General features: G+C 31.2%; 5 protein-coding genes across 58 annotated transcripts; 3 read left to right on the plus strand and 2 right to left on the minus strand.

Annotated features, from left to right (window-relative positions):
* Positions 1-3,517: 3,517 nt before the first annotated feature.
* LOC148237361 (peptidyl-prolyl cis-trans isomerase-like) lies at positions 3,518-4,878 on the minus strand. The gene is made up of 2 exons (XM_088181440.1): positions 4,748-4,878; positions 3,518-4,164 (listed from the first exon to the last, which is right to left on the minus strand). The coding sequence occupies exons 1-2, from the start codon at positions 4,814-4,816 to the stop codon at positions 3,739-3,741; spliced, it is 495 nt and encodes a 164-aa protein (XP_088037566.1). The 5' UTR covers positions 4,817-4,878; the 3' UTR covers positions 3,518-3,738.
* Positions 4,879-11,211: 6,333 nt separating this feature from the next.
* Positions 11,212-20,442, plus strand: LOC148237362 (cell division cycle and apoptosis regulator protein 1-like). 5 transcript variants are annotated; one of them, XM_088181442.1, is made up of 13 exons: positions 11,212-12,175; positions 12,227-13,087; positions 13,148-13,326; positions 13,799-14,024; positions 14,178-14,467; positions 15,745-15,952; positions 16,416-16,542; positions 18,017-18,192; positions 18,268-18,732; positions 18,794-19,283; positions 19,344-19,579; positions 19,646-19,764; positions 19,830-20,442. In XM_088181442.1, exons 2-13 carry the CDS (start codon positions 12,308-12,310, stop codon positions 19,969-19,971), a joined length of 3,438 nt encoding a protein of 1,145 aa, XP_088037568.1. In that variant the 5' UTR covers positions 11,212-12,175; positions 12,227-12,307; the 3' UTR covers positions 19,972-20,442. The 5 variants fall into 5 exon arrangements, with proteins under 5 accessions (XP_088037568.1, XP_088037567.1, XP_088037569.1 ...); XM_088181441.1 differs by having other exon boundaries at positions 11,212-11,277; positions 12,293-13,087; XM_088181443.1 differs by having other exon boundaries at positions 11,212-11,277; positions 12,293-13,087; positions 19,839-20,442.
* Positions 20,443-23,711: 3,269 nt separating this feature from the next.
* On the plus strand, positions 23,712-98,714 carry LOC148237363 (uncharacterized). 50 transcript variants are annotated; one of them, XR_015812731.1, is made up of 22 exons: positions 23,712-23,921; positions 29,132-29,256; positions 59,490-59,682; positions 62,175-62,280; positions 63,869-63,981; positions 64,044-64,444; positions 67,327-67,384; positions 67,447-67,632; positions 67,706-68,046; positions 68,266-68,659; positions 68,721-69,057; positions 69,116-69,246; positions 69,317-69,427; positions 69,475-69,640; positions 69,706-69,888; positions 90,414-90,645; positions 90,778-90,804; positions 92,905-93,066; positions 93,239-93,388; positions 93,590-93,666; positions 93,760-94,352; positions 95,648-98,714. XR_015812731.1 is itself a non-coding variant. In XM_088206046.1 (22 exons), the coding sequence occupies exons 2-22, from the start codon at positions 29,149-29,151 to the stop codon at positions 95,654-95,656; spliced, it is 3,546 nt and encodes a 1,181-aa protein (XP_088062172.1). In that variant the 5' UTR covers positions 23,712-23,921; positions 29,132-29,148; the 3' UTR covers positions 95,657-98,714. The 50 variants fall into 50 exon arrangements, 38 of the variants coding, with proteins under 38 accessions (XP_088062172.1, XP_088062173.1, XP_088062176.1 ...); XR_015812738.1 differs by having other exon boundaries at positions 94,196-94,352; XR_015812732.1 differs by having other exon boundaries at positions 69,490-69,640.
* Positions 98,715-102,650: 3,936 nt separating this feature from the next.
* Positions 102,651-111,910, minus strand: Ctps (CTP synthase). Its single transcript, XM_088206062.1, has 10 exons — positions 111,651-111,910; positions 108,540-108,710; positions 108,263-108,477; positions 107,545-107,709; positions 106,114-106,235; positions 105,755-106,009; positions 105,131-105,423; positions 104,794-104,901; positions 104,034-104,246; positions 102,651-103,949 (listed from the first exon to the last, which is right to left on the minus strand). The coding sequence occupies exons 1-10, from the start codon at positions 111,817-111,819 to the stop codon at positions 103,798-103,800; spliced, it is 1,863 nt and encodes a 620-aa protein (XP_088062188.1). The 5' UTR covers positions 111,820-111,910; the 3' UTR covers positions 102,651-103,797.
* Positions 111,911-113,699: 1,789 nt separating this feature from the next.
* On the plus strand, positions 113,700-114,398 carry snRNP-U1-C (small ribonucleoprotein particle U1 subunit C). Its single transcript, XM_088205210.1, has one exon. It carries the CDS (start codon positions 113,780-113,782, stop codon positions 114,281-114,283), a length of 504 nt encoding a protein of 167 aa, XP_088061336.1. The 5' UTR covers positions 113,700-113,779; the 3' UTR covers positions 114,284-114,398.
* Positions 114,399-114,679: the final 281 nt, after the last annotated feature.

Here is a 114,679-nt window from a genome sequence, read left to right on the forward strand (position 1 = left end):
ATCACACTGTAAATGTTACCCTCTTTCTGATGAATCTTGAATTTTAATTGTTGATGTTACATCATATTCACTACGATATATGGAATAGTTATGCGGGAGCTTATTACGCTTAAAACGTTGAAGTAAGAAAACCACTTGACGAGTGGTTCTAATAACACAATTCAAAATAATCGTTTCATTTTGTCGATGTGACCCAATATAATGTGTAAAATTCCGACTGTCGATCGATAATTATAACAATGAATAATAAATATACTGTCTTATTGATGTTAAACGTGTATTTAAATAGAACCTTTCATCCTATACATATAGAACATTGTATTATAATTATAAAATTATTCTTAAAAACCATTCCATCAACTCTTTCAGAGTATCAGATTACTATTACACAATAGACATGTATATTCCATTTATTAAACAATGCATGTTGAATTCTAAAAGGATTGTGATATTGATAGCTATGTATTGTTTAGTTAAAATAGTAACTTTACTCTCATAAGAATATGTACTCGTTGAATTTCTTGCACTTAACCTGTGTTTATTTTTAATTTCTATGTTCTTTATTATTTATTACTATATGTCAGATCTCCTTTATAAAGAAACCAACTATAAGTTATACAGCTAAACAGTAAATTTGGGAAGTTTAATGGCATGGTGCTACGTTATCGACACACTCCGATCCGGCCCGCATGCAAGTGGCAATATAATCAACAAACCAATGTGACAACAATGCGTAGAATATATATTTTTAGTGATTTTATTCACAATCACTGTTAGATTTAGAGTGCTTTCACACGGTCCATCCATCTATGCAGAGATGAATTTTATAATACCGTATTTTCTTCAACGTTCCTTTCCATGTTGTCATTTTTCCTATATTATGAACAGGGAAGAATGTAGCATATTTCAGGAGAAAATTATTTTAAGCTTTATATGGGGAAAAGGTTTTTTCAATTCACACCAATCTTGTTAAACATTTTTATATATAAAAATTAGAATTCATTCTATACAGAAAAAATAAAATACAAACTAAACTAAAATTATAAATTACTACAACACTTCTGCATTTTATGATTCAAATATAATTATCTACTAACACAAATCGTTCATTTTTTTAAACGATGAAAAAACACTATTACATAACCCTCAAAATATTATTAAAAACTAGTTACTTCCAAAATATTTTTGAATGAGCTACAATTTATTAATATACGTGTATTATGTATTATATTATAATAGTCCAAAAATATTATTAAATATATTAAAATAAATCAGTTATGAAATTTATATCTAACTATGTTAATCTTATAATCTAAGATAGTAGTTAACCAGTGTATGCTTTGGCTTTTTGCAAGCACTTTTTTGATAATTCCTATAAATTTAGGTATATAAACAAATATTTTTATCAGTAGTGTGTGGTTTACACGTCATTTCTTTAAGCTGCATTGCAGTTGAATGTGTTTTTATTTATCTACAATCATATTTAAAAAATGTTCCTTGTCACAAATTTTAGTAACACTTCAAAAATTATAAAATTGCAACATATTTTTCAATTCGATCAATATAGCCGACTGACTGATTTTGATAAAAGCGAAGACACTCTTGGAAGAGACTATAGTTATATAACTCCTGGTTTGTGTTGATACTCTTTTATAGTTTAATAATGCTCCTTATGTATTATATTTTTCTTAACGTATGTTTTACATATGCAATAAGTTTCTTTGGTACATCTAATTCATCCATAGCTACACCTTATCATATATATTAATAGATTATGCGTGTCTATATTAAATTCGCTGGTTTGGTATTTAGTTGATTTACCTGTTTTGAGTCTGAAATGGTATTTCTCTACCTTTTTTTCCCCATATAGTTGTTAACAGCTTGATATATAGTACTGGATAATATTATATAGGTTACATTTAGTCTTGTTTAGGTTCAAACACATAAACTTCTTTATAGTGGGAATATAAATCCTTTGTACTTTGTAAAAAGTATATCTTCATCTTGCCAAATAATGTCATATTTTTTAATTCTGACAATTATTTATTTACTGCTGTTTAGTTCAACATGACTTGTTATCTTTGTATAGCTATTCGTTTATAATAATTTTACTAAGCTAAACACAAAAAAGTTCCAACATAGAGTTGTGACTTTATTTCATACTCGGCGACTTTTCATCAAAGTACTGAAATTTTTGTACCAGAATATTCCAGCAATTGGAGCTACAGAATAATAAAAACTGTAGCTTAGAGCTAAGTTAACTTTGTTCTATAAAGAATAATCAGATTCACTGATTGATAGGAGACATATTGATTTTGATAAAGAGAAGTATTTGATTTATAAATGCATTAAATCGCAAAAATGAACAGCATGGAATATTTTACATAATAGAATTATCAAATAACGATGCACGCATAGAGCGGCGAAGTTATTGCTGGCAGATGCAAATTTCAATTATCAAAACCATGCTAATTACTAAGCCAAATATTATTAAACCATGTTAAGAATTTCACTCTTACTTAAAATAAAATGACCAAAGGTCCTTCTCAAAAATTTTGTTCTCCTTTAGTTCTTGAACAAAAATGTCAGAGGTGACTTTTTCAGATTTCACAGCATCCCTAAATGAACAAAAAATTCCAAAATTACCTTTTTTTAGTTCTCGTAGCAATCGTTTCTCGAACAAAAATTTACGAAATGGCCATTAAAGAAAAAATTCCAAAATGACCTTTTTTTAACAAAAATGTCCAAGATGGCCTATTTAGTGTTCACCATTGATTTTTTTTAAATCTGGTCAACATACTTTAAATCATTTCTAAGGCAAATTTTTTTTCAAAAAATGTATTAGTCATAGCCCACGTTATTTTATAAAAATGTGAGTTTTGAAAATAACGCCAATCTTCAGTATCACTATTTTATCGGTTTATGATTGATGAAAATTGAAAAAGTTTTTGTATGTTGCTCTACTTTTATACATTCAACATGCATACACATTTCACGAATAAATTAGTAGCCTGTATATAATTATCCCTCTCGCGAGTGCCATTGGTAGTGCTATTTTCATGCAGTTTGTCAATGAAAAAAGTGATGTTTCAGGGCTTGCGGTATAAGGGAATCCTGCATTACCGACGCATTTGCCACAATGCGCCGCTAGATGGCAGCTACGTCGGGTGCAAAATAGTGATCACCGGAATTTTCCGCTGTCTATACACACACACATGCATTTGCAAATGGCGCCACTCACACTCGGGCGTAAGCCACGCCTATCTGTTGAATAGCAACATGCAACAAATGCACACCAGGGGCGTATTCGATGTTTTTTTCTATTTGAATGACATTAAGATTGAACGCAAATAAACGATGACTAATTTAAATGCACGTCGATAAAACGTGTCGCGCCATATCGTTAATACCCACGCGAACACGAGAATGCGCGGTAAAGTCAACGAACCGCCAAACTGCCTTTGTAAAGTGTGAAAAAATGTGATTTCGAAGAAGATAAATTGAATGAAAGAAGATAAATTGTCAATCTTTTTTTATTATTATTACATATAGGAAGTACAGTGAAAAATAATTGAGTTATTCGTACGACATAAATTATCAGATTATGTACAGTACCCAGCCGCTACGAGTAGCGTATGGAATGACTCGTTTGTTCGGCACTGTCGACGCAAAAACAGAAATAGAAATAAAAATAATAATAAAAATACAAAATAATAAAGAGCGCTGAAGTTATTCAATTCAGAGCTGTCCGCAGTCGGCGATGACCATCTTCTTGATAGTCCTGCCGGAGTCGGAGCCGTTCGACTCCATGGTCTTGACGACGTCCATGCCGTCTACGACCGCGCCGTACACGACGTGCTTCTTGTCCAGCCAAGACGTCTTGCCGGTCGTGATGAAGAACTGGGAGCCGTTGGAGTTGGGGCCGGCGTTAGCCATGGACAGGATTCCGGAGCCGGTGTGCTTCAATTCGAAGTTCTCGTCGGCGAACTTCTCGCCGTAGATGGAGCGCCCGCCGGTGCCGTTGTGGTTGGTGAAGTCTCCGCCTTGGCACATGAAATTGGGGATCACGCGGTGGAAAGTGGAGCCCTTGTAGCCGAAGCCCTTCTCGCCGGTGCAGAGGGCTCGGAAGTTCTCGGCCGTCTTCGGTACGACGTCGCTCCTCAGCTGAAATGACAAATCGCAAAAATCAGAATAAATCTTCAAGGTCGTCTTATATCAAATATATTCCATATAAGCGTATAGCGTCGCGATCAACGTTCAACGCGCGTCATCTTGCACTTTCCATACAACGTTCAAGACCAACGTCGTTATTGACACGCGTTCAAAGATGATCGACTTATAAATCCAAAAAATCTTAATAACCGAATTCAGACCACGAAGAACGGACCTAATCCATAATCGCGCAGAACGGACGATCAAGTCGCGAAAAGGCGTTCGCCGGTTAAGGTTGTACGCGCGTCATGTGAAAAGATCCGCACGTACAACAATGGCGGACGCGGCTATAACGCGCGTACAAGGTTACCGGCAGCCATTGAAGTGACCGGCAAAAGCGAGCGAAATACGTCAAATATTACGCAAAATTCGACTCCCGTCGCGTACCCGCGGCCGTTCCGAATACATTTTTTTTACGTATCGATCTCGCGACGCGCGCTTCGAACGAAACGTCGAAGACGCCGGCCGGCGACCACGTGCTCGCCGGCGCGAGACGATCGAATCTCGCCGATTCGGCGTCGAATACAAACAATACCTCCATGGTGATGCGTCCCAGCGGGGCACCATCGGCGGTGACGTCAAAGAAGACTCGCGGCAGAGACATGGCTTTGCGTGACTTGCTTCGGCAGGAGGAGATCAACACCCGACAGCCGGCGAGTAAAGACTGACTGGCGACCATGCCCGAGCGGGAACTGCGCGCGCACCTGCACACATACACAGATACGGTCAAAAAACTTACGCACGCACACTTCGTAGTATATCCAGATCCAGACACTTTTTTAATTAACGAGTCTCAAAAAGCGGTCTTAACGCGTTCAACATCAGCCTGGCGTATTGATTTTCAGACGGTTTTTATTCAAATTAGACAATACTCGCTTCCTAGTAATTCTTTCAACAAATATACAAATCATAATCACTAAATCATTTAACAATACATTTTCATGTTTTAAAAAAAAAAAAAAAACATGTATTAATAAGCATCCGTTTATTATAATGATATTATAATCTCATAACTAATGAGTATTTGTATTTTCAACTTGAATGTATTATTGTGAATCAGGGTTGTCAGATTTTTTTAATAAATCCGTTACAAATCCGTTAACAATTATTTAGTGTTCGCCATTTAAAGCAAGGTGGCCGGTCATATCAGAATAAACTTTCCTAAAAAATTTACAAAATCATAAACTTTTATATTCGATATCTCAAACTTTGCTCGACTTTGCGAAATAATGAATATTTTTTTAATTGATGACTGGTAAGTGAGCTAGATGTCGTGTCCTATAACATTGAATTTAAAATGGAAATAAAACTATTAAAAAAACATAATAGCGATGCGTTTGTGAGGAAGTCGCGACTCACACTTTGGGAGCCACTGTCATAAGGGATTGCCTAGAAGCCATAAATGAGCGGGGAAAAAATCAACTGAGGAATTTTTAAATTTAATTATCTGACGTCTTTCTGTGTCTGACAAAGAAAATATGAAGAGTAAATATTTAATGGCAATAATATCAACTGACTGATGGATCATATACATAAAACAATGAAATTCCTGTAAAAATATTATTTCAGTATATCGAAGGCAATATATTTATTATTTACTCAGATGGTGGCAACATTGATGTATATTATAGTTACTGATTGACTATCAATATAAGCTACTGAAATCATAAGTAAAATAATATATCTCTCCTTTAATCCACAATTAACACGCATAATGTTATAGATTTTTCAAACTGTCGGAATCAATAAAATGATCATAAAACTTACAACATAGAACAATAACAGCAGTTATACATTCCCACGCTGATGTTCATTAACAATTCGATATTGCCGAAGCAAATGAATTCTCACTAAAACTTTTGGACCGGGATTTAATAATAATAAAAAACAGTCAACCATGATATTTCAACCAATAGAATATTTCCGAGTCTAATTACTGTTGTCAGATTTACGCAAACGCGAACGAATCTCACCTGCTTCTATCTACCGTTACAGTGGCCTAAGATATGTAAAACAACGATACTTGTTTCGCCCTAAATCATATACATTGGTCAAACACACTTTTATAGGCTTTTCTAAAAAAAGTTCATTAGCCAGTCTTACATTTACACATTAAAAAAATATGGAGTTAAAAAATGTTATATTATACTTTAAAATTAAAAAAATAGTTTGTCATATACAACGAGCACCTCCCATAACGAGAAATTTGTATAACGAATAATACAGATTGTAAAAAATGACTCGCTTAACAAGTGACGATGTGAATACCATCGTATTTTATTCATGTGGAAAAATATGTTTCGCTTTACGAGTAAAATCAAATCAAAATCTATCTAAAAAGATATTCCAAAAAATAAATGTTCATCAATTTGAAAGCTGAAAAAGAATGTCCCTAGTGAAAATTTCAAGCAAATGTCAACGGACTAAATCTGCAGGGCAAAAAAAGAAAAGTATAGTATGTATATGTAGCGATTCGTATGTTGCGAGTTACAAAAAAGGTAGCCAGTAAAATGTGTCTATAAATACTGGCATTAAAAGAAGATCTCTTTTTAGCTCCCAACTTACAAATCTTGCGGGACGTAGGCACACCTAAAAAATTGAGAGATATAATATAATTGAGCGTGAGACTAAATTTGTAGCGATTACTTGTTCAAAGCGTAATAAGAAGTTTATTCGGAAAAGCGACGCACGTGACGATCGGAAATTTGAACGGTTTAAGTGAAATTTACAAATGGACCCAAGAAAAGACAGTAGGGAACTACATTAAAACAAGTCCTGACAAAGTCGGTGAATATGATGTCGATGGCTAGCAACACATATTTTTATTTTAATAATGATAAATGCGTCGCTGGCGAATCTTTATATAATACAAAGAAATATTTAAATATCTTTTCATTTAATTTATATAAGGTTTTTTTTGTTCGTACTGTGGTAATGGGAATGCTTTTGAGTAAATTTCAATGTTCAGATTTTTTCTTTTGTGTAAACATTACAACTAGGAATTTTGCACCTAATTAGTGCAGAGTTGGCTTATTCGTCATATCGACGCCCCTGGCGACTGCCCATATTTATTTTTAACTTAATTATTATACAAATATTTTTTTTGTATTATGATAATTTAAACCTACGCCTTGTTCTAGTAACACTATAAATGTAACAGTAACCTCATTATCGATCGGGGATATGCAAACGATCGGAAAATCGACACTAAATTACACTTGTTACTGCTTGAATTTTTAAAACAGAACGATTTGGCTCAAATGTCAGGAAATTATTTTATTTTTTATTCAGACCAGCATTATTGTCATAGCCAAAGTACACGAGCAACAAATAAACCGATAATTTTAACATAAGCTATAATTATACTTTCAGCTAAATATAGCGTTGAAAACAAACAAACCAATACCAAAAGGCGATAAAATATATCGCATGTCTGCTTTTTCCTTATCTCTGGTTGAACTTTTTCCCATGTTTCCATGTACATATATAAAAAAACAGTCACGCCACAACGAATCTTGCAAATTGAATCGCATAATGTAGGTATACGTAATACATAAATTATATGGTAATAATATTTTCACACACTTGAAGTAACTTTAAATAACAAATTGACTATAGCCTTCGGTACAATAGCCGCAATTTGCGTGTATAATTAACACCACGTTCCGCTGTACAAAATGTTTCTAAACTTTTAAAAATAATTAAAAAAGTACGTAAATATAATAGAAAGACGAAATTCGCGCAAAAACAGTCTTCTAAAATTAATTAAAATATGAGCAGATTATATAATCTTCAATTATGTAGTTTTGCAATCACCAGCTAATTAGTCATATTTTTTTATAAAAAGTGGTAGAGTAAAAAGTAACTTTTAATCAAAGTAGGCAAATAAGCTTCATTCTTAGACCAACAAAATATCGTGGCGGGAATTCAAACGGCAAATAAAAAATATATAAGCAAATATAATATTTTCAACCAATGCACATTATCTTTGAAAACTTTTTATAAATTAGGTACTCCAGATAAGATTTAATGTTTAAATCATATACACTGACATTACGTAACAAATACCCATGAAAAAACCCGTGATTTTTTAGGTTCAAATTTAGATGGATAGTTTATATAAGTTGTGAGGGTCTATAAATTAAAATACACAAATAACAATATTAACCCTCCTTATAAGCAATGATTTACGAAAAAGCCAAAAATTTAGTTACCGGTTAATCAATCGGGAAAAGTAAGGTTATGGTATTACGGCACGGAGTTTGTCATAACACAATATTTTTTTGGCCATGCGAGATTAATACTAAAATTAAAATTACTTAAATTAAATACTAATAATATTTAAAATTACTTAAATTAAGTAGAATAATATTTAAAATATCATAAATAATTTAATAACAATATTATTACTAGGTATATTTTTAAACTTATAAAAATTATTTTAATGTTTTACTGGTTATTTTGTCATCATATAAATCAATAAGCATATAATTAAAATTAAATATATTTTTTTTGTTTTAAATATTTTCATTATATTCATCACTAAATAGTAGTTGTTAATATGAAAAAAATAGATTTTAAAAACGGCAAAATACAAAGAAAGTTAGAATATATTTATCCTTATTAAGTTTTATAACAACATTTAGTAAGGGCTTTATACACACACAACAATGTAAATTCCTCGTGTGAAATTAGTTTAGCCATTTGTTTTGTGAAAAAAATCTAAATAATCTAAAATTCATACCTTACTTATTTATATTTAAAAATTACGTTGTGATTAGACAAACTACTGTAGTGAATATAAATAAGTGAAAAGTAGCGATCCGTTGTCACCGATAAGCTCGTTCACGATATTGTGTTGATAAACGTTTAACGATTTACGAACTATTTATTTATTTAATCTACTGGTGTAACATATCAGGTGTTGAACCAATGCGTAACAACAAAGTGGCAACTCACAAGTGCGAGTTAGTATTTTAAAATAATGGTAGCGGTTTCCAAACTTTTACAATTTTCGATGACATTAGTGGATCCAGGTTTTCCCAAAGTATTCAAATTCCATCAAATGAAATTTGCGAAATAGAAAATATTTTTTTATTAAATGGTTAGGTAATAATATTAATAAATAAAGGTTTACAAACAATTATTACTAACAATTATTACTAAGTGAGTAGTTTGCAAAACGTCCGTTAGATGTAATGTCCTCTCACACTGAATTAAAAATGGAAATAAAATTATTGTGACGCTGATCTTTAGGGCGCTGAAGTACACACTTAGTTACTGAATTACGAAAAAATAGCCCACGCGATCCAGACCCTTATGAACAATGTCAAAAATTTCATAAAACTGTTTATAAAATCTTTACTAATAAATTTAAAGATCTGCGTGCATTCGGTGCCGACAAAAGAGTTCTGAAGATATTTTGTGCAATTGTCATGTTAAAGACAATAAACACATACATGAAAATAAAACACTTTATAAATAAACGTTCATAAATGTTGTAAGGGGTGTGGAGTGAAAGGCGAAACGGTAAACAAATATGAAGCTACATGGGCAGCAACGAAGTGGAGCAATTGGCAACGCGTCAAATGATCAGGCTCCGTAATAATATTTCATACTCGTGTAATATGTAACTATAACCAGTAAATGAACCATTTTCAGCTGTTAAACCGTATCTTATTATTAACTCGGCACTATACATTAGCCTAAAGACAAAGACACACCATTGTGTTGTGGCGTGACGTGACGCGTCAGAATGGTATCGGTTTCATACATTTTATATGGGTAGAAGCACATCACTGTGGACCCGTGTGTCGTGATGCATTGGGTCCTGACAGCGATCGCAGAGACATGCCCTTGTGTGGTAACCGGGTGCGTATAGTGAGACACTTTCCCTTTCGCTCACTCGCGTGTTAAGTGAAGAAAGTGAATATGAGATAAGGACGTGCGTTACATGCTTTCCGCACACTCTTATCTCTTACTCACAATTGTCACTTTACACACGAGCGAGCGAAAGGCAAACTATCTCACCATACGCTCCTGGTGAAGACGTGACTTAACGCGTCAGAATGGTATCAGTTTCATACATTTTATATGGGTAGAAGCACATCATTGTGGACTCGTGTGTCGTAACGCATTGTGTTTTGATGCCGATCGCAATTGAGCGATCGGCGTCAGGACACAATGCGTCACGGTACAGTCAATGGTGAACGTTATAGGCGCATGATAATTGATTCATTTTGGCAACAAATTGAAGATATCTATGTGGAAGATATGTGATTTCAACTTGCCACACATCGGATGCTACATTTTATAGCATTATTATTTCTCGATTTGGTGACAGCAACAGGGTGCCAAAATCATACGATTTAACGCCGTTGGGATTTTTCACGAAGTTACGCTAAGAGTCATGTCTACGCTGACAAACCCGAATCGTTTGCGCAGCTAAAAAGTTATCGTCGATATACCGCTCAAAATGTACAAAAAACCATAAAAAAATACATTGAAAAGATAGGCTGTATAGATAGGTTGCTTCTGGACCCTATAATTGATATTACTTTTTATAATTAATGCAATACACCAAATGTTCAATTATTAAATAAAAATCTGAAGATATCCCTAAATTTGTGTGTTTATTCTAGTAATTTAAATTTGTAAAAAAATATTTAAAAGACATAATATATCTATTTCAGAAAACATATTTTATGCGTTTTCAAATATACGCCAAAAACATCATAGCTCTGCATTAATTCTAAATCAAATAATATTATATTTTATAATTCAAAACTTATATTAATTTATTTTACTTTTATAAAACAATATTTATTATTAAAAAAAAAACATTTTATTTAGTACCTAAATTATTTAAATATATTTTTAATATTACGTTTTATTGTAATAAACTGAATTTTATCTTATTTTGTTTATATTACTAATTAAAAATAATTTTGCGTTATAGTAAATATTTAGGCTGTTATGGCCAAAGTAATTTGTGTGTGCCTCTCGCGAAGCGTTCGCTGAGCGCGAAGGTTCACAATAATTGTTTATACTGTTTCACCCACAAAGGTAGGTTATATTTTGATTTACACTTTAGCACCTAACGTCATTAACGTACTCTACGATATTTGATTTCTAGAATTGTAGCGATAGGTGCCATTTTGTATTAGTGTGTCGCATTATTATTGCAATATTAGTCAGTTGTCAAATTGCAAAATTGACTTAAAATCCACATTTGTCATTGAATAGACTGTTTTGAGACAATAGTATTAATAGATTTTAACTATGCAAAAATATTTTGGGTCGAGGCCATTTGCAGAATGCCTGAGGCTATATGCAAATTTAGTACTTTCATAATGTATTTGTTATTTATTAGTTAATATTCATGAATTTAAATTAATGTTATTAGATTGAGATTTGTTGAATCTAGGTTTTTAATACGAATGGTACTTTAAAGTTATATTTATGTTTGGGTAACATATTTTGTTCTCCTCCCCCCCCCCCTCCTTCTGGAAGAAACTGAAACGACGTTCCTGATTCTAAACTAGAAATAATAGCTATTACCAATATTAATACAGACTTCTGATATGAGAGTATTGGTCGAGGTATATTGAAACCGAATTTTGGTCAATAGGAGGGCGCCAAAACAATTATCACTTCTCAGAAGGCAAAAATTCACTTCATAAGCGATAAAATCGTGTCGGTGCCGTCGCAGTGGGAACGCTCGGTAATGAGCGTTCCTACTTAGTCTTAGCTTTGAACGAAACCTTTAGTAAATGTATTGTTTATATTGTTTCTTTCGTCATAAGATAGTTTTGCTCTATATTCCTAGTGCCCCTTAAGTATTTGCGCCTTAGCAAATGTCCCTTTGTCAATGCCTTCCTACGAACCCGGTCAGAACAGTGTGCACCTTATGCATAACTGCAACGAATTCTTTTTCCGAAGAAAAAATCTGAATTTACCTTACATAAATGCACAAACAATTCTTTTATGGAACAAAATATTTATTTAAATGCACATAACTCTTAAAAAAAAACTCCCTATTAAATCACACCCTTTTTTAATGAATATATTTCCATTTCAGGGTTATTAGACCAAAATGCAGCAATACGGCGGTGGTAAGAATCCACCTTGGGCTCGTACGGCGACGGCTCAGTCTATCCCAGGTATGCAACAACAACTAATGGGTCAAAACTCAATTGGCGGGATGGGGCAACCCGGTATGGTACAATATCAGCAATCGCAACCCGTTTTCCAACCCAATTTGATGCAACAGCAAACAAACATGGCTTTGGGAATTCCTCAAATACAACAAAACAACGTCGGAATAGCTCAAGGCTTAGCCAATCAACTCAATCAAGGACAAATGTTCCAGCAACCCGGAGTCGTCACGTATCCCACCCCGAGAGCTTTAAATCCTAACGCGTTCGCCAGCTCTCAACCGATGAACCACGGACCTCAAAACCAAAACAACTCTTCGCCCAAACAGAGAGTTTTCACAGGTACCGTTACCAAAGCTCATAATGATTTTGGTTTCGTAGATGAAGACGTTTTCTTCCAAACCAGCGCCTGTATGAAAGGCTCTAATCCAGTCGTAGGCGATAGAGTTTTAGTCGAGGCATCCTTCAATCCAAACATGCCTTTCAAGTGGAACGCCACTCGGATTCAAGTATTGCCGACAAACAAATCGACGATTAATCGAAGAGATAATAACGTTCAGAAGAATAAAGGGAGCAGCGGTTACAATGCAGTTCCTCCACCGGCTGAGAGCCAAAACGGAAGCTATCCGAACACGCCTAGATCTGGTAGAGATAGGAAATCCATGTCGATGAGGAAAGATGATAACGTGAGACAAAGAGATAATAGTTCAGCTATTCAGGTATAATAAAATATCATTTAATTATAAATGCAATGTTTTTACCTTATTTTTAATTTTCAGTCCAAAGAACCAGATCGTAAACGTAAGCGTCCCGAGAGAGAAAAGGAAAGGATGCCAGAGAAGGTGTCTGAAGAGAAAGAGAGGTTGAGAAGTCCGCTGAGAGGGGCTAATAAGCAAAGGAGAAGGCCTAGACCGGTCGCACGATATTTGGTTCAAGTTCCCAAGATTGCGTTGGATATGTAAGTGTTACTTATCAACCACCGTATACGTGGCCCCCATATTTTGAACATGTTTATTGGGCCCCCTCTTCTTACTAAAATGCCGTACCGTTTCCTTTTATTTAAAACAAAAAAAATATTTAAAATAAAATAAATTAAAATTAAAACTTACAACACTCAAAAATCACTCAATGTTACGAAATTAGTAAAGAAAAATGATGAATCATACCCATAGTTGGGTTTACTGAAAGTGCACATTTGTATTCTACTAACAAATTCTATGAACTTCGGTCATAGCAGGTACACTGACAAGACAAACGAACAAAACTAATCAATCTCGTAACAAATAGTGATAAAATAATTTTAATAAATCAATCAATGTCGGGCCCTTTCACAACCCTGGACCTGAGGGATAGGGCCCCATCGGCCCCGCCCCCATTGTGGGGACCATGACTTAATAACATAATCTAATATATGTTTTTAAACGTTGCAGTCCTGAAGCAGACGTTTTGGAAATCAAGCGGAGATACACCAACTTGTATATACCATCCGACTTCTTCAACACTCAGTTCAGATGGATAGACGCATTTCCGCCAAACGCTCCGTTCACAATGAATAAACCGTGCGCTTTCCACGTTCTTCATAAAGATGTAGACAATCCGGTCGAAAATGATGCTATTCTTGAGCCACCGGATGTTGACTATCTGTTTTCAGCCAAAGTAAATCAACCATTTTCTTATCTACTAACTTAGCAGTATAAAAGCAAATGAATTCCGCTTCAATTCTAAGAGTGTCATGCTTTAGAATCCGATCCTTGATACTTCCATTGACTCAATATTAATATCTTATTAATCAATCATCTATGTTTGTAGGTTATGTTGCTCAGCATGCCGACGCTGGACGAAATATACCGCAAGTGCTGTGGCATCGGAAACGAAGAGAAAGACAGGGAGTCTGAGGATCGTGATTTTATCCACCCTACTCGACTAATTAACTTCCTGGTCGGTTTGCGTATGAAGAACGAGACAATGGCTATCGGTGGACCTTGGAGTCCGTCTCTAGACGGACCTAATCCGGAGTCAGATCCATCGGTCTTGATCAAGACTGCGATCAGGACGTGCAAAGCTCATACTAGCATTGATTTGTCAAATTGCACGCAATGGTAATTGGTTCATTATTAGGCTCTAAAAGTCTTGTTACTCTCTCTTTTATTTTATTTGTATTATTTAAAAGACAGTCTACAAAATAACAACTTGTGTTGTTTATGATTTGCGAGAGAGTGAGTTACAGTTAGTAATTTATGTTGTTTTTTATTGGTTGGACAATTAAATTTTAGTTTTTCTAATAAGTTATAGAATGAAAGAAAAAATAGAACTATAATCATTTATTATTACAGATTATTGGATTTTTTTATATTCTCAAGATGAAATTATAAATGCCTAAATATGTATTAATAATTATTAAATCATTTAATTATTTTACCATTTTACCAAATCAGTTTTTAGTATATATGGATGACTGATTTCAAAAACATTTGAATTTTGAGTTGCACTTAAGGACCCTGAGAAAATACAGTGATCTCTCATCATCCGCATTTTGTAGAATAACAAAAAAACCCTTAGCTATTAAACAATTTCGTTAGACCAATTGGAACATTCGTTCTCTTCAAGAGAGAACATACAGCATGTATTGAACGTAATGCTTATGGATAACGAAGGAATACTGTATAGCTCCCCTTCCTCTCCAGTATAAATGTGAATAATTTTGGATGTCATCCATTCTAAATTTTGCTTAGTTGCCCTCTAGGACCCCGAGTAAAAATAGTCGCCTTAAGAACCACCTTCCAATGCATGTATGTATATAAATATAACATGAAATGTTCTCAAACTGCTAGTATTTCTATAAAATAAACATTATATCAATGACTGAAACGACCAGTCCATTTTGATTTTTACATTGTGCTAAATTAAAAAAATAATATGCTAATATTTATATATAAAAGTATATCTTTTTTAAATATGTAAGTTATACATTAACTGCATGAATTTGTTTTCTTAAGACTATATCTACTTTAGCTCATTTTCTTTCACTCCAATTATATTACTAAATGATTAGTCAGTTCTATTAGTCAACTATTTATGGAATAATCTTTAAATTTAACTGTCTAAATAAAATATAAAACTGTCATTTAAGATGTATCTGACGATGGATATTATTAATTATGTTTCATCTATTATTTATTTTTATTTTTTTAAATTCATCTTTATACAAGTCTCTAGACATCTATGATGACGGTTGAGCGACGCTAGTTGCAGTATGGTTGTTTATTTCCATTTTTATTTATTATTATTTTTTTTATATAAATAATGACTAATTAAAGCGCTTGTGTGTGTATCGAGAGTAAGGACTATATAACTACAGGGTGACTTCCGCATACAGGTACCGGTTTGTGGAGCTCTACTACAGGCGGGCGGAGAGCGTACACCGCGGACGGCAGCTGCCAGCGCGCGTTGAGACTGTGGTGATATTTGTGCCTGATGTGTGGAGCTGTCTCCCCACTCGTTTGGAGTGGGACTCCCTCAGCGTCCAGTACAAGAGACAGGCGGAGGGGCTATCCACTGCTCAGCCACTGTCAGACGCAGACCAGGCACTGCATTACTTGCATTCATTCTTCTCGTCTCCGTCAGAAAACAGACATGATTTAATGTATCGTTTTTAGTTTGTATCCATAAGTAACGTTGCTCAAAACTCACTCATTCGGCGGGTACCGGCCGGCGGCGGTCAGCGGTCATGATCAGGCGACGAGCGGACTCTGATGCACTAGTGTATCGACCGGAAAGACACTTATATTATTGTTGTTGTCCTTAGTTTGTGTAGATGTTAGGAGCCGATAGATGACTATCATCAAAAATTAATTAAAAATTAACCACTTTCTTGGCTGAACCTCTCTCTCCCTTGCGAGAGATTTATTTTATTTGTTCGCATACCTGGTGATGAGTGATTTTTTTTCTTCCCTTAGTATACAGTAAATTCGGATTCGTGTTGAAAAAAAATTTAAAATTAATCGAAAGACGTGATGTCACAATGCTAACTTTAGGTTCGTTTTGCAGGTTGAAAAAAATAATGCAATCGATTTGGAAAAAAAGGAACCGACTCACTATTCTGAACTCGATCCGAAAACAATGTCTCTACCGCATTTGCGCAAGGAATTGGAAGCTAGAAGTATCAATAATAAAGGTATTGTATTAAAACTGATACTGTAAAGTTGTTTAATCCATCCCACTGTCAAAATTTGCTGATTAATTCTCAAGTTCTAATATGAATAATATTGATTTTGCTTTAAAATTTATACAATAAATCAGATTGTTACAACTTAGTCAAAGCATGATCGTGTGAGTAAAAATATCAGGAAACAATCTTTTCAATTTAGTTTCATCATTAGTTAAGCAGTGTAAAAAAAACCCAACTTATTTAATTATACAAGTGCTCCAGATTTAATGAGAATTACAATTTTTTTACCAAAAGGGTTTATATGGTAAGAAATATTGAGAATTACAATATTTCTTACCATATAAACCCCACAAATGTTTTTCCACTTTAGTCGTTCTATCAAAAACCTATTTATTTTCTCCATAATATCTTCGCTTTTTGTAATATTTTCACCATATCAAAAAATAGTAATTCTTTGCTATCATCTGAATAAATATATTTCACGAAGACAAGCAACTAAGAAAACCAATTTATGTCTGTTAATCATCAACTTGAAAAGAAAATTGATGAAATTTTGATTTTTAACAGAGATATTCGTTGCATCTTTATTTCATCAATCTATTTACAATAATTAAATTCACTATTTTTTAACCGTAACCGGATGAAACAACGTAATTAGTTGCCAATATAATATTAATTATAAATCTATTTTTTAATTTGTTCTGAATTGTCATGGTTCTGTTTATCGCTGTTCTGTTTTGTCACGGTTCTGATTAGACATGTTCTGTTTATTCAAAGAACTGGATTTGGAGTTCTTTTATTTGCACAAAAGTAGTTATACGTTAGAGCAGGGGCTCCCAACCCCGTGCCCGCGGGCGCCATGGCACCCGCTATATATATGATCTCTATATATAAGATCGCTATATATGAAACGTTTTATAAGCCTAAACTTTATCTAAATAAAATATAAAAAAAAAACAGTTTTTTGCTTCAAAACACGCTGTGTTTAAGTCCCCATATGAGCCATTTTGAGACTTGCAGAAGAGTTAACGCTCTTAATTGCTTGATTTTGAAGATTTAAAATTTAATTTTTAGTATCGTATAGATTTTTAGAATAGATTTTTTTTTAAATAAATATAAATTACATTTGCTTTTAAACTTCAATACACTGATAGAAAATAAAAACTGCAAAGTTTAACAAATTTAGATCTATCATTAAATAACACAATATTTGTCTGCTCTTTCTGAAAATCATCTTCTGATCCATGTGTCATATCACAGTCGTGCCATAGTTGGTGTGAGCACTCTTGAGTGTTAAATGTTAAGCTAGAAAAATCATGCAAAAAAATGGTGTACTCGCTCTTTTCCATTTGCCACTTGATTCATTTGCCATTATTACATATGAGAAACAAACAATATTTATTTTTAAAATACTATTGGATTTGTGGTTTCAAATATGTAGCTATGATTGTTGTTTAAATCTAAAATAAACTTTCTTTAGGTTTAAAATCTCAACTAATTGCTAGATTAGCAAAATGTGTCAAACAAGAAGCAAGTAAGGATGAACCAGCCGACAATAATGTCGGTGAACCTGAAGCAGAAGAATTAGAAACTGAAATGGAAGTAGATAGCACTGCAACAATCGAAGACCAAAATACCGATACAGATAAGAAGAAGGTGATAAATTTGACTTTTTGTATACCACTCCTAAGATCTGCTATTTATATTTTAAAAAATGATTTATGTTTTCAGGAAGATGATAAAGAGAAAAATCAAGAAAAAGAAGACGCATTATGGAAATCGCGGCACAAGCTACCGTCGAGTCCTCATTTGATAGTGCATCCATCTCGTGTCGCTAAATCAGGAAAATTCGATTGCACCGTCATGAGCTTATCTTTATTGTTGGATTATAGACCGGAAGACTCGAAAGAACATTCGTTTGAAGTGTCACTATTTGCGGAGCTTTTCAATGAAATGCTGATGAGAGATTTCGGTTTCAATATTTATAAAGCGCTATACACGCTTCCGGATAAACCAAAGGAAGAGAAAGAAGAGAAGAAGAAAGAGGAAGTGAAGAAGAATGGCCGAGATTCAAAAGATAAAAAAATTGATGACGGCAAGGATAAAAAATTGGATGATAAGGATAAAAAAGATGATGTTAAAAAGTCTGATTCAAAGAAAGATGATAAAGATAAATCTAAGAAGGACGATAAAAGAGTAAGTTTTAAGTTTGTAATATTATTATTAGATTTTGGTGTTGATTTATATGTTTAATTAGGACGATGTGTCAAGCTATGGAGAGGAAGAAAACAGTAACGATAGAAAGTCTTATTCCGGCGATAAGAAAGACAAAGATAAGAAGGAGAAGAATAAGCTAGTTACCAAAGAACCTCATCTGTTGTTATCGTTTGTTTATTTCGACACTTCTCACTGCGGTTATATTTTCGAGAAGGATATTGAAGAGCTGCTCTATACGTTGGGATTGAATCTTTCTCGGGCTCAAGTAAGAAAGCTGGTGTCTAAAGTCGTCACCAGAGAAGCATTTCACTATAGAAGACTGACTGATAAACCAAAGGATGAAATAGAAGAACCTTGCAAGGAAGAAGGTGCCGAAGATCAAGCTATGGACGTAACCATGAGCAAAGTCGATCTATTAGAATTGGCCACTGGTAACAAGAAACTTTTACCAGTCTTCAAAGATGACAATCAACAATCAGATTCTGGAGAGCCTTCTAATAAAAAGACTAAAACGGATAATGAAAATGAAGGTATGTTATTGAGATTTTGCTAATGTTTAAATGATATTTATGCAGTTTATTGTGCTTTAGGATTCGTGTCTTATAAAGGAGGTCTGCTCGATATTGAGAAACTGATGAATCAGTTGAAACGGAGTGAGCAAGCTCGACTTGATACTGAAGCCAAATTGGTCGAGATCAAGCTGGAGAACTCAAAAATATTGGATAAGCAAACAAAGCATATATCATCGATATCGACATTGAACAGTGAATTGGAAGAACTTAAGAATAAGTTGAATGAAACGGAATTTAATCTCTCCAAAAAAACGGTTTATATTAGAAGATTATTATATTTGTAGTACTTGCAAAAATATTTTATTACACTTTATTTTTAGATAAGCTCAAGACTTTTTCATACTGCCTTAAAAGAAATTGATGTAAAAGTCATGTCTGTCCTTCATTCTAATCTGTACGATGATTCTGATTACAATAAAGGGAAGCAGGAGACTTCGAGGTTAGTTAAATTAAACAATTAGATCATCACCTTTTATCGTCATATTTATCTATACGATGTTTCAGATGGAATAGTGATAGAAAAAGCGAGTCAAATGATTCCAGTTATATTAAATCAGAGAAATACGATAGAGATAGAGAAGATTCATCCGGAGAAACAAAAATTAAAATTGAAACTAAAGGAGACGACGAAAAATCTCATCATTGATCTCATCTAAAAAGAAATCCATAGATCAAATAAATATGACGTGTCATATCAAATTTAGGCTATATTTAACATAAGTGTGAGATGTGTTTATGCTAGTCTTTTATAATTGACAAACTTATCTTGTAATTGTATTTAGTTTGGTTTAACATGGTTCCTCTTTTTATAACCAGACGTAAGTTAACTATTTTGATATAAAGAAAAGGCACTAACGTTTAGTATTTAGTATAATCTAATAAGTAAATAAAAACGTTTTCAGAACACTGATTTTTAAGTTTTATTGATAGTTTGATTAAAGTGTTAACGAAAAGCTCGAATTATGAATTTGTTACCTACAAGTACATTCGAGTGTATTTTTTTTTCTTAGATTAAATGAGTGTTACTGAGATTGATTGATGTATATTTACGTTTAATACTACATATTTAAAGTATTAAGTCTGTATTTGTTGCTATTATATTATGTTTTTATATTAAGTATTGTTTTAATTTTATATAAATACTCCATTCCTATTTATCCCTAGATCTTTTTTTAATCAAAATTTTATTTCAACATGATAAAAAATATATAGTTGAAACATTGGAACAGAAATCCTTTGATGGTTAGCAATATTTTTTATTTTATATGAGTTCTACATATTTCTTCAGTTCTTTTCAATCAAGCAGATTCACTAGAACGGGTTTTATATCCTTTTATAAGAAAATAAATATTGCTCTTTTTTAATTAACTAGCAAATTAAATGATCAATATTCTAAATCAACAGTTGGTTAATTGAACAAAATTCTTATAACTTGATGTAAGTGTTTAATAAATTTTAGTTATTTAGTCATATAGTTATATCAAAAAAAAAATCTTTTTAATACTACAAATCAAACATATTTGCCTGTACACGTGCAGTGCGGTGGTATAGAAATGCATGGGTTAAATGGCTTACTTTCACTTCTTGCACGGTATCTACATATGGAACCTCTCCCACTGCCCATGAGTTGCTTTTTGGAGTTCACGCGTGTTGCTGAAGATTTTGCTCATTTACTTTATAATTTAATATTTGATTGTTTTATTACAAATTTTATTCTATGCCTCATTAACGAGATATTTTCTGGAACGTATCTTCTGCAAAAATCTAGGGTTGAGACCAGGGCCGGCCCGAGGGGCAGGCAGTACAGGCGATCGCCTGGGGCGCCGTGATACCAAATAAAGGCGCAATATTCACTTAAAATTATCAAACAATATTGTTAAAGAATATAATCGGATATTATTTTTTGTATACACTACTGTGCACTCTTTAGATTATTTCACGAGCAAAAAATTGCGACGAAAATAAAACTACAAATTCTTAAATACCCACAATCTCAAAAAATAGTATGGTGTCAAATATAATATTAAATTACTTTAATTCGAATTATATTTTTGTGCTCATGTAATGAGTTATTAAAGTATTACTAGGGGGAGGGGGGCGCAAATTTAGTTTTTGCCTGGGGCGCCAAATAACCTAGGGCCGGCCCTGGTTGAGACTTACGTTTAAAATACACGAAAAGGCGATCGGTTACTATTGTTAAAATCCCACCAGTGTTTGTAGTATTATCGTTTACTTTTGCACATTCTGTGCTTAGATTAGTTCATTTAATAATTCGTCAGTCAAATTGTGACCTACAATTTACAAAGGCTTTAAAAAATAAGAAGAATAGACATTAAGACAATACATAGTTCTTTATCTATTTCAAAAATTACTCAAATTTGCACATATTTCGTAATTTGGGTTTAACATAAAAATATACTGTAAGTAAGCATTCACTTATCAAGAATAGTGACTTCTAAAATAATTATGAAAACGTTTTTTATTACTTTTTAAAGCTTAAGTGCCGCCTGATTAATATACCTAGACTTTATGCTGATACATATTGATGAAGTATTTTGCAAGAATGGGAGTATTATAAAACATATCCTATCAACTTTTTGCTCATCTGTAATTGGTAAGAATTTTTTTTTATTTATAAAAGTTTATTTCAAAATGATACATAGATTGGTACGAATAGTGCTGTAACTAGACAGCAGGGATGTCATTTATATTTAGGTCAATTAATAAAATTCTATGAATCTGAATGAAATCGAAATTTTAAAAAAAAACGAGCACTGACTGACTGGCCAACTTTGCCCCCTCCATGTTGGAAAAGATATTTTTTATAAATTTTTAGGTTATCCATCAAAGAAAATCTAAAAACACAGTTGAATCTCTCTTGAAAATATTTTTTAAATATTGAAATTCATATTCACCAATACATTTTCACCAGTAGCTATATGTTTTTACCAGCGAAAATATAATTAATCTGACAGATGATAGCATAAATACATGATTTCAACTTTTCTATACGTAGTAATGTATATATTTACTTGCTTAAATGTTTTAAAGTCAATGTATTTTTTCAGTGAAGTTATATTTTTACCAGTAGATATATATTTATACTAGCGAAAGTATATTTTAACTGATAGGCGCTAGTAAACCAATATGCTGCTCTAAAATGTCTATGAAACTTAATTCAACAGTTGTGAAATGTCCATTTGCTGTTTAAATCCAAACATAACCTACACGAATTAACCAAAACCAAATTGCCCGAAGAAAGCTAAAAAACTAATCATATTTTAAGAACTTTCATTAGCTCAAGTCCAAAATATAAACTAAGCTAATTCATCTCTCAGGGTAAAATAAGCGAAAAAATTACAGACAGACGTCGCATCTCGCATATTGCTCCATAGTTAGTCTGCATTTCGATATTTTACTATGTTTTAAAAATATGATAGCTATTCTTACCGATATCACAACGGAATTTTGATATGAGAGTATCGGTCAAAGTGTATTCAAACCGAATTTTAGGCAATAGGAGGGCGCAAAAACAATTATCACTTCTCAGAAGGAAAAAATTCATGGCAAAAGCAATAAAATCGTGTCGGCGCCGTCGTAGTGGGAACGCTCGGTAACGAGCGTTCCCACTGCGACGGCGACGGCACGATTTTATTGCTTTTGACGTGGATTTTTGACTTCTGAGAAGGGATAATTGTTATTTGCGATCTCCTATTGGTCAAAATTCGGTTTAGATGTGCTTCATTCGATTCTCAATTATTATAAGTAGTAATATTATAAATAGTCTTAATATGAACACTAGATAAATGAGCGTTTCCACTGTAAGTATTAATACTGTCATTAGTAATATAAAATAAGTAAAAATTAGGATTGCACAAACAAAACCATAAGTCGCATTATAAAGTATCGCTTGTTCCTATACCCATATTTACATAATAGCATGTCAGTGTTTTGACCTGAAAGACCATAGTCCAATTACTATTTTATAGTTATATATTTAATCGATCATCACAGATTAGGTTTTCCTAGATTTTCATAATCTTATGAATAATTATCGTGACGAATAGTTCAATTAAAAACAAAGTCGGTCATTTTAAATGACACATATTTATTCTAAACTGTAGTAATAATTTATAATTGATAACATATATGTCATTGATTGCTTGACTTTGGTTTCAGTCTTGTGTCACACTACATGTTTAGTAGTTGTTGATTGTGTTTACATGGTTGCGGGCTAAGTTTTTGTTTTAATGCACATTTTTAGACGATTTTAGAACTTTTAGTTCTTCGAAGCTAACTACATATCGGGTTCGTGTCTAACTGCGGGCCGCGCGTTCAACTTCTCTGCTTGCCAGAACAGGTGGTTTAGCCAGGTGAGTGTTCTCCAGTGTTCAAACTGTTCTTGCACGAGGAGGTCTTGCCCTCCCGCGTCCCAACATGTAAACAAACACACCGGTGTGTCCCAAACTAGTCGTTAACTTAGTAAAATAACAAACGCATAGTGTCGTAATTGCCAAGTGGTTGAAAGTTTAACTAAAGTGAGTTTTTCATTGAACGTTTCGGACGAATCCAATTAGTGACACAAGTGATATATGTGTAAGTAGATTAGGTGTAGTATTTAGAATGCCTTGTTAGGTTTATAAGTACTGTATACAAAATAGCTAAGAAATAAGGGAACAATGAAACGAAGTTATGTTTTATTTATATGGTTGATTCATCGGATTGACATCATCAAACCATAAATGTTTTACGATAATGCAAAGTGTTCATTCGCGTTTAAAATTATTAAATGAATTCATAATGAGATGGTTATTAAATATTAATAGCCTTTAACGCCTATGGAAATTAAGAAAAATAAAATATGATCAAACGATAATATTAATACATATGATTACATACAATGATGTAAATGTAAGTTCAAATTATTTTAAGGAATGTATCAATTAAATAAATATAATATGTAAATAAAATACTATCTGTAAATTATAATAATCATACCAATGGTTCAAGTCCAGTTCCTTAAGATATCAGTAATTATTAATCACTAACCTAAATTAGTCAGATAGTAGTCAATATATGATAAGATATTTTATGTAGTATTATTTTAGCTACACATTATTTACAACTTTGTGTTTTACAATTTTTACTTCTGTCTATTGCAATTGTATAATCATTCATTCAAATAAATATATTTTACAAGAATCACTAATACTTTTATCTGTATGTCCATTGAAGTATGTATTTTTCCAAGAAGTTTTAATACTAAAGCTTATTTAAAAAAAAGCAATTTGCACGTATGATATATTCAATTCAGAAATGATTCGAATCAATCTATTCTCTCTTTATATGGCTCTCGTTTGCAATTATAACAACTCATATTCATATACAAAAAAAAGTATATTGATAAATATATCATATATTAACGTTTCTGCGTATTCCAATTGAAAATATTTATTTATTTTATCATAGCTTTAAGTAATTACATATAATATAATAAACAATATCTTCCCAGGAATTTAATTAAAAAGATGTGTTCATCAGATTGTTAAGAAATACGCTATTTAAATAAATTAAAAAGATACACAAAATATATTTTAAAACAATGTAAACCGACTTTCTCAATTGTACTTTGTATTTATTTTAATAGTATTATATATACAGCATTCAAGACATTAAAAAAATATAATATTGTGCCATTAATTCGCATGTGTTGTGCAATACATTTATTATCTGATTTAAATTCTATTGATTTCCCATCTTTATTATAATATGATAAAAAAAAAAATTTTTATAAAAAAAACGCTCTCTTATTTTATTATTGCGACTAATGCAGTTCGGCCCATAACAGTCTTTAAATTAGAGTTTTTGTGGTTCAGACAAGAGGTTTTCATTGTAAAATAATTTTAATATGATGACTTATATATGATTTATAGCTATTTATATTTAAAATACAACTGTTAAATATTGAGCAAAAGCTTAACAATAATTTAATATTTATTAAACAATGAAAAATACACTAATTAAATAAATTACAAATGTATACAAAAAATGTAAATATACATATTTCAATGTATTTTTATTGATTTTTTGAAATATTGCGCCATTAATTTGCATGTGTTGTGTAATACAAATATTATTTCATTAAAATTCTATCGATTTCTCATAATTTTGCTCTTTATAGTAATATCTACTTAATTTTTGAATACACGTATTAGTCAACTAAATAAATAAAATAAATATGTCAATTAAACAAATTACAAATATAAACAAAATATTGTTTACAACAATGAAAATTTTTCCATTGTTTTCCATTTTCCACCAGTTCGCACGTATTGTACAATACTGATATTATTCGGAACAAATACTATCGATTATTTAAATATATTTTTAATATGTAATAAAACTGAAAAATAAAATATATTGCAAAGAACTCGTGATTGTGATTAATGCTATTCGGTCCATAACGGTCATTTAATCAGGGCTTTCACGGTTTGGACAAGAGAAAAATTTTAATTAAATCATGTATGTGGCGACCGCACACAAGTCCTCGTTACGACCAGAAAAAATCATAAATAGCACGCAAGGATTCTCCGGTGCATTGAAAGAATATTTCTTTGTTGCGAAACACAATATTACCGTTCCATTATACGACCTTGGGCAATGTCCATCAAGCAAATGTCGCTTTCTAAAGGCGTACGTATACATATTTCGCGGTTCTAAGAAACGAGTGGCTGGATGATCGCTGCATGGTTGCGATTGGTCAGCAAGCTTTACAGTCCTGGATATATGAACCTGGACTCTGATGAGGAGAAGGCAGATACTCGAAGACAACATACTGTCATTGGCGCTCATCGAGAGGGACTCTTCCATACGAGCATCACCGTTGCAGAGAGGGATCATCTTCCGCTATACTGTCGCTGCCACGCCACCTACAATACCTTTGATGTCCTCTCGCGGACACCATACCTGCGTCAGCTTCTCCACCACCACTCGGAGAAAACATCTGGCCATTTAATGTCTTTCGCAAGTGTAATATAATAAAATAAAACTCTAACTAGATTCCACCAAGCGTCTCACTGGCTACGAAGTCACACTTAAATATATATATGATGATGGCTTATTGAAATTTAAAATTCGACTTTTGAATAGTGTTAGTCAATATGAATGTGTTGCAATAAATTATTTAAGCACTACAACTAATAAAATAAATAATTGTAAAAATGAACTAATTTTGACTTAAAATTAATATGACATTGAATTTTTATATAAGCCATATGCGAGTATTAAATTTGTATGTCTTTTTTGCTAATATATAAACTTTTTTATTCGTTTTATTATCGTACATAACAATAACAGTAAATAATATATACATACGTTCTCTTTTTTAGGTCACCTTGTATATTAATTTGATAAAAAATATTTATTAGTAATTATAGAACACAGTTTTAAGCCAGACTGTATGATTTACTTATGAAAAATAATAGCACTTAAAATGCGCTTAACTCATTCCGCAAAGATCATATAATAAAAATGCTTATGAAATGAAAAACTTTACATAAAAAAGTTACATAAAAATCAAATACACAACCTCAATCCGATGACATATAAAAATGTAATATGATTTTTAGTGTACTTTTAACCGCACTATTTGAGGTTAACTATTTTTTTCAAACGGTTTAAAATTCAATAACCGTTTTTTATCGCATTAACAATTTGTTTGTCTAGAAACATATTTATGTATATATACATACATTAAAATTAGCAGTTCTAATATACATTTTCTTTTTAATATATTTTATTTAGTACGTAACGTATTACGATACGACACATACACATATTTTATATTCAGCTTATAAATTCGCGTGTTGAATTTATGTACTTACTATAATTTTTTGTATAGAGCGCGTGCATAAGTGAGAGTTATCTTTGCTTCACGGTCGAATTATTTATTGCATTTAAATGCATATCCTATACGTAGAAAAAGTTTATTATCTCTGTTAATAATCTCAAAGTGATATACGCCGACTAACGTAATAAAATATACATTAAAGGAAAGTAAGAAAGTTTTATAATGTTGTAAAGAGTAATGATTAGGCCATAAAAAAATTGAAAAATTAAAGAAAATAAGATTTAAAATATGTAGATGTATCAAACACTCTCGATTGTATATCATTTTAAATTGGAACTGTTTCACTAAAAATGTGTATTATACCTTAAGATACTTGTATTTGCAAACGTTTAACTTAAGACTGAAAAACTTGTTACTGATTTATTATTATTAGCATTTAAAAAATATGTTCAATATTATGTGTGGTTTTAGAGATAAACTGAGAATTTCAGCTTTTTGCAGATTTTTTTAATATTTCTATTTTATTAAGATTAATAGTATTTAATTAAATAACATGCATTTTTTGGCCAAATTCGAGGAATTCATCCCCTATATTCCCATGACCTTTTTAAACATTTATACTTATTTCTTTAAAATACGAAATTTAATAATCAGAGTAATATTACAAAAGCTTTTGACCACTCCATATCCTCGATTTTTTTTTTATAAATCCATTGTTAAATCTTTGGAAAATTGCGATTTATCTAAATGGAGCATATTTTAATTATTGAAATTGTAATAAAAAATAGCAGTTTATATCACAACAAAAAACAATATAATAGAAATTAAGCAAATATTCATACAATTATAGCTACAACATTGTGGTAGATATAACTATTAAAATCGACTCAATTTTTACATCTTGCTCTATTTTTTATTATTTTTGAATAAATCATCAGTCAAATTCTTCACACACAGCGAAAGTGTAACGATTGCGTTGAAAACGTATAAATTTCCGCGAATTAATTCAGCACAACCGTCGTTGCGTGGCGAACAATTTTAGATTTACATGATAATTTTTTTAGTATAAATAATAATGTTAGTATCATCTGAAAAAATCGTGTTTTACGATAGCCAGACACGATAATAGACGACAAAAGCGAGGCATCAAACCGTGAAGAAGAAGAAATAGTAAAACACGATGTCGTAATCGAATTGTCGTATTTTTTATTCTACTTACCATTAGTTTTGCACTGAAGACAACATTTTTTTATTTTACTGAAGCTCTTTTCACACAATAATAATAGTAAAAAATGATATATAAATTGGAAGAATATTAGTTTGACTATTTTAATATTAAAGTATAATATTAATATTCGACTTGCAAATTTAAAAAGATGACCTTATGATATACATATATAAACGTTTACAATTAAATATGTTAATGCCAAAAAATCAAAATACAAACAGTTTCAGTAAAACAATTGAAACGAATTTTTTCATTTGTTTTAATAGATTAAATAGAAAATGTGTTGCTAAGCATATTACAATTATTTATCAACTGCTTAATAATAAAATCTATATTTTATATTTATATAATAAAATTAATAAATACAAAAATATTCAATTATTTTAAGGTAAACTTTTAATTTATATTATCTATAATATATAAAAGAAAATACACGCGTGTGTCTGTCACAAGAACGTGACATTCTTGTCTTGTAGCAATGGATGATTTACAATAAAATATATATCAACATGATTGAATCAAAATGACATTAATAAATCATTTTCACCCCAATGTGAAGTTAACCAATTTATTTATGTAATATACAATGTTGTCAACCACTGCAACATCTCATTTAAATGAACATCGTCCAACCTTCAAACGTAAACAGCATCCAAATTGCTTGAACAAAGATCATGTTAATTTATATGCACTATGACTAACTATTAATCAATTCATTTATTTTTTCAGAGGCTTCCAACCTTCTTATGGGGCAATGTGTGTCCCGTGATTCTATGGCCCCATATGCGGCCGTCCATCACTACGATGTTGGCAGCATACACGGCTTTCACGGAATAGACAACTACTATTATGATGTAAGTGCATTTTTATTTCTTCTACAATTTCTAATTTATTACCAATCTCGGTTTTTATCAATACAAAAGATTTTGATTTCAACAAGCACTTAAGTACGAGCGTAAACTTGAACTTTGACATTTAGTACACGATACTTGAGGTATGACCCACATTTGAGGTACACAGCTAACTAAAAAAGGAGATTCGCGATTAATGTATATACAATATGAGAGGCTTTGGTTAAAACCACGTGGGCGTTGAATAGTTGCATAGACGATCTTCTTGGAAATAATTGATTTTTTTAATTGTTAAGAAACTTGATACAGCGTGTAACAGAAAAACTGTGGGCTCTTACATTCTACTCGTTTTTCGAGTTCACTTTCTTCGACATCACAATCACGTCCGGTAAACATTTCTTCTCAATATGGAAACTTGTAATAATTATATGTGTATAATGTACAATTATACGGAGACGTTCTAATTACATATTCTGTTACAATTCGAAACGCAATATATTGTAGTATGTATAAATACATATATGGAATGAAAAGTTAGAATAAGTGGTAATATCAGATTTAAGTAGACCATTCTTACATAAAAGTTATAGTGCTCTATATAATTCAGGAAAAATATAGACCACACATTTGATTTATTTATTTTTATTTATTTTATAACCAGAACATTAAGGTATAGTAATAAAATATTTGTGATGTGCAACTGGGAGTATATTATGCCTGCACTACACTCTCTTGAAGTTGGCCAAGGTTGGCCAAGGACGGAAAATATAGTGGGTTACTTCGGCCGACTTCGGTTCTGCCCGCTCTAAAACTTTCGGAAGTTGTCTGAGGTTACCGAGAACGGGAGGTAAAGTGGGGGGGGGGGTAATTCAGTCGACTTGGCCAGCTTCAAGCGCTTCCGAACATTGTCGGCATTATTTCCGAGTCGAAGTCGGAGCTGCTCTTTCGAGCGCGAGCGGTGAGATACTTCCCCTTTCGCTCTCTCGTGTGTTAAGTGACGAGAGTGAGAGAGATAATGATATGGTTTTTCGCAAACTGAGATAGAACGAGTAACTCGGTGCAATTTCAATATGCGCGTAGGCGTCCTATGGTTAACACGCATGTCGAGCGCTTCATCGTGGTCACGTGGTCAAGTTATAATACCACATGCTTATCGGGGACTACAACAGACTCTTACTGACATCTTTGAATATTTTAGGGCACCAAAAGGGATTAATTATATTTTTGATTGTATATTCTTCTAACAGATATCGTTATTATATTTTTTTTCATATAAAATTATATAATTAAAAAATAATTAGTGGTACTTGATTTTGTTAAAAAAATCGTTTCGAATATTCTTATGTATTTTCCTAGATCGGTTTATATAAATGTCACACCATAACGAATTCTCATTTAGAATCGATGGCGACAAATTCTAGGATAGTCACACATGTGGTGTTCGTATTCTGAAGTATCATTTTTATGCCTTATGGCATTTTGCAAAAGCCGACAAAGATTTTGCGTAAATTGAATATTTACGACCGAAAAGTTTTCATTGATATTCTATTGGTGAGTGCCCACACAAACTTTTATAATTATTAGTAGCGTAATTTTAATAAAATGACAATTTAAAAATTGCGATTATTTGGCACTTTTATCGATCGCGCGCAAATATGCCGGCTGTACGTGACAGAAGCCGCCGTCCGGACGTCATTCACGCCGCGAAGCGCGCGGGCATATGAAATTTGCGACTGTGCGGTAGATCTCGGCCGACTTCAGTTGTAACTTCGGTTCGGAAAACTTCCAGAGAGTGTTGTGCAGGCATTATACCCTGTGCTACGTGTTGAATTAGCCTTTAAACATTCCAAAACTTATAAGCATTTAGTATCTTATTACATACCAAGAAATGTCATGCATCGCGACGAATTGTTACAATATACATACATATATTTTTTAAGGGACCACCCGTTAGGCGTTAGGTGAACATGCATTCTGATAATCGATGATTTTTATTTCTCAAGAAATGAGAATTCTCGTCTTCGCTTCTCAAATTTCTCGAGAAAATTTGTTGATATATAATAAATAACATTTTTACATTCTGCAAAAAATGTTGTTTTGTGTTGATGTTGGTTTAATCGACATCAAGGCTTCAAATATGCACTGTAAATTATTTGTTCTCTTGCCCATCGATTAAAATATTTTGAATTCTTTTTACATTAGTCTGTAAGATGTTGGTTTTCTTACACTACTCTCTATAATGCTGACAGTTTTTTTTCGCTAATTGTTGCGCCAATAATAATCTAGTACGAGTCTTCAGACCGATACTATTAAAGTCGTCAAATTTTGGTTCAGCCCAGACGTTTTCTTTGAGCAGCCATGAGCCACAAACTGCACATTTTATTTAAATTATTGCACTTAATAAATCCAACCCTTCGGGTGGGCAACCAGCTTTTAACGGCCGGGTGAGCGGTTTCTTACCTCCTTAGTACTTAGTACTAAGAATGTTTTATTAGTGTTTCTCCCGAGCATTAAAGAAAATGGGCATCGTTGGCTAGCCTGCATTGCACTTGCATTGCTGAGGGTATAGGCGATGAAGGGCAATAATACACAGATTGTGTTGCAATTAGACATTGATACAAATGATAGGCGGACGAGGCCTCACCGACCGTTGCGGTCCCGTCGTGATCCACCAAAGAATGCCGCTTAGCTTTCCGGCCAAATACCGCATTTGTACGCGGGTTGCAATAATAGTGATTAAGCATGACACGGGCAGCAAATTAAAAAAACATAAAAATAACTAATTGTCTAAAAATATCGGAACAAATTGTTTATTGGCTCAATTTCTTCTTCATCTAATCAATATTCTGAATGTGAACCGGTCATAATTGCAACAACATAACGACTGAAACATTAATCGCATGAATCCATTTTTAAATAAAAAAATATTTTATATTCATTTATTTCATGTCGTAAAATAAATTTAAGAATAATTGCCTTGGGTGGCTATGTTGGCTTTCTAATCGATTAATTTCGGAATAAGTTTAAAGCTTTTTTATTTGTTTTAAATAGCAAATTTAAGCGACAACAGATGGAGGAAGATGCAATTCGCAGTACAATATAAGTTACATCCCCGTCTCCCGCTTTTAACCGATAAGCGTCGCGAGGCAATGATTCTCGTCTCCCAGAGTATTGATTTTGTGATTGTTAAATATTTGGTGATGGATGTATAATATTAAATTGGAAGTTGCATGAAAAAGTCATACAATATTATGTTTGATAATGGATAAATCAAGTTTTATTATGAATTTGAATATCTTGGTCTCATTTCTGAATTATATATCTAGTCCGTTATTTAAATATGTATTTTGTGTTCGATGTTAAACCTTATCTAATGCTTTTACATGGAGTATAACCGTGTATATTTCAACATTCATATCTCGACATTTCTCGGTCAACATTTGAATACAACAAAGCATCTTTCTCGTGCTGTCAATCTAGGTTTTACTAATAAATATTTTCTTGGCGATACTGAATACTTTTCCATTGACTTGTTGAGTATTGTAAAAAATGTCGATTTGAGTAGTTTTGTTGGAAGCATACCGGTACAATTGAAAGAATGAAGCTAAAGAGATTCCAAAGCTTTGATTCGTCGTCGTGTCAACGGGATTGCATAACCACATGTTGTGGTTTATCGTGTACTTCTTTGCTCAAAAAAACCGATTGTATTCGGTGAAAGGCATTCACTTGAGATCAACCAACCGTAGTTTTGCAATAGACATACGAGACTAGAATGCAAAAGCAGATAGCATCGTGACGCTATCAGTTCGATCGGAATCTGTCATGGCACTGCAGGTGAAAAAGCACCTAGGAAATCTTATCCAATTCACCTTTCACCATGACTCTTAAAAAAATTAATCTTGTAATATCGCCATAGTTAAACGCATTCGATTTCATGCCTTTTAGCGCAAGCTGTGCAGGAAGTGTCTCAGAGGGGAGCGCTTAAAGTGCTTCTAACGACCGGCAATAAGCATCCGCCATAATTTGCAATCGTGTCTTATTAATAAGCGCCTCTATTTTCTTTAAGCGGCACCTCTTTCTAAGAAGAACCAAACGAGACATTGACCATTGAACAAGTATCCGGTCAAATCTGCTAACGGTACATAGAATTAAGCCTTGTTATTTTTTTTTGACGCGGACGAACGATGATCGAGATCGATTTTGGTTTGGGTCACTTGATAAGAAGTCTTAGAAATAAATGGAATTATCTTGATTTGTGATTGAGTTTCTATTTTCGACGAAGAATCGAGATCATTCTGAACCAGTGATTTTTTTTCGGAATCGTGAGAGCCGAAAAGTTATTTGATATTTATCATACTTTCTTTATAACATAAATCGAATATATTTTATCTGTACATTTTTCATGTTGTACAAAAAGGAAGTTAAGATTTTGTTTATGTCTGTATAGCATTAATTAGGAAACAAATTACCCGTACAATATTTATGCGACATTTTCATTATATTGTATGGCTTCAAACTTATTTTTTATAAATATTTTTTTTCACCCCGATATTACAAATTTATTTGAATAATCAACTTTCAACTTAAAAGTTGAAAATAGTTTATCTAGAAATCGCAGGCAGAATGACATGTGCAAATGTTACGTCGCTACTGTTAGATACAGATATCCGTCAATATTTATATCAATATTTATATCTTTAAAAGGAACCAATTACGAGCGTTAACTATATGCCAAGTCGCATAAAAACTCGTTCGGGGGCCCGGTCAATTTACCGTAAGACTCGTTTTTTATTAAAAATTGTTTTTAAATGCAAATTAAGCTTCTAAACACTCTTTGGGTACGACATTTTTCAGTAGGATTACATTTTGCAAAGTTATGACATTTTAAATTTTTACATTGGCCGCCATTTTGTAAAAAAAATTTATATATTTTTTTCATACAAAACGTATAAGGTGTGCTCGGTAGTTCTATACGATACTAAAAATTTAATTTTTAATCTTTAAAACCAAGCAGTTAATAGCGTTAACTCTTCTGAAAATCTCAAAATGGCTCGTATGGGGGTCCGATCGAACTGATACATCGCTTGTTTTGAAGCAAAAAACTATTTTTTTTATATTTTATTTGGATGTAGTTAGGCTTGTAAACGTTGCGTGTATAGCAATCTTATCGTTAAAATTTAAACTTACTGAGTTACGAGTGATTAAATTTTTATACTTGTCGCCATTTTGCAAAAAATTGATACATTGGATTTTGCTAACAAACATACACAGGATGCTCTAGAATTCTATACTGTCACAAAAATTCAACTTTAAATATGTATAAATAAGCTCACACTGACCTTAACTATATTGCAAGTCTTATGAGCGTATGTATGGTGGGTCGATCGACTCATAACACTAAACGTGTTTTGGAAAAAAAAACTTTTTTTATTTAATTTTTAATTTTTTTAAACGGTATCGTAAGTATATTCGAAAGCTCAATTTCGTTTAAAAAAATCAAGTCTATATCTTTAAAAGGAACCAAATACGAGCGTTAACTATATGCCAAGTAGCATAAAAGCTCGTTCGGGGGCCCGGTCAATTTACCGTAAGACTCGGTTTTTATTGAAAAAATAAAATTAAAAATTGTTTTTAAATGAAAATTAAGCTTCTAAACGCTTTTTGCATACGATATATTTTAGTAGGATTTCATTTTTTTATACAAAACGTATTTTTTCATACAAAACCTTTTAAAGAGGGTTTAAAGTAAAAAAAACATTAACCTGTACACGAGATATAAGAAGACAAAATATCTCGTATTAAATTTTTTCTTTGAGAATTGTTAAGGTCAAAATTTTTGTATTTCATATATATGTATTAAGGTATATTTAAGGATGGAATAGCGTAGTTCGTAACGTCTCAGACTAGTAACTTTGAGGTGGTAGGCTCGAGCCCCGGCAGCGACACTCGAATTTTTATTCATAAAAATGCGCTATTATTAAAAAAACTCGCCCCAGCTGCAGTGACATGTATTGATTATAAATTGTATAGCACATAATAATTTATAATTAATAATAAAGATGTCACCGATTCACAGACTTTCAGTTTAGGTATAAATTATGTCTGATTGACTTATTCAGTTGGTACAGATTTCCCCGTTGTAACGCATTGGGCTTACGCCTGTCAGGTTACAACGGAAGACTTAGTAAAAATAAATAAATGTAGATGCTTTAGTTTATTAACGATTATTATAATATTTGCTTTAAATATATTTTCAATGATGTTTACAGAATTAATTCAAAATATATTTAAACTTTACTTAATAAAAATAATTATTTATTAATAATTTTATATAAAATATAGTGATTAAAATACATTTGTAGGAAAAGTTTTTTTTTTAAATATTTGTATGCTTTTATTTTAATATTTAATTTCTAAATAATGATTGTCTATTTTTTTATAATAATTAAAGAATGAACGTTAAGATTACAGCCCTAAAAATATCACATCTATTATTTTCTTTCTGAAAAAACCCACAACACGTTCCAACAAAATTTATCTTTCTTGTTAGCAGTCGAGATGAAGATAAGGGTTATTAATAAGGGTTTATTACAGTAAATGGGTTACTGTGAAAAATTAATATTTTGCAATAAGCAAATCGGCTAATATTTTTTTTTTTAAAAATCGTCCGCAGACACATCTATTTTACACTTTTTTTACATTATTAACTATATCATTAATATATAATATAAATCAGCGCTGTCCAACTGGCGGCCCGCGAAACTTTTTTTGCGGCCCGCGATCTATACATTTTACAGAGAAATTTTCATCAAACATTGGGGAGCAAAACTTTGTTTGTTTTGTAAACATAATTAATTTATGATGAATATTTTTGTTATAATTTTTTTTATTTCTAGTTATGGGTTATTTCTGACTTAATATTTTTCGTATAAATAAAAATTTTTAAATTAAGATTTTTCATTTACTATCCTCTTTGGCCTCCGAAATGTGTGCTAAATAAAAATGGCCCGCGGCCTAAAAGAAGTTAGACAGTGCTGATATAAATAACAATGGTCCCAATTTAGACCCCTGTGGTACACCGTGAGATATTAATTTATCATTGGAATATGCATCATTTATTTTTTTAAATAATAATTTAACAGTCCAAAAAATTTTGTTCGTATCTTTGGCAAACAACCAATCATTTATCACTACCTTTATTGCAGACTCATTGGAATGTTTTTCTCTCAATCCCGATTGTTGTTCAGATAGAATGTTTTGAGAAATAATAAAATCCTTTATAATACCAATTAACTAACAAAATAAATATATTAAATTAAAAATACCGAAATACCGGTATTAATATCATTATAAAATATATTTTTGATAATGTTGTATGTATGTATAAAACAATATTATACTCAAATTTAACATTAAGCTTCGTATACTTACATCTTACTATTATTATGATAACTAAATATTTCATTTAAGTAAATCCGCAAACATATTGTGTGTTCAATTACTTAGAGTTGTTGATAGGATACTTTTATATATTAAGCTCAAAGATAAACGGTATTTTGCATGTATCCTCCGTTCTTAAAATATTATTCAAAAGCACTACAATGAGACAAAAGGTCGAAATATAACGATGATTTTAATTTAAATACTATTTTAAAATAGAAAATTTAATTTGTCATCTGATCTTGTATTATTATATAAAAGTATTAAAGTGACACAATTTGATCTAAGGACTAAATAAGAAAGTATTTTGTATATTGCATTATTTATATAATTTTAAAAGCGACTCACTACAACTCGTTACAAATCATATATTTTTTAGTAGGCGAAATAAAGATAAGGATCATTAATTAGTAAATATTTCATTGCGTATTATTATGCTACATTCATATAATAAGCGTGAAAACAAATTGTATTTTGCAATGAATGATGCAATCATAATAGAAAATTAAATTAAATCCTTTGTTCTTAAAATATTTTTAAATGTACTACAGATAGGCAAGAAAAAATATAGATAGCACAATTTTTACAGGATTCCTTAAATACTAAACAGGAAATATGTTAAATTTTAAATACCGGTATTTATATTAAATCAATAGCATTATTTCAGTATTTAATATGCTTTAATTTACAATTATCTTACTGTGACAAAAAAAACTAATAATTATTTAATAAAATGCAGACTTGGCCATAATAATAGGTCACCCCAATAAATATGTATAAATAAAAACCGACTAAGGTTATTTAAAATATTTAGGAGGCCCACCCTTAGCTATAATTACAGCTACAAACTTTTTTGGAACACTAATGACTAGCTGGTGGACAGAGACAATTTTCTCCATTTCTAAATAATTATGCAAAAATAATAATCAGTTAGTTGTTTGTGTTCGATATAATCGACGAAATTAATACAACTGTGAATTTTGAGAGAATCATCTCACTAAAATACCCACCACCAATGCAAGGTTTTTAACAATCAAACTGCAATATATTACCTTGAAATTAATTGGTGAAAATATGGCAAAAGTGTAATACGTGTCTGACATTATATTATAGTTTCGGTCTAGACTATTTGCTCATTTATTGCTTGTCTCTTTGCATGATCTTCTGATTTTGTCAACTGTATCGAGGTCACCAATTTGGTAGACTGGAACGATCTGCAAAAGTACACCTTTAGATCGTGTTTTGTACTGTGAATATTCTAGTATCCTTCCAACCCATCTACAGAACAAAGGCTAGACGATTCCAATGGAACATTTCTAATTTTTAACAATCGCCTAACTAAACTGTTAACCTATTGTATTGCGAGTGGCATCGAAGCAAGTACAGTTACCTTTAGTGTAGACCGATCACGAGTTTAACCTTAAAGGAAGAGCAAATTCGCGACACGCAATTTCCGATCATCCAGCTATGCTGTCTTTGCTTTACGACTCCTGAAGCTGGTGCAGTCGTATGATTAACCGGTGCATTCATAACGGCAAACTGGTCGGTGGGCTCTCTTGTAAGTAAGATAAATCGAACCGTAGATGCCTTTCAAAAAACATAAAAATAACACTGCATATTCTTCTTCTTGTGCACTTGTGGTATGTGGATGCATAAATAAGGCGGATAGAAAGTTTCAAGGCATCGAACGCGAGGTTTATGGGTGCTCTTTGAATGTCTTGTAAAAGTTCAGATTGGACTTGTTGTGAACATGCATTTATTGTAAAGTATTTTTTAACATAGCAAAAATAACCGACTCATTAGAAGCTTAATCTTTTAAAATGGAATATAAACATATCATATTAAAGATAACAAAATACATAACTATTGAAGGTTATGCGAAATTTTCCATTAAGTTGTTCATATTTAATATAGTAACTAATTGACTTGTAATATTTTCAATATACCGCAGAATTATTCATCAATTATAGATATATTATTTCCAACAATTTTTCATTGTTGACTCCGTGGCTTTTTATATAATTTTTCTGGTCTTTTCTGGTCAAGGGTGTTTATTTGCTTATGACAAAGATTGTTTGTTGTGCAATGATTGAGACATATTGTCCGTTGTTGCGTCCGTAGGCTACAGGCGTCTCCGATATAGGTTCGCTCTGGACTGGTTGCAGTCCAATTGGACGGCTCGTGAAGATCCGATGTCTTGAACTTTGATGTAAATGTTTAAGTGTCAAAGAAAATATCTTTTATGTGAAGTATTGAGTGGAAGCTATCGCGTTCCAGTATTTATATCCATGATAGATGGAACGGATAGCGGTTTTTTTTAATTGAATCGCTGTTGGCTGCTAAGGCAGGCCAGACACGGTCGTTTCGAGGATGAACTCAAATGCACGGATTATCTTTTCTCAAAAGTGGCGGTTTTTTAATTCTTTCTGATTTATGGCGCGTACCTTGTGATTTTTTTTCTTAAATGGTATAAACGCTTTATCATAAAGTGAAACTGGTAATTTTGCACGATTAATCCCATAAATTGTTATTACACAAGTGGTTCAATTGAGAAACTCGACATATTATTGCTTAACAGTAGATATTTGGTCCATTATCTGTATTTCGTAAAAACACAGCATTAATTTCCGGGTATAAATATTGTTTATTTTTTGAATAATAAATGATAAAATATTATAATATACGAATATATTCGTAAAGTTATAATAAATTAATAATTAATACGCGATCATACACAAAAATAGATTAAAAAAATCAGACTACTCGATTTAGTTTTATCGTCAAATAATGTAAGCTATGGTTGCATTAACCACTTAAACGCCAGCAACTCACCGGTGAGTCACTTGTTGATTCTTTTTTCCAAACAAATTAATTTTTTTATAATAAATAAATAAATTATGTACAATTTATTTGTTTAATTATTAAGAACTATTGTACCAGCTTTATTTATCAGTAAACAAAGTGTTTTATATTTATTTTGAGAAAAAGATACTGATGCGTAAAGAAAAATTAGAGGTGACTCACTGAAAATCGCTGGCGTTTAAAGGGTTAAAACTGATAATTTAGTCTTTAGTGTCTTAGGGGATCAATATTCTTTTTTCATGGTACTTATTTTATTGCATTGCCCGCATTTATGGTGTTCTGATTTATTTGGAACATGTGCATAAAAGCCAGCGCAAACGAAAGATTTTCGCATCAATTTATACCGCCGGCTTTCGTGACGTACGGACGCGGAGAACGTTTAGTTGTTAATTCATATTTACAAATACAAAATAAACAATCCAAATAGCAATCAAAATGTTTTGATGCTTCTTGCCGTAAGTAATAAGGTCGTATGTTATTAGAATAAACAACCCTGAATTGTTATGGTTAATTGTTAATACAGTGAAATCTCGATTTACGATCATAATTTGTTGGGAAAAATTATTTCAAAACAAATTTTCTCCTAAGAAATAATAGAAACTTTGATTTGTGAAAACCTAAAAACATTCATATAAAAATGATAAATACAAAATTCACGTTTATTTTTATATTTTTTATTATTTAAATTTATAAAAAATAGTTGAATTTATCAATTATTCATATCGGAATCACTGCTGTCACTGATAGTTCAATGAAATCTATTATTTTTTGTGGAACATATCCAATGATTCGCTTTTTATATATTTTTGAGGATTTGGCGATAATGTGACATTGCATTGTCATTGTCATTGAATGCTTTTCCACGAAATTCTGCACTGTTTCTCACATTTTACAGATATTCCTAATCTCATTTGAAGTGAGTGATTTGTCAGCCGCTTTTTCCTCCTCCTCAGACGAAATCTCCTTGTACTCTCAAACTATGGCTCGCGATGCAGATATATTAGTTTATCAGATACTGGTCAATTTTTTTCACAAACTCTTGAATATCGTTTTCATTCACTTTCCGTCCCATGTTCTTCCCCAAGGACACAATTTTGTTGAACATTGGAAGGCTTGGAAGACTATTATTTTTAAATATTTTTTGTTTTGGTATACATATTTAGTTATTCATTTTAATCGCTTTACACAAATGTATTTACAAAATAAATTTCTATAAAATAAACCGCAAATAGGATGTTGGTGCACATTTTCTAATCTAGTTCACGTGTATGAAATTGTAATTCACCGGCTGTTTTTAAGTTATATTTAAATTTACCCATTCAATTTGTAGCCGTGCACATTTTAAACTAGCGGAACTTGCGCCACCGATTCTGTATCACTGCGTTAGATCATCATACATATTACCGCGGGTTATTTCACGAATGCAAACTGCCGGCCGTTAACCCGTACGATTTTACAACAAAACCCATTGCGAAACAGCGCCGAAATCGCAAACAAAACTAGGTGAAAGGGCCATTATAAAAAAGAAAACAAATTACCGAATCCTTTAACTGACTATTGAACGACTAAAGTATTTTCCTATCCACAGAAAAAAATCGTAGAAAATTATTTCGAGTAAAGTCTAGCGCGTGCCAGCGGCTATCTGTATATTTTTTTACCTTCAAGTACAGTGCGTTTGAAAAGGTATCTTCGTTTTTTCTTCGTTCGTGGGAAGTAATTAAAATTCCCATTCATTTCTCGCATTTCCCACGACAATCATCAGAATGTGTGTGTTTGTGTGCTCTGAGCACCGTTTGAACCGTAACGGTCGTTCTTATTTCTTCTGACTGTTTTTCAATAAATACTATTCAAGAGTGACGCTCGCCTGCTGTTAAATGTATTGAAAAAATCACACTTAACCCAGTAAATCGTCATAATCCGTATTAAATGCCCATTTTGTTAAAGTTTGAGAACCATTATATAAAAAAATCATAGTTCAGTCACTCGATTTACTCGAAATTGCCACATGAGAATTACCAAAACCAACGTAATTGTGTAGTAAATTCATTCAAAAAAATTAAGGTGACCAGACGTCACGTATAAAATAGTCCTGTCCCACATTGCTAATAAAATAAAAATATGAACATCATAATAAGTAGATAATTGACTTGGTTAGCTAAGAAATATTTGGTTATAAAAAAGCTTTAGTTTTTTGCGGATAGATACTACAAAATCTGTCATTAAGCATCAGAACTAAAACAGGTCGATTCTACCCGTTTCGTGGATTACTATCTGACTATCGTGACTATCTGACCCATCGGTTGAGTGTTTAAGGATATTAATGTAACTTAGGAAAATTTTTCACTGTGCGGCTATATAAATCATGACACTTTCTTTTCACATATATACCATTAATCAGCTCATTTTTCAAATAAATTAATAGTTTTATAAAAAAAATGAGTTAAAATTTACTTTACTTGGCTAAACTACTTGCTACAAATGGTTCTAATTATTTTTTAAGCTATGGTTGATATGGAGATTTTTACATTAAAAAATTTAATGTTGTAAAAGTATTTATGTAAAGTCAGTTCAATTAATGTACCATAGTTATATTAACATTCAATTAATAATTATATTAATTATTTATCAAGAACTTCTACCTTAAAACTATTTTTTATTAATTTCCATTTTTTTTAATTACACTAAAGACTGTATATTAAATAATCACCGGGAAAAAAATTCTATATTTGCCAGAAAAAAGTGGTACAAACAGTTTTTTACCTGATATTTAGAAAAAAAATCATGCATTGAAGTTCAGTTTTTGTAAAAAAATATAATAAATACGCTGTCCGGGCTATATAGAGTCTTAAGCTCATATGTGGATGTTCAAGTATGTGTCAGTTGAAGTGTCGAAGGAAAAGTGATTCGTGGTTGTCAGGATCCCAATATTTATATTCATGTCCCCTTCATTGTGGACTTTGTGGTACGCCCCTTTTCGGTGAAACGACCAATTATAGAAGCGTAGCGAATTTCTTTGAAATAAATTCCGTTGGTCGATAAGCTAGATTGCAAATGGTTGCGCGCGTTATCTATTCTCATGATGAAAAAAAATATATAAAAAGGGCCAGTTCAACTTACGATAAAAGCGTTTTAATCGTTTAAGAAAAAAATCGTTTCGTTGTTAAAAATGATTCACCGTGGAAGACTATTAAACGGAAGACGGTTAAATGGTCTCCCATGGTGTTTCATTTTGAACAAAGAAGTCCATTTTTTCTTAAACTCTTTTTATGATTATAATGTGCGTTAATCCTTCCATTGTAAATAGGGTGTTTCAGTTGATAAATCTGATTCTGGCTGCCAGGGTCCCAGTATTTATATTCACAGCCCCTTTATTGTGGATATTGTGATACGCCCCTTTTCGGTGGAACGACAAATTATAAAAGCGTTTATAAGCGTTTAACCCGCCGTTGGTCGCACGGCGGCGCAGCGCTCACCCTATCGGTTTTTTTGATGCCGTTTTTTTTTGTATGAAACATATCAACTTGCGGGTCCCTCTACTTTTCAAGAATTATGTTTTCTTCAATATTGCAGGCTCAAACACGTGTTTACTAATTCGATATACATTTGGTTTTGCGTATTAGTTGTTTTATATGAAGGATCGAGAGAGAACGTTATTTACGCGGGTTAGATTCGTGCTGGAATTTTTATTTTTTGGTAGTTTCTTTTTATTATTATTTACTTTTTTGTTGTAATTATTATGTTTTTAATTTATTTTATAAGTATATTTTATTTACCTCTTTTGATACATAGTATAAATAAACTATTTTGAATTTTTTTTTCGATCCCTTAGATAATTTAAAGAAATTAAACAAATTTATCGCAAAGTTTGCACATAAAAATATAGGAGTATTTAGGAGAGAAACCAGACACTGCGATAATTTATCACACTGAACCAAGTGAATAGAATCGTCTAAAATGTAATTTTTGCCCTAGGAAAAAAATCGCAAAATCACCATCAAATGCCACATGTGTTATAACCCAATATGCAAAGAACATTCATCGGCATTATGTCCAGATTGCATAACTAAGTATTCAAGTAATTAAGATTAAAAATAATATATATTTTTTCATGTTATTTTTAAAGTTTTAAACATATATCTAAAAAAATTAAATTTTACTTTTAAAATATTTATTATTTTATTTTTCTTCTTTCGTTATGTAAATAAAAGTTTTAAAGAATTTATTTATTTTATATATACAACACTCAAATAAACCAAAAATAAAAAAAATATTAAATATTCGATATTTAAACTTAAAAACGTAAAGAACTGAGAGGCGGCTATTCGCTCAGGCGCGACCAACGGCGTATGCAATACTCGTGCGACCAACGGCGGGTTAATATAAATTATAGAATTTTTATTATAAATAGAGACGGCAATTATATTAAGACATTTTAATGGCATTGAATTTATAATTACAATAAATGCATTCATATTATTTATATATAAGCCACAGTATAATAATTTAAGTGCTTTTAACTACACAATAAAAATAAAAGCATAGAAAGTTCGCACGCAATTTTCCTTCTCATGTTTCGATAAGATCTTTATACTTTTCATTATTATTTTATGTAATTTTAAACTATTGAGAGTCCACAAGAAAAGAATGGAGAAAAATACCTCTATTAATATTGTAAAACACAATACAATAAGAATCTATGTGTACCATCATCGTTTTATGGAGAAAAGAGTTTCTCAACTTTCCACCGATACACAATGCGTTTATTGTGCGAGCTCTTATAGAATGAAATATTACAAAAATGTTCTATTCTTATCTTGCAACTCATTTCCTGAACACCCGGTGCGCGAATTCTGCGAAGCTAAATAATCGAGTGCTAAAAGTCGATATTGGGCGGAAGTCAGAAGATACAAACATTTTTTTAATGATTTTTGGAACAGCATTTAGAAGTAAATCGTTTGATTTGTTTATTACGCAAAATAATAATAATGCTATCGTTTATAGTTAGAATAAATACAATTGCTTCTGAGTAATGTGCTGCATTTAAATAAGTATCGTTCTTAGAAATACTTTCATTGACTGAATGACTTATATTTTTTATCGAATGCACTCATAATTAAAGTGATTCATAGCGGTTTTCCATAAATGTGTCTAGTCGGTGTATATTTACAATGGCAAGGGCTGAACGCGAATAAGCAGGTGTAGAGTTCCGCATGAGGTCATATGTTTTTGCTGGTTATTTCAGGGTTTAACGATCGCTGCACCTAAATATTAGGATTATTTTATATCATGCCTTTACAATCTTCCGCTTCTAAGCTTTTTCACGTCTGCATATCTGTGATCATATTTTGATCTCTAGAAATGCAGGACATTGTCACGGTATTGAGATTTCGAATACACTTTTAAATGCTCCATTTGATACTCAAGCTTCGTGTTATCCTACATATGTATTAATGTTCAATTAACTCTTTTGTCAGAGGAAACCACACGCCTCTCGGTCACGAATGCCATCAATGACTAATCCCAAACATTCTGTAATTGTCAACGGAAGCTTTAGCATTGTCTGTCTCTAGCAGCTGTCTTGCAAGAACAACGGAAGCACTTGCATCATAGGCGGCACATAGTATCATTGTAAGTAGCAGGTTCGAATTTCTAATGACCGTTTTTTGGTACACAAATTGCCAGACAATTTTTAGCAATCGTCCGATTCGATTCCGTCGTTTCCCCTTTCTGACATTTGGTGAAACTGCCTGCTGACTTTCCCTGCTGTCAATATTTTGATTTGAGAACTAGAAAAAATGTGTCACATCATGAAATCGAAAGTTAATCCGTGCCTTTTGATGTCGGAAATACTTAGCTATCAATGCGTATTTTAAATAAACCAAAAATAAATATTTGCACATTTACCATATACCTTAAATGTATGTAATATAAATTCACTGTGTAAATAATGACTACTTTAAGGAATAAAAAAGTTGATTTGAGTAAACAGTGGACTCATAACGAAAATAAAATTGATTAGGTCAATTTCACAAATTTGTCATCAATTTTTTTGTATGAGTTATTTAATTAATATTCTTATGGTAGTGAAGCATTTTTTTTATATATAATGAATACTGTCACGTATTTTATGACATGACAAATAATTCAATCTTAACTTATAAGTTGATTGATTTCAATATTTATGAATATCTGATCATTTTTTTATGAATCGTCGACAATTTGTTATATATATATTTTTTTCATAAAACATTTTTTTATAACAAATATAAGCATTTTCCTGCTAACAACTTTCTTATTAGCTTCAAATTGAAATGTTAGTGACTTCAATTTTAGTAAAAAAAAAACTAACAAACCTTTAACAATTAAAGTGAAAGAAAAAAATGTAGAATCATGAACTATAATAATTGCATACAAATAAATAATCCATATTTAGAGACAAATAATCAATAACCGTATAAAAAACATTTGTATCGTTATTCATAAAGAGAAGAAACATCAATATATTAAGCACATATTGCTTTAGAGGTTAAAGACCACATATCAATGGTTTCAAATCTTCAACTAGAACCTTTGATATATGATCAATATGTGCTTAATATATTAATCTTTCTTCTGTTTATGAATGATGATACAACTGTTTATTAAACAGTTATTGATTATTCGTTTATTATGAGATTTCATGTTGTTACATTTTTAGAAGATTTATTATGATCTTGGTATTTTAGTTTCTCATGAGCAATATTCCTAAAATGTTATATTTGTGAATTTAAATGTAATGAATCTCAATATTAAAGTATGTTTGCACTTACATTAATAACGTATTAATGTGTAACATAAGATCCATAAAGATGAAATATTCCATATTATCAGAAATATCTTAAATATTTTTGTCTTTAAGAATATGGATATTTGCCATTGTAGGGAACCCATATATATGTATTTATTTAGGTTTATTATGGCCAAAACTTGGCGGCACTCTGGTAACACTGGCGTGACGGATCTCTCTCAACTGGCAAACATCGGCGGGCTCGCAACGATCTGCTGCCTCATTCACTGCGATTGTAATAATATTAAATATGAAATACGACTGCAGCGGCTCAATCTGTGTCTAATTGACACCTGTCACCTCCCGTCGCCAAACCATCTAAATATACAAGCAAACTTATCTTAATAGTATATAAGAAAGCTTACCTTAATATTCGCTGAGCTTTCATATAAAATTTGATGTATTTTAACATTTTAACAGTGAGAGTTTTTTTAATTTTTCTTCAAAATTTTACATACAGAATTCAACAGTTTTTTTCCCTGGACCAAACACATATTTTATATTGCACGTTTGTGCATTAAGATTTATTATTCCGTATTTTCAAAAAATGATATAAATAATTCCTGAAATATTTGTATCATAAGGCATATGGATTTTCATAACTTCCATACAAATTTGGTAGCTTATATAGAATTTAGTCAAACTCGAAACAATTTGAGTTACATAAACATATATAATTATAACACATATTGGTCGATGAGATAATGATCTCAGAAAGCATACCTAGAAAATAAAAAATCACCCTGTGTACTTACACATATCGGTACCGTCCCTCAACCCGACCAACTAATCACAGGGCATAAATTTAAGAACACGTGATGATAACGCGTTGAACGCTGTTTTTGTATTCTGACTGTAAAATAAATATATTGTAGGTAATACTAATATAATTTAGAGAAAATTTAATGTTTATTCCAAAAAAAGCTGTTTAAAGTAGGAAAGTTAAAACATGCATCATAAATAAATATTTTGTATGTATTTGGGTTAATGTTTTATATTGAAATCATCAATATATTATGAATTTAGGGGCGATAAAAATAAGTATATAAGTACTATAAAAAAAGCTCCAATCTCTATCCTAATATCTTTACTCCTCTTAAGGGTATGAGTTCAATAGTCGTTTATGTACTGTCTGAAACCTCCCAGCTCATCAAGATTTACCACTTTTTCAAAAATATGCGCCAATGAACAAGGGTTGATTACGCAAGCGCCTACGGCCCACGATCGATTTTAGTACCTTGCGTCGCGGCGCTACCCCTACACTTAGTCACGGGGTCGTTTGCTCGCGACGTGTCGTGTCTGGCCGTCGAAACCACTGAAAATTCACCATAGACCGGTGCCAAACACCACCAAGACTACGCTTGACCATTCAAAACTCGCCAGTGTCGCCAGATAACTTCCGGGAAAACCCTCCGATCGATTTGGGAAATTGCGTCGTCCCATGTTGCGTCAGGACAATATTTACGTCTGTGCCTAAATGTGAGAGAAGCAAGGAGGCAGGGGGTTTTCGAAGGACATGGATTAGGGTCGCTCTTTAAGGGGACCTTCCCATTCCAAGCTGCAGCCAGGGGTCTCGCAGACCTCTGAAAAACCCAGCTCGAGAGCCAGGGTGCTTTTCTCCGCCATCTCACAGAACGAGGGATGGACGAGTGCAGTAATCTAATTTATGACGAAACTGGTGGTCAATTGGATATGGTGAGTTTTATGGATTTTGTGTGCTTTGATACCTGAAAACCATAACATGTGCTGTGTAATTGCGCAGCATTCTGAAATAGATTATTGATACTCTCGCGATACCAACTTCTATTACAATATAGTTAGTTTTTTCTGCTTTATTTCAGATAATTTAGCATTGATGCAATATAACTAATATTTAATATTCAAGATATGGTACAGATAGTTACGAAACACTGCTTTCTCTTTTGAAAATTTAATATATTATATTTTCAGAGCATTTTATTAGGTTTTGTATATCATCAACATTTTTAATATAACCTGATTTTGTCTTTAAGATTATTTAGAAAAAAGTAAGTCTTTTACTGTCTGTTGACATGTGATTTCGCTATAGGAATACTATAAATATTTATTATGAAACTGCATAGTCATGGACAATACTCTGGATTATATGTGCTTTGATATCTGAAAACCATGTGCTGTGTAACTGCGCAGCATTCTGAAATCCAATATTGATGCTCTTGCGTATCATATAATATACGAACGTCCTAGTATTTATATTGTCGTTATTATATTTTAGATAAAATTATTACAAATATTCAATAGTAACTGTATTTTTTTATAAACTGTTATGAAACACAAATTTCATCTACTTCTATGGTGTACAATCAAAATATCAAAGACCACCTGAATTCTGTCCTTGAAATGCTAAATTGTGTTTTGCTTGTGCGCATCTCAAAATCAATAAACAAATATGTCCTTAATATATTTTTTAGAGATAATATTGATCGCTCAAAAAAGAAAAACAGTAGCATATTATATTGGAAACTAACAATATAGATGCTACGAAGTAAATTACTTATAACCTGTTGACAGGTGACGATTAAAACATGTATGTAATAACACGAGTCATGAAGAATAAAGTAACTAGAATTCCTATTTGAGGTTTATTGAGGAGTAACCTTTTATATTTTTTATTTATATAATGCTTTTTCAATCAGATTACTGTATGGTCTGAGAGACGGCAGTTGATGTTGATGCAGGATACCCATTACGATATTTTATATTAGATTAGTATGTTTCATACCTTAATCTTGATGATTTTTGCATAGCATATGTTTTAGTGGTATAGTCAATGATTAATAACTAAAAGACCTAGGTTTTGAATCCCATATAAACCCCCCTTGTTTTTTTAAATTTCAATCGTATCTAGGAAGTCGGGATTAGTGAGTATAATATAATTATAAGTTCGATGGATCATTACAAATTAGATTTTTATAGAATTTCATAATCTTTCAGATGAATATCGTGATGAATAAATAATATAAAATCGAATTAGACATATTTACAAATGTTGATTGTATTTACTTTTTTGTAACGCATTGGGCTAAGGCCTGTCATATAAAATAAAATTTACAATAAATAAAAATAATTCTTCTATTCCAACATATTTTTATTGCTTTGATTGTTCCAGCGGAATTATTATGGAAATATATATTGCAAATCTAATATGAAATAATAATATTAGACAGTTTTATCACTTGCCATCAGTATACCAATTATTTATTTGCTCACCTCAAAATTTTTTTTTTCCACTGAATATGTACTTGAACGAAAATGTCATCACGTATCGTCAGTTTAAAAGTATATGCCACACAACTTATTGCAATGAAGTCAACAATGCTTGTAGCAGCATCTACTTTTTTCTCTGAATCTTCGTTTTTACTTTTTTATGAATATATTCTTGCTATGATTTTTTCCAGAGTTTTATCCCCTCCCCAGAGGGAATTTATCCCCTCCCCCCTCCCCTCTCGGCAGGCCTGTGAGCTTCCATACGCCCTGGCGCATTATTTCAATTTCAAAGGAAATATTATTACTTATTTTTGTATAAATACTACATAGATTTATAAATGCTACGTAAAAATCGTTATAATTGCTTAAAATATTTGTAAAAAAGATTTATTTTCTTCTTTAGAGTTTGCCCAAAAAAATAAAATATTTATACATTTGAATAATTGAAAAAATAACGTTGGTCGCTTTGCTTAAACCATTTCTAACAAGTAAGGAAAGCTCAACGAGTATTTCCAGCAGCAGGAACAATCAGAACATAGTTAAGAAGCAATAAAAATATGAAACTTTTAATACGTTATTTTTTAAATACATATTTTAAAATACTTAATTTCGTTTTCTTAATATTGTTCCGTTCAAAGTCCATGTCAAATATGATTCACTTTCTTCTAATTAGCAAAACATTTGTGGAATGCAAAATTTGATTTGATAGTGCTTAGTTTAAGCCTACTATTCTAATCTTTATTTTAGATTGCCACATATGTATCGTAATATGAGATAATAATAGTTCTGTTATAATTGAAAAAAAAACAATAAGGAGAACCTTGAAATTCAATAGAACTTGACGTATTTTTTTTAAAGTTTTCCATTAAAAAAATTCATCATATTCAACATTCACTCAGCAATTTCGATACGAAGCTGTTTTTGTTAAAATTTTTAAAGTTTTGCAACTCGTTTAGCTGCTACTCTTTTAAGCAAAATTGCTTCGCATGAACTGTACAATATAAAAACTGTTTTTTGTGACGTCCCTAATAAGATTCGGAAATTATGTTACTTCTCACTGACCGAACTACTTAATGGTAAAAATGTGTAGTGGTTAATATACCGTTACAATCGAATAAAACGGAACTAGGACATTTAAATTCGATCGAACTTGACGTGATTTTTTTTGGTTCAGAAGCAATTCTGCCTTGTCAGAAATTTCATTCAGCAACTATATATCGATGGTGTTTTTAAACAAATTTTACTGCTACTTATTTCATGACAAAATGTCAGCCAATTTTATTTATATGAATCATGAATTACCAACATATTTAACAACCTCCCTAATAGTAATTCGTTGATTACTAAACATAATATTTGTTTTAAACATTTTCATCAGGGATCAATAGGCAAGACAATCCCTATATATCTATACTAACATATTTAACGTCTTTGCAGGTCCTTTAGAAACAATTGCACATTTATGAACCCTTAATTTGGATGATGCGTCTTTGTTAAAATCTTTCCCCGTAATTTTCAAAACTTCACTGCTATATATTTTGTTTTTAAAGAAAAATTTAAACAGAATATTTGTGATCGTGATTAAATGCGTCTTAAATACTTGACTGTCAAATACAAACTACGCCTTCAATATGGATGACAATTGTATGTACATTTACATTTAAAACGTTCATAGATTTATACAGTAATCTACCACTATTTTCTTACACCACAACTCAGCGTTTATTTATTCAAAATTTAACCAGGAAACTCATGTGAATGCACACAAACTAAACTACAATATAACACGCTATATTGTTTGCTCTGCCAGTCAGGTATCAGTATTTAAATATGTTAATCGTGACGCTCTTATCAACAGGTTAAACATAAACTCGTTCTAGAAAAAAATATGAACCACTCAACCCTTCCTCAGATTACACTGTCTTAACAACTATATATTCATAAATTGAATCTATCTGGACATTGTGTTCAATTCACATTCTTCATGTTAATGTTTCAAATTATGTAAGAATTTCATATAACACAATAGAAGTAGTCGTATGTTTTATGCAGTAGCTGGCCTTGTCTTGGATTGGACATCTGTTTTAGGACAAGATAGTCACGCGCGTTGCCTTTCTTGTCGAGGAAATCATATAGCACACTACTAGTTTAATGGGCGTTGTCTTTGGAAACATAGAATATCATCTAAGCTAGGGATGGAAAATATTTCTAAATACGTTATTCCTATCTTAGTATATACTTTCTCTTCGGGCGTTTAGTGAATTCATTAGCCAACATATTGTTGTACTATTTTAGTCAGTAAATATTTACATATTCTTAAACCGCCTAAATTTATTTACAAATATAGTTTAGGTTTGTCATTATAAAAAAGTTGCACTATCAAAAAAAGTATTCAAGCGCAAAGCGTAAGATTATGAGCGCAGAATGTAAGTTTATGAGCGCGTACTTATGAGTACGTAGTGCGAAAAAGCTCAAGATTCTTATAACATATATTCTAGTAATTTTACATAGTTTCTTTATGTGCTGTTTTTATACTTAAATTAAAACTTATATACTATTTTTATACATAAATTAATTTAAAATTCCTAATATATTTTTTTTAATAACTGAAAATTAAAATAAATATATTGAAAATAGCTGCGGTTCAATATTTAAAATAAAATCAATAGTTTAATTTTCTTACTCAACTAAATGTTTTAATTTAATATTTATAAATATTTAGATATAAACCCGAAGAATTCCCAAAATAAATTAAAAATGCAAACATTCTTCGCGTGACATCAGAAATCTTCTGCGTGTCATGAAGTGACACGCGTGTTTGTCATCCCTGATCTAAGTTAATGAAATAATCAATAAGGTGAATCATTCAACGTTTACTTTAAATAAGTTTCTGGAAATATTATGTGGACAATAATATACTTTTTTATTATTCTTTTATTTAGTAGTATAATGTAATATTTTATATGAGTCGTATCGAAGATCGAGTAGATTCAGGGTGACTCATTGGACTCCTGGACAAGATCAGATGGTTGAAATAAAAACGTCAAATTTTCTTGCGGTCTAAAGATCGTCTCGATTGATTCGGCGTAGCTCCGTTTGAATCGTAAGCGAAGTAATAGTTTCGAATTTTAGTTTTAAATAAAGTTCCAATGGAAGCGATCAAGTATGGCAGTGTATTCGCGATTCGGAGCGGAGCTAGATTTTTTGTTTTTGTCTAATATATGATTCTACATTGGCACTTGTGGGTATTTTCCAGAATCTGAAATTGGGAGATGCTGTATTTAGTACCTGCTCAACAACGAAATTTATGCGCTTGTTAAAATAAGGTCCAACGGTTTCACTGCAATTTATTTTGGCAATATCATAATGCATATAATGTTAATAGATATTACGCGGATATATATACATGCTTTTTTATCAATTCTTTTGCTCTTGCGGACAAATATTGTAATAAATAAAAATTGTGTTAGGTCGTGCATAGTGACAAGTAATTCTAAATTTTTGGTCTGAAACATGACAATAAAAAATTTTTAATATCGCTAAAATTTTAGCGAAAAAATATTTTTATGTACATATGGGTATGAAAAACAAATATATAGATTTATTTAAAGAATATGAAAGACATATTTTTTGTTGTAGAGTTTTTGCTAAAGGATATTGTACCTTTTAAATCGCTTCTGAGCGTAAACCGCGCAAAGGAAGGGAGCGCGAGAGTTTGGTCCTTGGAAATTTAGTCGCAATGGATGGCTTTACAAAGCGCGTTATGAAATAAACAACAATTCTTATGTGCTACCCATTTTTGACACCTCTTTATTATGGGGTTATCTCAAAAGTCGTGTTTATTTTAATAAACCAGCTCCAATAACTCATAGTGTTTCAAAACCTAGCTGTTAGATTCGAGGAATGCAAGCGGCGGGATGGTGGACATTTAAACGACATTATTTTAAGACATAATATTATCAATTATGTTCTTTTAGCTAAATAAGTTTTCATTTCTGTATTGAATTTTTAAAAATGCGAAACCTTATGGCCCACATTGTATTTATATATTATTTTTAACTACAAAAAACGCAATTTTAATTGTATATACAAAACAGAAATTGTAAAATTATATTATAAAAATAAGAACATATGATTTTTTTATTAACAAAAAAGTTTTTATTATATATTTAATTTTTTATTGAATATATCGTTGAAAATACTCGCTCGCTTTCCGTTGATGTTGTCTTAATTGTGAGCAAATATTCGTATAAAAATAGATTATAGGTGCGTGTATTTCGTCGACTATTATTTTTTTTACCGCAGAAATATTCTGGTAGTTTATTAATGTTTTTTTTAATTCTTTTTTGATTATCAACGCCATGTTAATAAAATCATCATTAACTATTTTAGTATCCGATTTAACTATCTAAATTAGAAAAAAGTCGTTCTAATAAATCTTCTTCATAATTTATATATATTTTTATGAGCAACTAAAGTATCATATTAAAGCAATGAGTACATTATTTTTTTTAATAATTTTTAATTTCAGCGCTCCACTTATTATTAATTTCAGTCAATTTTTCAATAAAAAAATCAGAAAATCAGTCTCGAGTCTCGGGTTCATTTTGAGACAGACATTTAATCGATCTTCACAGATTAGATTTTTTTATATAGTCTCACAGATGGATATGTAAGAAAATATAACTAAAACATAGTTTATAATTAATGACATATACATTGTCACTGTTTTACCGACTTTAATTAAAGTCTAGTGTCTCACTACGTAATGGTGTATTGTTTAATCTATTGTAATGTAGGATTAAAAAATAATTAAAAATTTGTATTAATTGCTGAAATTCTATTGACAATTTCGATGTCTCTTTAAGAGCAACTATATTTGTCTATATCACAAAATTCAAAACAATTGTCTAAGTGATACTTGATGTCACAATAAAGAGTTTAGCGAATAGTAAAATGATTTTAATAATACATGAGATTATAGAGAAATTCAGTTCAAATTTTCTTTCTCGAGAAATCGAAAATAGCACTAGTAGTGATGATTGGTTATTGTAAAACCAATAGCATTTACAGTTCCACATGTACTACATGAGAAATTGAGTTGTCTAGTAACCGATTAAGTAGTTGACATTCTTGCGATTACTATCATTTCTCAACAAAATCCCAGGATACTCTCTGCACGTATGCTTTCAAGATTGATGTATTGTGTTCCATGCACCGCTGGTGCATGCCACGGTCGTTTTCAATTTACCAACAATTCTAAAGACGGTTCGCCTCCACGCTGCGAGCAATTTACTAAATTACCTCAAGGTATGGATAGGAAGGAGAACGAGGCATGAAGCATCAGGATGCAGCACACTTTCACAGACAATTGTCCCTCTCGGTTGAACCTTATTCAATTACACGGTATTATGCCACGGATACCGGTTACTATGCGTGCTTCCAGAGTACAGGTTATATTTATATATAATAGTACATCTAAACCCATGCTTATTGTGAAGAACAATGAATAAAAAATAATAACATAACGTGGAAGACGGAGAGTCCGACCCACGCCTCATTCAATATTAATCTCGGGACCTCGCTCGGGATTTCATATTTTGTTTGGGAGAGGTCAAGGGTAACTGGGTTGTTATAACATTATACAAATTGCGTCTTTCGTTGCTTTTTTTGGCAGGCTTTTAGCTCAAAGTATTGATTGTCGTGCGGAAGACCACAGTCAAAAAGTCGCGTGATCGCAGCCATTAAGTATACTTTCGCCATAGCGAGAATTTAACCCTTGACAGTTGCCAATGCTATCTTCAAGCATTGCTATGCGAGCGTATGTGCATTTTATCAGAAAATCAGGGTTGCCAGATATATTTTTAGATAAGAGATATAATGAGGGCGAGGAATAATAGAGAACTATTTACTTACTACATTTATTTTTTAATATTAACAGACTTTATTTAAAAATAAAATAGATAGTTTATATAATACAGTATTAAGTACATACCTACTTTGAGTTTATACTTATGAAATAAATATAGCTATTTAGTTAGCTGCTTATGTTGGTGAAAACCTCTTTGCTGGTTTTTCAATATAAGATTTCGTTATTTAGATATTGTCAATTTAGTGCTTTAAATATTTTGGAAAAAATCATTAATTACTCAACGAAGAAATTAATATTAAATTAAATATGTCTTATATGTTCTGAAATATAATATAAATTTAATATTAATGTAAATTAACATGTTGGTCTTTTAAAGTTATAATTATTCACACTAGCTGTCGGTCCCTCACTATCGCGAGGTACCGCAGCTAGTGTATATACGTATATTATAATTATGTAATACACTTTTTGTAAATAAATAAATATATATATATATATATATATATATAATATAGATTATCTATTTTTGATTAATTTAGCGTTTAAATATATATGTACTATTATTTTAATTTTTACGTTTAATTTATATTAAAATAACATTTTATCTTTATCGATTTTTTTTACAATATGAAATCACTTTTTAACTATTATCCAAAGATTAAAAAACATATTTAAATAGATAGATCGTAATCTACACTTAAATATAATAAAACATTATTATAATAGAAGCAGAAAATAAATATTATACAGCTTTAAAGCGATTCAAAATTTTGTTAACCTTCGTCTTGTAATTCTTAGATGCAGTTAACTGAAACTTGGTAACCCTACTCAAAGCAAATTAAATAGTACTCATATGTCATTCGTTCCGTCTTTTTAAACTCTACTTTTTGTAAACGTTATTCAGCGTCGCGTAAAAATACCACACCACAAAATGACTCATAACTTCCCGATATAGTTGAAAAGTTCATTTCAGATCAAAGATAATAATACTCAATCGCGCAATCTATCGATTCAGTTAATTAAATTAATTTTAGACCGCCATAAATAGTGCGGTAACGTTTTTGTAACCGCGGTTACTATTTGATTTTTTGACTGACATTGACATTAGTCCTGTTCCGTGACTTGGAGTTGTTTTGCTTACGTATCGATCGACCTTAGAAAAGTTTACGGCGCTAAATTCCCACGTATATGTATAATACAATGTCTAGATTGTTTCTGCATACCTCGAGATAATTATAAATTGAGTGGAAAGAGAATGCTTCTTTACTCCGAGACAAAAAATAATTCTCATTCACTCCATTCAAACGAACATTTGCATACAATCTGGTCTAATTGCTTAGAACTTCTACCACGGTTCTACCATTTTTTAGGTTCACAGAAGAGGGGAAAAAATGTCATTAATCCTGACGGTTGAAAGGCACGAAAAGGTGCGGCTTTGAAACGAGCTATATACAGTCGTGATCTATTAGTTGTCTTGTCAATGAGACTTGGAATACAAAAAGTATAAGTATTACCGTAACCGCATGAAAATTAAACCATTTTACGTTTGAAAAACGTGTCTGTGATTTTTATACGCCTTTACAATATTTAATCACTTGGGTATCTAGTTTCTTTCCTCCTTGGTTCTGTGGTTTGATTTTGTATTTAAAGGTATTGCGGTATTGACTCACGTGTTATTTTATATCTAAATATATTTCATTTTTTAACTTATAGAATAGAGAAAACTTTCCTTAAATATCGGTTACAATTCTTGACATGCCTTAAAACGATTGTTGTGATTCAGCAAGTTTTAAGGTCACTTTTTTGCTATGTATGCCTTGAGAAAGGACATTGCAGTATACGATATTCGCTTTAGTGAAAGTCTATGTTATATATCTACTTTGTTAGATTGAAATGTAAAACGTTTTTCTATTCGATAGGGGAAAAGTAACCTTTGACATACTTATTTCTGTTTGCTGACCTTTTGAAGATTATCTGGCTGAGGAGTTATTACGACATAAATAAATGTTTGCACGTTTACTGCGGTTAAACAAACTATGCAAAATCTTATAAAAAATATCTTGACTATGTTTAATAATATTTTTTATTAACTCTCACATTGTTAATAATTATTTTAAGGCATTAATAAGTATTATGGGTCTATAATTCATTGCTACAAATGATTAAAAATACGCTAGCAAAATAAAATTTGCAATTAGATAGCCCACTAATTAAGGTATTCGTGGGGTATGCAACCTTTGTCCTTATAATACGAAGGCAAAAAGTATAAAAAAATGTAATGATTTAATCAAAAATTGTTCTTCACAATCATCAATAAATGAGCTGGGATCTTAAACAGTTTCGTTCATCAATCTAATATGCGATTATTGACCCAGTTTTTATGCCTCCTGCTTATCATATTTATTACCTATTGTTATCTCTTTACTCATAACATACTGGTAAACTATAGACGTACTGATGCTCGTCGTCGTCGTCGTTTAATGGAATAATATAATTTTATATTGATCTAAAATCATTATTGGTATTTTATAACATTAGTCCAGAAAGATTAGTTGAATAAAAAAATATTTTGCTTTTCTTGTTAATCAGTTTTATAGGCCCTTGACTTATTTATTGTAGTGCTACTCTCAATATATATAAAATAAAGCATCTGATGGACAGAATTTAGAGCAATATAAATTTAGGTTTCAAACATCCACCTTTATTTTTTAAATTTTATAAATTTATTAATGCTTTACAGTCAACATCTACTACACTATATTTGCGTTTACACAGTCAGTTCGAGAACTACCAATTTAATCATTATTCATAATTTAAAACAAGATGGCAAGTTTGTGTTTACGACCCTACTATTAGCTCTAAAGCACACGATACAGATATACGTTCAATATACTTATCATTACTCTGGTTTATTTTTTTGAACACACTTTTTTTTAAATGCGTTCAAAAATAAACCGGAGTAATGATACGTATATCGAACGTATGTACGTATCGTGTGCTTTAAATATTAATTTTTAAATTTTGTATTTTAATAGATTTAATTTACCTGTGATGCGGATAGAGGGGTTTATATACAATAGATTATTTTTTAACATGAATTCGATCCAAGTATTTTTCACAAAATAAATAAATTAAAAGATAATTTTTTTTTATAAAATTGTATCGCACTGATTAACCCTTAAGTTGCCGAAGTCTGATATATTGGATTTTGTTACTTTAGTAAAAATTGACAGATTAGTCATCATTGAAGAAAGATTAATGGGCTCTAGATTATTTGTGTCAGGGGGACATAGCATTTTTTTTCGAACATATACTTTTGAATGATGTCGATATTTAGTTATTTAGATAGTTGGTACAAAATGCTCGGCAAGTAAAGAGTTGAAGTAGTAAAAATTAACAATAAAATATATTCATATGTCCGAAAAAAATGTTATTCAACCCTGAATCAAATACCCCACAGCGCATTAATAACGTTTCTGATTCTTTCTGCTACAGATTCAAAAGATTATTATTATTATTTATTGTTATTATATGATAATACATCATTTTCGTAAAAAATACAAAAATCTCACACTGACGCAACGCTGAGATGGATACCGCGGTTAATCGATTATTGGTCATGGGTTCAACGCTATGCCTTGACTCCTGGGTCATTAATCGATTTGCGACCGTTTCTAATCGTGCGGTTTTAGAAGTAAATCTCTCAATTGAACATTTCAAAATTTTACTTTCGTTACGCGCAATCACTCCCGAGTAATGCCCAGGTATGGGTATGTATGTATATATTTACGCAGCAGCTAAGGATTCATGACACCTCCTGAATGAAAACCAGTTTCCTTGCGTGGTCATGCTCACCTCCGGAGGAATGCGAATCGTGTCTGATGATCTTATCCTTGGGCGGAAGTCTAACTCCCCCACGAATTCTCTGCACTTCGTATGGATGTAATTTTATGGATTGGTGTTAATTGGTGGGTTTTTTTTGTGTTGCAGGGCCAATCAGACTCGAAGGGGGCGCGTAAGCGATCTAACACGCCATCTGGAAAGGGTGCTTCAATGTCCTTTGGGTTCAGGAAGAAGAGCGGCAAGAATGGGGCGAACAACGCAACTATGGCTTCCAACTTGGCTGACAAGAATGGTAATGGAGGTGAGACCTCACCCTCCGCAATGTCACATGATATGAGAGGTACAAAAGTGGCATTCTCCAAATTTTGGAAGAAAGTGATGGATGCAAGTAGGGCTTTCAATACCAAAGAAAATATTCACATCAAACACAAAAAGTATTATAATTATAAACACAACAAGAACACTGTATTGTCGTTATTTGTAAACACATGCTCGCGTAGAAAAAGACAGTGAACTCGGCCGAGCACTCGTTCAGTTGTAACGCAACGATTAGTACTCGGCCGAGTAAATATAACCGCTTTCTTCTCTTTGTGTATATATATATGAATACAGCACAGTATTATACATATATATTGAAAATAATGAAACGTATTTGATGAACTTTTGGGAAAATAAAACTGTTAACTGTTGCCAAAAACCACAGAATAACTTCTAATTTACTTCTGTTCAGAATGAAATATTTCTAGTCCTTAAATTGTACTAGCTTTGAAGTGCTTATCCTTAATAAATTTTTATAATTTTTTTGGGTATTAAGGAGTCGAATTATTATATCATCTTTACACATTCACTAACTTAAATGCATGGTAACCCAAGCCACGCTGATTAAACTAAATACTTAATAAAGCGCAGATTCTCAAGCGTATTTCTATTTATATATGTTACAGTTAATGCGTATTTTAAAGTGAAATTATATTTTCCCTAGTAGTAATATAATTGCATTACCTAGGCCAGTATATATTTTTCGAACCATTAATTTATAATTTTAGTGTAACTGTACACGTACATTTTACCTACGTTTTACTACTTTTATTGGGTTAAGTGTAATTTGTTTAGTTTATTTAGGTTAGGTTTGTGTTTAAACATTTTGACATTAACAGGTACAATTATTTAATTAAACGAAATTAATCAGATGATTGTGGTAAATAGTTGATCAGATTTTTTTCATCAGATGTATTAGTGTAAAATTGGTTTTAGATCTATTTTTATTGGAAATAAGATTTTTTGTTATAAAAAAGTATGTAAATCGAGTAATCAATAATTAATGTTTTTATTCACATAAACACATTTTGAAAAAATGGACGCTTAACGCCTGTCAAATAATAGTTTAGAGGAGCATATAATTTCACTAGCATCTGTCAGTGAAATTATATTTTTACGAGTATAAATATATATTTACTGGTGCACAATACAATTTGTTCCATGAAGCAGTCCGTTGTGTGTGGGGTTACGTTTGACATGAAAGGCCTTCTTACTAGTGCTCGAAAAATAATAATTTATTAACTAAGCTGCTTTGCTATTTGTTTTTTATTTCTACTAATTATTATACGTAATTTCGCTATCACATCCGTGCATTTTGCGAGCCGGTGGTACATGAAAGTCTGAGCGGGAATTCCCACCTGAATTAAGCCTAACATCTCTTGGCCATAACAACCTTTGTAATGAGCATCACACGTCTGCAATTTTCAAAAGCAAATAACGGCATGTGAGGTAATAATATATTCACATAATAGTCGCAATATTTTTTATTTTTTTTTATTTCAACAAATCGTGCTTGAAAACACAACGCGCCTAGCGCGTTGTGCGCATTGCTTCTGTGTGATATACTATTCTCTCTTTTATGTATTCTCAATTATTTCTCAAAAACGTTTATATTTAAAATACGGTAACTTTCTATATTAACAGTACATCCAATATTTTAAAACAAGATAACCAAACTTATAAAGCATTTTAAAAAAAAAAAAATTACACAACGATCTGATTAAGAGTACGGCAGTTATGATATTCTAAAAAAAATATTTATATAGTCGAAGAAACTGTATTAATTTATTTGCATTTTTTGCATTTCTTTAAGAAAATTGCAATTGTATAAATTTTTATAAAATAAATACTATTTATATTTGTATTTATATAAAATATATACCATTGTATTTTTTATCTAAATCAACTTAAAACAAAATCTTTGTATTTAGAACCTTTAAAAAAATTATTACCTATGACACAAAACACAACAACAAAAAACAGTTAAACTATATTAAATATTTACACCAAAAACACGGTATTTTTACTATTTCAGTATTAATAAAATTGACCAAAATACCTAAATACTGTTATTGAATGCCCTTATAGTTACTTGAATTGAATGAACATAATAATTACTGTGTCATAGAAATGTGTATAAAAAAGTATAGACTTAATAGTTTTTTGCGTTAAAATATATAATTTAGATAATAAATCATAATAAAAATACTTTTTTACCTCTCATATGTGATTGGATAAAAAACAAATTAAATATAAATTTGAACCCACAGTTTGAGTTTCGATGGCTCTCCTCAGCGATCGACAACTTTGATTGACTCATTATATTACACAATAAAAACTATTATTTTAATTAATTATATTGCAACTATTTCATGGTTGTATAATGACAATGGATTATAAAAAAATACTTAATTGAAATTATAATTGGAATAATTGTAATATTATTACGTGAAATTCCAATTGCTGCCAAATTAATTATGCTTTTTAATTAACGTAACATTTAAATTATTCCAGGGTCTACCGAAGAATTATACACAGGAAATGAGGTAACATCAGGAAGGTCTACGCCTCTAGCTCGTCCAAGGAAAGAATCTTCCGGTCAGCCTCTACGCACAAATAGGTAAATATTTAATTTTTATATATCTAAATACATGAAAAACTTTCAGCTGTAGTAATCTTGCATTAAAAACTCTCTGTTTAAAATTAGCTTTTATTATATTCTTAACACAATAAGAATCAACTAGATGTTGGTATCATAGAGCTAATGAATATACATACAGCATAAAAGATTATAGTTATTCATTAGCAAGCTTTTAAAGCAGTCTAATAGCACATACTTACAGGATTACCTCTTAAATATTGCGCCACTATAACGATTTTTTTGGACAAGAACGACACCGTCGTGATGCCTCAGTAGCCATGTTTAATAAATATGCCCTCTGCGACTTTATTCTGTTCCAAAAAATAAAGATGATTTGTCTATTTTAATAAATTCAATGCATTACAATATATAAAAAAATATAAAGTAATAAAGAGAAATATATATACATATAATTTTTAATAGTGCCCTTCAGTATTTATAAGAATGCTTAGCGACGTATGACTTCTTGTTAGAACTGAAAGCCCATAAAATAAAATCACTGGTATACAAGAACGTATAATAACCAAATATTCTCATATAATGGTTTCTCGAGATCCTTTTCTGAACTTTTTCGATTAAGAGAGAGTATTTAGTTATTCAGGAATTTTGATAGATCCCGATTCAAAAATGCTGCGAATTTAAGTGTCATAATCGACACGAATAACTAATGAATTTTCAAAGTGAAACGCGTTTTTCGCATACGTCGCTTACGTGTAGAGAGAATCTACACTTGCTCTTGAAATTCATTTTAAGTTACAGTCTCTCTAACCAAAATGTTCCTACCGAGATCTGATAGCGAATTATATAAGAAAATGTATTTTTTTATAATACGTTTATTTCAATGATATAAATAATTTTGTTATTGGTTTATAACTATTTTCATGTTTATAATTTGTAATTAGCTGCAATTTGATAGTAAAAATAAGAATATACAATAAAACGTTAATGGTTATAATTTAAGAAAAAAAACAATTAAGATAATTTAAATACATTTCACAGGAAATTTGGAAACATTGATTAAGGCAAAATTTAAGGCAAAATATGCTTTGGGATTTTGTGATTGTATTTAAATAAAATGTTGTTTTTATCATAGTCACCGATACACGAGATTAATGGGTTAGTGTGGTTCGCGAAATATTTTTATATTTTCTGGTATAAACTTCGCAGCCAGTAAGACGCAGGTGGAATCTGGTAATAATTTATTAAATTATATTTTTTTCATTTTTTTTTTGTGTGAACCACTACTTATTATAGGAACCAAATTAAATCCAGTTTATACAATTAAATGTACAAAAAGTATAGAAAAAAAATATTTCATAATTAAAAAACTAGATATGGACACCAGCGTCATAGCGGCATACATGTCGTCGTTCGTAAACGGACGCCAGCGTTCTTTTTATTTTTCATTAGTATATTTTCGTTTCAGTTCAGAGATATAGTTAATTAAAACCGCTCTCAAACCAACGTTTATGTATATCACACATATGCCAATATGGCGCAGTTCAATTTACACCGCATGTCAAACTTTTTTTTTAAATAATAACCATTTGTAATAATTAATTTTCAGATTTGGATTTCGTCAAGCAACGATTCCAAAAACAGCCAAAGTCGCAGATATCAACTTATCAGTGGAACAGGCTTTGACTGCAAATTTAGAAAATAAAAACAACAACATTTCTGGTAATATTTTAATTGCTTTATGTATATATTATATGTATTATATATTTTTTTATAAATTACAGATAAAAATTATGCCAAAAACGCATTCAATCCACCGCTGGGTCTAATACCAACTCAAGTGGGTCCCAACGGAGTTGCCAACATTGGTAACGTTCTTCCGAAGCAGTCGAAGCAACAAACTGTGATCTTGACGTACACTGCTAAACAATATCCCGTAGTTCCTAATTCTGGTCTCAGAAGCAAAAGTCCCGCTGTTCCCAACAGGGTGACTAACTATCAAAACTATTCAAACCAAAGAAGCGCATCGGCCAGCAGGGCATATAGTAACGTCAGTTACAACTCGGACCAACAAACCGGAGGGAGTAGGTTTGGAAACGTTGGAAAGTACACTTTCCAAACAAATCAACTGCCGAAACCTCAGTATCCAGCCATGAAAGTTTTAGACACAAAATCAGCAAAACAGGTAAAGAAATAAAAAAATACGTTACAAACTCTAACGTCTTCATTAGTCTTTAACGTCTTTATTTTTGGTTAATTAGTCTCTGGTTGAGTGATATTTTTATTCCAGGGCGTTGACTTCTTTACTCATATTAAGAAATGTATCTTTAAATAGTTTTTGGGAGAATAATCCGTATTGAGCAATTGCTTTATATATCTAAAACTGTCATATTTTGTATGATGCAATTCCGATTAGATTCTCATCTAAAGCTTTATCTAAATTGGATCGTTAAACTTTTTACCAAAAAAAAAAACACACTTGGCACACTTTCTCATAGACGCTCGAATGCTATTCGGAATAGACTATTTTTGTCACCTAATCTCACTTTTGAACGCATGTTTGTTTAGATGCATCCGCATCCTAGCCAAGAAGCCAGTCACACAAGAGCTTTCAGTTTTAAAGACCTTGTAATAAAAAAAATGGTAAACTATCACTATCGTGGGGATTTTATAAAATGTATTTTCAACCTTTTATACCGCATCTATAATTTAATTATATTATCGATGAGTCGATTACAATTTTACTTTCTTCACAAAAACAATAATATTTTTTTATTATATTCATATTAGAGCATCAATATCCGGTTTAATAAATGATGTACCGATGTAAAGAATATTTTAAAGATGCACGTCTAAAATGTTTGTTTTAATTATACTTTTTGTACGATTCATACGGGAAAAAATAAACGTATTCTCCACAAGAGACGTCATAAACAGGACATATTTGTGGAGTGTAGGAAAGTCCAATAAAGAACACTTGAATAATTAATTCTTAAAACTGAATTTGCTGTCAAATTTATGTATTTTATCTGCAGTTCACAGGCAACGTTTCAATCAACTGATAATAGAGTAGCAAATATATTGAAATACAGTTGCAGTTTTCTGAAATTTACTGCATATTATTAAATTATATTATATAACTATTTGGAGTACCTCAAAACAATGAAATATCAACAGCCGTACATATACGGCGATACTTCTCAAATGGTTAAACACGGTAAATCAATTCCTCGAAAGAAGTTGAACCATATTTGTAACATCTGTGCTTTCATACAAAGCTATGTATAAGACTTAAAACTATCTGTAAACTATTATGACATATGTCAGCTATGCTTTCAAAAGAAATTAAATTTGCTACTACATAACTTACCTTAACTATTGAATGAGAAGCAATTTTTTGTTGAGATATAGGATTTTTTCCAGATCTTATTTTTTTGTATTCGACACATTTCTTGCAATTTTCATTGCAAACATAATGATTTATTTTTTAGCAAAAAACATTCGTCAGTCTTTTTTATGAAATGCTCTTTTTGTATATTTTCCCTTTTCATTTCACAAGTTTTATTAAAAGATCATGTATTATAGAAACCATTCTAAAAAATATTTTTTTATAATAATTTATTTTACATTATTGATATGTAGACTGCCGGTTATATATCGGGCGCGTACGGTGAGATACATTCCCTTTCAAGTGACGCGAGTGAGTGAGAGATAAGGGCGTGCGTTACGTGCGTTCCGCACGCTCACATCTTCTCACTTACTCTCGTCACTTAACCCTTTGGACGCGATAGTCGACTACAGTCGCTCAATTGATTTTTTTATCTCTTTACGCAAAAATCAGTAAAAAAAAATGTTTTGTGAATAAACATAAAATATCATTTTAAATAAATAAAAATTAAAAAAACAGAACATTTAAACACAGAACCAAAGTAAAATTTTAATATAAAAAAAAAAAAAATTATATTTATTTTTGATTAACGCGTCCAAAGGGTTAACACGCGAGCGAGTGAAAGGGAATGTATCTCACTGAACGTGACTGTTGTATATCCCTGTTTTAAAATATGGTTCAGATAGTCGTCTCTTAGAAATAAATAGATAGCGGCTTTACAATTATTTACTGTAAACAAAGACTTAAATATTGAAGCTTACTTAAAAAAGTAAGTGTAAGATGTTTTTTTAAATATGCACAAAAATTAAAAATTATGGAATTATTTAAAGCTTTTTTATGCATAAAATAAAATCATATGTTTCGATTTTGCTACCGACGGAAATCAAATCAGACTTCTTGTTCAATAAAAAGAAAAGTTAACAACTGTGCTGTTGCCAGCACAGAAAATAAGAACTAATATAACTACGGAATATTATCACTGCTTCGGCATACACGCGTCCAACCTGGGCGGCCACCGGACTCACAAAACGAGATTTTAATTTAAAATCTCGTTGTTTAGTTTTTTGTTCTTTTTTAAAACATTTTTTCAATTAGACATATGGTTAGCTTAAACGTTTTTATAAAAAAATATTTAGATACATCTTTTGTATAAAACTTAAATTAAGTTTATGTAAAATAGTATCAAAAACATCTTCATTCTTCACGTATTTAATACTATTTTATTATTTTTTGTATATCACAGTGTACTTATTTTTTTTTAAAACACCATATTATTTCAAAATACAAAAATATGCCCCTTTAAGTACTAAATAAAATAAAATGAACAATATTTTTTATATTAGAATTAAAATTTTGCTACGAAAAATATAAATTCAAGTCTGAAGAGGTTAAGCAAACCGTTATATAATAATGATTCCTGATAAAGTGACATTAAAAAATAAAAATAATATAATGCATCACTGTAATACAGTATCTGAGATATTTTTAGTAACCCACGAGGTGGGAATACAATCAGTTGCATAAAGCACAAGACGAAAGACAGTCGCTCTATCTATTTCTAATGTCGCATTTTTGTAATCGGAAACTGCTTTTAAAATAATCATAAAATGGTTACCAAAAACCAAATTGTAATTTGAAACACAACTATAAATCATCTAAATGCTTTTTATCTATTACAGGTAGCCAATAACAGTAGGAAAGTTTATGGTAGCTCATCCGATGGCTCTTCCAAAGAAGGTATGTTTTTTATCTATTTTTTTAGTATAGGCTTTGGATTTATTATTTAATTTTAATTTTAGGATCAATGACTGAAGACTCTGGCGTATCTGGTTTAGGAGACGGTTGTGGAGATCCAGCAGATCCGAACTGGTCTCCAAGGTCTTCTAGGCGACAGCACAGGAGACCTAGAACGTTGGAGATGATCATGCAAGGAGACCATAACTTCCAGCTGAGGGAATTACAAGTCAATGATTTGGATATAATGGGTAAAATTTATAAAGATCACATTTTAAAATATGCAACCTTTAGGACCGATACCAAAATTATCCTATAATGAAGACTTTGCATTCACTCCAGTGAATGATTTTTCAGATGAGGCTATTATCACAGACAATGACGTGATACCATTGCCAAAACTACCTAGCACGTTCGATCAGAAGGAAGATTCTTCCGCTTACTTCCAAGTGCCAGATAGATTCAATTTAAACACTAGTAAATTGCTGGGTTCTACAAGCGATAGCCAACCCAGTAATAGGACGTCGTATTCTTCGACTTTGGAGCGGTATAGGATAAACAGGGATAGTAACAGATCATCCAATGATGTGGATGATCTTTTTAAGTATAAAGGAGAGGAGAAGGCGTCTAGGGATAGGACGCAGCATGAAAAATCTGAGAAGCAGGTCAGTAATTTCACTTTTTACACATAAGGTCTCAAAAAGCAGCAGGTGTTGCGCTAAGCGTGAAATCAAAGCGCTTTCCAAACCAACTGTCTAATTAATGCAGTTACACACCGAAATGTGGAGAGTGCTTTGTTATTATTTTTTTGTTAAGAAACTCTGACATCATCAGAGCGAAACTAGCCTTTGAGCTAACGCCAGTGTTTTTTTTCTGTACTGCAGGACTTCTGCAAGATCATAAACAGTCAAGGTAATTCGCCATTAACGAGAGACTCGAGCAAAGAATCGAGTCCTTCCACCAAATCTGACGATACGCATCCCAGCATTGTCAGTTCGACCAGTAGCTATCCGTTGAACTCTTGGATCAATCAAAACGCTGGAGAATCCATGGCTGCTCAAGAAGATATATCAGTCGCTTTGAGTCTATCGTTGAGTTGCGATGAAGATAAAGATAAAGATAAAAAGATCACTCCACCTTCGAACTTCGTACCGACTACAATAGACATAGTCAATAAAGATCTAACAGACTCTTACGGATCATTAAGCACGCATCCAATGATGATGAAATCGTTGAGCTTAAGTCAACACCATGGACTTCAAAGTATGCTAATGTCAAGTAAGTCTCGATGATTTAATATCAATCTAAACAAGGTACTTTTTATGTTGTGTATTTATAGATTCAATGACTTCGTCAGCTATGACATTCAGCGCTGATAGCAGCGCTCTGTCAGGAAATGACCTTAGGAACTTAGATTTGTTGATGGGTGACTCTAGATTGAGAATGGCAACTTTGACGTCGTCCAATCATAGTTTAATTGAAGACGAAACTTCGCCGGCCGATAGTTTAATCTCATCGAGCACTGATTCTAACAACGATATGCCTATAATGGAAAAAGACATTACGATGTCTTCATCTGCTTATCATACAGCTGATAACAAGACTTTAGAAGCAAGCAAAGATGAAGATGAAACTTGTATGGAAGATAATTTAAAGGATAAAGACTCGAATGAAAAGTAAGGAATACATATTATTTTGCTTAATCTTATGATACTCAAATCGGTAATTTTATAGATCTCCTAGCAAGAAGAGCCCTCGCAGCCCAGATACGCCAACAAATGCTTCAAACTCTCTATCGCTCTCTGAAGGCCGAGATTTCCTCATCGACGATGAGATTGCAGATCAACCGGCACTAATTTTTGAAGGTATTATACCAACCTTGAATCTAATCTTAGATTAGCAACGTATTATTAATTGCTTTGTGTTGTTTTGTAGCAAATAGCACAGCTGAGCCACCGACATCATCGCTGCAGCTGCTCAATTTAAACACCACTGATAATACACCGACAATCCAAGATACTAACCAGCATGCAAATAAAATGAAGGGTGAGTGTCTTAAGCTTTGTTAAAAAATATAACAATATGTAAAGTAGGATTTTATTCAATAGTTACTGCTTCTCCTCGGATGCGTCCAAAGCGCTCTCCTTCTTTGGATACATTATCACCATGCGACAGCATCGCTTCTGATGATTTGATCATGGATATGGAATTGAATAATTCCATTACAAGTTTAAACAGCGTGGATGAATACATTGATAGGTATTTGATTTTTTTTGTTTGAAATTGATTTTGATGATTAGTTACTGATCTTTTTATGCTAATAGATTGGACGGTTCGATAAGGAGCGGTTTAAACTCTTTGGAAGACATTCAACTCAGAGAAGAACTTTTGAAGTTGAGTGTCAAAAAGTTTTCTAGTCAAATCTTGAACAGTGACATGTTAGGTGGTAATACACCCGTGAAAATCAACTCTAATTCCACCAGCAACAGCAGCTTACCAAACGTTGGGTGAGTGTTAATTTATATTATTAAATAAACGCAATTGGTACCTGTATCTTTAGAAACCTTTGTATAAAATAGGTAATATTACTATTTTTGATCCATAATAGAAATATTTTCTTCCGTATGTTCCCAACAAAAAAGCTCAAAATTGCTATCCACTTTACAAGAAGAACGGCCATTTATCTTCTAAAATCACCGTAACAGTTCGTGTGAACTAACATTTGATTGACATCACTTTTGTTGCCTGCTGCAATTTCATATGAGTCTCCCACGTTCAAATTAATATTTCGTTAGCCCAATTCACACTGCAACGCGTCTATTGTTACAGGTGATTTTTTTTCAATTTGCAAAAATCTCTTATTGATTTATATATTATATGTACATGTGCACGAAAGCCTGCAATGCGCAAACCTAACGCAATTTGCAATCTTTCAGAAGTTTGTCTTTGAATGTTAGCCAAATGGTCTGATAACACAAAATATGCGTCTTATTTATTCAGTTTTAATAATTATTTTTAAAACAAATTACAGAATAATTTTAGTACATTCTTGAAAGTGTAATAAATTTTAGTATATATTAGAATTTTATTAGAACACGTGTTTGCTATAAAATTACGTGAATAATTTATAGTGAGTTTACTATCTAAACAACTTAATTAAAACGGTATTTTAATGAAGCTGTGAAAAAAGGTGATGATGATAATTAACTATGTACTATACATATCAGTATATATGCTAGTTAATTTATAAATAGAAAGGTGTTATTTAATTTATTAAATTAAATTATAGATAAAGTTCTGTAAAAGAACGCCTTATGTGCAATACAAATTTCTTAAAAGGAATTGCTTATTGGTTAATGGATCGAAATAAATCTACATAAGTATATTTCAATTAAATTTTAATGGAATTTTTATTAAAGTATAATAACTTTATATTTTATTTAAATTATTGACTTAAGAACTGCAAAAAAGTAATAACGTGTGATGGAAATAAATGTGTATGTTTTACATACAATTACTCTTTAAATTGCTTTATTTGTGTGACTTTAAAATATAAAAAATATATATAGCGGTATCGCCGTACATGTACGGCGATCGATATTTCACTGTTTTGAGGTACCCCATATAGTTATATATGTACATATATAATTAAAGAAATTAGAAATAAAAAAATATGTATAAAATGATTTTTATAGTAAATAATATGATTTTTATTAAAATAATTTTCTGAATTTATTCATTTAAATAAAAGTTACTTAAATTATTTCATTCTAATATGTAACTAAATCTGTGTTTCTTAACTTGTATTTTTGGTGGAAATTAAAAGTTTTCATATGAAAGCATACTTATATGCTTTATATTACATATATTATGAATAAATTTGTTCATTGAAATTAAAATTAATATTAATATGTTATTATATTTTTTGAGTCAGATCTTTAAAAATAAATTATGTTTGACTTAAAGTCTTTGATCTCCAAAAATATATTTTTAAGCAAAATTAATAGGTTTTTTACCCGGAAGAAATCTTATAGAGTACAATTTATATTTTTAAGATTTTTATAAATGGGTCTTAAGCTTATTAAATTAAATTACAATTAATTTTACATAAATTATGTATAAAGGCAGTAACTTAAAAAACTCCAAAAAATATTAAAATATGTGTAATGTTATGTCATTGATCTCTAAAAATTTAAAGCGCCTTAAAAATATATTTTGCGTGCAAACCAAAAGTAAAATTTTATACAATGTATATATTGATATTTAATAAATTGGTATTGAGATTTAGTATAATTTGCTGAATCAAACTTTAATTACTTTTAAATAAATTATTTCGGATTTTTCAATTGCTTCATTACTTCAAAACCTACAAAAATATTAGCAAATGTGTAACTTTAAGTCTTTGCTCTCTAAAAATATATTTCAAGTTTAAATTAAAAAGGTTTAATCGAAATAAATCTTATATAGTACATTGTATTTATTTATTATTTTTTATTAATGGGTCTTGCAATCATTGTACTATAATTACTTTTACATAATCTAGTCCTTTTAATTGCTTTATAGTTATAGAGACGGTGACTTCAAAAACAACAAAAAAATAATAAAAGATTTTAACTTTAAGTCTTTGATCTCTAAGAATCTATTTTAAGTGCAAATTAAAATACATTCCAAATCAACAAAAAAACAGATGTTGCAACTCTTATTGGTTAAATTTAAATCGCTTTAAATGAAAAAAATCTTTTAGGTGTTTTATAAAATGTCTCCAAATAAATTGCTCGATTTATTAATTTAAATCAAAATATATTTTTTTATTCATTGCGTCAGTGACAACAAATCTACTGACTGCTATCTTCATTTTTGCTCCCTAAACAAATATTTTAGGTAAACTTAAATTTATTGTAATTTTTCGTTAATAAGTATAATTATCGAATATTGTAATATAAATTATCTGTGACTTCAAAAACAACATAGAAAATAATAAAATAAGTAATTAAATTAATGAGATCAGTTAAATATGTATGCGCTTATCGATTTTTTTTTATATATTATGTAAAAAAGAAAATTAAGCTCCATTTAAATAAATTTCACATTATTTAGTCACTGTGACAATCTAGTAAAAGTGCATAATTTTAATTTAAAAAATGTGATTTTGTAATCGTGTTTAATCTTAACATATGATTCGAAATAATGCATCTATCTATAGTTACAAGTCACACATAGTTGAAAAAATTTAACTGAAAACTATAAATATAAAAAAAATAGTATATGCGTTCTCCATTCGTTACTTTGAAACCAAAGAAATAAATATTTTATAAAAAATACTAAGCAATTTACTGAAGCGATTCTCATACATAAAATAAAACTTTCTCTGCTTATATATTCATTATAATAATACAGCATAAGCATCGCATTTTTAATGTATCTATTATTAAAATCAGTCATGAAAAATAAGTTTTAAAATAATCATGATTGTACAAAACGTATTTCTCAATGAACCCTAATCATAATTATGATCAAATCTTAATTAATAGTGTAGCACGTTCACAAAATTATAATTATTTTTCTAGTACTTGAAACTAAATAATATTTTCCATAAAGAACGATCCGTTTTCGTGCCGCACGCTACACCTAAACCCAATACGAATGAATAATTTACTATAATTTATTGCGCAACCCCAGATTCTTGCTTTGCCCATTTTTAGATGGGAGTCCTAATGCGAAAATCGTGAGAATTTCCAACCGATCGATCGGATGAACATAAACAAGAACAATGCCGACAAAAAATCAACGTAATGGCGTAATGTATCCAAATCTGCTGTGCCATTTAAGCATTCGATATTACTTTTTTTTTTAGAAAATATCTCTGGTATATTATATTTTTTCGGTCACGACTATCGTATATTCCACGTGTTGTGAGATAGAAGAGGGGAAATCTGACCGTTGGATATCGATTCCATCTCGGTAGTGACTTTCATTATGAATGCTTTGGGAAGATTTGTTCTCTGCTGCATCTTTTATATATCAATGATTAGTGTTTGTTGAATTTGAATCACTTGCTCTTTCGACGTTGATGCATGTCTGTGTTTATTAACTGGTTTAAAAGTGAGTCATCAATTTGAACGAACATCTGGAGATTCGCCATATGCTATTTACAAAGATCGCCTTTTAAAGACCATGAACATATTTTTATTCGATTAATAACCAGAAAAAAATTAGCGATACTTTTAAATGAAGTGTTTCTATATTTCTCATATCAGAAAGTATGTGTATTAATATATAATTAGATTAATTGAAAATTTGACATCATCTGATATCGGAGCTAACTGAGTGTAATCTAAAAACACAACTAAATACTGTGCAACCTTTAAATGCGTCACATTGATATACATATATTGTTAAACATATTCCTAAGTTCAAGATATTTGTACCTTGATAGCAGGAAATTACATTTTATAGAAAATTTAACTTTTCCTACTTATAAACTCATGTTTAAAATATAGAGCCCATTTTCGGAATTGGTAGCGTGTGACTTTTAGAGTCAGTTAGACGCCGGAAAAGGTAATAACAGTTTATTGTAAAAAATATATAATTTTCCTCTAAGTATAAACAGCGAAATTGAATTGTCGATTCTTGAGTCTTCGTCGAGCAAGTGGTGATCAATTGCTGACGAGTGATTGGCGAGCGAGTCATTCGTTATATTGTATAATGGTCCTTTGAGGAAGCTTGGACGAATAGGAGATGAAGATCGAATCGATATCTAAATAAAACGAATTATGGTCTAGCTTTACCTCCAGTCCAAGTTCAAGGTGCCCGTGTGATAATTACAAAAAATAATTCAAATAATACTTACTCGAATCGAAGTTATTATTTTATTAATCCATTTATATCTGATTGACTTACTCAGTTGGTACAGATTTACCTCATTGTAACACATTAGGCTTACACCTGTCAGGTTACAACGGAAGATTTATTAAAAAAATAAAAACAAAAATCTCTCAGAGACAATAAAATTAAAAATCACTAAGGTCCAAATAAGATTCGAATTATCTTTCAGGTCAATAGTCAGTGGTTTATACCACTCGTCTATCGTGCTAATTAATGGCTATTAATGTTAATAAATTGCCTTTGTAAGTCTGCGCGACTATTGTGCAATTATGTGTGTTTTACTGATCTCTAATGTTAATTGTTGTATGCCATACCATTGTTTACCTTCCCCTTTAAATATAAGTCACAAGTTTATATTTGATACGCTATCGACTTTAACCCACGCAGTAAGGCCATTTTACCGAAAATCGAAGGACCAGCGAAATATTTAAGTTGCTCTTATCTTTTTGTTTTGCCTTCTACGTAAGTTAACTATCACGTTAGCGCAGTACAAAAGCATTGGCTTAGACCAGTGGTCGGCAAACTTATTAGCCAAAGAGCCAAATATGTACATTACAACGATTAAAAAAAATTGAGAGCCAAATTTATTTATTAATTTAGCAAACCTTTATTATAATTTTCCAAATCAACACAAAGACGTTCAAATTTAGAGCTCCATATTTCATTGTTTTTTAAATCCGGCGCGTAAATGCCGGTGGATATTTGTGCCAGAGCCGCACTTAAGGGGCCAAAGAGCCGCATGCGGCTCCGGAGCCGCACTTTGCCGACCTCTGGCTTAGACTAAGCATTTCTTGACATAATGCAACTTGTAATGTGCATGTCATAAATAAATCAGAACACCATTATTGATGTCTCTCCTCGAAGAAAAGCAGAAGGTTCATATTTCATACGCGTGCGACCTTAACCCACGCGATAAAGCCATCTTACCGAGTTATAAATATTTAAGATGGTTATATTTTTTAATTTTGCTTTCTACGTTACATTGCAAGCCAGCACTATAAGAATCACCGAGCGGAAGTTTCTCGCTCGGCTTGGGATAAACATCTCTTGGCCATAATGCAAATTGTAATGAGCATGTCCTAAAATATGTATATTAATCGATCCTTTAACTACAGTATTATTTATGCTGAACTTTTATTTTAAAACAATAATTATTAGATCGAATAGGCTGTAAGGTCTGAACTGATAAAACAGAGGCTAAAGGTTCGGGTCCCCGCAGCTATTGATTTAAAAATATTTATTTTTAATCTTTCCTTGTAACCCAATGCGTTACAACGAAGTAAATCTGTACCAACTAGGTAAGTCAATCAGACATATTAGTTACCTATACCCAAGTATTAACCCTTTGAGGAATATCACCGTACATTTCTATACAAAATAATACCAATAAATAAATTAACATAACAAAAATATTTTATATTAATTTATAAAAAATATTGAGAGCCTCTGTATTGATATAAAAAAAAACAAATAAATTATGGACAGTGTTAAAATTGTTATGAAAATATGCGTTAAATTTACTCACTCCCAGGTGTATAATAACAAATTAACTCATTAATCAAAGGGTTAACCACCAGATTAATAGTCTGGAAATCGGTGGCATCTATATAATTATAAATTTATTATAATTTTTAATACTTTAATACATAATAGTTTATAATTAATTATATAGTTGGCACAGATTTTCAGACTATATGTCTGGTGTCCGGTGGACTTACCCAGTTGGTACTGATTTACTACGTTGTAACGTATTGGGCATACACTTGTCAGATTACAACGAAAGTTAAAAAATCGATAAAAAACAAATTTAAAATAAATAAAAACTTCGTTACATTGACATATTTTGCTAATAAGTATACTTAAAATTAATCTTTTCCTTAACTATGTTATTGTTTGTATTTATAGTTGATTTTAGATTTCATGCAGATAGTTAAATATAGCAAATTCTTATTCATAAAGCGAATAGAAACTGTAGTTTCAAGTGAAATGTAATACATTTTATAGAGGCGTTTTGATAAATAATTTATAATCATATTCACATTAGAAATTTTATGCAAATAATATTTATTCTGATGATGTACAATGATGAAAAAAAAATTAGTACAGGCTACTTTTAAATGCACCGTAAAAAAAATTTCGTTTAAAAGTAAGCATATAAAATTTAAATTAAATTAATTATTAATCACATAAAATTTAATTTAAATTCTAAAATTATTATAAACATAAACATGATCTTTTATTTTGAACAAATAATACATGTCAAAAGCCTCCTCTAATATTTACACTAACTGTACATTTTTACGCAAAATTTAATGCAAATTTTCAAATTATTTTAACAATAAAGAAATCGCTGAGCGTGACAAAACGCGTTTTCAATAGCTTTCAAATACAAACTACGCGTGAAAAATGGCGGATAATTGACATGTGCATAAAAAAAACATTAAAAATACAGTTAGCGAGGTAGTTTTAAAGCTTGTTTTTATTTATTTATTTTTATTATTTTCCATGTCGAAAGCTTCGTCAATATCTCAACCCAATTAAACCATGCTTCATGAACATACATTATTTCATACAAATAATATTGTCTGTAATTTCGCTAGTGTTATGCACCGCATAGCACACACTCTGGCGGTGATACTTGTTAACTAGAGCAAAATGGCTCATTCGTTCAACGACCGTCGGGCGGTCCGCATGACAGTCCAATTTTTACGCTAGCCATATAATCCAATAATCCACAGTGACTAGACCATAAAGTGGACATAACAATAGTACCAGTGATTTATTTAAAAATAAAAAGTTCAACGCCAAAAAATATATTAAAAAAAGTTTTTAAAACTTTAAGAGTGCATAGTGTAACTTATGGTGTTAATAAATAATATTTAAGAAGTGAAAAAGTGATATTTTAAAGTTAATTGTGCATTTATATTATATGACGGTAGTTATTATAATTGTCTTTAAAATACGCGTGTCGTTATATATCAAACTTGCTTGAGTATTTTATTTTATTTTATTTAAGAACATCTCTTCTAATGAAAATACGTTTACTTTGATAAACATATGTTATCATTTTATTTAATATGTAAAATAAAATCTATTTATAGATTAAAACATGCAGATATTTAGAGACAGTGCTAGCAAAACGTTAAATTTTGATACCATAACACTGATATGATTCAGTATACATATATTATTTATAGTTGATAAACATAATTTAACCTAAACAAATGAAAAGGATATGCACAAAATAAAATTTGTAATGTATTTTTTGAACCATATTAAAAAAAAACAAAATCAGCCATTTTGGTTTGAATCTATTTACAGATACAAAATATGCGGTTTTCCCAAATTGACGCATTTGTAACACATGCAAGTCTGCTATTTAAAGATATTTATTCCAGTGATTTTGATATCATGACTTATTTATATACACAATAAAATGATTGTTATTTAGCAATACTATGATCGTCTAAATTAAATCTAACCTAACTTATCTATGATACTATAGGGTACACAGAAAATATATTAGCAGATTCTATTAGTTTATTAAACTCAACATTAAAATAAAATAAAAATCGTTCATACTTATTGCGTGCATGCTATCGGAGACTTGATACTCAGATATCAAGTGTTCCAATGAAGATGCCATATAAACAATATACAATATATAAACATATTATAATTTAAAATATACACATACAGCTCGTGTCTAATACACAACATCGCCATTATTGACTGAGTCATAGGGGTGTGAGTTTTAGGGGATGAATCTGTTGGGGGAAGATATCGTCTCGCGTAGATGCATTCCAACTCTTCCATTCCAATTGTATTGTTTTTGCATTTTTATATAAATGTTGATGTCGGTAGACAAACAATGATTAATATTTTTTTAATTAAAATTAAACATATGTTACTGTGCGTCAATTTAACCATATTAAACTTTACTATTTGTAACATATGCCAGCATCTTAGTATGTATAGACTTTTTATCTTCACATTGTATTCATAATACGATATATGATAGCGTAGTTTGAACAGCTGCAAATGCTTTCATTAAATCCCTTTATGCTATCCTCTTACTTTGTAAGGGTATTGATCGTACCTTTTTTATAAATATAAAAGTTGGCTTAATTAGATCATAGCATATTAATAACTTGGCTTAATTAATAAAGATTTATAATAAAAATATACGTATATTCATATCAATAATAAATATGAATATTTGCCATTAAAAATATTTTTTGAAACGTTTTGTCTCTATGTAAAATAATAATAATTAGCTTGAATTTAATTAGCTAAGAGTTATTTTTTAATATAATGGTTAATTGCTATTTATAATATAAACCTCAAAATTTTCCGATTTGTATCTTGTAATGATTAGGCTGTAAAATAATATTTTTTCCTATACAAAATAAAACTTACGCAATAATTTATAATTTATCTAGTGTTTAGGTATTTTTTTATTTATATCTTAATGATTGGTTTATATAATATGTATTTCTTATAGAAAAAATATTTATAGGTTTTAATATTTTTAAATCAGTATCATTAGATGAAATTCATAACATAATATGTAAATTTAAAAAAGGAACTAGTACTGATGAACTAGATATAAATATAATTAAAGAAACATGGGAAATAATAGGAACTAAATTAAATTATTTAATAAATAAAGCACTCTCATTAGGAGAAATGCCTGAAAATTTAAAGATTGCTACTATTGTACCTATACCTAAAATAAAAAATAGTAAAAAAGTTGAAGAAATGAGACCAATCAACATGCTACCGTGTATAGAAAAAATAATAGAAGAAGTAGTAATCAAACAATTAAAGGAATTTATTACTTCTCAAAACATAATATGTGAACAACAATCGGGATTCAGAGAAAAGCATTCCACTGAAACTGCATTACAAGTAGTGATAAATGATTGGCTGTTGGCTAAGGATACAAACAAAATCATTGGAGCAGTTTTCTTGGATTTCAAGAGAGCCTTCGAAACAATAGACAGAGAAATAATGTTGAAGAAATTGGAGAGTATAGGTATAAGTGATATAGTTTTGAGATGGTTTAATAATTACTTATATAAAAGAAAACAAAAAGTTAAGATAAATAATGTATGTTCTGAAGAGAGGTTAGTGTATTATGGAGTACCACAAGGGTCTAAATTGGGACCATTGTTGTTTGTTTTATATATAAATGATATAGTTAATAACGTAAAAAAATGTAAAGTTCATCTATTTGCGGATGACACATTGATCTATTGCATGGGTGATAACATTGAAGAAGTTGTGAGTAATTTGAATGATGAATTAGGTGTGTTAGAGATATGGTTAAAGAATAATGTACTTAAATTAAATGAGAATAAAACTAAATGTATGTTTATTAATTATAAAAATGTGTTAGATGATAGTACCAAAATAGTAATAAATAACTCTAATATAGAAATAGTGGATAATATAAAATATTTAGGAGTAATTGTTGATACAAAATTAAACTTTAAAGAACATTGTAATTACATATTAAAAAAAATTAGTAGAAAAATAGGTTTATTATCTAGATTAAGAAATATATTAAGTATAAATACAAAAAAATTAATTTACAATAGTATAATATTGCCCCATTTTAATTATTGTGCAACACTTTTAAATATGTTGAATAAATTAGATAAACAAATGTTGCAAAAATTACAAAATAGGGCAATGAGAGTAATCTTAAATAAAAATAGATTAACTAATTGTAAAAGTATGATTGATAGATTAGAATGGTTGAATGTTCAAGAAATATTGAGTATGAATGTATTAGTATTTATATATAAGTTAGAAAATAATATGTTACCACACTATTTTAATAAGTATTTAATAAGAAATAAAGATGTACATAAATATAATACTAGAAATAAAGAAAATTTAAAAATAATTAAGTATAAGAAAACGAGTACGGCTAGGGGAATTATGTACGGAGGTTTTAATTTATATAATAGTCTTCCAAGAGAAATCCGAAACAGCAAAAATATAACGGGTTTTATAAATGGAATAAAAAAACACCTTCGTACATATAGAAATAAAATATTGTAATATTAAGTCTTTATTATTGTATATTTTTTCTTTCTGTTATGTATTTTTTATATATTTTTATATATGTTTACTAAATTTGTTAGATGTAAAGATTAGCTATTAAGCTAAATAAATTAATAAAATAATAATAATATTTTTTTACGTTTCGTTATGTTTGTAATAATAACCGAGACCTTAAAACTTATAGTAGTTTAGGTTATGTAGTATATTTTTATAAGGGTTAGGTTATGATAGATTCTTTTGTCGTATGTAAAAGAATGTTAATAGCAGTGGCGTAGCTAGGGTATGTGCCGCACAAGGCGATCCTTAAAATTGCCGCCGCATACATTTTTTGCAGGAGCATAAAATCAGCATTTCTTAAAATAATAAATTGGTTATTATTAAGCTCTTGTTATTTTAGTGCAATCAGTACTAAGAACTACACTAGACGATCCCATCGCGAATATTCCGCCCACAAGCAAGTGCCACCCGGGGCGGCCCGCCCCATAGCTACTCCACTGGTTAATAGTCAACCTTGTCTAAATATTAATAAATAAATAACACTTAAATCCTAACATAAATATTTAAAACTTTTATTTTTAGTATTTTTAATTCATTAGAATTAAATATAACTTACCATAAATGTTATTTGAAACTACATATATATATTTAAATTCATTTTTATAAATTAAACCTTACGTTAGGTATTATGTTTGTTATAAATAAACTTAATTGAGATATTTTGTAATAACTTTATTTGTTAGACTTGAACCTTTTTTAATAATAAATCCTAGTCATAAATAATTATAAATAAATAGCACTTACTTGAAAACTTATAGATTATGTATAGCTTAGATATTTTTGTTGTTGTTAAAATTTAGGTTGTTTTAACATAAAGGCTTATAATATTTACTTTCATAAATGATTATTTATTAGAATTAAGCATAACCTAACACAAAAGTAAATCGTAAACAAATAGATTTTTTGGGTTAATCTTGTTGGTAAAATCTAACCTAAGCTATGTATGTACATTATTACTTATATACATACATAGGTTAGGTTAGATTTTTTTATAATAAAAACCTTACAATAAGTAGTATTTTTTACATGAATAAATTTAGTTTAGATGCTTTATAATAACTTTAATGTTCACATTATTTCTTAGACTTAAGCATACAATATCATAAATTAATAAAATAAAACTTACTTTAAAACTTATAAATTAGGTAATGTTTGAGTATTTTTTTGGTTAAAATTTAACTTAAATTACCGTTCTTATGTTCTCTGTTAAAATTTAACTTAAATTACTATTTACAATCACAGAGTTTATGCATAATGTTTATTTATTAAAATTAAACATAACCTAACATATAAAATTGTTTGGTTAAAATAACTTATAGATTATTAAAAAACGTTACTCAACATTAATGATAATATTTATTATGGTGATTTATTGTATATAATTTTATACAAAAAAATATCCCACAGTTTTGACATTCACTTTCACTTATTAAAGATTTTATTTATATTTTATTATGACAATGTTACGAATTTATTATATACATATAATAAATCACCAACATCCGTACACATTTTAATCTACAGGTAGTTTTATAATCACATCAAAAAAATCGAAAGCTTATCTATAACTTCGCTTACACAACGCCCATACTAGTAGATTATTTTTCTGGCATATCTGGTATATCACTTAACGTTTTGCTTGCACAATTTCCCGTGATAGTCGTGCGGATCCCTAGAGAACATTCGCCACATCCAACTATTGTCTCTGCTTTGCGATGCCTGACGATAGCAGAGCATTCCGGTGCATTAGCCCAAACGGCGTCATGCCCTCGTGAGCTCACAAACTGTGACTGTGATAGTGATAACAGTGAAACTAGTGAGTCACCGACACCTGAGTTTGTGATGTGCGACATGAAGCAGTCCACCATCGAGAGGGAATGTCCTAAGTCTGGACTGGTGGCACAAGTGGTCACGTTGATGAACAGCAACAACATCAATGGGTAATGACACGATGATAACACTGTACAATTTTACTACGAAAAAAACTACCATCATTAGTTTCTATTTACAGAATTGAAAACCACTTTATTATCATTGTCCATTTAAGTGCCTCTCAACTTTTTCGTTAGGCAATCAAATATCTTTGTAAAAAATACACTAATAAGACTCTTTTAGTCTTCAATCATTCTAAAGAGAATAATAAACATATAGAATACTGCATTCAAAATATATGTACATTTTATAATATATAAAAATCATTCTTGAATACAATTAAGTAAGAACATCTGTTCTAACTTGGCATGACTTGTTTTTACAGCTGTGATGGTTTAAAGATGTTCATAATGTTTCAATACAGTTTTTCTGTATATGTATTCTTATTTTATAAGTTTTTAAAGTAGCTTTCTCGAGTCTCCATATAAGTCCATACACAAACAAGGTCTACCCAAATTTATCCTTCAGTTTTAATTCGTACTCCAAAAACCTACTTAACCTTTGATTACAAAACACCACAAAGACCAATTTGAAACGCAGTTCGTGTAAACAATTATCGTTGCTAAATTCAGACATTATTATATACAATTACATCGATAGCGCTTTGTTTTGTGTGTGATTACAGTTATCAGTGTAAAATTATAGACCGTCGGTTAAATGATACCGTGTTATCTTTTAAACCTGATATAATAATTTGTGTATAATAGTTAAATTCCAACGATTAAATAATGCGACCGGTTGCGTGGAAACGGTTGTACAAAACACAAGTATCGAGGAAAATCTTTAAGGGGTGAAAATTCGAAGGGTGAAATCGTCGTCCGTGTTCCTGAATATTTTTTAGGCTGAATAAGTTTTGGTATAATATTTACTGAAAGGTTGAAATGGAGTGACTATTACACATTAACATCTTTCATTGTGAAATATTGTTAAGAATAAAAAAAAGGTTTTGTAAATATCGTATTAATACATAGTCGAAGAAAACATAAAAGTTGAATGGGTTGACATAGATGCACCTGCATTTTACTGTCATAACGTAGATAAGTATATTAAGCCTTTTTATCGATTATGTTTCATGACGAATGTAGCTTTAAGCGAATGTTTTTGTCTTTATTGTTTTTTAAATTCACCATTAGATATTATTGATTTTTTTGTGTTAAAAGATATAAATTTTATGTGGTTGGACTACCAAAAACGTATCATACGTAGAAGGTCTTCTTCCTTATAAAGTACGCCTTCGCTTAAGAGTGTGTTAATTACTAACAAAATGGCGGATGTTAATTAAAATTATATCGTATAAAATTAATTTAATTCTCATTTTATTATTTTAACTATCTTACATAACAGTAAACCCAAAAATTCTAATTTATTTTATTTTATTAATTTCAATGTATGAAACAACAGTAAACTAAAAATTATTGTCAAAATAATGACGTATAACGGACATCATTTGCAAAGTGGCCGCTTGATTAGTTACGCCGCAATGTCAAAATTGGCTACTTGGTCTTAAGAGCCGCGCGTACGGCCATTGTTTTGCATTAAACGGACAATTATATAAACGCTACTATTATAGCAGTCCCGATTAACAAATAGCGCGTAAACGTTCGCCACATTGGTTGACGACCGCTGATGCGTGAAAGTCAAATTTCAAATGATTTAACAACCAGAGTAATAAACGCCATCGCGAAAAGTAATGGCCAAAAAACAATGACCAACAAAACGTCAATATACATAATCGATTAAATGCTACATTAATTAACAATAATACAAAATCAGTTAAATTATTCATTGTATACAATTTTAATTTAAAACATATATTTCATTATGTGAAAAGGGGATAACAGTATACGAAACGTAAAATATATTTAGCTTATTCCTTAATTATACTATACTATAATTAAAAATATGAATGTTTTTAATATATTATTCATATTAATTAAAAATATATTAAAAACAGGATAAACACAAAATTTAAATATAGTGTTTGATAAAAATCAAACAAAGGGGGGCTTTTATTTTATACAAATAGATTAAAATACGTTTTTTTTCTATAAATGATATACTCTGACAACCGTAAATCGATCTTGATGAATAATAATAAGATGTTCCTAATCGATTAAGTTGATTGTACTACCGCAATATTGGTGAATCTAATTATAGTAAAAAAATAATGTAATATACCAACCTATAATAATTCAATATAGATATTAGCATATTTTTATGGTCATTAAGGTTAATGGGTTTTAATTATAATTTTGGTTAGATTCTTTCACATCCAGTAATTTAATCAAAAAAATACTAATTTCAATTAAAATTTATAATTATGTAGTATCCACAATTAATTATTTAGAGTTGTATTACTGCAACAATATATATTATATATAATATAAAATATAATAACTATATTTGTTTAGATGTATATGAAAATAAATAGATGCGATAAATCTAAGCGTCAGATAGTGTTTCTAAAATTATTTATACTTAGAGAATTAGAGTACTAAGTCTAACACCGATATTTTGGCCAATGCGGCGATTCGGGGCGGAAACAGATTATTTGTATTGTTTAAGAAATATAAAGGTAGACTGTATTTGCGTACCGGTGGTTTGAAAATCGGTGAGATCGGTAATGATGTAATTCAAAGCATTGTGGAGACTTTGGTATATGTGGCGTATATATGCAACGCATTCCTTTGTATTTGAAATTGACTATATATTTTTTTTAATATTTCTAATTAAGTTGTGCATATAAATTATTGACGTTTAGAATTAGATTATCGCATAAGTACGGAGTGACATCATATATTCGCCGGCTCTATTATGATCAAATTAAAAATATATTCTACTTTTAATGAGTTCACTATTGAGCTACACATTTTATATACAAAGACTTTCCGTTTTCTTAGATTCTAAACTAAAATGAATCGCAGAAAAAAACGTGGATTTCTTTCCGGTACTCTTAATTGTATTATCATTGATTCTCAGCTATTATCGTCAGCGACTCGTTCGTGACAGCATCATCTTAAAACATGAAGCAAAATCTCAATCCGCCCGTGGGAATGATATCACCGTCTTAATTAGAAATTTCGTTCGTTGCTCTGGTGCACTCCATTTTTTGTCTCATTGTCGCCATTTTAACCGTTACCGCTATCACATAACCGGGGTTTTTGCCCTGTCGTAAAAAATGGCGAAACCGCTCGGAAGCGATTCGCCATAGTGCAGATCGAACCGATCGGGAAAAGGCGCTTTCTTTTTCTTGTTCCAATCGATCGATCACAATACACAACCATGACCAGTGGTTCGCGTTTCGAAACCCTAAAATTTAACCGAACAGTCGTGCAGAACGTCGGTTCACGTGCGATGCTGCGCTATCGCGTGTGAGTTTCATAGAAACTGCTGAACTATAAAGATGACGATGTACTCAATATACATAATAGAAACTAGAACATTTAATAGTTTAACGACGACTATAACTCAATCAGTAAAGCATTCATGCGACGGTCGTAAATCTTCATATGTTATTTCTTTATTGGACTGGGTATCCCGTGATCTTTAATTTAGTAAAGTATTTCCTTTATCGTGAAAGTAGATAATTTGCTATTTTTTTCCTGTCCCTATCTACTTACACAATATATCCTATTAATTGTTAATTATGAATAATAAGTACATACGAGATGCGAAACAAAAATAAAGACAATGTTTTAATTAGTTTCACTGTATGTGATGTACGTGATATTTATCAGCCACATTAGACGGGTAGTTTGAGTTTAATTGTCAATGTTTAATATCTCCCCTTGAGGACAAGTCGGCGGTTTTCTTTCTTACGCGTGCGACCTTAACGTGGGAAGACCGTCTTAACGGGGCTCAAAGGACCATAAATTAAGCACTTGGTTTTACTTGTATTTCACTTCTACGTATTATTATACGTAGGCTCGTCACAATGTCCACATAGTACGGAAGCAAGTAGTACAAGAACGATTGGTGGGAGTCGCTTGCTCGGCTAGAGCCAAAACATCTCTATCATAACAGTATTATGGGCACGATCCAAAAAAATCAGAACAACCAAATATTGACGACGCATTTTGACAAGTGATATTGGTGGTTTGACCCTAACAGCTACGAAAGTGACCAACAATTTTAAAATTTGAATAACTCTTCAACGAATTTACTTAAAAGTAGGATTATATATCACAGCAATGTGACGCAGCGGGGTTTGCGTAGCAAAACGTTGTTAGCCGCTTTCGTAGCGGTTAGGGCCAAACCACTACTATTGGCTTTAGAGCGAGGAGCTGTCATTCTAAACAAGTACCCATTTTTCTGGCCAAATTTAGGGGACAAATGTCCCTATCTGCCTATCATTCAAAAAACTTCCAGACCAAAAATTACATACAATTTTATGTTCTCTATAAACAAACTTGAAACGAGCTTATCTAATACAGGTATGTCATTTCAGATTTTTCCACGGGTGGGGGGAGGGGCAAAAGTTGTGCCAGTCTGTGGTCGTTTTTTTAATATTTCAATTTCATTAAGATAGTATTACATTAAATGCATTTTTCTGGGCAAATTCACCCCCCCCCCCTTTCAAATGCGGTTGTCCCTGATGCGGTTTATTTTTTGGAGTTGGTTAATTCGTTTAGGCTAGGTTTTGGTTTGAACAGCAAAGATGTTTTGCAACTGACAACAGATGTAAAGAGAGACCACATGCATATATGTATTATAGTACTATAGTTAAAAATATTAAATTTATAGTGGAAGCTATTAAATTTATAGTGCAATTAATTTACACCCGTTTATAAAATAAGTCAGTATACAATTAATTACTAGAATTTAGGCCTGCCTTCTGCTATTTAGTGCTTCGCGCTCATTATCTTGCACTTTGCGCTCGAAGCCTTGCTTTTCTATTAGTGTAGCTCGCAACTGTTAGTAAAACTATTATTTTTATTCATCGCTATTCGTATTCGTGAAATTTTATTAAAATAAGAATAAAATAAGAAACATATGATAATCAATGTCGGTCGTCGTTTTTCGTACATATTAGATTTTGCCACATCTAAAGTATTATTGAAAAATAATATATAGTAAAAGTAATGAGAAATATTTATATTAAAAATGGAATGGAAAAATCTACAATAATAAAAAATTGACACTGATGTTGTGAAAGTAAGTGTGAAAAACTACTGCCGATATATTTTTAAAAGTAATTATTAATTATGCAAATAGTATGTTATAACAATAGTAGTGAAATCAAATTAATGATAATCTTAAATATAAATAAACTGAATCTCCACAATTGTAAATATTGTTTATTATTACGTATATTATAAATGAAATACTATAAATTAATTAAAATCAGTTTAGCTTATTTAATTAACTAAATAAATACACATGTAAAGACTCCCCCAGCAACAAATACCAACACTATATTTTCACACTTTAGCAAGGCTTGAATCATCCCCGTGAGATATGATACGCCTATACACAATAAAGGTCAAATTAACCTTCGTCTATTATAGGTCACAGTTCGTGTCCGTATAACTATAACTGTATCAACTTTTAGTTAAATACACTATCACGAAACCGGAGTACATCCTTGTTAATTAACTTTTTCCGTTTAGTCTTCGTCATCGTGAATGGATAAGTTATTATACAAAACGTTAATGAAACAGGTCACTTTACGACCTTTTGTAACTGTTCTCAATCGTCGCACAAAAAATGCAATGGAATTTGTCTTAACGGTATTTTTTATAACGCAAAAATTGCTTAACAATGTACGAAAAAATTGTTACTTCATTCATTGAACTTGACCTCGTTTTTAATGTTTGTTTCTACCATGTGATTAAAGAAAAACTATCAGACAGATTGTTAAGATTGATTCATCTAGTTATATCAGATAGTTTAACGAGATTTGTGTGAAAATGAGAATTAAAAATTTCCGCCGTCATATACCGTAATTTGACAAATGTCTTAACAGCATAAATTGCGAGCATTGTTTACATTTTTCTCTTTTATTATTCTCGTTTTCTAACGGTCGACATTTTACGGGTTTAAGTCACGCATCTTTTTATAATTATATATACGAGGTTATAAGTATGTACAATACTTTTGTAGAAAACTTTATTTAACGAGCGATTATAATTTCAAGATTTTTTAACACAAATATAAGATAATTATATTTATAAATAAATGTATTTATTAAACATTAATATGACTCGTGCGTCGATTAGATCGGTATTGGAAGTCTTTGAAATAAGTAATGATCCATATTTCTAAAATGTGCTCACTTTTGTTGTCGTGGTGATATAAAAAGTATATTTCTTTAATTAGTGATTTTTTCCACCGCTTACAATTTTTTGCTATTATATAATAATAATATTAGATATATGAAATACGATGACAGTGTAAATCGTGAATTTAAAAGCGCATAGCGCAAAACAGCTGCTGGCAGGACATCTAATTACTATTATGTAACAATACTTTAGACATCTGTTTCAACTAACTCATGACTGGTATAATATTTATGTCTTCAATTTTGTTGCGGAAATTGAATGCAGTCCCTTGGAACTCTTACCAATGCGCTATTACGGTCATTGCATTATATAATCGCTTTTACAATAAAAATTCGACTTTTCTATGAATGCAACACTGACTAAAATTGAATTGTTTAGTGCTGCTTTCTAAATAATAAGAAGTATAACTAATTGAGTTTTTAAGCTAAACTAAACTACTCTTATTATATTATTTTTTTCAAGAAAAATGTAAATGTATGTCATAATGAAATTCTTTGAAGCAAATAAAACAATTTATAGTCGTACGCTTATATTTTCTATCTTCAGAGAGGGGGGGGGGCAGCCGATGTAAGTAACCAGGGCCCGAATCATTAATTATAAAGTGAAATTGGTTTTAATATAAATTTGGTCGATCCATGTAATTTTTAATGTTTTTCTTTTTACTTAGCTTATACAAGAAAAAATATTTTAGATGTTACTAAAATGTTGGATGGAGGGGGGGGGGGCAGGTACAATAAACACCGGGAGCCGATTTTTTTCTCAGCGGCCCTACAATGATTAATGGGGTTATTCTGCTCAAGTCAGTAGACTATTATAGTTTTACACAGTTTTTTTCTTATTATAACTCTCTGTATTAAACGGTGCGTCAGGATACTGATAATATCGATCTTCCGGGAGTCAATATATACCAATTAATTTCCATTTAAAGTCCATTTTTGCCATTTTGCGTATGTTCCTATCTATTTATCGATACGCCGGTATCAACAAGCTGGCGTGCGTTATCATTGCTTGCGCGCAACAATACAAAAATTGCGGATCGATATTCTCCCCCATCTCCCCCCATATTGCATGTTCCCGTTTGCCAGTGGCGCCGCCGCAATTGCGCAAAATGGACGTCTCGCCCGCGGCGGCCATTTTTGGCCAAAGCACGCGAAATAACGTCCTTCGATTAAACCGACGATTTCGAACATAATATAAAACAAAAATATAATTAACACTATCCGGTGGCCTTATTTTATAATAATAATAAAAAGAGAGAAAAATAAAACGCACACAAGCGCGTCCTTGATTCTCGTTGTTTATTATGATTTTTAACAGTCAAAACATAACCTAAAATATTTATCAACACGATTGTGTTGCCATGTTAAACAGCTTATTATATATTTTAACGATAATTCATATTATCAATTGAGATTAAATTTGATTTCTTGATATCTATCTTGTTCGATGATATGATACATTTTACTTGAATGTAATCAGTTGCTTCTCGTTAGTCGTATAATTCACATTTATCAGTCCATCGCACATATTTATAGTATAAAAATATATTTACCAATGATAAATAATAAAATGGACAAAAACTCAAAATCCACCAGTGCTAGTGCTAGAAGAAAGAAGACTGATTTATTTGTAAACGAAACAATATTGATTAGGTCGGCCAGTCCAATGCCAAAAGTAACACCAAAAGCCCAAAAAACTCAGCAGTATAGGTACCAATCGCTGAAAATCAACTCGAGAATGTCTCAGAAACTCAGTCGATTATTTAATATTATGGTTTTGATGGTTTTCATTGTGATTTTCAGAACAAATCTACCCGTGAGGACGGGAAGATTGCTATCCAGATCCCGAGCAGGCACTCCAGATTCACCTTTAGTTGGAGATGGAAGTCGAACTTCAACAACAGCAGGCTCGGCTGGCTCAGGAGTTCATCCTGATGATGCAATGCGTTTGGAGAGAGCTACACACGGGCACATGATGAACGATATAGTCACAATCAAGACGATGCTATTAAAATTAAAAAGAGTTTTACAAGAGGTGTGAATTTGCCATATTAGTTTATTTCATTTTAATGCTTTTTTTATTAATTTATTTTGTTTTAATTAACGTTTTATTTGTTTTATTTTTTACTATGATTTTGTTTGCTGTTTTGGTGTTAACAATCTGTAGCCAGATGAGGAACATAATTTGATGAGGGTGAGTGTTAAATGTGCTTTGTATGTTATTTTAAAATATCAGAATACCGCAACAGGTGTTCACACAAGAAAGACCTTAAAAGGAAACAAGATACATTTTAGCTTTCTCGGTTATCTTGTTGATATATAACTTGTTTCTGATAAATAATCATTAGAGCAATTATATATTGTATATAAAATATTTTTTTACTATTCTTTTTTTTGAATTCTAATCACAAAGGTAAAGTACCTTTGTTACAAGTTACGAAAGGATATAGTACCTACTTGTTATTATTTTTTTAGTTTTTAATAATTAGCAGTCCGTAAAATCAGAAGAATCGATTGTGATTAGTTAATAATATTAAGGGCGAACTCAACAAATACTTGTTTCAAAATAATTTACTACAGAATAATTTAATTTTTTTATATATTATCATTTAAGGTTGGGCTATTGAGTAGTTATAGTATAATAAACAGCGTGTTTCATTTTATATGGAGGATAAATATCTGGCATTTTTAAAACTTCCTCTTCATGATTCTAAAACAACATACGTTCCAGTGATGTACACCCATTGTACATGATTTTACTTCTGATGCAAAAGTAGTAATTTAAATTGTAAAATACAAATATTATTACCGAACGCAAATATTATTTGTCCGGAATAATTACTGTACTGTTTTTTTAGCATTGTTTTATTCAAAATACGTAAAATAATGCGACCTGGGAACTTTTCATCCGATTGACCTGATGTGTGGCAAGTTGCGCCGCGCCGTCTTGTTGAAAACACATGTCTTCCACAGCAATATCTTTGATTTTGTGCCAAAAATAGTCGGTTATCATGCGCCTATAGCGCCATTGACTATTACAGTTAGACCTGCATCGTTTTCAAAAAAGTGAGGGCCAATGACGCCGCCTGACCACAATGCATACCAGTCACTTTTTGGTCATATAATGGTATTTTGTGAATCACATGAAGATTTTCTCGCTCCGTATGCGGAAATTTTGCTTATTAACATACTCAGAGAGGTGTAAATGTGCCTCATCAGAGATGAAGAATTTCTTTGTAAAATCAGCATCAACTTTCTGCTGCTCTAACACTTAATCTGTATAAATTATTTGCTGGCCGTAATCTCTGGACTTCAGTTCTTGTGTTAGCTGAATTTTATACGGGTATAGGTGCAAGTACAGTTGCAAAATGCGCCAAATGGCGCCAAATAATAAAATCACAAAAGCTGCGAACCACGACAAATCTACAATTGCGTGTCTTCAGCCATACTTTCACTTACAGCGGCAATATTCTCAGCTGAACAGGTGCCACAGTGATGCACAGGCCTTACCTTATCTCCAACTCTTCCAGTCTCTTCAAGTTTTTCCCCTACGTTGCGCATTGTTCTCTCAGTAGGACGATGAAATTTACCATAAACTTACCTTAGTTCATACAGAATTGTTATTTCTGTAGAACAATTTTAACGCATTATGCGGTGGTGAAGCGATCCATTTCGTAAATATGTTATTGCAAACTTGCATTTGACACTTTGAACACGCGTGATTATTGACAGCTGTCTGATTTACAGTGCAACCAACGTAGGAAACTAGAATCGAATCTCCCTGTATGAGCCTTGAGGCTACGTTTTGTTCTCGCAGCTTTATCTACGTCACGTATTCTTTAAATCATATTATTAACTAAGTTTGACGTAAAGTAGAAAGCGACTTCTTCCTCTGTCTTCATATCGTATTAGTGCAAGTTTGGCTGTGTCCTGTTGGAAGCTAAGTTTTAGAAGTTCTGACAAGTGGGAGTATCATAAGTACGCGTAAAATTTTCTCGTGTATATACCTTGTTGAAGTAAGGGAGGGGGTGTTTTGCTCTTTCTTACTCTCGACTTTCTGGCCAATGTGATACTTTGAGGTAGAAACAGACTATGTAATTGTCTTATCTAATAAAAATGCCTTTTTCGTAACGATTATAATTCAAAAAGCTGGATATTTTACAACGGCAACCTGCTGGGCACATTTATATGCATTAATTTGTTTAGAATCTAATTTACATAAACTATAAAAACTAATTTACAATTTTTGAACAACTTTATAATATTGTATTGACTTAAACATATATGCTTTCAGACCGAAACTCTCAACCCGTTGGATGCCCAGCGAGACATTTGTCCGCTGAAGAACGGGCCGTCCCTCAGACTTGGCGAAGTAGGAGAAGCTTCACCACCACCGCCTCCACCAGCACCACAAGAAGAAGTGGCCGACCTTAGACGACAACTTGTCTTTCTACAGGTAATTAATTATATTTTTTATAATAATTTATCTTTAACTTAGTCTGTAAAGTTTATCTAATAACTAAAATTTATTCTGAGAGAAATAGGAGATTGTTTTGAATAAGTGAAATCCAAAGATATAAAGTTAGAATTTATTACTTTTGTTATGAATATATTTTAATAAATTTTAGAGCCAATTAGAAGACCGAGAAAGACTAGTAAAACTCTTACAACAACAGATGAGCAAATATTCTGAAAACCATCCCGGATTAGAAAACGGCAAAACTAATTCAAGCAGCTCCAGCGAAGACACATGTAACGTTGCCACTCAAACGGAAAGGGTAAGAACAAAATATATTTTGGATCTGCCTTAGATTCTATTACATTTACGTCGTCAGAAAATGATACTTATAGCAATCGATGGATATTGAATAAAATTGGCGACAAGACATCTCCTTGTCGTACTCCTTTTAAAATTTTTGAATTCTTGCCTTCTACTTTGCTAATTGAGTCATGGATAATAACTCTGATTCATATTTCAGTTGCGACCAGTAAATCAAGGATCGAACATTCTCCAAAGCCTAACCACAGATTCCCATGTTCCCGGTAGTATTGTAAGGTTAGTATTTTGACTTATCTTAATATCATATATCATTGAACGTTCTCATTTTATCATCGTTTCGGGATAAAGCTAAATCTTTCATCATTTTAGGTTAATCAAACAAGGCTTAAATTTTGCACATGCTCAATTTAATCAATCTATAAATCTAATGCACTGTTTTTGGAACAATTTTAATTCATATCGGAGTAACAATAACATTATATTAAACTCTCAAGCACTGTCCATTGAATTTAACTTGATTTTTGCTCGGTTTAATACAGTATCAAATAAATTAAAAGAATATAATACAATAATCGTCAGTAAGATATCGCCTTTGATAGTAATAGTGCGTTCCAAAGTATCCAGAGTTAAAAATTTGTTCACTTCACTACCGTCTCTGTTGTCACGGATTATCATATGATTCACTAATTGCAGCACCATCATTTTATTTATTCGCTTCATCATTTAATTTGCTCTATCTCTCTCTATATATATAAATATTAAATCTTTGATCTATTTGTACAATATATTGTTTAATATAAAAAAGTTATATGTGAATTATGCACGCTGCATTTGATAAAATACTATCTGGATGACTTTGTATCGGTTGAACGAATATTTATTAACGGAACGGACTGAGCAGTTTTCACCTTGGAGATAGGAGCTCCGCCGCAGGAATCCGAGGGCATAATTCATTAAACCAGGTACAGTGGCTCGATTGCCTACTGGCTGTGTGTTTGTTATGCTCGTTGAACCTTTTGTGTTTGTTGAATCTTTTTTACCAGTCGACTAACACTTACAAAGACAGAGACGCGTGCTACAAGCAATGCGACTCGATGAACTAAATTTGCGCTTTGCTTTTGTGTGCCTTTGGTTTTGATATAATATAACATAAAGTGATTATTAATTGTGATATTTGTCCACACTATGGACTGAATTATATATACCATATATCTATACTAAGAGTTTTTAGATATAATGATTATTATATTATGCGTATGGGAAGGTGTTGTACATAAGGACAGTTGCATCAGGAGATAGTGTATATAATCTATTATTGTAATTAAATGATCTGATGCAATATATATATATAGATCATCATCTAAAAATACTTATATAAGCTTACATTATCATTTATTTAGTGGTATATATGAAATGACTCAGCCATACATTTAACTCTTAATCTTTCTATCATCTGCTATCATATCTTAAAGTTTGTTCAAAATCATACTTGTATATATTTAGAATGAGTTTTTTTGTAAGTTTACTGATTGTTCAGTTGTATAACATAAAAATTAATAAATTTCAATTAATTTAATAAAAAATTAAGCTTTGAATAATAACTTTTTCAATTAGGGTTGGTTTATTGGATTTAATTGGAATTTATTATTTATTGCTTAAATGAGACAATGAACAAATGGAGGTTATTTGGAATTATGCTTTATAACTAATTGTTAAATATCTATATAAACATGTTTTATAAGACACATTGTCCTTTTTATTTATAATATTAAAGTCTAGAAACAATCTTTTAAATTATCTACTACTCTTACATAAATAGAATATTTTCAGTTAGTTAGTTTTCTATTAATTAATCTAATTTATTCACAACTGTCTTCTAGTACAAAGCTTTCCCCTATAGATAATAAATATGTATACACAATTTAGATCTTAGAATAATTACAGTGCATTTTTACATAAATTCTAAAATGTTTGAAACGATTTGTTACTAACTATTAAAATGTATTTAACAATGTTAATAAGACAAACATGAACGCTTTGATGTTATAATATTATGATTTGAGTTTGTAAATGAATCAGGCTGATTATTTCGGTTACGTATTAATTTTTATGTTGCATGCTGCATCCAGCAGGATGTAAAGGTACGTATCTGATCGACGATGAATAGACATTTTTTAAATAATATTAGTAATATACATATAATAACGAATTACAGATTATATAGTACATAGCGTTAAGTTATGTTCTTGTGTTTCAGTTGGAATGAGCAAATAAGAAGTCGAAGCATCCTGTCACCGTGCAATCTTCGTCAGTCTTCCAGTAGTCCGACATCACCAGTGAAAAGGCAAGCGTATAGTTTAGTCAGTTCTCCGGTCAGCAGTGATTGTGAATCGAACATCTACAAGAAAGTGAATGGTGTTAAGAACGGACATTCAAACCACCAAACCAAAGACAGTTCCCCGACCAGATCGATTAAAACCAATTGTAGAGTAGGAACGAAATACTTGCAGGCCATCGCCAACAAACAAAACGGTACAAAGCCATTCAATTATAACTTTAGCAATAAATCTCTGCATATCAGGTCTAAATCAATCGAAAACTTCTCGAAGCATAACATATATACGAGTGAGATTGATTACGGTGAGAGTAAATGCTTAAACGGCAACTCCGACAGTAAAGAGAATCTTATCAAAAAGCATCATAAGTCGTACACAAATTTGTTCAATGGAGTGTCGAACGGAGAAAACGGCAATTATAAAATAAACGGACATTGTAAAAAGAATGGTTACACAAACGGGAACGCTACAGACACCGACGACAATTCGGACAGTGGTTATAAATCGTTGCCGCCATCTATCAACTTGTCCAACAGTAAAATAAGTGGTATACCCAGACGAACTCAGATCATGGAGCTGAAACCTTTAAAACAAGCACAAATGAACAAATGCTAGGACTTAATCATAGCTTAATGTGAACATATTTTCGGTACGTTGCTACATTCCATTACGTCATTTATTTTGTATTATAATTGATATGTACACCGTTCAAATGGCATATTTTGGGGGTCTGGTGTCTTAAGGTAACGACCTTTTGATTCGAGACTCTGATATGGTAATTGAAGTGTAAGGTCCTGGCTTTAAATCAGCATGTTTCACTCTACTTTGATTTGATTCTTTCTTGAAAGGGGTGACTAATGTTTACATTTAGAAAGATCTCCATTCATTTTTACAGTTTTCCAAAGTTTTCTGATTCTCTCTGCAGTATAGACAATACCTTTATTCCTACGGTCTTATATCAATGCTGAGTCTGTGAAATACTTTATTTTAATGTGTGGTACTTACCTGCGATTATCTGATTCCCTCTCTACAAAATGTTTGACATTCTAGGTCTTTGGTAATCATTCAGTAGAGTGGCATATCATTATTTTAGTTTCCATGGTTGGTGTTGATTCTCTCTGTGTAACATAAATTAAATTCTTAGTTATTGATAGTTTATTTTAAAGCCAAGTTGCTCTAAAATTAGTTTATTTGATGGGCAAAATTATTGACTCAACAACTGTATCACAATGTCAATTTATTCTAGAAAGAATTAGTATATTATATACTATAATTTTTTTAGATTATCTAATTTTCCTTTTTTTCTAGAATGGAATGGTATGTCTTTTGGATATTGACACTATCTCCATAATGTATATGTTGGGCAATTCACTTTTGAAACAAATTATATACATATTATGTTAAAAGAAGAGGTCTCATAATACAACCATGTCGAACGAATCTGTGTAATAAAATGTAATAAACTGATAATGCAAGACTAGGGTACCACATAAATAAAATGAAAATGCTCGTTAAGCCAGAGCCTCAAGGTCTACACTAAACTGATTCATATCGTATCTAAAACATGTCTAAAAAAGATGTTGCAGTATTATATTTATATAAATAAAATAACGTTAAGGTTTTGATCTTGTATGATACGCAAAAAATAAATAAAAAAGGGAGGTACTTTACTTACTCAAAATATAGTCAAATCTAATGTTTTTTATCTATCATATACATACTTATAATTCAACATGATTTTTGCCAATTTTGTAACGTTTGTTATATATAAAATAAAATGATGTACAGTAATTATGTTTCACGAGTATCTCCAATTGTAATAAGTTTATTACGAACGAGCATCTGTATGAATATGTTACGAATGGTACAAATTTATTTGAAGCCTAAATATGTTTTGCATTGTTCTGCCAAAGCGAGCTAATGTTTAATACACTTTGCTGCTAAGTGTTTGTTAACTATTATAAATTTTTGCCAAAATAAATATATACATTTACATGATGTTGTACGAGAGCATTTCAAAAAGCAACAGCAAATAAAATATGTTGAGAAATCCTCATTTAAGTTACACTTCTGGATCCGATACTGCCATCCACTTCTTGTTTCCACAAATAATGACATCAGTGATGGAGCCGGAGTATTGCTCATCACAAATTTATGTTCACCTCCATTGGTTTCAAAAATCTTAGAATCTGATGATTGTTCACTGCTCCTCTAAGATCGAAACTATAAAACTAAAAGCGCCGTCATATTGTATATGCTTCCAAAATCTCTAAGAGTGTATCTTCCCCATGCGCAAGTTTAAAATACCTAGGATATACATTTCTCAAACCATTTTCAATTTGCTATTACTTTTTGAAACATCCTCGTATATATTAATGTGTTTTGTGATAATTGATTTTTGTTTTAAACATTAGCGTTATTGATATATTATATATTTAATGTATACATAAAATCTATTACAATTATTAGCTTTGTCTTCATGTATTTTGTGATGTAATTTTGTTATTGTTAATTATTGTGCGTAATTTATTTTCAATCTTGTAACTTGTAAATGAAAATGATGTACCGTATACATATTTTATATATTATTATAAACAATCATATACGCATATAGTCATATGGGTAATAATATATCTGCCTTATATATAGTTAGACGATGTAATCCTAATTATTCAGACGTATTTTTTTATTAACACAAAGTAGTGAGCAGTATTAATTGATTTAGACTCGATTTTAAAAAGATTGCTTTTTTTTTAAAAAACAGTACTTAAAAAATGAGTTTTACTTAATTTGTATTGTATATTATTACATGACCTCCGATACGGTTAATTAAATGTTAATTATCGCCCCGTTGTTAGTTTACGTTTACATATTATTTGTTGTCGCTGTAAACATCGTAAACAAAAAACTATTGTATAATATTTAAACAATGTGTAGATTGATAGGATTGTAGTGAAAATTTGTTTTAATAAATCATTATTATTTAAAGGTTTGTTTCATTTAAGATAAAAGTTTTATGAATATGTTTATTAATCTAAATGTGATGTGTATCACATAAGGAATATAATATAAATAATATTATCTACTACAACTTTGAAACTCGTTTTTTTGCTAATATCTCGCTTTGCACGTCATTATATGTTTTAAAAAACTTGTAGAAAATAAATTGTTCTACAAGTTTGGTAAGCTTCATTTCTTTATATGCTTTCGAAATATACACGCATCCGTTTATAGGATAACGCTATGTAAACTACAGAGCCTGATTCCTAGTACACTCTACAAAGTTAAATATATAATAAAAATATTATTATTTATAAATAAGAAATTTATAAGAAAATATTAATTAAAATTTTAAATTAATAAAATAAAATTTAATATTTTAAATACATTATAAGTAATAAATATAATTTATAAACAATAAATAACAAAATAATACATACGTGTCCGCCACCTTTGAAATAAAATGCAAGGTGCGTTTTTATTTAGATAGGGTAGTCCTAGTCCATTTTGTACCAATGTATTTGTTTGAACAACCTCGTAGTGAATGGTATCAGAAGCTACTTGGTCCACCTCTGAATATCATCACCAGTTGGCATGTGTCTCAAGATTCCTCTTTTTCGTCATCGTCTTCTTCTGGTCGCCCAAATTCAATTTCCGGATCATTATCATCATCCTCGTTTTTCGTCACACAAGAACAAGTATACTTTCTCCATTAAAACCATTTTATTTTGATGAAGCAATGATGCATGCTTGTCCTTGACACTGGCCACAAACTTTAGAGCATTGTATCCTTACTTTCTTACTACAACCTTTCTTGCAATTGAAAAATATTATATTCAATAGTTTGTCTGGTGCTAGCGGCAATAATGTTGTCGGGTTCAGTAAATCCCACCTCCATTTCTCAGGTTGTAAATCCTTTCCTAACCAAGTTTGGATCTAGAAGTAGATCTGATTAATATGCTGACGAGTTGCTTCACTTGTTGTTGGAAAAGATGATAATAATATATTAGGAGGGTAGTTTTCCAGTTGAAATAATTCAGCCGATTGGTACAAATCGGGGTGCTTCTAGAACATTTGTATAATTTGCAGTTTTCCTTTCTTAAACACCGCAGATGTTGTGTCAAAATAAAATATGTTCTTTAGAACGAGGATATTTGTGGAAGCTTTTAGACGAATATATGCATGTCTCCAAATTTCATTTGCCAATTTTTTTTGGAAAATTTCTTGCTAATGTGATTAGGTTCGTCCTATTAAAATAACCATCAGATCAATATCTTCTCTAACGATGACGGCGGTCTTTTGTTGTTCAGATGCTGCTCTATTTCTTTTATGTTTTTATTGTATTTTTAGTAAGCGTCGAATACTACAATATTTGAACTGAAATGCATTTGCATATAATTGACGTTTTTATTGAGAACGATGGAGAATGTACCATCTTTGCTCCATACGACGTGATGCAGAAGAAATTCATCATCGATGACGTATGTTATCTACAATATCCTGATCCAGTTTAATATTGACAAGCTCCATGTTATTATACAATTTTGCTTTTGTAGTCATTTGCATGCCAGCATTGTCAAATAATGATGTTGGCTATAGAATTAATTCATACTGTAGATATTCCTTAAAATGATCGTCAAACTTTTTGTTTATGGTTATTCTTTGGAGTTATAGCAATTTGCAGTAATTTAACTTGATTGATCTGTTAACCGTATCATAAACGATTCCAGACCAATATCATGTGCTTTGTGTCAGTTTATTTTGTCATTTCCCACAATTACGGAAGCCTTTAGACACTATTTGCTTTATATTTGGGAAAGGATTGTGAAGGGTGAACCACTCATCAAGTTTACTAACATCCGTAGTATCTCTTTTCACTCGTGAATCTCTTGAATCGGCATGTTATTTCGCAAAGCCTAAAGAAATATTACATAACTTCTTTATTTCCTCACAGATAGTGTTCGTGGCATGCATGTCATATACCTATTTACACAAAACCCTGTCTTGCGTACTTCGTCCCCGAGAAACTCCTGTTTTCATGGATTTCACTAAACTTTGCTCAATAACCATATTGGTCCACTTCCGGAATTAAATTTATCAGTGCGTCTTTTTGTGAAGAATCCGTTTTCAAAGTTCTCAAGTCTTTTTATCCATTGTTTCTTTCAATTTAGTCATATCTTGAAGACATAAATGTGTCGATTTGGCATAAAGAAAGCAACCACTTACTTTTTCACCGCATCCTATAAACGAATGCATGCTTCCTGCTCTCCGCACTGTATCTCAAAAACTGTTAACCATATGAAGAAATAAATTTCACCAAGCTTGTAGAAAATTTTATGCTCTACAAGTCTTGTGAAACATCTAATGACGTGCGACGTATAGGAAGCGAGATATTTGCAAAAAACGATTTGTATGACCTTTGACACTCGATCTTGAGAGTTTTCAAGGCGTCTATGAAACGTCAAAACAAAGGTTTATACAAAATTTCAGTTTTCTATCTTTCATTCCGAGATTTAGCCTTATTTTACTGGACTATCAATAGATTTTATACAATACAGTCAGTTCTCGAGTTACGACGGGGTTCCGTTCCACCACCTTGGTCGTAACTCGAAAAGGTCGTAAATCGAAAATCATACAAAAAATAATTAAAAACAATGCATACATGCGAAATACAAAAACCACTTTTATTGCTGACTTCAAGTTGTTAACTAAATCCTTTTTAGCAAATATCTACATAAATAATTTATTTATAAGGATTGATCTAGAGTATTTTTATCATCTGTGCTACTGATATCCATTGTTAATTCTTGAGATTTTTCAGCGAGTGCAGTGATAGTGCTTGTTTTTCTTAAAAAAACGTCCAGGTTTGTTTGTACAGTTTGTTGTTTCTTTTCTCTATAAATTTCATAATAACACTCAAGTGCTTGCTGAATAAGGCCGTGTACCCTCGAAGATCTATCGATGTCCGTCTATATTTTCAAATTTTTTAATAGCATCTTTGATTTGGCTAAAAGCTGCAGCCATGTCTTTTAGCACAAATTTTTTTGGTGGTTCTTCGGGTTCATCTAATTCTTTTAGCTCCATTACATTTTTTTCTGCAACTCGTTGTTCCTCAATCTCAATCAAATCTTGGTTTGTGAGTTCCTCAACATCATTTTCCAAAAGATGAATTACATCTTCATTATCAACTTCCAGATTAAGTTGTTGAGCACAATTTACAATAATATTTGCTATCTCATCTATTTCCCCTGCTTTATTAAAATACATATTGTCATTATATCTTTTTAAGAGTTTGTTCCATATGCTGTTCATACAATTGAGATATTGTTTATTGCATGAAAGATGTTGTAATTTTTCCAAAATTCTCTCAATGTCTGATGTTTGTCTGTTCCTGCAATTGCTTGGGCAAAAGTGATTCTTAAATAATGGGCTTTGAAGTTAGCAATACCCCCTTGATCCATCGGCTGTAGAATGCTGGTGGTGTTTGGAGGTAAATAAACCACTTTTATATTTGGATGTGATTCCCCTAAGTGTGGAGAATGGCCTGGAGCATTGTCAAGAATCAATAAAATTTTATAGGCTATGTCGTTTTCATCACAGTTCTTCTTTACTTCTGGAATGAAACAGTTATCAAACCAGTCTTGAAATTATGTGACATCGAAAAACATTTTTTTACAACTTTTTTTTTCGTCGTAACTCCGAATGGTCGTAAGTCGAGGTGGTCGTAACTCGAGAACTGCCTGTACACCAAAAGCCAAAATATTGGCTTTCTGTCATCTGCATTAGCCCAAAGCCAATTATTTGGCTGCTTATCATTTATGTTTTAAAGTAATTTTTACGGAAAAAGACTGTATAATGTATTATATAGTCTGTATAGACTATATAATGTAATGTATAATAATTATTAATAAAAAGACAGTAAGGTTATTATGTCAATATTTTATTATCAGAAAATGGGAAACTACACAATGGGTCATAAAAATGTAGATAAATTTTAAACAAAAAGTCAGGTGAAGTCCAAATAAAGAAAAACGCTATAACTGAACCACACAATGTGTATTCGAATCAAACAAAAAATTAGCACAATGGCGTTTTACGTTATAATTTTAACCACAAAAATACATCACCTTAGTCATCATTTATTAAATGTAAAAAATGAATTAAAAAAATATGTTTCATATGTATCATCTACTCCGATTATTAAAATGATAGCACTCTAATCGGCTATTGAGGTTACGTTTGTAAGTAAAATAAATTCATCAAAAATTCTGCTACAAAGCAATAAATAGCAGTAAAAAATGAAACTAACACAAAAAATATATAACATATCACTGTTTAAAAAAAAATTTAAAATCAATCGTTATCACAATTTGTCGAAAGACTCGTCAACATTTTAACGGTAACAATAATTTCTCATGCATCACTTTTTTAACATATTTATTAAAACTTTCAATATTCTTATTACTAATAGTTCCATTTTTACTGAAGATTACTTGGTAGTAAAATTGTTTATTATATAGCGAAAAAATTAATAGCGTAAATGCTTCAACTTAAAAACTATTACTTCTTTAATCGAGCGTTTCAAGAATACCTCTGGTTGTTATTCAAATAAATTGGCACAACTTGCATCGTTTGCAAATACAATAGTTACTGTGAATAATGAGTCACAGATTATATTGCGAGGTTTTTGATTCTATAACGATTATTACCACAACCATAAAAAGCTAGGTATGCAAATGTATAGTATATAGAGAAGTAAAAAAAATGGGTATAAAAATAATTGAAAGCTTCAGATCATTTACTATATAAGAATGAATCTCTTTTTGGCTACCATGAAATAGAAGTCACTTGCTGTCAGTCATACAGTTGATATTATATACGGGTGCCATTAAATAAAAAAGTGAGATATCAACATTCTTTCACAGCTCTGTAGTAAACTACAGATGTTACATATTAATTTTCATCTACTTACATGTTAGCCAAAGGTTTAAAGAGCAATATCGTAAATAGTGGCGCACAAGTAAACATAACAAGCATACAGATTAATAAAATTCGCTAATAAACTTCAAATTCAATGTCCATTTTGTTTTGGAGAATCGCCGTTTATGTATGGTAAATCGGATCCCAGCAAATCGCCGTTCGTTAAATTACTGTTGCTTAACAGTTTGCTATCTTCGGCGTCGCCATTCAAAGACATCTGGTTCAGGCTTACATCGTCTTCGTCTAAATATGAACAATAAAATGTTTAGATATAGATTTATACAGATAAGAGGTATATGTTCATTTTTACATTACTTTTTCCATTACCTGAGCTAACGTCCGATTGGTTTCTGGGACTGAGTCTACAACCCTTTGAGAGATAAGATTTCAGCTTTCCTACGGAAGCTAGTACGAGACCTAAGAACGGAGGACTGGGAGAGAGCGGCCTGGATAGATACTCGGGATGGAACTGCACTGCTACATAATAAGGATGGTCTTCTAAAGTTGATACTTCCATCCTAGTTCCAGTTGTGTCAATACCTAATAATAAAAATATAATATTTTTTTTAAACATAAATTTAGATATTAAACTACACATTAATTTCCATTGTATCTTTAGTTCCTTATAAAGTTACTTTATTAGATATAATCATTATTATTTTATAATTTTTTTTAAGTTATTTTAACACTTTTGCTTCGACAGAATATTCAAAACTACGTTGAGAGCCGATGACGTGTTTATACGTCATTTCAGTATCGGAGATAATAATATATCATAAAGAATTTTACATATATGTATATGTATGGGCCCCCAGAAATTTGAAATTTGAAGTAAATCTGCCACAACTTAGAACAAACAGAACATATCTTTTTTTATAATGTAGAAAATAAATTAGCCCTAAAATACATTGTATATAAAAATTTATAATCGCAATGTAAAGTTCATAAAACAGCTTTGAACACGTTATACATAAAAATCAAAGCAGAAGATTCTTTTAAGAAAAAAACCTATGTTACAACAAATAATTTTACATATTTGACAAAAATAAGTGTAATTATAAATAAAATATTTTAAATATCAACTCACCGACAAATTTAAAACCCTTTTCTTCTAGTTTAGGTACGTATTCGGGGTTAACTTCATATCTATGCCGATGTCGCTCATCAATAAAATCTTTATTACCATATAATTGACCTGAAATTTAAAAAAATATTAAATCTGACTTACGATACCATTCACATATAAATATAATTAAATCTACATAGAGATAAGAATTAATATGTAGTATCAGAAATAGACCTTTCCATTATCAGATAAAATATTTTGTGGAATGCAAGTCAAGAACCATGAAATTTGAAAAATAATTATAATCTAGTCACACTGTCATCTGCATAGCGCCTCGATAAAATAAAATATAACTCACGTATAATACTGGGTTTCAAGTGAGTAGTTCTCCTGCCGAGCCTCATGGTTCCACCCATATCACCTGGATGGTGCTCTGGCATATCTATGACTAACGGATGCTCACAATTAGGATCTACTTCGGTTGAATTAGCACCTTTCAAGCCAAGCTTGTTACGTGCAAATTCAATAACGCTAGCTTGAAGTCCTAAACATATACCCAACATGGGTTTTTGTGATTCTCGGCACCATTGGCACGCTTCGATCTTTCCTTCTATGCCACGTTGACCAAAACCTCCGGGAATTACCACTCCACTGAAAAATAAAAACATACTCATGTTACTAAAGATGAAATTACATGTAAAAAAGGGTGTAGGATATGAACCAATCTTATTGCCAAAAATTTAAATATTTTTTTTGCCTTTAAAAAAATTAAAATTTATTTTTTTGTTATTAGTCATATTTTGTATTGTCATCCGTTGTTTTATTTTTATGAATTTTCTTTTTACTGTCGAGGAAAGGAATTTAACTCAATCTGGAGCTTTTTAAACATTAAAAAGTATTGCAATTTTTTTAGTCATCATGGTGGTATTTTCAGTATCATAAGAGATAGAATAAATAAGAAATAAAAAAGATTATTACTCACTCGCTTTTACATAAATTTTGCCAAGCTTCATGGAAAAGCACCGGATTTTCCAATTTCATCTGCTTCTCTAAATTAGCAGCTTCGATATATTTGATCTTTAACTTGTAACCGGCCGCTATGGAGGCGTGTTGCAACGCTTTAGCTATACTGGCGTAAGAATCTTCCAATTTGGTGTATTTTCCTACCAGCGATATGTTGACTTCTTTCCTCAGTGAATCGACGCGTTTTGCCAGATCACGCCACTTTTGCATGAATCTAAAATAAGAGCGTTCTAAATATAGCTTATCTAATCTTGGTTTACTTTCATCGCTCTTTAAATAGGATCATTATCTATGGATTACATTTTTGCGGAAACTCACTTGGTAGGTCGAGGCGTTGCAATGTTGAGATGTAACCTATCAGATAAAAATTGAACTACTCCTTGAGATTCCATCACTAACGGAACGTGATAAAGAGACGATAGATCATGGATGCATATAACCTATAAAAATAAACATTTCTTTAGTATTTAAAAATAAAACTCGTATTTAAGATGCATCCAAGAGTGTCACCCTAAGGTTTACATCGGTTTCCGAGGGCTATAAAATATTTTAATCTTAACTGTATTTTTTAGTGTAATATCGATTGTAAATGAGTATTATTTGTGAGTTGTATGGCATGTTATTTATTTTTCAATATTTATTATTATTTTACATAAGTTTCGTCACTTTTTATTTATATCACAGTATTATATGAGTATATGATTAAAATTATTGATATAATATGTTAACCCTTTGGACGCGATAGTCGACTACAGTCGCTCAGTTGATTTTTTTACCTCTTTACGCAAAAATCAGTAAAAAAAAATGTTTTTAAGAAAAAACTTTTTTTTGTGAATAAACATAAAATATCATTTTAAATAAATAAAAATTAAAAATTCAGAACATTTAAATACAGAACCAAAGTAAAATTTAAATTAAAAAAAAAAAAAATTTTATATTTATTTTTGATTAACGCGTCCAAAGGGTTAACTTCGTAGGAGTATGTTTAAGTGCTAAATCTCTCAAATTTTGTTTTTCTATACTATTATTTAATTTACCGACTACGTTTTTATTTCATTGTTTTATCATTGACTTATCCTGTTTTTTCTCAATACATTTAAATTACTTTCCATATTAACTTTTTCATAAACACACATCTAATCAAATAGACGGAAATATTGATTGTAAAAAATGCGAATTTATATTTATAGTTAATTTCCTCAACCTTAACATTTAATGCGATTAATGTCATGTACAGTAAATCCCCCCTATAGCGAAGTTTCCTATAACTTCGCTAGACGTATTCCGTGACAGGCGAATCGCCGCCGCGCTATAACATTCCAGGGATATTCATCACAATACAGTAAGAAAATATTTTTTTTTGTATAGCTATGGAAAAAATTATGATCAAGCAAATCAATGTACACGTTTTTTTAATACATTATGTATAAACTTTTCAGGGGGTTTCAACCATTCTAATTTTTTATAATAAAATTATTTAACTATGTAATACATATCTACTACAAATTTAAAAAAGTATTAATGAATCATAAAATATACTTAGATATATGATATAAGACACTTTATATCCAACATTAAAATTTTAGTGCATTTAAAATAATACGTAATCTTTTTTCTGTTAATTTCTGCAATAATCTGCTGTGATTTCATATGAGCTGTGAAATTTGGCAATGTCCCCAATTTTTTTCCCGTTAACATGAGTTAACATCGAGTCATTAGAAAGTGATAATTACGTAACTACAAATTTACCTGTTCAGGGGCGACGTGACAGAAGTTTGAAATCTTTTCTTTTACTCCCAAGCCGACAGGTGTTTCCGATCGGCACACGATCAAATCTGGTGACAGACCTAGACCTCTAAGTTCTCTAACGGAAGACTGGGTGGGCTTTGTTTTGGCCTCACCGGTTGAGCGAGGCTAAAAAAACATGTACAAATTAGTAAGATCCTTATAAAAACGATAAGCAAAGATAGCAATCTCTCATTTTACACATATATGGACCTTAAAAATATGCTGCAATGTTAGTTTCTTAATTTCATATTTTTAATATATTCCATTAAATACATTCTATTGAAGATTGTATGAAACTTTGAATTTATGCTATATTTTATTTATGTTTAATTAGAAATGCATAAAAACATAAAAGTAGAACAGTTTACACTTTTTTATTAAGCGGTTGAATTAACGAATGAAGTAAAAAACATCGCTCTATTGTTATAAAAAAGCACAATAGTAGCTTAAAATATCCGCCGCATTTGCAACGTATACCAAGTGGACAGGATTCATCAACTAATAAGAGTTCAATATGGTGATGTACGTCTGTCACTCCAGCAAGTGTACGAATGGACTATAAAGTACTATAACAAAAGTCCTATACATCAGACTAAAGATGTTTTTTAAGGGAATCCATGCACATTTAAAGCACTGGAAAATGTCAGATTGCTATCTGATTATAAAATATATAAAATACCTGCGGAACAAGGGATACATGTACGCAGCAGAAATTTTCTCTATTAACCCTAAATTGAAATTGTCTAAAAGCTTCAACGAAAGGCATTCCTTCGATATCTCCGATTGTTCCTCCCAATTCCACAATGCACACTTTAGGTTCTTCATTTCCGCACACAGGTATTTGAGCGACCCTCGTAACCCAATCCTGGATGGCGTCCGTAATGTGAGGAACGACTAAAAATAAATATCGTAGATTAGAGCACGTGACAATAATTGGATTATAAAGATTTATGTACCTTGAACGGTCTTGCCAAGATAATCTCCTTTACGCTCCCTGCTTATAACTTGCTGGTATATCTTGCCAGTGGTGATGTTATTATCGTGGTGTAGAGTGATATCTAAGAAACGTTCGTAGTTTCCCAAATCTAAGTCCACCTCGCCACCGTCATCGAGTACGTAAACTTCGCCTGTAAACAAACATTGTACTTAAAAATTTAATCAAATGTTTGCAGCAAACAATTGGCAAGAGAACGAGGAAGATTCAAGGTCAATGATCGAAAATAGAAATTAGAAAATTTAGCATCGTAAGAACGAAAACGTAAATCTTAATTGCTTTTATCGAATAAATTTGATACAAATTCAAACATTGCTATTCAGTGCATTTTATGACATCTAGGCAAATGTTTTCTAGCATGCGAAACAACTTTCGAAATACCATAATAAATTTGCTTCTCTGTAAGATGGAAAGTTATTTATATATGAAACAGAATTTATTGCAGATAATTGGGGCAATGACACTCAATAATTACAGCATTACCTAGGATAACTAATACGCTTAAAATATCACAGATAAGCAATCATAGATCGAGTAATAGATTCGTAATTATTTATAAGAAATATTGCAGATAATCTTTAACAAAAAAGTAAATATTAGTAAGGCGGTTTCGTGGTATTACACTTTATAAACTGTTTTAACTGATACCGTATTTCGCAAAACGTAATTTTATCAAAAAAACGTAATATTATCTTTTACAAATATTTATAAAACACACAGTCAACGTGCTGTATAGATTTTATTAGAGGAAAAGTGAGAATTCATAGAATTGTATATGACTCGATTAGATTACTCTTTGAATGAAACAAAATCATATCTATGAACTTATACCAAAGGCCAAGAAAGAAAGGTTGATATAATAAATTATACATTATTTTTAATGATTTTTATAAATTAATGCAGTACTGTTTTTTCTATGTCTTACTAAGAAAAACTAAATAAAATGCAGTAATATTTATATGTAAGAATAAAAAATAAATTCTGAGATCTAAGATGATCGTAAATTAAAGATTAACATCGTAAAAAGTATTTAATGCTCAATAATAGATTTTCAATAACAATCAATAAACATTTAACTGCAGAGTTTGTTATAAACTATAAAAGCATTTTATATCTATCATAAAAATTATAACTGTCATAATTTAAAAAAGTAATAATCATAACAAAGCAAAATTCGACCATTGATTTTAAATAAATAAACTAAATGCCGATTTTCTTCATGTAACTTAAACTAAAACGTTCATAATTATAGTGGTAAAATACATCATATCTGTAGTCGGAAAAATACAATAACAAACCAAAATACGACCATAATTTTTTACAAATAATCTAGCAGCTTTAGTTACTTATTAATTTATCGATTAACATAAGTTAGTACAAAAATAGATAGTTGAATAAATATCCAATTAAATTTTCCCACGAATTGACAAAAAACTGCTATCATTTGCTAATTTGTTTCTGCGAAAGTTTGCAGCCAGGGTTAAAAATCACATTTTGATTGCATCATTCAGCATATTTTTCAAGTTTTTAGATAAAAACAACAGCTGCAGTCTCTCAATTATGCATATTAGGTAAGCGTGACAGCTGCAACCGCTATATTGCTTTGACAATCAACCATTATATATTTTAATTTTTACCCAAATTAGCTCAGTGTGTTTCGTCTGATGACTAAATATGAATCAGTTTTAAATGGGCGCGAATAATCTTTTTGGATAAAGGTTTCAGGATTGTTAAATATTTTTTAGTGTTTATACTTGGGCTTGTTAACGATGCCAAGAGATGGGATGTGGATTTTGAACTTGGCTTGTTTTTAAAATGCTGAATTTTTTTTATGTAAGCAGCTATGGCTCGGGAATTTGTTATTTAATTGCGTTGGATGCCTTTGTCAACATATTTTTTTTATGTCACAATTATTTCCATTACTCTGATGAGCTATGATAATTCATATTTTTGTGATATTAAAATTTAGTGCATAATTTAATACATAAGTCATCAATAGTAACTACTTCGTTGAAAGCTTGATCTTGCTCTTTTACAAGGTGGCCAGATTATTGAAAATATTGAATAGTCACTGAAAATAAAGAGGCCAAACAAAAAAAAATTGTTTAATGAAGACAAATTTAGAGGAGCTAAAGAAAAAAGGTGATTTTGAAAATTTTGTTCAAAGGCCATCTCCAAATTTTTTTGGAGGAATTGCTACGGAAGCTCAAAATATGATCTTTTTGTAAATTTTTGGTCAAGGACAAAAATATTGAGACAATCCTCCTCAAAGAAAGATGTCTGGTCACCTTATCATTTAGAAAAAATACGGTAATATGATATGATAATATTATTCTATCTCCACTCGCATTGACCTTTTTTAAGCGACGCTTTCATGACAACGTATCCATGACAAAATGTATCTTTACAGCGATTGATTTTCTCGTTCTAATTTCAAATGATGAATGAAAACAAAATGGCGATCAATCAATAAAACCCAAAATTAAGTTACAAACGAGATGTGATTAACACAGTTCACCTCGGGGTTTTACGTTCAATTAAACTGGTTATATGAATTGTCAAAAGGAAAAATGAAATGGTCACTGAGCAAAACGAATATTGCATTCAACAATGTAGGTTTTAACTGTCATTTTTAAATCTAATCAACGCTTATCAAATAAGCACGAGCGTACGCTAGACAATTTAACAAGATAATAAGTAGGCCTACAAAATAGGACACATCAATTGCCAAAAATGATATCAAAATGGCCGCCTGTCGACGATGAAAAGAAACAGAAATTCGACCATGACATTTTTTTATAATTAATGTATAGCAGTTTATCTCGAGCGCGTGGTAAATATAACCTAAAACGATTGATATAATCCATATTCTGACACAAACGTCACTTAATACGTCACAAACCGCACCGCTATCGATTTTCACCCGTTTATTTTTTATTCAAACTTTCAACCTTGACCTTGCGCAAAGCGGCCATGAACGTTTTGCGCAACTTTTTAGCGCCTGCGTCACCAGATTTAAATATAGAGCGAGACATTAAAAATTATTGTTAGATATGATAAAATGGCGACTGACCGTGTTCGTAGGGCGAGAAAGTGCCAGCGTCTATGTTGATGTAGGGGTCGATCTTGATCGAAGTGACCGGGATGCCGCAGCTCTTGAGGATGGTGCCCAACGAGCTGGCGATCACTCCCTTTCCGATCCCCGATATGACCCCACCGGTCACCAAAACGTACTTCATCATGACGACGGTACGATGAAGAAATAACCGACCGTTCGTGCGGTCGTGTGGCCCGCGCGCGACGAACACGTGCGCAGTGTTGACAGCGAGTGGCACGGTGGCGATGCTCGCGACGCTGTCATGCGCACACCGCACGGTAAAAAACAGATACGCAAATAGCGTTTCGCCCCCTTCAGAATTTTATTATGAATAAATAGAGGCAGTGGCGTAGCTATGGGGGGGGCGGAGGGGGCGGGCCGCCCCGGGCGGCACTTGCTTGGAGGCGGCATATTCGCGATGGGATCGTCTACTGTGGTTCTTATTGGTTACTTATATACATTTACGAATAACAAGAGCTTAATAATAACCAATTTATTATTTTAAGAAATGCTGATTTTATGACCCTACAAAAAATGTATGGGGGGGGGGCGGCAATTTTAAGGATCGCCCTGGGCGGCACATGCCCTAGCTACGCCACTGAATAGAGGTAAAATAAACCTTTAAATTTGAGAAAACGTAGATGGACAATTCTTTAATGTCCAAAAATATTTTATTAGAAGAGGGATGCCAATAATTTAGTTATAATTACGAAGTTGAAACAATTTATGTAAGATAGTGGACGTTTCTTTTATGTGTGCGCCACAACTATTATTCAAATATCTATTGATGTAATTCAACATTTTATGTGCATTTAATAAGAATATGTTTGCTGCTAAAATTGTATTAACCGGCTCGCATCTCAGCACACCCTCCCCTATTGATTTTTTTAATAACATTTTAATTATTATAATTAAAAAATAAAATCAATTACAAATAAATTTATTTATATTATATATATGTACATTCCAAAAAATATTTTGATTTTTAATAAATAGTTTCACCTTGACGGATCTCACACATTTATCATTAGCTGAATGGTGTTGACTTCGAAGCCATGATTAAACATATTATGTAAAATCCCATGAAGACAGTGGCCAACATATTAAATTAATAATAATTTAGTCAGATATGTGTCTAATACTCTAATAGTTGAAGTTGCCCTTTTTTTCTAAGCAAATAGTATTTATGAGAGAAAATCTTCGTTCCGCATCAACATAGCTTTCTGCAATTGTATTGATAATATTTTAAGTTTTCTAAACTGTTTCTGAAAACTCCTTGTTATTATTTCTTATGATATTATCAACATAAACTCTGAAATAATTTACATTAATATTAAAATTTTTTATTTCACTTGGAATCTTAATATTTTCTTCAACAATTTCATCTAATTTCTAGATAGTTAGTATAAAAGTTTAAAATATTCGTTTACGTTCCACGTTATACTCTTTATCCACCGCAATAATTTGCATGTAAACAAGGAACTAAAATTTATTTTATTGTTTGTAATCAAATAGTCTGATTTCCATCGACTTCTTGCCAAACATGGTAGCAACAAAAAGCGCTCTGTGAGTGCTCTGATCCCGGGAAATGAAGCCACCCAATAAGAAAACGACATTCTTACGTATTGGCGGCTATGTATCTTATGCAGGCGCGTATAAAAGATAATTATATAAACAAATAGATTAAACAATAGAACTTGAGCCCTGGTACCCAAACCTTGCAATTAAATAATTTAAGCCCATTTTAGGTGCATATTCTAAAAACTAGGATGAGAATCTTTTTTGAATATTTATTTTCTTTATTGAAACGTTCAAATTATGATTTGCTTATTTTGCGCATAATGTACAAAATCTACTAGAAGTCCGCGTGCCGCGTGTTAAATAGCCCTAATATAAATAATATGTATTATTATAAATTCTTTGTACTTGAAAAATTGCAATTTAATACATGATTTAAATAACGTAAGAAATATATGTAAATGCAATTATTTGTTAAAAATTCTCATTATGGCCAAATAATTTTTCTTCATGGCAGCACTGCTACGGAAAAGTCGCGACTTCTAGGTTGACAGTTGTGTGTGCATTGACGCTACTATATTGTAACGATGCCCAAGTACTATTGCGACTATTGCGACACTTATCTTACGCACGATTCCCCCAGCGTGCGTAAGACCCACTGCACCGGCCGCAAGCACAAGGACAACGTCAAGTTCTATTATCAGAAATGGATGGAGGAGCAGGCTCAGCATTTGATCGATGCCACAACGGCGGCCTTCAAAGCGGGTAAAATAGCTCAGAATCCGTTCGCCGCCAAGACCGGAGCCGCCGTACCTCCTCCGGCCGGCTTGGGAGGGCCTCCGCCCTCCGGCGGAGTGCAGAGGACGTCTGGTCCCCCACCTGGTCCTCCGCCTTCTGTGATGGCGCCGCCACCCTCACTGGCCGCGATGCAGCATCCACCGTTAATGATGAATCCTCACGGGCCTATGCCGCCGATGATGAGCATGCGGCCCTCTATGATGGGTCCCATGGGACCGATGATGGGACCCATGGGTCCTATGGGACCAATGAGACCTCCGATGATGAACGGGCCACCGGTCAAACAGAGCTAATTTTAATGTTATGTTCGTACTGTTACAATAAGGACTTATGCCTATATGATTTTAACGTATTTCACTTGTATAATGTAAGTAATTTAAGTGATTTAATTAAATATTTTGTAAAGAATACCATGTTTTTTTTAATAAGATCAGAAGTTTGCATAGCATTGCATTGTAGATTTACACCTCGCCTTCTGTCTAAGCAACCATCTCCAGGACACGCGCTCGAGGATAAATATCGACGACTAGTCGAAGGGTTTAGCTACGACAACGAGGTTCACCGCCAAACATGTCAAGAATACTACTGGAAGGTTTCATAAGGGCCAATTTGCACAGTTCTAGTAACTAGGTTATTTGGTGCCCCAGACAAACACTAAATTTGCCCCTCCCCGCCTATTAATACTTTAA

Source organism: Plectrocnemia conspersa, unplaced genomic scaffold, assembly GCF_051122295.1.
Source record: "Plectrocnemia conspersa isolate PC_06_02 unplaced genomic scaffold, ASM5112229v1 ptg000002l, whole genome shotgun sequence".
NCBI classification, from domain to species: domain Eukaryota; kingdom Metazoa; phylum Arthropoda; class Insecta; order Trichoptera; family Polycentropodidae; genus Plectrocnemia; species Plectrocnemia conspersa.

Coding starts and splice junctions, on each gene's coding strand:
- LOC148237363 (XM_088206020.1), top strand. CDS start 29,149: ATGGGGCAATGTGTGTCCCGTGATTCTATGGCCCCATATGCGGCCGTC. Junction 68,047..68,265: donor ATGAAAAATCTGAGAAGCAG/GTCAGTAATTTC, acceptor TCTGTACTGCAG/GACTTCTGCAAGATCATAAA. Junction 93,067..93,238: donor GACAACTTGTCTTTCTACAG/GTAATTAATTAT, acceptor AATAAATTTTAG/AGCCAATTAGAAGACCGAGA.
- LOC148237361 (XM_088181440.1), bottom strand. CDS start 4,816: ATGTCTCTGCCGCGAGTCTTCTTTGACGTCACCGCCGATGGTGCCCCG. Junction 4,165..4,747: donor TGGGACGCATCACCATGGAG/GTATTGTTTGTA, acceptor TTGTCATTTCAG/CTGAGGAGCGACGTCGTACC.
- LOC148237362 (XM_088181442.1), top strand. CDS start 12,308: ATGCAGCAATACGGCGGTGGTAAGAATCCACCTTGGGCTCGTACGGCG. Junction 13,327..13,798: donor CCCAAGATTGCGTTGGATAT/GTAAGTGTTACT, acceptor TAAACGTTGCAG/TCCTGAAGCAGACGTTTTGG. Junction 19,765..19,829: donor GGGAAGCAGGAGACTTCGAG/GTTAGTTAAATT, acceptor ACGATGTTTCAG/ATGGAATAGTGATAGAAAAA.
- Ctps (XM_088206062.1), bottom strand. CDS start 111,819: ATGATGAAGTACGTTTTGGTGACCGGTGGGGTCATATCGGGGATCGGA. Junction 108,711..111,650: donor TTTCTCGCCCTACGAACACG/GTCAGTCGCCAT, acceptor GTTTGTTTACAG/GCGAAGTTTACGTACTCGAT. Junction 105,424..105,754: donor CAAAATTTATGTAAAAGCGA/GTGAGTAATAAT, acceptor TTTATTTTTCAG/TGGAGTGGTAATTCCCGGAG.
- snRNP-U1-C (XM_088205210.1), top strand. CDS start 113,780: ATGCCCAAGTACTATTGCGACTATTGCGACACTTATCTTACGCACGAT.